Below are 121,896 nucleotides of genomic sequence, written 5' to 3'. Positions count from 1 at the left end.
TAGGCTTGTTTCTTATAGCTCTTATAACTTAAATTAACCCATTTCTATTAATTTACTTTCTGCCTTGTGGCTTTATTACCTCATCTCCATACTACCTACCCTGTTGGCTCTGTGTCTCCTGGCGTCTCTGGCTTTTTCTTACCAGTGTCCTCTGCCCCCAAAATCCTGCCTAGCTATTGGCCATTCAGCTCTTTATTAAACCAATCAGAGTGACACATCTTCACAGTGTACAAAAAGATTTCTCCATAATATCCTACCTTAAAAGATCTGGATTAAAAGTGGGTCTTCCTATTTCAAATGCTTTAACGAAGGAAAAAATCCCTCACAGCTGCACCCAGCTGTTTGGGTTTTAGTTAATTCCAGATGTAGTCACACTGACAACCAAGAGTAACCATCACAACTGTACAAGAAAAGATGATGGCGGGATCACTGGAAGCAAAATTAGCTAAGAAAATATGAACAAAAAGAGGCAGCCATTGTCAGAGAGATAGACAGAGGCTTGCTGTAGGGCCTTCTGGGAAGCACTTAATGAGTCATAGTAAAAAGCCAATAATAGAAAAACCACGATAATAGAGCTACTAAATGAATTTCTTCCTTTAAATATAGAACTCCATTTAAATGACTTTGAGAGTGAGAGCTGTAAGTAAAATGCAAATGATGTGCATCTTGGCAAGGAGTCAATAACACCCCAGCAAAACCAGAGAGGAGGCTAGGAGAGGTGAGAGCACATAAGAAAGCTAGTCTCCCCCTCCTTTAAATCGGGAGAAACCACGTGACGCAGAAGAAAACCGATACCGGCACAGGCACCATGAAGTCAGAGCCACGTCACATGATAATTTTGACTACTCAGGAACTGTAAGGATGAGCAGGCTTGTAATACGTCTCAAGTCCTCTTCTCTTTGCATTCATTTTAATTTATGGAAATGTCATTTTCAGTATGATGGTACTTAACAAATCTCCCAATAAAACCATGTCCTATGGTACCTGGCCTGATGGCAAGCATCACTACTGTCCCTTGTGTTAACAGTGGCCATTTCTGGATACTACGGTCTTGCGGCCAAGTTTCTACTTCTTTGAATTTCTCCACATGCTTTGATTATTTATAATGAGTATAATTTCAGCTTGAATTATACTGTGTGGTTTTCTTTTCTTTTCATCTTCTCATTAGGTTACAAGTCTAACTTAAGTCTGGAAGCCAGGGAGTATGGATGACAAAGCCTGCCCCCAGGGGAGGGACTACCCAGGAGGCAGACATCGTGGAACTGATCCACGAGGCAGGTGGCTTAAGGGACAGTGGGCATTTTTGTGGCTTTTGATAAACGATTCGTTTCATAGAACAGAGGACACACCGTCAGTACAGTACAGTAGATGTGCAGCTCCAGTGCAGCTAGCTCATCTGTCCTGGTCCAGTGTGTCCAGAACTGCAGGTGTGACATTTACACATCCATGTCTACTGCTGTTCTATTCACGGTAACAAGGAAAAGAACATGGAGCCAGCCCACATGCCCATTAACAGGAGAATGGATCTCGAAAATACAAGTACACACACAATGGAATTTTAGTCATCTGTCAAGAAAAATGAAATTATGAAACTTGCAGGAAAGTGGATGGAATTGAAAGGATTCTGTTAAGGGAGCTGGCTCAGTCTCAGAAAGATGAAAACCATGTGTGTCTCTCACATGTGGGTCCTAATGCCTTACATTCATAGGAATGTGCCACCAAAAAATAACAGGAATGAACAATCACTGGACATTAATATCCCTCAATATCAATGGACTTAATTCACCTATAAAAAGACATAGGCTTACAGAATGGATACGAAAGCAGGACCCATCTTTCTGCTGCAAATTCCAACCTAAGGAAGTCAGATACAACCTCGAAAACACAGGCAATAGATAAAGCCACAGCAGTAGACCCCAACGAAGAAAAGTACACACACATCACCACCAAAAAATAACAGGAATGAACAATCACTGGACATTAATATCCCTCAATATCAATGGACTTAATTCACCTATAAAAAGACATAGGCTTACATTCATAGGAATGTGACTAAGGGATAGTGAGGGGGTCTAGACAAGGGAGCTAGAGAGGAGATTCTGAAAAGGGAGCAGAGAGGTGCTGGAGGGACAAAAGGTCACCTGCGATGTGAACGTGGAAAGGGATTGGAGGGCACAAAGGAGGGAGAGAGAATGAGGAGGGGGAAGGAATAATAAGAATTTTGCTTGAAGAATGCCACCTGATTCTCTGTAGGCTAATATAGGTTTTTAAAAAGTCGCAGGGGTGCACACTAACTAATGCACTCCTATATTGAGTGATGAGCTCTCTTTTATAAGGACTATCCAAGAGAATAGAGAGAAACAGCTTCTGGGACAAAATAATAAAGGATTGTTCACATGAAACCCTGCTTGTGGGCCTGTGTCTTCTTCAATAATATCCATTGGATAGGAGTGGTAAAATACGAACTCAAACTTAAGTCATTGTAAAATTATATATATATATATATGTAATCTAAATTTTGTTATATGTAAAGTATATATTTGTAGATACTGTCAATACGTATCATACATTCATAGACTTTTCATTAAATACTGCTCTACAAAACATTATGAAAAAAGGCAGATTGAAACTTGATCATATTAATGCTACAAAATAGCACACAATTTGAATTTTATAGAATTCTATACTATCTACATAATTATCTTCTCACTGTAGGCTTTAAGGTAGTCTGTATTCTGAGATGCTGAAATCTCAAATATGGGATCCATTCCTTCAATCCCACACTAGTTAGTTCATCCTAAATCAGGATACAAGCAATTTAGATGTATCTTGTCTCAAGTGGTCTTCTAAGTTGCATTTATTTGATCATTGTGTGGCAGGCCCTACAACATAGGAAGAGAGTACACATACACACACACACACACACACACACACACACACACACACACACACAGTATGTTCCCCACTTCTCTCACCTCTGGAATTTCGAGGTTTAGCAGAAAACTGAGAAACAATGCTGGCGGGGTGATGTGAGATGTGGAAGAGAGTGTCTGCTGTAAGGGCCCAGGGGATGTTGGGGTGACCGGGAAATTCGTGGTGGATGAGGTGTGTAAAGCTCACCTTTCTCAATGATTTATCAAGACAGCCTACTGAAGGGGACACATCCCATGACTGTCACAGGTACAACCGTCTTTATCCAGCCTGCCTGGCAAGTCCTGCTTCCATAGTGACCTCCCTTCCATCGGGTTTGACCTCCTCCTGTTGCCTTGATTTCTGTAAGCCACCAGATACTCTAGTAAGAAAGCCCAGATTTGCAATGAGGGAAGAGACCCGCATAGACATTTCCTGTTGCTTTGTTCGTGCATATCACTGTCTTTGGGAATCTTTTAACCTCTCTGGAGTTCCTCTTCCCCTGTCAAAGACTGCAATTACAATGGCCTTGCTTACCTCAAAGAGATAATATCAAAGGAGATGAAGGATGTAAGCAGGCCTTGCATAGCTTAGCATAGCATGAATATTAATTATCTTTGTTGGGGTTTGAACACAGTTGGGTAGGACAGGACGCCAAGGCAAATCTTATAAATGCTGGTCTTGCCGAGAGAACTGATTGCGCTGGAGATTTTTACCATATATACAAACATGAATTGCAGTTGAATTTGGTGTTTATATCTTTTGAAGTATATTTGTTTCCGATCCGTTCCGGATTTTCTCCCAGTCATTTACTAGCCTTGGACCAGCCTCCCCCCTCTCCCCCCCACTCCGCCTCTCTCTCATCCTCTGCTTCCTCTTGACTATCATGAGAATAACTGAACACATTCCCAAAGCGTATTGACAAGATCCTTTGAAGCAAGGCGTAGAGAACACTGCGTAAGTGATGCTTTTTAATCAAGAAAGAACTTAGCTGGAGCCTGCAGGCCTGGCGCTGAGCTAGGCTGGGTTGTGGGGCGCTCAGCTAGCAGGCTGGTCCAGCAGAGGACGCCCGAGCGCCTCACTGCAGCATCCCGGCGGCGGAGCGCAGCGGCCGGCAGGAACTCGCGTCCTGCCGCAGTCTCTCGGCAGCTAGTCTGTGCGAGCGCAAGGGAGGAGACCCCCGCCCGGGCACCACACTTGCAGCCGCGGTAACTCCCACCCGCGATCGCCGCCCTCTGGCTCTCAAACGCCTGCCGCAGCCTGCGTGGGTCAGCGTGAGAGGGCTTCTCCGTCTCCGGGGCCGGATTGCGAACTTGGAGAGGACCGCGGCTCTCTCCCCGGCCTGGAGAGTGAACAGGTGAGTGACACACGTGTCCAGGTGGCTCCCTGCGGACAGAGTGCTAGTCCCCGAGAGCTCAGTCCCTGGGTTTGTCCTCCAGGTTGCGGGGTCCCTCGCCAAAGGCGACTTTGGAGTTCTCTGAGAGGGATGTGAACGCCAGCACTAGGCTTGACAGCGCGTCCTGAGCTAAGGGCGTCCTTCTGAGGTAGGGGACATCTGCTCCCTGCTGTGGAGCCTGAAATCTGCAAGATCTGAAGTCCACTGTGGGCTTGCTTCTTGCTGCAAACCTGTTGATTTCAGGTTAACGAGATAGCCCGGGGGCTTGCACAGTTACAGCCTCTTTGCTGTGGGTGTTGCGTTGTGATAAGAGGAAGGAAAATTCCTAGCAGAGAAACTGAGAAATCTTGATTTCAGGAGAGGTCTGGCTCAGAGGGAAGCGATCTCACTTCCACCATCCGACTGGGCTCCTAGCTGCCCTGGGCAGCTGCACTTTGTTTTGTTGTTGTTGTTTTTTAGGAAGCCATAAAAACACTAAAATGTAGTTATAAAGATGCCCCCACCCCCCTCAGAGGAAGTGGAAAACACTGACCTTGATAAGCACGGTCTGGGAAATGATTTACTGGGAGCAAAACCTTTTGATAAGTAAATAAACAGATGAATGAAGCGTTAGAAATACAAATGTCACAGGTCTAACAGAATCCCCACAGGTAGCCACTTGGGTTTGTATATAGTTGTGTGGGGTGAGTTAATGAATGCATCAGTAGTACCAAATTAAAAAAAAAAAAAAACACTTTCCTTTACCCTAATATTTGCTCTAATGATTTTATGCATAGAAAAATGCTCCGTCTTTCATATCCTAAAAATGTAGGTGTGACTTTCTGATTGGGAATAACAGGAAGTTGAAAGTCCTCTGTTTGTTTGTCTTGCCCCCACTAAAGCCCTCTGCTCTGAGAGTGAACTTCTGGCATGGTAGGAATAGTTCCATGTGTTAGAACCAATGAGTCTTCTCAGATCTGAAGGCTAGAAGGTCTCCAGTTCCTAATTCAACAGGAACTTGCCTTACGTTACTATGACAACAGTGGACACGTTGATGGTTTCTGTCAATTTTTCATGTGGAAATAAAATGTGAAGGCATCTCTAGGGGTCAGTTTTGCATCTTCCCTTTGATTTTTCTAAACATAGCATGAGGCTGACAGTAGCCAGCTGGATCTTTATTATGTTACAAAGAGGGGAAAATTAACCCACATCATCTCTCTTTCCATGAGCTTCACAGGCCAATAGGAGTTGCTGAAATATTTGACTTGGTTTTAAGAAATACATTTGATGGTTACTTTTACGAAGCATTAAGAATATAACCACATTTTAGGTATATAGGAATGACACTTTTACATGAAATAGCAAATCATTTGTGAATGTTCCTGATGTAAACATGCTCTATGTTTCAAAGAAATACAAGTCAGCAGCTATTCGTAAGTTAAAATACAGCTAACAAATTTAATATGTAAACCTTAAATATAAGGCCTTTTCTTAGTGGACACGTATAAAATGACAGATAAGGAATTTGCTTTGTTTTGGCACACTCTCTGCTTAGTTGGCCCGAAATAGCCTGAAACTCATGATGTAGCCCAAGCTGGTCTTGGATTCAAGATCCTCCCACTCCAGCCTCCCAAATGCTGGGGTTACAGGCCAGCACCTAAGGAAGTATATGCCTTTAGCCAGAAGGATGGGGTCATTATAGAACCCTCACCCAGTGACTGAAGGAAGCAGATGCAGAAATCCATGGCCGGATCCCAGACAGAGCTCCAGGAGTCCAATCCATGAGAGAGAGGAAGGATTCTATGAGCAAGGGATATTGAGAAAAAGTACAGAGACAACTAGCCAAACTAGTGGAAACACATGAACTGTGAACCAACAGCTGAGGAGCCCCCATGGTACTGGACTAGGACCTCTGGATAAGAGAAACAGTTGTTTAGCTTGAACTGTTTGGGGGGGCCCCCAGGCATTGGGATCGGGACCTGTCCCTAGTGCATGAGCCGGCTTTTTGGAGCCTAGTGCCCACGGTGAGACACTTTGTGCAGCCTTGGTGCAAGGAGGAGGGGCCTGGACCTGCCTCAACTGAATCTACCAGGCTCTGCTGACTCCCCATGGGAGACCTTGCCTTGGAGGAGGTGGGAATGGGGGGTGTGTTGGGGGGAATGCTGGGGGGCAGGAGGAGGGGGAATCTGTGGTTAGTATGTAAAATGAATAGAAAATCTCTTAATTTAAAAAAAAAAGGGCCGGGCGGTGGTGGCGCACGCCTTTAATCCCAGCACTCGGGAGGCAGAGCCAGGAGGATCTCTGTGAGTTCGAGGCCAGCCTGGTCTACCAAGTGAGTTCCAGGAAAGGCGCAAAGCTACACAGAGAAACCCTGTCTCGAAAAAATCAAAAAAAAAATAAAAAAAAAAAAAATAAAATAAAAAAAAAAGGAGTAAGAACAACAACAACAACAAAGGATGGGGTCAGATCTGGAAGATCTTTGAGGATCACTGCAAAGTTCTGGTTCTCGTTTCCTATTTGGAGCTGGAAGGAAAGTCTGGAAGAAGCACCCACCTCTTCTTCCCTCAGAAGCACCCACGCTTTAGAGATGTGCTCATCAAAATATGTTAGGTCCACATTAATGGCTCAAACACATAAAAAGAAGGATAAGAGGGAACTAGGAACTAACTCCTCTTTGTGGGATATGTGTTCAGAGGGAGTTCTGTTTCCTCTTTCCCTTTCTTAGGCTGTTTTTTAAAATCTGCATATCCAAAATACTGGACTGGACAAGATCAGTTAAATTATTTAGGAAACAGATTGTGAGATCGTGGTTGAGAAAAGTTCTGTAGCCCAGGCTGGCCTCAAGTTGGCTACGCAGCTGATAGTGACCTCGAACTTCTGAACTTCTTCCTCAATTCTGGGATTAAAGGTGTGCACCACCATGCCCAGCAAAACATGACTTTACAAACTAGAACAGTGAATGAATTCTGAACACCAGTGCCACCGAGTTTAACATATATAAAAGTGAGGTTTTGAGTTTATGGCTGAAGCGTGGGTGGAGAAGTCCAGACAGTGGGCATCCTTAGCCTGTGGGAAAGATGTAAGGCTTCCCCTGATTGGCTGTGCTAGGGGCCACCATGGCGAACACATAGGGAACTTCTGTCGTGACAGTTTGTCAGGTTGTACGGCAAGTTGTGAAGAAGGGAACTCCATGTTTTTAGAGTCATTGACACAGCAAGTGCCTGGGGACAGCTGTGCATATGGTGATAGGGAGAGAGAGGGAAAAGTCAAGAACTTAAGCAAGCTTTTTCATTTGTCCCCTGAAGAATGCGTGAACAGCTGGCCCTCGCGTTCCTAGAAAGTGGAAGCTTAGGATGGGGAGAGTCCTGAGGACTGTCAGGCTGCAGAGCCAGATCTGAGGGAGAGAAATGCCTTGTTTTTATGGAGAAGAACCAGGACAGCGCAGGCAGAACTGACAAGGAGACATGTCAGAGCCCAGTACAGTAGGCAAGGAAGTTCTAACTGGAAAAAGCTGACACTACTTACAAAGGAAATAAATGGATCTCGAACACCTGGAATTGACCAGTCGGACACAGAACGGTTAGTTGACAGAGGAAAATCTTTGGGTAATAACTGGGAGATTCCCTTGACTGGTCTACCCAAGGCCTTTCCCAAGTTTATACTTCCTCAGTATTAAGAACCCAGATGTTGAGCTGACGGTATAACTTGTGATAGAGATGCTTGCCTACTATCATGAATGAGGCTTTAGATTCAATTCCCAGCACAGCATAAAATTCAGTTAACAAGAACCCCAGATGTCATGACTAAGCGTCAGCCTATATACAATGAGCAAAGGCACCCAATGCCATGCTGGAGCGTTAGGACAGTGTGATAAACCAACTTGCCTGAGGTCATCTTTAAAGAGGACTCTGAATGTGGAGCATACTTCATCCTTTTGTGTACTAGGGTATCACACCCAGCAAAACATAGAAGTATTGTTTGGATATTATATATTTATTGGCTTTTGAACTATGTGTATCTGTTGCATAATTTACCCTGTTGATCTAGTGTGCACTGAGATTTAACCTCGAAATACAAAATTGAATTGTGTGGCGATGAAGTTGACTGAGATGAATGTATATTGTTCATTAAAGAGATCCCAAAGTGCCTCTCCCATCATGTGTATACTGGCTGGTTTTGCCTGTCAACTTGACGCAAGCTAGAGTCATTAGAGAGGAAGGAGCCTCAGCTGAGGAAATGCCTCCATGAGATCCAGCTGTAAGGCATTTTCTCAATTAGTGATTGATGTGGAAGGGCCCAGCCCATGGTAGGTGGTGCCATCCCTGGGCTGGTGGTCCTGGGTTCTATAAGAAAGGAGGCTGAGCAAGCCATGAGGAGCAAGCCAGTAAACAGCACCCCTCCATGGCCTCTGCATCAGCTCCCACCTCCAGGTTTCTACTCTGAGTCCCTGCCCTGTTCAGTGGTGAACAGTAATGAGGAAACATAAACTGAACAAACCCTTTCCTCCCCAACTTGCTTATGGTCCTGGTGTGTTGTTAATGCAATAGAAACTCTAAGACAATGTGTGTTTATATGTTGAGGATTTATAAGCAGGTGATAAACGCATTTATTCACATAGCATTTGTTATCAATTATGCCAAGAAACAATCTATCCATAAAAAGCATAGTAGAAGTGCCTTGAAAGAGTATACTATATGTGCACATTTTTAAAACCAAACAGTTCTAAATTTTTTTTTAAGATTTATTTTTATTTATGCAATGTGTGTTTGAAGGTGTGTGCACGTAAGTGAAGTACCCATGGAGGCCTGAAGAGGACTTTGGATTCTCTGGAGTTACAGGCAGTTGTGAGCCACCCAATGAGGGGGCTGGGAACCAAACTCAGGTCTCCTGAAAGATCCATAGTTGCTCTTAAGCACTAATCTATCCCTCCAGCCCAGTTCTAAATTCTTAAGTCCCAACTGTACCTACTGAGTGGTTTAGAGTGAGTAACTAGGGCCTCTCACAGGGCAGTGGTGAAAACCAAATCAGAAGATACGTAACTTGTGTGGTTTGATGGTCAGTGGTAACCGCCAACGTGGTGGAATTCTGGAAATCACCTGAGAGGTAGACTTCCGAGCACACCTGTGGGAGCTTACCTTGATGACACTGAGATGGAAAGCCCCACCCACCGTGAGGTGAGGTGAGCAGCAGCGGCAGTGAGCCTTCATTCCTTAGTGTCTTCCAGTTGTAGGTGTGGTGTGACCAACGCTTCCCGTTCCTACTGTCTTGACTTCTGCCTGCCATGATCGACTACACCTTGAACTTTGCACGACAATAAACCATTTCGCCCTTAAGTTGCTTTTGCCACAGTATTTTATCACAGCGACAGGAACATAAACTAAGACCGAGGGTGACTGGTGTGTACCTGATGTTCCACAGACGTGGATTCGTTTGTCACTTAGAATTCCAACTGTTTTCTTTTAAGGATTTTGGACCCTTTCGTAATTGACAATGATGCAGTGAGTCTAAAGGCTGCCACTGAAGCCATCTACTTACATCCCGAGTCTGAACAGCAAATCCTGTCACCAGAGACCATGGCGAAGAGCGCAGAGGTCAAACTGGCCATCTTTGGGAGAGCAGGTGTGGGCAAGTCAGGTGAGGTCCTTCTTGTGGCGTTTATAGGATCTGTGAGTTGGTGACAACATGGGGATGGGGCAGGTAAGTAGTCAGCATCTTTCATGTTCTGCCTGTTGTCCTTCCTCTGTATCTAGAAGTTTTATTTTTCACAGACAACGCATAAATTCTGCTTATTTATGACGAAGTAAATTTGCTGATGACATACAAAGAACTAGGTAGATCATAAACAGCCTGCAAAGAAATCAAATTGTGGAAATTTCATAAAATGTCCCTTCTTTCCTGGAAATGGAAGATCTCAAGGGGTCGATTATACGTCTCATTTGTTTGTATATTCTCAACAAAACGGTCCAAGGTCAAGCAGATGTTGGGGCCCCAGTAAGTGCTTGTTGAACGAATCTGTCTGTCAGTGACAGGGCTGTTTTCTTCCCAGTGAGTCTCTAGCAGGAGAAGGACATTGAGAAGTAGTAGTGCAAACTTCTGAGCAAGACAGCTATGGCCAGGCCTCTGGAGTGAACCTAAATTAGCAATTCTGATTAACATCAATAATGTAGAGGCCTCTTTTCTTTGGCAGTGCTAAGGAGGCAAAAGTCAAGTCCTTGTCCGCTCGGCCATCACTCCATCCCTGAGCAACAGCCCCACTCCCTAGGTTCCTTGAGACAGAGTCTCACAACAGAGACCCAAATCATCTCTTATTCCCTATGCTTTAAGTTAAGTGTGTGCCGAAGGAGATGTTGGCCAAATGCTAACACCCCATGACTTTGCCAGTAATGAGGGCTTGCTTGGTGTCTCATGGGAAGGAACCAAAGCCACACAGCGCTTTTGGCTGTCAGCAAGAACACAAACGCCCCTGGTGGGTGTGAGTGGGTAGACAGAAACCTGCCAGGAAATAAACCGGCTAATCCCCACACAGGTAATCTATATGCTTTTAAAGAAACACACACACACACACTCACAGTGCAAGCACACACACGCCTTCTATTCTGTGGCCTTCTGTCTTCCTGGCTGTCCCAGCAGTCGTCTGCCCTGCTGTAAGTCCTGTCTCTGTTGGGTTTTCTGGGCTCTGCCTCTGCGACCCTGCTCTTCCACCGCTGTTCCTGCCTCTGGCAGAATCCAAACAAGGAAAACAGCCCGGCCAGGGCTGAAGATGCCCATGCTCCTCCCCTTTTAATCTCCTTCGGTTTCCCAATGGCGTGAGAACCTCCGTCTGTAGCTGGTAGAAGGATCTGGAGAATGAGGAAACTGCCCCAGGGAGTGTCTCTGGTGGCGGGAATGGGATCTGTGGGATGGATAGAAAGGTGTGTGGGGGCGGAGGGCGGAGGGCGGGGCTTGGGGAGAGGGCTGGTGGGAAGACTGTGTTGCTAACAGTTCGTCCCTCTGTCCCTCCCTCCCTTCCTTTCTTTCTCTTCCTACCTCCAACAGGAGGAATCAGAGGAAGAGTTCTTCCAAGCCTTTCTGCATGGTTCAGAAAGCTGAACACAGGGCTGGCAGGATGGCTGGGAGGGCAGGAGGGCTTGCTGCTCAAGCATGAGGTGCCTGAGCTGAATCTCTGGCACTGGCGTAAAAAGCTGGCTGCGGCTAGTGCCATCCCCAGCCTTAGCTATAGGTGATGGAGCAGGATTGCCCGGGCTTGCTGACAGACAGCCTGCCTAGTACCAGGCTCTGTGAGCCTTTCTCAAGGAAGTTAGATAGTGAAAAAACAACACGTAATGCCCTGCTGGAGCCCCTGCACATCCCACACACCACACATCCCAACACGGATTGCACACACACCACACATCCCAACATGGATTGCACACACACCACACCCCAAATAAATAAACGTCTTAATTTTAGGATAGTAAAAATAATATAGACTGAAGATGCAGCCTCAGGGAAGAAGTGTCTGGTCTGTGAATGCCCATCCACGCCCCATCCTCAGCACCTCAGAGTGAACCAGACCCTCCTGTCCTGGCTGACCACTACCTGAGCTGGGCCATCAGTCTCCTCTGTGGACCTCCGAAGTGGTTTCCATTACTGTAGCACCTGTTCCCATCATTCCCTCCTGACAGGGTTTCCCTTAAGCCCACCTATCTGTGTCCAGCCATCTTTGTCTTTTCTCAAGTTTAATGAATATGGACACTGAGTTTCCTGTCTGTTTTGGTCATTCATTATTTAAACATGTTGACCTGCTTCTGTAGCTGTTCTGCAGAGACTGCCTCTGCTAAGGTCACGACCCATCAATTCCCGAGAAAGTGAGTCAACAAACCTGTCATCCTGTGATCCTCTTAGGATTCTTTTAAGGGCTCCACACAACTGCTCTTCCCCCAAGGTTCCTTCCCAATGGGTCGGGGGCATTACCCTCCCTCCCGGTGTTCTGGGTAAGTCTGTTGGCTCTAACCAGTTGTGTTCCGCCTGCCTCTGACCTCGGGTCTTCTGAGAGTCTGTATGATAACTAAGACCCCCAGGTTGTTCCCACTTCCTGTGGGTGATTCTCTACATCCAGGGCAAAGATGCACCCACTCTAGAGGAGCAACTTTGGATGACCTGAGCTTCTTATTGTTCATATTAAAAGCAGAGGCTGAGACTGCTCATGTCGGTCCTTACCAAGTCTGTGTCTTGATGGTGAATAAATAAGTCATTTTGGATCCATTTCTCCATCCTCCCTGCAAACGTTCCTCCCACTGTTCACACATAACGTTATAGTGCGTGTGTGTATGTGTGTGTGTGTGTGTGTGTGTGTGTGTGTGTGTGAAAGAGAGAGAGAGAGAGAGAGAGAGAGAGAGAGAGAGAGAGAGAGAGAGAGAGAGCGCGCACATTGCATTTGTAGAGGCCAGAGGGCTATTTGTGAGACATAGTTCTCTCCTAAAGGAGAGGTTGGAGAGGGGAGTTGAACTCCGGATGTCAAGCTTTGTGGCAAGTGCCTTTACCCACTGAGCCATCCTGCTGGCTCAGGTTCCACCACTCCTGGTTCTTCCCATTGCGGTGAAAATGACCATAACAGACAACCTGTCTTTAACATAACTTGTTTGTTCTCTAGGCAGACTCTGTTTTCCTATTTCAACATTTGAATGCTTTCTTGAGACCTGAGCCACACCCCTCGTTGAGAAGGCTGCACAGTCTCACAATCTCCTCACAGATGGAGGCCTGGGAGACAATTCTGAACTTGGCCACAGCTCAGTGGAAACAACCACAGACTGATCTATCAGTTCTGAAAACGCCGTGTAGCAATACTGAGCTCATGTTTACTCTAGTTTCTTAAACTGTCCCTACCTGGTTTCTGCCTGGTCAGGATACGACATAGCCACCCTTCGGCCCAAAAGCCTGCGTTTGTCTTATAAGTAATCTTTGCTTGCCCCCCCCCCCGTGTGTGTGTGTGTGTGTGTGTGTGTGTGTGTGTGTGTGTGTGTGTGCGCGCCCATGTGTCTGTGTGCCCATGTGGAGTTCAGACGTCAGCCTCGGACATCTTCAGTTGGTAGCTATCTTGTATGTTGAGACAGTTTCTCTTGTTGGCCAGGAGTTTGCCATTTGGCTAGGCTGGCTGGCCAGTGAGCCCAGGGATCTGCCTGTTTCTACCTCCCTAATGCTGGGATTATGCCACCAGGGCACTGCTCTGAGTCTGGAGCCCCAGGGTCTTCCTTCCTTTGCATACCAGGACTGGATCAGCTGAGCCATTCTGCCAGGCCAACTTTAACTCTTTTAAGTTTGTAAGAAATTGTACATACTGGAGTGTACTGTAGTCGTGATTTACTCAGGTGCCTCCAGCACCTAACTGTGATCCTCTATTGGGCCTACACAATCTGATCTTTCTCCAGGTCACTGGAGTACCTCCCAGGGAGCCAGCTTGAGATTCGGGTCTGTAGAGACGGAACATCTCTGATTTGACTTGGTCTGAATTGCTCAAGGGGCTTCGGTCTCAGTCCCCCCTCTGCTTTCTCGCCCACGCACTGATGTATTGTGGGGTATGTAGACCATATTGTCCATGTACTGTAAGACATGTATATCAGTCTGAGTCTTGAGCTCTGCGAACTTGGCAGTGTGAGGCAAGTCACTCCTCAATTATTTAAATTATGGGCAACACACAGTAGTGCCCATCTCAGTCATCAAGACTGAGTGACTGCATGCAAGTCTCTTAGTGCAGATCATGACATGGAGCAGATGTGCATATGCTTGCTCATATTATTAAGATGGTTCATATATCTTTTGATTTCTAAATTCCCTGGTGAATAAATTAAATCAAAAAGAAACATGTATTCTACTGGATATTTTGTTTTTTCACTGAAAATCAAAAGACTTAAGGTCAAACTATACCCTTCCTCAGTAATACCAACATATGACACACACATGTGCATACACACAGAGAGGGGTTGGGGGAGAACAGACAGAGACAGAGAAAGACGAGAGAGAGAGAGAGAGAGAGAGAGAGAGAGAGAGAGAGAGAGAGAGAGAGAGATCTTTTATGAGTCCAAAGTCTAGTTCATCAATTACAGCTTGGCCACTGATGGTTATAATGATACTTAATAACTTTATATTAAATCATGGGAAAATAATCAGAAATATATTAATTTCACTAATATATTGACATTCTTCCATTTGAAAGTGCTTCCGGTATGTAGTGGAGGACTTTCTAATCCTAAGTGATAGATAGGTCTTCTGGGTTTAAAAAAAAATTGGACCGAACTTTCTAGTTGACATGTTGACCATGAAAATACCAGTAAGGACACAATTTAGGAATGTGCTAATTACTAGGGTAGACCAATATCATAAGTGAGGGGCGTGTGTATGATACGCATGTGACAGCATGCACACGGCCTGGTGTAGGGCACAGACTCTTTATCCAGTCTAATTTCACCTTGCAGGCTTGTCTTCACATGAGCTCAGACAGCATGCTGAGCACGGTGGGGGTGTGACACAGTGGAGGCTATGGTTTCCCAGCTTTGCTAGGCTTCTGCCCCAGCAGGGTAAACATTTTCCTCCACTAGCCAATGGTAGACCACGAATAAACATGGCACTCACACCTCCCTCCTGAGTGTCTCAGTCTATATTTTGACAGGCTCCAAGTAATTAAAGCAAAAAGCCCTGCCAAAGCCCAGAAGACACCAGACAAACACTTCATTAAATGTTTCCTAGATTCACGTTATTCAGATTGTAGCAAGTATGGGAAGGGTTGATCGAAAAACAACTGAAAATTTAAATTTGGTTTCACAGTTGACACCCTCATTTCAGAACTGAAACACTCTGTGCCATTACAAAATGTATTTCGTGAAAGGGCTAGTCTAGTTGATTGAGTAATGCATCCTCTAATTCAAAAGCCAACTGATGCACTCATTCGTGCAAGCTTAAATCGTACACTCAGATTTCTGGGCTAGAAACTGGCTGCCAAATCAAAACAGCTTGTGATATTCCCATCCCTTGGCCCAAGGGCATTTTTCTCCTTCTTCTTCTTGTCTACCACTTTTTACTTTAATGAAACAGCAACAATTTTTATTTTACTTTAGTTTTTGGATATAGGGTCTCATTGGAGCCCAGGCTGGCTTCAAATTCATTATATAGCTGAAGATAACCTTGAACTCTTGATCCTTCTGCCTCTACCTCTCATGTTCTGGAATGGAAAGTGTGTGCCACCATGCCCAGTTTTATGTGCAGTGCTAGGAATGAAGCCCAGGACTTGATGCGTGCTAAGCATGGACTCCACCAAGTGAGTCACATCCCCATCTCAATGATTCTGATTTTAGATGTGATTTTTGGTATACACACTAAACTATTTGAAAATATGTGTGCACATTATGACCAGAATTTACTTGCGAGTCCTGTGTACAATCAGTTCAGTCTCCTTAGGTTGCCGAGAAGGTTTTGATTGCTTAAGTGGCTATATCACACTGATTCTTTGTCTTTTAGACTTGTTTTGTTCCTACCTGAATGTTGCTTCTTAAACATTGTTGTCAAGGTACTTATGACCAAAGAAAAGAAAGATGTAGGGGACTGGGAGGCTTGTTAGCCTCTCATAACCTTTTTATTCTTTTCTGTATTTCACATAAAATGCATGCAGGTTAATGTTAATATATGGTCTAGCTATGTTTGTTATTGCTCAGGAAAATTTAACAAGTTGATTTTTGGCTAAATCAACTCCATGGAGGCCTGAAGAGGGCATCAGATCCTCTAGATCTAGAGTTGTGAGCCACCTGATGTAGGTGCTGAGAACTGAACTTATGTTCTCTGCAAGAGTGCATATGTTCTCTTTATATGACTTTAATCACTCAGCTGTGCCTCCACCTTATGTTTTGAGACAGGGCCTCTCACTGAATTTAGAGATCAAGAATTAGCCAGACCAGTGATTCTCCTGTCTCTGCCCTTGGCCCCCAGAGTAGGGATTACAGGTGTTTGTCCCCACACTTGATTTTTTTAATATGAATGCTAAGGATTCTAACTCTGGTCCTTGTGCTTATGAAGCAAGCACTGTACCCATGGAGCTATCTCCCCAGCCCTTATCTCCTCAAATATTCATCATTCTTTTATGGTGAGAACAGGTGAAATTGTCTCTCAGACATTTTGAGTTATACATAATTAACTTATTAATAAGTTAGTAATAAAGTTACCATGTTAGTAATAAAATATTAACGTCACCGTGGTGGGCAATATGCCACCAGAACTTGTGTCTCCTGAATAAATCAAATGTGGTACCTTTTGATCAGCACCTCCCCTCTCCCTGTCCCCACCCCTGCCCTGGCCTCTGTAAAGGCCATTTGCTTCTGTTTCTGAGTATGGGTTTGGCTCTTTTATGTTTTCCATGGAGATTAGTTGGGATGGCCTTTGTCCTTCTGTGTCTGGCTGTTCTTCCTATGCATAAAGTACTCTGGTGTCAAAGTTGTTGGACAAACAGGATTCCCTGATACATGTTAGGCTGCAAAGTACTCTGTTGCATAAACATCTTTTCTTAATTGACCATTGGTGGCTAGTTTGGTTGTTTAATATCTTGGTAATTGAGAATAATGCCATAGTGAATTTGGGAGTGTAGTGTAGATGAATTTCTAAAATGGTCTTATTAAATAAAAAACACAGAGCTAAATATAGAGGTTAAAGCCTTAGAGAGATCAGGGAAATAGGGAAAGCCACCAGCCAACCTTACATCACCAACTCTGCAGCTTCCAAATGCAAGCTACTTCCTGTCTTACTCATGCCTTTATTGCCTTGATGTTCTGCCCTCTCATTGACTCTCTTAGCCCAGCTACCTCACTTCCTCTTCCTACACAGCTCTGTCACTTTCTGTCTGTCTGTACAGACCTCCAGGCCTCTACGGTTGGTACTGGGATTAAAGGCGTGTGTCACCACGCTTGGCTCTGTTTCCTAGTGTGGCCTTGAACACACAGAGATCCTGCCTGTTGAGTGACAGGATTAAGGGCGTGTGCTACCACGGCCTGACTTCTTTGTTTACTTGTAATGGCTTCTTTTTCCTCTGATTCTCCAAGAAAGCTTTATTTATCAAAGCACAAATAAAATATCACCACAATGCAAGCATAGATTTAGTGATAATATTCTACAAACATCAGTCAAGGTAAAGAAAAGGGTAGATTATGTTTCCTTTTTCCTGTGTAAGAACTTGCAAGGTGTGTGTGTGTATTTGCGCATATATGTAGATATTTCCTTTTTGGTTTGCTTTTTTTGTTGTTGTTGTCATTGTCTATTTTTTGTTTTGTTTTGCTTTGAGATGTGATTACTTTACATAGCCCTGGCTGCCCTGGAACTCATATGCAGACCAGATTGGCCTTGACCTCACAGAGATCCTCCTGCCTGTGCTCCAGGAGGGCTGGGATTAAAGGTGTGAGCCACCACGCCTTGCTTCCCTCAAAATGTTACAAGAAGTTAGGTCCATTGATGACTCTGTAGTTAATGGTTAGAAGAACAGTTTTTAAAGGATTAGGCCAAAAGGAGGCAAATTGCCGGCAATCAACTTAACTTCTGAGTTGTTAGAGAAGTCTATCTTCCTGCGTCTACACAGACAAAGAAGTAAAGAGAATGAAAATGGATCTTTGTTTTATCCATCTGAACGGCACCCAAAGAATATTTTCAAGCTACAGGACTCTACTTAGGGATGGATGTGTATAAAGCCAGAGTTCTGTATAGGTTCAAGTCACGCATCCATTCTTGCATGTCCAAGCAAGGAAAGTGTTTCAGTTTCGTCTCTCTTTGCTGTGACTCAAAACCTGACCAGAGCAACCTAAGGGAGGGACCAGCTTCCTCTGGCATCCAGGTTGAGGAGGTGCAGCTCATCATGAAGGCAGGCCGTGCAGCAGGAGCCAGAGTTAGCTGGCCAAGGGAGCTGCAGAGCTCCGACTGACCGGAAGTAGGTCGGGGCTGTCAGACCTGGGGCCTGCCCACACTGGCCTCACTCTTCCTCCATCCTCCAGCGAGGCTCTCCTACTGGTTCCACGCCTTCCAAATCAGCACCACAGGCTGCTGGTCAAGTGTTCAACGAGCGTGTGAGGGCAGCAGAAAGGTAGTTATCCTGCAACAGGAAGAGGAGGAATTGTGCCTTAAGAGTCCCAGGGAAAGAAAAGCAGCAGGAGCTGAGTGGTGAGGAACAGATAAGCGCTTTGTCCGCGGCAGTGGTCAATTCCTAGTTAAACTTTCCACTTAAGAAGAATTGTTGCAGTATCCCATGAAAACAGCTTTCTTTCTTTCTTTCTTTTTAATAATGGAGGCAGGAAAATGTAAGAGGCAGAAATATACATTTATGGAAAAAACAATACAGGGAAACAAAACCGAATTAAATCATGAACTCTTTTTAAAAGTCAAAGGACATTTTTCTGTATTTATTCTAATGTACTATATTATTGCATTCAATCCTCCTTTGCTTTGAGCGCCTGCTACTTCATTCTCTGGGACGCCATCTCTGTAGTTAAGTCTCAGGCTTCTGCTGCTTCCGATTGAACTTGACATTTTTTTCTTTGCCGCTGATGAGGACTAACTTTAAGAGGAGGGGAGAAAATTTTAAATCATCCCTTTTCTTCTCTTGTTATTCTTGGTATCCCTCCAACTTACGGGTTTGGGGAAATAAGCCAACTTTTCAAGGTGGTACCGGCCTTGAAGCCAAAATTCCAGGGCAAATGCATCTCTGTAGCTCCAGCTGCCTTTGAAAATTGATGTGGTTTCTAGGGGGGAAAAAAAAAAAGAAGAACCATAATTTCTTCCATCCTATTAAAAATAGGAGTGCAATATTGCAGAAGCAAGGCAATCTGAAGTAGGTAATTGCAGCATATGTAAACAGATATGCAAAGCTGATATACATATACATGATACAAATAGGGGGCCTGGTAGTCGTGCTGCTCTCTGGTGCTGGTGCTGAGACTAGATAGAACCCCAGTTGAGGACTCTGCAAAGCTCTTGGGACTGTTTTCATTCTGCCCCATGCAGCTCTTCTCCACGTCCTCTCAAACATTTTCTCTTACAAAATGATCGTCAGAATTTCACAATACGACCTTCGTAAAAGCCAATGTTTTGTTTTACGAGAAATTTCCGATGAATAACCGGTGTGTGGCAATCATTCCTGGGAATGCCAGGTGTGTTGTCAATCATTTGGGGTACAGACCTTCCAGTAATTGGAGGAAGACCACCCACACTAGCAAGGTCAGCCCCGTTACTTACGGGGCCTGAGTGAGTGGTGAGTGTGTGCTCCGCTCCTGCGTAGCCTGTTTGGACCTGCGCAGTTTTGTGCGGCACAGCAGCCCTTGCCCGTCACTGCTTTGCCTCTTTGGAATCGGGGATGTTTTCAGCCTGTGCTCATGGCATCACAGAGAGCATGCTGATGCCCTCTTCCGTTTGACAGTCCTGCACAACCAGGTGCCTCACTCACTGCTTTCCTAGTCTACTGACCGTTACTTCGTTCACTCCCCGGAGAGCATTGGCTTTGGGTCCCAGCCTGCTGACCTGCTCAACCTGGCGACTCTGAAGCCCCCGGGCCTCGGATGGATTGCAGCCATTGCAGACGGGATTTGCCCCAAACAGACCTGAGTGAAAGAGTTTTGCCTTCTAGATACACATTCTGCTAAGACAGCCGAAGGTCACTGCTGCTCTCAGGGTGGCAGGAGATGTGACGGTGGCTTGTGGGGACTTCACTGCAAATGAAGGCTTTGGGTTTTCGGTGTGTGGTTTGGGTTTTTAATGTATACTCTTGCTGAGCTAAATACTCCCTAAGCAGGGTGTGTGCGTTTAACCCAGGTGGAGAAGTTTATTTTCGCCATCCTCGGAATTGCTTTTGTCAGATACAACTGGTTCTTCTGTCTGTCAGGGGCCTTTTCAGTCTGAATTTGTGTCGTCCATCCTCCCAGTTACCTGTCATCTGGATGGATACTCGCTGGGGAATATTACAGGCCCGTGTCTGTCTGACTGTCTGTGTGCATGCATGTATGTGTGTGTTGTGCATGCATGTGTGCCTGTGTGCCTGTGTGTGTGTGTGTGTGTGTGTGTGTGTGTGTGTGTGTGTGAAGGCCAGAGGATGGTTTTCTAAGAGGCGCACACCTCAGTAACTCTGATATGAGGAATTATATTGTTGAGATAGTGAGGTACTTGGCAGTAGTGGGGACAGATGGATCTAACCTGTGGTGTGTCTAGAAGTTAACCACGAAGGCCAGCTATGACACAAGTTAGGCATTCCTAATCCAAAAATCCAAAGCGGGAAGTGCTCTGAAATTTGAAATTTTCTGAGTCCCGACATAGGACTCATTGACACTCAGTTTCCAGTGTCAAGATAAAAGATTCTCACCGGAGAGTCGATGTAAACATTCCAATGTCAAAAGCAAATTCTAGGAGAAGCATTTCAGACAAGGAATGGTCAGCTTGCCCCAAGTTTTTTGCAAAGAAGTTCACACAGAAATGGAACCCAGAACCTGGATCTTAACAGCACATTGCCAGTCAAGTCTCATAAAGAGCCAGGCTAACATACCGTAGCTAGATAGCCAAAGAGGGATTTTACGTTGCTCTCTGGTAAATGGTGTTTATAAAACTTACTAAAGGGGGTGTCAAAGAACTGCCATGTTGAGAAAAGTTTATGCATCTCTACATTTTAGGAGCATGAGTAACATATTTTCCTCAATGATGCATGTCCTGTCTCCTTAAAAAATAATTTTAAATGTTTCCTTCTATTTTCTATCATGAGGCAGTAATTTAAGAGGGAGAGACAAAAATAAAAATAGGAAAGGAAGAATTTTCAAAAATTGTGAATATTTGTCTGAAAAGTAACTGATTTCCTTTTGTATCAAGAACTCCATAAGTTATAACTGGACCAAACAACCGGGCCAGCTTTGTGCTCACTTGGCTACGTAGAGAGATGTTTTGAAGGGTGACTCAACTACACGTGGTAATAGAATACACATTATCTGCTACAGTGCCTAGAAATCTTGTCATTAAAACATTTTATGTCTTTTTTTAACTTGTTTGTTTGTTTGTTTGTTTGTTTGTTTGTTTTAAAAGACACAGCTCACTATATCGACCTTGCTGGCCTGGAAATTGCCATACAGACTAAATGAGCGTCAATCCTCCTTCCTCTGCCACTTGCTGAGATTACGGGTTAAAACATTTTGTAACTTGTCCAAATATGTTTGAGACAGGGTCTCATTTAGTTCAGGCTGGCTTTGAACTCACTGTTCAGTCTAGGGTGACCTTGAACTCTTGGTCCTCTTGTTTCCACCTTGAGAATTTGGGAATTACTCCTGCAGGTGCCACTGTCTCCAGTTGTATGCAGTACTGGGGCTTGAACCCAGGGCTTTGTTTGTGCTAGACAAGCACTCTACCAGCTGAGCTACTTCTCCAGCCCAATGATAGTCCATTTCTTTCTTCTTTTCTTCTGTTAACCACAACGCATTATTGACATGGATCCAGTGTCGATTGTATGATGTGTTATACAACAAAGCTAATCTTGAAAGGATTTATTCTTAATGCAGTTCATTCTAGGGTTCTATTTGAAGAGAGAATTGGGAAGGAATAGAGAGTAGCTTGAATAAAGGATAGAGCTTGTGAATTTTTGAAACATGAACTCCAATAGACAGGTTGCTAACAACAACAACAACAAAATTATGTTGGGCCATCAAGATGGCTCAGCGGGTGAGGGTGGTTGCCACCAAGCCTGATCATCTAAATTCTGTCTCTAGAACTTGTGTGGTAGAAGGAGAGGACTGACTACTGAAATTGTTCTCTGACTGCCACACTTTCACCGTGACACAGACACAGAACGAATAGACTAGTAACCTTTTCTTTAAGGAAATTGCACCTTGAGGCAATGTATGTGTACATTCACCGTTTGGATCCTTTAGGTCAGGAATGCTAAGGACAGATATGAGGGAGAGAGTGCTGGGAAGTTTTAGGAAAAGGCTGAGTCCCAAATCCTCTCATCCCTTCTCTACAGCTGAGCTGACTGTGGTTCAGGTGAGTGGGTAAGGCTCCCCTTACAAAAGGCACACAGCACCACCAGCTGGGAGCATGGGCTAACACTTGAGCCTCGGAGGACATTTTGCATGTAAACACAGCCCCAAGAAGGCTGATTCAGGCTCTAACAGTGTCTATGAAAATGTGTTTTTACTGTGTTTGAAAATTGCTAGAGGAAATGGAGATCCAGAACAAAGGAAGCTGCAATTAAACTGAGAGATCTTAGAGCCCTGTTTTTTAACATTCAGCTCCGTTTTAAAAATAGTTTTTCTCTTCCAAATTCCACCTATGATTTCATGCTAAAACCTCTTATTTGGCTTTGGAGACTGAACAGTAAGTGAGTGGCTAGGGAAAGAAGACGGAAATTATAAAAAAGATGGAAAAGTAGAACTTTACTGTGCAAAAAATGTGGAGCTTGTTAAATATCTCCACTGGAAAAGAAAGAAAGGATATGCTAGAATTTGACTCTAATGAGCCCTAGAAGCAAAAAATCAGTAGCTTTTCAAAAACATGAGAGTCCATCCTTTTAATATTAAGGAAAACATGTAGTCAAGTCAAAGATTTGAAAATAATTGTTCAGCATAATAGAAGAGGGATCCGTTCCTTCCGTGAGGTGCAAGATGGTCTTGTCAACCAAGGGCTGGAGAAGCAAGCTCCTCACCTGGGGAAAGTGCCAGCGGGCTTCCAACAGCTCATGATCCAGGACTGGTTAGGCCTGGATCCCATCAGATAGCTAGAGATCTTTTATCTATCATGAATCATTCATGATTAATTATTGCTGGGGCCTTCTAGGTCAATGCGTACTTTTAAAAATTATGATACTTCTTATAAATACCTAGGATCACTGTTTTCATTGTTATTAATATTTGGATTCTATAACTGAATATTCAAAGTTATAATGTGTGGACATTTAATGAAAATTTGACATGCAGATCCTTGATGGCAAAGTGGAAACTGTGCTAGATGCTTCTTTGGGGGCTTCCCCCACCAAATAAAGTAGAGAGGAAATTTCTTCAGTGCAAATTAAGAGATACTTCACACCAAGCATCACTGAGACCATGTAAGCTATTGTAAATGGATTTTTTAAAAAAATGTCAAGTCTCATGAAGCAAGAATTTTAAAATTATATCTTTAAAAAGATTTATTTTATTTTTATTTGTATATCTGTGTGTACAGCATGTGTGTACATGGGTGCCCTTCCAAGCCAGAACTGTCTATCAGTTCCTCTGGAGCTAGAATTACAGTTGGCTATGAGCTGCCCAGTATGATGGGAACTGAAATCTAGTCCTCTGCAAGAGGCTGAGCAATCTCTCCAAACCCTTAAAAATTATCTTTGTGCAATCTAGCAATCCCATTGTTTTTAGTATATAAGTAAACAGTTTCTGTCTTATTTGATCATCTATAAGATATTCATTACACCAGACACCATTGTCTCTGCTCAGTCAAGTTCGTTGGCAGACCTGTGACCCTTGTTTGAAGTTAAAACATCATTCCCCCAAGTAGTAATTTGAAAGGCCCCAGTTTTTTTTTTTTTTAAACTTTTATTGTGGTGATAAAATTTTCTTTTTTACTGAAGGAAAGGAATTGTTAAGAAATGGCAAGTTCATTTTTACACTGGGATGCTTTGCTGTGGAGGGGCGCTGATAGAGTCAGGCAGAATCAAAGTCCAACTCCTCAGGTACCAGTTCTGCTAGCACCTAAGTTAAATTCACTGTGTGCTTTTCAACAATCTAGTGTTTGGAAGTCGGTGACATGAAGAATGGGCCATCAAGACACTTGATGGCAAAATTGACAAGCTGAATTCAATCCCCAGGACCCACATAGGAGACAACCAGCTCCTGCAAGATATACCCTGCCCTACACACACACACACACACACACACACACACACACACACACACATACACACACACACATACATACACACACACATACATACACACACACACACATACACACACACATACATACACACACACACGCACGCACGCACGCGCGCCTGCGCGCACACACACACGTATGTTTTTTTTAATTCCCATAGTGTGTGATGAATGACTATATATTAGTGTGTGTCTGTATGATGGTTAAAGCTAAAATTCCAAGTTCTCAGAACCAAGTAGTCTGTGAATTATCATACTTTCTAGCTTGTAAATGAATAGAAGATTTTGAGATATAGAGAAAGTCAATACTTAGTTTCACATTTAGTTTTATTCTCCCATGGGAGGCAAATCCTGGTCTAGAATATGGGGATATAAGAAAAATGTGAAACCGCCTCTGTCCTAGATGCTGGGACTGTGCCAGACCTATGATAGCCTGATACAAACCAAAGCAATAACAAGAACAAAAATTACTCATGAGCATTCAATAAAAATGCCTGAGAATGCCATCGCACAATGGAAATATCTTGTAAAATGTGTACAATCACAGTAACTCATTTGTCTCTAAACAGCCACCCTGGGGAAAGATTCCTGGTGCTGCCACCCAGGGCCTCACACATGTTGGATTTACATGAAGTAGATGTTGAGATTCTGGACATTTGAGCTGGTGACATTTTGGCCAGGCTTGTGAATATGTTGCCTTCCACAGCAAAAGGGACTTTGCAGATGGGATTGAGGTTATGGATGCAGAGATGGAGTTTTCCTAGAAGTGTCCAGGGGAACCAAACCTAAAAGTCAAAAAGTGAAGGACCTTGCCAGGCTGGAGTCAGAGGCTGGGGTCAGAGGCCGGGGTCGGGGAAGATGTGACTAAGATGTAAGGGACCTGGAGACATAACGGTTTCAAAAGACTTTTTTGAATCTTTTTTTTTCCATTTTTCTTTATTAAGAAGTTTTCTACTCACTCCACATACTATCCACAGATCCCCCCTCCTCCCTCCTCCCACTCCCCAGCCCTCTTTCCCAAGCTACCCTGTATCCCCACATCCCCCAAATCGAGGTCTTCCATGGGGAGTCAATAGAGCCCAGCAGACTTTTTTGAATCTTGAAAGGCCTATGACAGTTAGATGTTTTCAACAACTCCCCAAATGCATGAATCCAGTAAATGACAAAGTGGGAATCCGAGCGAGGTGTGCAGCTCACACGTCAGATCTCTGTAGTTTTAGGTCCATCTCCCACTACCTCATGGTGACAAAGCTCAGCTCAGACACTCAGCACCGCAAGTCACAGAGCACAAATGTCTCCCAGTTGTCTCCCCTTAGTCTACTCATTATTTGTGAGGTTCCCGTTGGATTCCAAAAGAGCCTGATCCTATGATGCCCAATCATAGTAATAGGGTTATAGCCCAAGGGCCAGACTCACAGATTCAAATCCTGGCCTCACTGCGGCACTAGAATGTGAGTTATAGAAGGTAGATATGTGTGCAGGAGCTGGCGTGATTACTGATTGGCTTGTGGAAGGTGCATAATAAATACCTAGAGAAGAAAAGACTGCCTCACATTGACACTGTAAGTATCCTGTAGAATAACCCATGGAAATAGTTCTGGAAAGCGCAGCACAAGCTGTTCTCATGCTTGAGAGTGAGTCCTGTGCATCCATGACTGGCTGGAACCACAGTCCTTGGGACGGCTGCCATCAGGAGTTACGGTTATTTCATGATTGGAACCTTCTCTCGTTCCTGGCCTTTCTCACCTCTCATTCCCACCAGGACTGTTTTGTTTCAGTGGCAACATTTAAGTAGGATCATACAGTGTTTATAAAATATAAGCTCTGCTATGAATACTTAAGAATAACTTTCCCCTTCCACTATAATTATGTATAGAAAATGGATTGCCAGCAGTAACTTAGTAGGAATCATCCCTTTTAAAGATCTTTATAAATGGATTCTCTGCCCAGAGAGGTGATGTGGTCTTGTTTTTTGTATTAACTTCATGTTTTTTGTGATGATTGTCCTTCATTGCCAACCTGACTAGATGCAGAATCACACTGGAAAGAGTTCTGGGCGTCAGTGAGGGTTTCCCAACATGGTTTAACTAAGGTGGAGTGAGGGTTTCCCAACATGGTTTAACTAAGGTGGACAGTCCCACCCTAATATGGGTGGCACCATCCCACAGGTAGGGGTCCTGGACTGAAAGAAGAAAGCAAGCTGAGTGCCATGGTCCACTCCTGTCTGCAGCCTGATTGTGGATATGGTGTGACCAGGCACCTCGTGCCCCTTCCCTGGCATGATGGACTGTATCCCCAAGCCATGAGCTAACGTAGACCCTTTCTTCCCCAAGTTGCTTTTGTAAAGTATTTTAGCACAACAATGAGAAAAACAACTAAAAGCCCACAGGGCACCAAATGCTTTCCCCTACTCTAGTGTCTGAGGTGACCCTCAGCATATTTTTGGTGCAAGATCTACTGTTTTTCCAATGAGGACCTAGCTGACCATCACATCAGGCTTTTAGACTTGAGCACAGGTGACGGATGATACAAAGCCGGAGCTTGAGGCTGCATGTATTTGAGAAATACCTTCCCCAGGACAGAGTATGGTTGAGACATGGAATCATTTCTTAGCATGTTTATGCCAGTTTTGTAATAAGGTAACAAGGTTAATCATGTCTGTTCAGGAAGCAAGGGCCGTGTCTTCAGTCAGCAAAGCTTTGCCTGAACAGGACAAAATGTTCTTTCTTCCTGTTTTCATGAATAAAAATGCCATGTCTATAGTGTTTCACAAGACTGCACACTGTGGTCAGCCCTGCATGCTTGTTACTGCTCCATCTTAGGACCAACCGTGAGTTCTAGTAAGAAGTCAATGCCCAGGGAGGGTTCACTCATGCTAGTTTGTGCAGCAACACAGTCTTGTTCTCCTTTTTCTAAATTGATGGGGGAAGAAGGTCATTTGGCCTCTACTCTTCATGTGGCCAAAGATGACAATTTGGCTTTGGAGTGCTAGTAGAATAGGACACCTCATGGGTTTGTGTTGGGCGTACTCAATGATTGGACAGCTCTCCTTTCACATGCTTCTCCGTCTAGGTTGTGTACCACTTGTAAACACAAAACAACAACCACTGATTGAACTATTGTTAACTTTTAGTTCATGCCTTATCTGAGAACAGGCTGGACATTGAAGCTCTGTGTTTTCTGGGGAGGAGCGTAGCACATTAGCAACATATTTACTGTGAGTGGCGCAACTTCTCTGTCTCTGCCTACCTCAGTTTTGGGCCCTGCTGATTTCCACCCACTTTCCTGAAGTGGTTTTCATTTGACCTCTGTTCAACTCTAAACAAATAAATGCTAATGGGTTTGGGCAATTAATGAAACAAACAAAGAGAAATAAAACCAGTTAAGCTTGCTATGCCTTAAGGAGCCAAGCGGAAAATTTCCATAGGTTACAGAAGCAGGACATATCATCGTTCACAGAGCTGTGTGAAGGCCGCCTACTTAGCAGGAAGAAAAATGAGTGGGCAGCAAAGAAAGATTAGTGGTGACCTTTCTCTTTGCTCCCACTCTGCTTCCTAAGCAAGCTGAGAAGTTGCCCTTGAGGGAGAGAGGAAGAACCCTTAGTCTGTTACAGCCCTTAGTGGTGTTGGACTTTACCCAAATCAACCCTCCTAAAGGCTGCCGTGGAAATCTCAACACCCCCTTCCCCGTCTCTCCACAGCTCATTAGACTCTTAAGTCAACAGTTATTTGTTCCTTAGTGATGATCTAAGTGGTGCTCATGAAGGCTCTGCTTCTCAAAACTTTGCAAACAGTAACTTCACAAGCTTTTCAACTGTGGGGACCATGGGCCAAAACATTTTTAAAGATTTATCTTATTCTTGTAAGTATGCATAGGAGTATGCGCACTTGAGTGAGGGTGCCCACGAAGAGTAGAAAAGGGTGTCTGATCCCCTGGAGGTGGAGTTACAGATGTTTGCAAACAACCTAATATGTGTGCTAGGGAAAGGCCTAGATAGAGCAGTCCATGCTCTTAACCACTGAGCTTTCTCTGCAGCCCCACAGGTTCAGTGTTCCTACAGATGATACACTGGGAGATAATTGGTGCAGATATTAGCAACACAAAACGCTTCACTTCTGGGGAGTGAATGACTGAACCCTTAGTGGAAACTACTTTGTGATATTAGGCAACCTGAAAATCAGCTTTGCTGACACAGTGGACATTGGTGTGGTGATTAAACTGATACCCAGAGGTCAGGAGGCAGAGGCCAGCCTGGTCTACATACAGAGTTCCAGACTGTCTTTGAGATAGAAAGAGGGGTGTGTAAAGAGTCTTTCTCTGTGCTACCAGCCAGTTCCTCAAAAAATGACACAGAGACTTATTGATTATGAGAGCTCAGACGATGATAGCTTAGGCTTGTTTCTAACTAGCTCTTTTAACTTAAACTAACCCATCTTTGTTCATCTATGTTCTGTTACATACCACCCATCTTGTATCTTCTATGTCTCCTGCCATCTTTAAGAGTAAACATTCATTTCCTACTTCCTCTCTCTCTGCTTCCTGCCTAGCTATTGGCCATTCAGCTCTTTATTAAACCAATCACAGCAGTGCATCTTCACACAGTGTAAGATGTTCCACAACAGGGGCGGGGAGGTTATCAGCATGGAGCTGGAGAGGTGGCTCCGTGATTGAAGAGCACTTGCTGCTCTTCCGGAGGACCTGGGCTCAGTTCTCAGCCTCCCCATCAGACAGCAGCTGCCTGTAACTTACTCCAGAGGATCCAGACCCCTCCTCTGGAATTTGGGCACCTGCACTTATAAAAAGCAAAGGAAACCTGTTTTTAAAAAACAATGCCTAGGGAACTTATCACTCCTCAGTAGGATTTTTCCCCCCAGGACCTTAGCAAGTTCTCAGCAGTCAGACACAATGAGCCCAAACTCAGCAACCAGAGGGAAAACCCGGGGCCCTGGTGCCTTCGCTGGAATTGCAAAGAAAACAGGTTTCTTGGCGACTAGAGATGTTGAGAATTCTTGGGGGAGATGGGCTCCATCCAGTCTTCTAAACACCACCGAGGCTGTATACACAGTGCATGAATCTGAGATAAGGGCCTGTTAGCGATATGCATAGCGTTCCTCTCTAACAGAAACCCCACTGCATTAGGGAGGCTGTGCTCCCTTTTATTTAAAATCATAAATGATTAGTTAAATAAAGCTGATATTTCAAAGCCTGTGTTCAGAGGGAAGATATACCTCTTGTTTAATTGAAAATGGATTTTTTTTCATATTCCGATTATGGTCTCCCCCCAACTCCTCTGAGATCCTTCCCCCATCCCATCCAAACCCACATTCTTTCTCTCCCTCATTAGCAAACAAATATCTAAGGAATAATAATAAAATAAGAGAAAACAAAAGCATACAGACCGGAAGAGGACAAAAGAAACAAACGGAAGGAAAAGCACAAGAGACATAGACATGCAGGGACACACGTGTTGGCCCACACAGGAATCTGTTTTTAAGACCTGGGACGCTGCAGGGAAAAAGTGAGTGAGTGACTAGAAGAATGTTGATCCAACTAGGCCAGTTTTTAGAGCCTTCTGGATGATCCCCTGTGATCCTGCTGAAAGGCCTCTGCCTTTCCTCCCACCCCCAGCAGCAGGGCCTGGAGTGTGCTGCAGAGGGAAGTTGTATTTGTTAGACAGAGTTCAGCCTGCACCCTGTGAAAGTAAGCCAGGCCGGCTGCGTCATCCCCAAGCCAGCCATCTCCTCTCCACCCTCCTGCCTGCAATTTTGCATAATCCCCTGCAGGTTCCTCACCAGGGGGAAATAATCTTAAAGCGGTGACTCATTGTTTTGATTGTTCTAAAGGGCCTCGCTTTTCACTTCTTTTCTTCCTCTCGCAGCCAAGTCTCAGATTCAAACCCTTTTGGGGGGAGGGGTGGGAAAACTGAGACTAAGAAGAACTATCCCCTACCCCACCCCCACCCCATACCCCACCCCTGCTCCACTGGTGTGATTTCCTCAAGGCGACAATAACCAGAAACGTTGCTAGCATCAAAATTTAGGGACAGGAAGAGACAGGCGGTGAAACAGCAGCCCAAGGGTTGGGGAAGTTTCTCCCGTTCACAATTACACTCACATTTTTCTTTTCTTTTATTGACAGAATAGTTTTTTCAGGAATACCAGACAGAGTCAAAATGCCAAATGATTGGGTATATCCCGAGCTTAGAGTTCAGCACACACTCGGCTGTATTACGTGGTTGTTATTAAGTCATAGAACCATATATATTCATAAAATTTGGTTTTCTGGCTTGTTTTCCTTTGCGGGGAGCCTAGGAATGAGGATGGAGTTGAGATTCTCACAGTCTTCAGAGGCACCCCAACTGGTTATCCAATACCAAATGGTCAGTCCTGAAAACATATTTACAAGTAACATTACACAGACTGAACAGGTTGTATTTGGGAATATATATGCATATACACATATGTGTGTAACAATAACTAATGCAAAATGACTCTGAATTTGAAAGAGAGCAAGGAGGGGTATATGGGAGGCTTGGAAGGAGGAAATGATGTAATTATATTATAATCTCAAAAAATAAAAGGAATAATTAAAAGTGTTTTTAAAGTTTGAGAACCAGGATTCCACAGAGAACTGGTTGCTTGTAAGGTTGCTGCATGGAGATGAAAGCTTAATGTGGAATGTCTTGTGACATCACAAAGGAGTGCGGGGGGGGGGGGCATTATTACAGAAGATATCTGTTGATGAGTTGATAGTAAGGCTACGTTAATTTCTTAGTTTTGATGTATACAATGGTTACCTAGATGTTGACATTCATGAATCCTGCTGAGAAGCAGATGGGACTCTTAAAACTGTTCCTACAAACCTTTTCCAAGTCTAGAATGGTCCGAAATGAGTTACTGTAGGTTGATACTTTGTTCTCTTTCTGCACCTTTCAACACTAGGAAGTAAGTGACCACACAACACCCAGGTCGGTGTCAAGGTAGCTGCGTCCAGTGAAACTTGTCATCCATTGGTCCTTCAACAGACATTCACCAGTCAATAGATGGTTGCTCGGTCAGTCTTCTGAGTTGAACAGCTCACACATTAGGCAGACCCTGGCAAAGCTATAGGTATGAGGACTAGGGAGGTTCGGGGGCCTATGGAGAAACACAGAAGAAGCTAACTAAGGCTCAGAGGACCAGATACCACATAGCTGCAAAATGGGTATGATCGGCCAAGATGGCCCTGACTGAAGAAGGAGGGGAGGTGGGGTAAGAAAGTGTCTGGTGCAGCAGAGATGAGAGTTAGATAGAGATGTGGAGTTGGAGCAAAGTGAAGCAACAGTGTCTAGATTATGGAGTTCATTGGGAGGGCAGAGGAAGCTAGAAAGATAAGCAGAGTCTACATTACATTAAGGAGTTAGTGGTTTAACTGAATGTGATGGGAATCTAATGAAGAGCTTGAATCAGCAGCCTAGGGAGATGGTTCTGTAAGAGGGTGATGCTACACAAGCTAACACTCACATACAAAGCTGAGCATGGCAGTGAGCACTCACAAAGCTGAGCAAGGCAGTGAGCACTCACTGTGCTGAGCAAGGCAGTGAGCACTCACTGTGCTGAGCAAGGCAGTGAGCACTCACTGTGCTGGAGGTGGAAACAGGAAATTTCCACCTAGACAGTCTATTAAAGTGGTGGGCTTCAGGTTCAGTGGGAGACCCTGTGTTAAAACATAAGTTAGAGAAGCAAGTAAGCATGTTGACCTCCGGCCTGCACATGCACACACATATGTACACACAAATATTCTTCTGTGCACAGATATAAATACACACACACACACACACACACACACACAGATTGAATCAGGAAGTTTAATAAAAAAAATTCTATTTGGGCCAAATCTAAGACCTCTTCCCTAGGAGAGAAATTGATTACTTGGGGCAGAAGAAGAGGAGACCAGTGAGAGAGTGGTTGCAACAGTTTTAGTACACAATGTCATAGTCTTGGCACCCTGACAAAGGATTTGGAACTAATGGGGACAGATTCAAGGAGACTTGAGAATGCACAGTCGATGGTGGCCAATGTCTGGTATGATAAGAGTGATGAGGAAGGGGAAGATTTACTGTTTAGAAAACTCATCTCCACATCTAGGGTCTATAGGTCATTTAATCTATATAAATTCAAGCTTTGCATGTGGCAGTGGCATGTGACTCATACGTGGCTTTCTGGAGATCCATATGAGCATATGTAGGTGTGTCAGACATACCTACCATGGCCGCTGTCAGTCAGGTCCTCCATCCTTGAGTTCAAGCAGAATCTATAATTTGCGTCTAACCAGTAGAAAACAAGGACAGTAGGGTGGCACTTTTGTATTTAAATTATATTATATGAAACTATGTTTTAACTGACTGCATGGGAAAGACCTTTACTGCTCTCTTTGAAGTTTCTGCTGTATGAAAAGGTGACTGCATGGCAAGGGATTATGGGTAAGGTCTTAGCTCTGCAAGTGGCCATGGGTGACTGCCATCATAAAACCTTAAACCTACAAAATCACTTTGAGATACTGAGTTCTGCCAAGCACATGAAGAAGTTTGGAATTGACTTTTTCCCAAGCCAAGACCCCAGGGCAATGGCACTTCCAACAGATGCTTTGATTGCTCAGAGCCAAGGCCCCTGACCTACAGAAACTGTGACGCCGGGTCTGGTGATGTGCACCTGCAATCCCAGCACATGGGACGTGGAGGCAGGAGGATCAAGAGTTCACGGACAGCCTTGGCTACACAGTGTGTTCAAGAGTAGCCTAGGATACATGAAAGAAAGCCAGAAATACTGAGATAACGAAGTGTGTTGTTCTGAGCCACTGAGTTGGTGACAGTTTGTTATGTAACAACAGAAAGGGACATTCCTGCTCACTCTGTTTCTCCCTCTTCTGCACTCTGCTATCTCCATGCACAATCAGAGTCTTAACTTGGGGGCTCTTCCTTTTGGCCTTCACCTACCCTTTATGTTTTCAGCTACAGAGTCTGGATGTTCTAAGTATCGCAAACTCCCATTGGCTCTGTTTATCGGAACTGGCTGACTTACAGATTAAAAAGCATCGTGACCACTGTGGGACAAGCCTATAATGGTGGTGTGAAAATGGGACATTTGCTCCCCGGTGTTAGAGCACTGCTGTGTCTTCCTGCTGCTTACACCCTGAGAAGCCATCATTGACCCATGCTGGCCCCATCTTGTCTTCGGTGTCTTGCTTGCCATGGCCTCTGTGCATCTAGAGTGCTTCAAGGCTTTATGTAAACCACCGCCATCCCCTTAAGTTTTGTGCTTCATAAACCCTCTTTAATCCCTAACAAACCCTCTGAGTGTCCTCTATTCCCATGCCACTGAGAAGCGTGATATACTGTGAGTTAACACCGGGGAACGGGTAGGAAATCATGAAAAGAGTGTGTTTGAGAATGTGCAAAGTCTAAGAATTCAAACACATGTCTATCCATGAACTTCCCTGACATTGGTGACAGCCACAAGGCATTGGTTTTGGACTTTTCCATGGATTAATGAAGACAGATTTAACAGGAGACTCCTTGGGAAAAATAAAACAAAGCAAAAAAAAAAAAAAAAAAAAAAAGAAAGAAAAGAAAAAAAAACTCAAAAGCTATTTTTTGCCCTCACTTTTATTGAAGGCCATGTGAATTTATCTCCCCAAAGACCCTTTTCCTAATCCTCTGGATGGAATAGTTTTTAGCTCATGTTTATTTGTCACTCTCCCTAAGCCAGTCTCTGCCTGGGGCTCTGGGGATACAGCAGTGAACAGGCTGGTTGAACTCTGTGGAATTCGTCTTGTAAAATGGAGATATATATCACGAGAACGTTAATAACTGCAGCACACAGTGTTTCAGAAGTGATGGCTGCAATAAGCAAAGGCAAGAGATGAGACCAGAAATAGAGTGTGGACGTTTACAAGTTTGGACAGGGAGGTCAGGAAATATTCCAGTGGCCACAGTGGACTTAACGAACTATCTGAAAAGAGCCAGGGAGTGGATGGTTAGCAGTTGTCCCACGCAAAGGGAACCCTGTGGAGAGGTCCTGTGTCTTCAAAGGGGAAGGCCAGCCGAAGGGACCAGAGTGGAACAGAGACAAGAGGAGAGGTTGGAGAGAGGAGTCTTTGGAGTATTTGGACCACGCAGATGTCTAGACTGCTGTGCTGCTCTGCCTAGAACAAGTTGCAAAGGCTCCTGGAAGACTGTAAGGCAGAGAGTGAGAAATGGCTTCCGTCTGATGGTGTGCTGCAACCTCCAAACCTTCGATGTTTGCAGGAGTGAGAGCGAAGACAAAGGAAGAAACAGACACTGTCTAGGAGACTACTGCCATAGCATGCAATAAATTCAGAATGTCTCCATCACCGCACAAGGCCCTGTTGGACTGTGGGGCAGGAGGGACCACATGGGAGTGTTTGTTCTTTTTGAATGATAGCATCTCTCTCCCTATTCTGTGAGGACATGGTGGTCTGGAACATTCTCTTCGCTAATACCAATGGAGTAAAGAAAATGTTGGGAGGGACAATAGATCCCTCCTTTGCTCAAGAAGTATGTCTGTATAGGCTGTAATTTTAGCTGGAAAAACCCTTTAAAGGAAGCAGAAATAAACTATTCATTGCCGTATGGAAATAAAACTTTCATATGCTTTTGGTATAAGCATGCAACCCATCCAATGTTAACAATGCTTTCATGTTTATCTTCACACTAATCATGTAAACTGTATCTCCATTTGTACCAAGCTGCTGCTCAAGGATGAAGGAGACCCTCAGGGTAGGAGCCAGTGTTGAGCAGGGACCGGTTCCCAAAAGCCACCCCTTTTCAAGGATATGCTTTCCACTGCCTGTCTCTGGGCATTCCTTCATGCCTGGTAGATTAAAAGAAAGTCAAGATCAGGAAGCCTGAGCTTTTGTGTAACTGCATGGTTATAACTGTAGAGACCCTGTGACCATCTCCAAGAAATCGTGATTATTCAAGCTTCGATCTCTGGCCAGGGGGATAGATCTGTACCAAGTAGACATAAAAATACTGGTGGAAATATGTGAGCCCTTGGTAGGGTAGATGTGAGGGGAAGTTCTATTCTCTATTTGACCACTGATTAAACTTGTGCCCTTAGTGAAGGAAGTGATCCTTCTACTTAGATATTTACGGCTCATCCTTCAAATATTTCTTGTTTAGGGACCCGACCCAGTTCTGGTTCTAGTACTGGATAACCCAGCATGATGTTTTGTGTCCTGTTCGCCAGGCCCTCACCATACTGTTATTTACATATTTCATGATAATGCAGAGATCACTATGCAGTCTTATAAAATTGTACTTAAGATGCATTTCCATGGAATTCGCCTCATACAACCCAATAAAAAAGCATCAGTGCACTTAGTTTTCCTGTTGAAAGTAGTCAAATGGTCATGACGAAGCAGTGAATATTCACTAGCTTCATTTGCATTTGTGCCTGACTCACACTTCAGGGTTAATGTGTCAACGCTGGTCACTGAAGTGCAGGCGACTTCGCAATAGGATTTAGACCTTGGAGCTGGCAGACTGGCTGGCTTCCAGTGAATCCCCCTTGGTACTGCATTTACTCCGGGGCACACTGTAAGCTCTGCTCTCCCACCAGAGCAGTGTCATTTACTTACTGTTCATCCTTGTGCCTGATGCTATTTGTTGTTTCCAGAGCTGGCCCCACTGCTTCTCGGAGGTCAATTTTTAACAGACTCTGTTCTCCCCTCCCGTCTTCAAACAGCGATCTTGGTCCTGACTCCCAAGTTGGCCTCAGACAGTGGAAAAGTTCTCCTGGGTTGAGACTGGAGGAGTGAGAGTTGACCCAGACGGTCTAACTATCTCCTCGGGGATCTTAATTGGAACCAAACTCCTTCTCCATGTTAATGTTTTCCTAATAGGAAGAAAAAGAGGAAGCCAGACCCAGAGTCCAAACCCTCCTCTAGGTTCTGCTTAGCAGTGAAATTAACAAGGATCCTTTCCTGGGTATTATGCATTGGCTGGGAATCATTTGACTGTCCCCAGGGCCAGCCACTCGTCCCAGCTGCTCCATTAATCTCTGGGAAATCCCCAGCGCTGCAACTGTCACTGTATAATTAAATGCTTTGTTATTTTCTGCATGGCCCCGTGCTTTGGCAGCGTATTTTTATTAAGAGCAGGGCCTGTTGTTTGTCATTTGTTCCATACGGCTGTGAAGAGGTGGCTTCCCATAGTCCTCCTCCTTTGTCCCTGCTTCTTCTGAATCAAGCAGTTTTTCTCTCCTCTCTTCCCTTCTTTTTCTCCTTTCCTCTGTTCATATGAAAATGTGTGTGTGTGTGTGTGTGTGTGTGTGTGTTTGTTTTGTTTCATTTTTGAAGTGAGGTCTCATTGTGTGTAGTCTCTGCTGACCTGAGACTCACAATGTGGACCAGGCTGGCCTTGAACTTATAGAGATCGGCCTGCCTCTGCCTCCCAAGTGCTGGGGTCAAGTGTGCACACACCTTCACTGTACGCGGTACTGGGTTTCATAAGAATGTTTTAACACGGGTCTGTGATATCCTTTGACCAGCCTTTTGGCTTTGTACCTTCTTCTTCTTCTTTCTTACTCAAAGCCAGGTCCTCTAATGCATTAGGTCAGCAACAACTGTCTTCTCTAGTTTTTCCTTCCAGTCTCCTTGGAGAAGGAAATGAGATTTAAAACATTAGAATTAACTATGTGGTCATGTTACTGCCACTCATAAGGTTAATCTTTAACTTAAGCACATGACCCCCAAATATCCAGATACTATAAACTGACAAATTTCAAACAGGGAAAACAACTATTTGACTTCCTGATGGTGTCATTATGCTAGTAATTGCTTAACCGTCACAACAAAGGCCATGTCCTACAGTATAGAAAGAGCTTAATGTCAGTATTTTTACCTGGAACAAAACTTTCTCTTGTGACCTTCAGTTACCACAAATGATGCAGCTGCTTCCACATGAGGAAGAGATTTTTTATCATAAAGTGGGTGTCTTAGTTTGGTGGGAGATGACGGCTCTCAAGAAATAATCCTCTACTGTGAATTAACAACAAGCCTTCCCAAAGAAATTCCCACCTATGTTTAAATCCTTTGCTCATGGATTCTCAAGCTTTGAGGGCACATTGCAGTTCAACTGGAACCACACCCAAGACTGATGTGAGGGCTGGGGTTTGGGCTGGGGGTGCTGTGTTGGGGAGCCCGTGACAACCAAGGAGATATTCACAATGAGAAAGCACTAACAGCTCCCGCTGCTCTTATAAGCTGATACACAGCCAGCCTTGGATTTGGTATCTGTCTGGAAACCTCACTTTCTTGAAGGGCGATGGCATGGAGGGGTAGATATGCTTGCTCTTTGGGGTCAGATCTTAGCAAAGTTTGACCCTGCTGACTCTCAGGTCTTGGTTCTCTCATTTTAAAAAATCAAAATAATGCTGCTCATTCCATGTATATGTCATCAAGTTTAAGAAAACATTCTTGAAGTGTGAAGACAGAGTGAGGTACTTCCTAATAACTCAACAAGTGGTAGTTATGGTTAAGGTGTTGTCTAGTATGATGTGGTGGTTTGAAAGAAAATGGCCCCCTATGGGAGTGTCACTATTAGGAGGTGTGGCCTTGTTGGAGGAAGTGTGTCACTATAAGGGCAGGCTTTGAGGTTTCTTTTGCTCAAGTTTCCCTCAGTGTGACTGTCAGTTGACTTTCTGTTCTCTGCAAGCCAAGGTGTAGCCAGCACCACATCTGCCTGCACACCACCATGCTTCCTGCTGTGAGGATAATGGGCTGAACCTCTGAAACTATAAGTGAGACACCCCAATTAATGTTTTCTTTATAAGAGTTGCTGTGGTCACGGTGTCTCTTCACAGCAATGAAAACCCTAACTAAGACCCATGGTGACTGTTAAAGCCTTGCCCCCTCTCTGCCCACACTTCCTCTCTGCCCACACAGTTGTGCCAGGTAGGCCTGTGTTCATGTTCTCTTCAACAACTCCATAGTTTTACCTCTTTCCCCTTCTAATCACAAGCATCTTTTTTTTGATGGACTAGTTGCTAAAAGTGGTGTTTATCCAGTGATTTTTGTCTTGCATTCAAGTACAATAAAAGGACAACAAAGGGAACCAATTAAGTAGTGAAATCTCCTTCTAGTGAATTAACTAATGAGAGCATCTTGCTCTGACATACACTATGTCTATTTGGAAGATTATTAGATATTGGAAAAGGAAGATTCGGAAAACCAGTTTTGAAAAGGCTGAGATTGGGTCATAGTCAGAAAAAAGAAGCTTGGGAAATCAGGAAGGAAGGAGGGAGGGAATGGGAAGGAGGGAGGGAGGGAGAGAGAGAGGGATGGAGAAAGGAAGGGAAAGGAAGGAGGGAAGGAGGGAGGGAGGAAGGAAGGGAAAACGATAAGAAAGAAGAGAAAGATCCCTCCAGTGCCATTAATCTCTGATGGAAAAGCCTTTGTTCACAAACTTTAGTTCATAAAACTGAAATGAATTCCCACCTTCCCAAGGAGCTTCCTCACTCTGAATGCCCACTCACGCCAGAATCACCTGAGAGCTGAACCCAGCATCTTACATCATCCCCTAGATCCAGGCATCAGCACTTACTGATAGTCCCCTGGTGACTTCAGCTGGAGCCAGGGTGGGACGCATTGCCTAGCACAGAGCCTGTCTGAGGCTCTTGCCCGCAGGAGCTGAGCATCTGCTTCTGATTGCATAACTAGCTGCACCTTTCACTCATTACCCCACTCCATTATCACTGCTGAGAATAGAGCAAATCACAGTGTTTCCCAAATAGTGAATTAATCGTTCCTACGAGTCTTCAAAACAGACAAGAAAACTAACTTGTAGCCTCAAGTCATGAGTCTTTGTTATTCCTATTTTTGGTGGAAACCAGTCTTCACTGTCAAACTGATAAAAAGTTCTTAGAGTTTTTAGAAAACCCCACTACTACTGGGGGAGGAGACAGAAAATGGTGCCGTAGGGATGGAAACAAAACGATGAGCTGGCTGTTCCTGCCAAGTGACCATTGGGATGTCTTGTTACCCTAGTCAAAGGAAAGAGATGGCCCATGACCTTCCCCACCTGAACCCATCGCTAGAGAGTGGCTGTTTGATATTCTTCAGACCATTGCTCTAAACTTAACTGTTGGTCTCAGTGTGGAACTGTACCACACTCACGTGATGAAGGAAAGACTCTGTGATATCTATGACATGAAGATCATTATAGCCTTCTCGCCTAGATATGAAGTTGTTCGTGATGCCCTGAGGATGGGGGGTGAAGGAAGAGGGAGACAAGGGCCGTCTTGAACTCCATCCCTCTTTCCTATCTTGGAAGCTATGGTGTACTGACTATATCCATTACTTCTTCCATTGCTGTACCAGACACTGGAGTAAAGGTTTATTTTGACCCATGGTTTGGAGGACTACAGTCCATCATGTCACACAAGGTACAGACACTAAGTGGCTAATTGACAGCAAAGGCGGTGGACCAGCCAGCGAGTCAGGTCAGGAAGGCCTGAGTCCCCACTTCCTCCAGATAGGTCCCAACTCTCAGACATATGAGCCTGTAGAGAGCATTTTACATCAAAGCTACAACACTGACTCTCTCCCAAACTTCAGAGCCTGTGGATTCAGGTTGAGGCAAGAAAGGCCTTGCTGTGTGTTTCTGGAACACTGGCACACCTTACAGGGAAATTTCCAGAATCTCATCTTTCAAGTAATGTTCCTCGAGGGGGTAGAAAGGTTGTTTCTCATAAATTGGCCCTGATGATAGTCATGAGGCAGATGACCGCCCATGGCTCAGGAGTGATTCCCTCAGAGGAAACAGTCGACTTCTTCCCTTTAAGGATGTTTAACTTAGTGCCTTGGGCAGTGTGTGCCTGAGACTCATGCATTGCAGAACATAGTACCATTTATATTATATTTTACTAGTGCATAAGAAGTTACTCCAAATTTAGTGATGTATTATTTTGGATCATCATGGGCCAGGAGTCTGAACTCAGCTTAGATATACTCTCTGCTAAGGGATTCATCAGGGGCCAGCTGGTGTTTGTTCTTCTTGGAAAAAACTTGAGTAAGAAAAAGTCTGGGACTCCTTTGGAGTCTTAAAGATTTATTTATTTATTTTTTTTTGTATGTGTGTGGGCACATACACACTGTTAAATGAGAGAAGCTATCAAGAGTAACTTTTTCTTGTGACTCAGTGTTTCAGTATTTGAGTTGTGGTTTATCTGGAAACAGCACTTTGTGGCTAGTTTTCCCTGGAGTGTGAACTCCTACAGGCAGGTCAACCTCCTGCTGAATCTCCCAGGGCTGGATTATGTAGAAGGGAAAAGTTATCAAACAAATGGAGTTACCATAGTTACCATAAACCTCGCCCCTCCCCAGGAAAAACATGAAAGGGACATGCGTTATCAGTGTGGAGAGATGAAGTCTTAGATGGCGCTGATCTTAGACTAGGAAAGAGTAAGTCATAGACTCTCACCCCAGCCCGCATCATCCTTCTCTGAGGAATTTATTTGAGGCTGAGATATTCAGGAGCAGTATTTCAGGAATGTAGGCCACCTCTCATTTACAAAAGAAACTACGTAGTTTACATTCTGATTTATAGTTGTTGAAATATGGAAATATGGGTCTAATTTGTGTATATTCTGGATATATTCTGGGAATTGTGGTGTTCTCATAGAAACTGTCTTGGGCTAATGAACATCCTAGGTATGGGTGGGGAGAGGCTAGGGATGCACACACTGTCCTGTGACTTTGATGGCAGGGAATGAAAACCGAACTGGGAGAGTGACATGGAGGCAATTTGTGCCATGCTTAGTCGGTGCTTGACAAACTACTGTGGCTGTTTTCTGTTCATTTCCATCAGAGAGCTCTATTAGGTTAAGGGAAAATGGAGTTACCATAAAATGGAATGTCCTTTTCTCTGCCGGCTCCCATTCTGATGATATGTTACATTATACCATCTAAAGACCCTCTAAGTACCTCAGATGTGTTCTGAAAGAGCCCCCAAGGGCCAAATAAGAAGTAGGAGGGAAATCACTTTGTCACCCACAAACAGACTCTGCAATATTCATCTTTCATAATTCATCCCCAGCTGCCTGGAGAACACACCCTCTGACAGCATGATTTGCTACCATTGGATGCCATTAAATTCATCATTTCAAATACACTGTGTTCCTAGGTTTATAGCTTGTAATAACGATCAAGGTTTCTGCATTCTTGATAAATGAGGCCCATCATGATCACATAATATGTATTGGGAAGGCTTTCTGGGTTTAAAAAAACTCAGATATTCTACCTTGATGCATAATCTCCAATGTCTCTTCATTGGATGTAATTTTCTTTTCTCTCTTAAATCAGCTAATTTTAAAAATCACACAGCATCTTCTGCAGGAGCAAGGCCGCCTTCCACACAGTATTAGTCTCCTACACAAAGAAAACATCTTCCCCTCTTGTCAGAACTAGGTGCACTCAGGATTACTACCTGTCACTCCTGCACTAGCATATCATGCATGTTATAAAAGTACAAAGGACTAGAAACGTAGTTGAGTTGGTAGAGTGTTTTCCTAGCATGCAGGAAGCCTTGAGTTCAATTCCCAGCACTGCATAAAACTAAGTACTGTGCATATCTGTAGTATCAGCACTTGAGAAGTAGAGGCAGGAGGATCAGAAGTTTAAGGTCATGCTCAGCTACATAGCAAGTTCAAGACCACGTTGGGATACATGAGACCTTGCCTCAACTTCCACCCCCACCCCCACCCCCCAATAAAGTATAGAAATTTCAAAAGGATGACATTCAAATCAATGCAAACAAATCTGAATGGTTCCTTCCTGTATCCCTTTGGAGACTTGTAGTGAGGCGAGGAAATAGATTCAAGGACGTGAAGGGATTCGTTTTTTGTTTTTGTTTTTTCCCTTTTCCAACTGTGTTGCCCGTTGCCTTCTGATCTGACATGTCTGCTGCCAGTTTCAGGAGCAGCCAGGTGGTCTTTCCCATCCCGCATTTTACTTTTAGAAATGTTACAGAAATATCAAGTGTTTGCTTACAGGTTCCTCCTCCTCTGTGTGGCTGGTGAAGAGATAACACAGCTCTGATAAGACCAGGCATTCATCCCAGCAGAGTTCACGGCAGGTCAAGCCCCAAACACTGGACTCTGGGATGAGTCAGAATGTCCCTCTACTTTCAAGCACCTCGTGCCTTTTCTGAGCTAAGATACACCAAAATCATTTCTCTAAAATAACAGGAGAAGACCTGTGTCTTAAAGAGAAGGAGATATGCTAATAGATTCTAGTTTCTTGACATCTCAGAAAAACAGACTGTGAAATAAACATGTTGTAGACATTGAACTTTATAGAGCATCAGGAAAAATATTCTCTGTGACCAGGAAGTTTGGATTGAATGCCATATTGCATGTCTCCATTGATTTTTCTTTTGATGAAAATTTGAGATAAATGTCTGGCTATTTTTGGTTGCCAAACCACAGACTTTTCATATATATGTGTGTATGTGGACATCTATATGTATAAAGTGATAAATATAGTTTTAAAGTTAGTTTGATTTCATATCTATAATTTTTAAAATTCTAAACTAAGTTGAGAATTTAATATTCTTCAATACCCTGGTGCCTAGTAGATCTTGGTCCACTCAAGCTCTCCTGCCTAAACACAGTGAGATTCTAATGACACTAAGCATCAGAAGGCATTCTCTGGACCATGAAAGCTGACATGATAATGGGTTATTTTTATGACATCTCAAAGATGTGCCACAGTTCAGGCCTTCTTCTCTCATCCCATCTTTATATAATGTTTGGGCCAGAGTGTCTTTCATACTTTCTTAACGTGGTGAATGTCAGTTCGTCGTTTTCGAATCTTCAGGGGACTCAGTCAAGTTGTTATAGATGCGTGTTGATGTTGCTGCTGTCACTCTGAAATCAACATGGATATAGAGAAGGCAGATGCTTTGCCATCTAGAACTTTACAATTGAAATAGCAATTGCTTCCTCTTTCCTAGAAGTTTTAAATGAAGACAGGAATGGTAACCTATTTGCCTCATGATGCTCTGTATGGTTCCAAATTCAATTATTTGACCTCTGAAACCTTTGCCTATCGTTGTCCCTAGGTCCCTTCATGACTAAGGCTTAAGGAGAAGTCCCTCGGTAAGGATAAAGAGTTCTTTTAGCAGAAAACTAAGAGCTCCAAAGACTTACTTTATTTTTAATTATATGCGTGTATGTATGTCTGGGTAAGAGTATGTGTGTGTGCCCTTGGAGGCCTGTAGAGGAAGTAGAACCCCCAGAGATCAAGTTGTGAGTGGTTGTGAACTACATGATGTGGGTACTGGGAACAAAACTCCAGTCCTCTGCAAGAGCAAGTGCTCTTAACCACTGATGTATCTCTGTAGCCCCAGAAGTCCTTTTCAGACATTACTTAGTCTGTTTTCTGTTGCTGTGATAGAATGCCACAGACTGGGTAAATTATAAAGAAGACAGGTTATGTGGTGGATGATTCTGGCTCTGAGAGGTTGGTGCTGGCATGTGGAATAGACGATCTTGCTAGGTTGTAACCTGGTGGAAGAGCAAGTAAGTTGGAAAGAAACAGAGAAAAAAATGTGTCTGAACTCTGTGATAACTAACCTATTCCCTTCCTAACTGCATTACTCTCTCCATGCCTGTAGAGACTGAACACACCCGTGTTCTCTGAGAGATCTCCCATCTTGATACCCTCATAACTGAATTAAATTCCAGTATGAATTTTAGAATTTAAGCCATATCAGAATTTAATCTGTTACAGGTTTTTCTCCTCTCTGAGATAGAATTGTGGCATGAACTATAATTTGATTCTTCAGGATATGAAAAACAGAAAATGAATTTCCAGATGGCTCCTAATAGTGGTTGTTGTGATATTCTCCAGTTTACTCTATAAATAGCAAAGCTGTGAGGTCACGTGTGACAGTGACCTCAGGAGACATTTCACCTGGTTGTAATGTGACCTCACATCTTGCCTTCTCACCTCCATTCTCTTCTTTCTCCTTGTTGATGTCGATTTACACAGAATCCCAGCTGTCCAGTTACTGCTTCTGGTCCTATATGGATGCAGAATAGATTTTGCCTGTGGCTAATCATAAAACCTCACATTTACTGAATTTCTAGGATGCCTAGGAACAGCTCTGAAGAATTCACATATATTCATTAACACTCATAACAGCTGGTGAAAGAGTAATCACAAGTAATGTTGACCCCACACACAGGTGGAGAAACTGAGGAGAAAGAGGTTGGGCATCCTATCCAAGGTCACCCAACTAGTGAACGGCGGGGCTGGGACAGTAAACCAGCACCAGGGACTGCCAGCACCCTCCACTAACTTCTCAACAATAACTCAGTCTTCCTTATGTCTGCAAAGCACAGCCATCAGCATCCTTGACAGATGAGACATCTGCAAACACAAACAAAAGAATAAACCCCAGCCTAGTTTTTCAATTAAATATGGAATTTCATAAAAGTTATCTATCCTTAATATTTCGTCTCTTGTTTGGGTTATTAAGATTTTCTTTCTTTCTTTTTTTCCTGGTACAAAAAAAAAAAAAAAAAAAAAAAAAGCTTGCCAACTGTCAAGTTCTTGGATGGAATCCACATGACTTAGTCATCATGAGAGCCCCTGGGGGCCTCTGCTGTCCTGGGTGGACTGAAGGTTTTCCATGGACTGCTTGCTATGTTGTTTGCTAGCTCTGAATGAAACTGGAGTCCCAGCTGCAGAAGGCGAAGCAAAAGCATAGTCTGAAAAACTGTTGATTTCTGGGTTTGGTTTCTTGCTAGGGCTAGGGGAGGAGGAAGCAATTGGAAAACAATCGAACGTTTGTCTTCAGGAGACCCGCTACCGTTAATCATCTGTGCATGCCGCAAGAACTGAGATTGGGAGCACATGAAATATCTTAACAACTAGCAGCAACCTGGCTGTGTGGTCTTCAGTTTGGAGAAAGAATTTTAGGAAAGTCTGCTTTCCACTCATGAAGCTGGGAGCTCCATCTGCCCTGTACCCGATACATCAAAACCGGCAGAAACTGCATCCCGAGGGAGCCAGGAACGAGGCTGACAGATGAACCACAGGGTTCTTTTCTTCCTTTTTTTTTTTTTTAAATTAATAAGTCTTGTAATGGCCCTGCTGGTTCCTAGCAGAGAGGAGGGTTTCCCATTTCCCTGTCGACTTCAGCCAGTGCAACTTCTGTCTCGGGGCCAGGGAGTCCAGTCAGAGGGTCCCATGGATGATTTATTAGGCCCGTCTCAGGAGTGTGGGTGTGGCACTTCAACATTCTTGGCCACAGTGCTCAAAGCTACTGCTTGCAGGAAGCAGGCCTCTAGCTGTTGAGCCTGTGAAGGGAGGCCAGGCCCCTCCACACTGCAGCCATTGCCAAGTCTGAGCTGTTTCCACCCAGGGCCCTGCCGCCCCGCCTCTCACTCCAGGACAGAAGGCTTTCTGGGGAAGGCACTTGGGGCAGTAGCTGACACAGGGTGTCCACTCCCAGAGTCTTTACTGGATGTGTCTGGTGGGCCCCCTCCGTGCTGGAAATAGAGTACATCTTTCCTTTGGGTTTTACAACTGCACTTTTTTTTTTTTTTTTTGCTTTTTCGAGACAAGGTTTCTCTGTGTAGCTTTGCGCCTTTCCTGGGACTCACTTGGTAGCCCAGGCTGGCCTCGAACTCACAGAGCACTTTTTGTTAATTTCACATATCAGTCTTTTGTACTAAAATTCCAAGTCTTCAGTTGCTAGCAGAATAATATTCTGAGTTTGGTGGGGCTCTGCTGCATTGCACTCTGTGACTTTTCATGTTTAGGAAAAGTTAGGTTTTTAGGGAAGGGATTTTATTTTCTTTCACCTTCTATCGCTTTCCTAAAATAGATTCAGATAAGTGAATCTCATGTTTCTGCATCCTCCTCCTTCTCAAATTTCTAAACTACCTTCCTTTCAGGTCACCTTTGGCCTGGTCCCTAACCCCAGGTGGTCTGGATCTGAGCATGAGGAGTCCTATTTTGTGTTCTCCATAAAAAACTGGGTGGACCTTTTGAGCTCCCGGTGCTTGGTGGGTGAGCTGCGGGATGGTTGGTGGGTGAGCTGTGGGATGGTAGGTGGGTGAGCTGCGGGATGGTTGGTGGGTGAGCTGTGGGATGGTAGGTGGGTGAGCTGCGGGATGGTTGGTGGGTGAGCTGCGGGATGGTTGGTGGGTGAGCTGCGGGATGGTTGGTGGGTGAGCTGTGGATGTTTGATCTCACTGAAGCAGCCCTCTCCTTCTCTGCGGTCTCCTTTTGCTTTCTCTGTTGATTGGTAACTTTGCCTATGACACGTGGTGAATCACACTGTTGTGGCTTCCAGGGATGACAACTGGAATGAGAAGCCCTGGAGGCATTTTCTCACACGTCTCTGAGTGCCTCAGTATTTTGGGATGTTACATGGCAGCCAGCAAATGTTTCCTAACAAATTTTTTGAGGGAAAAAAAAATGCAGTCTACATATGGAAGATAACGTATTCAAGAGAATAAGCCAGAAACTTTAAAAGTTTTTGGTGTAAATTCTGTTTTAATTGGAGCAGTTGGGGGTAGAAGATCACTTTGGATCAAGTATAGACCCCTCACCCTGAATGTCAGCAGTGATTGATGACAGGGACTTTAATGCCTTTCTGTGCCCCAGTTTAATCAAGTACCTCATTGGCCTATGACCTTTTTGTCTTCTGAATCACCTTTGAGACTTCAGAGCATCATGGCTGATGACGTAAGGACTGTCTTTAGAATGCATTGTACTAATTAAAGAGCAGTCATACAGTTGAGCTTGACCTTGGCTGCTAGGAAGTACCAGCCCTGACCACCAATCCCGGCACACCAGCTCTCACTTATTGCACCCATTTGCCTCCGAAACATGCATGCTTTCTTTGCTGCCTTTCCCCCTTTGTCTCTGCTTCTAGTTTCCAAACAGAGCAGATGTGCAGCTCTAGTAACGGATCTTCTTTAACGTGGGCGGAAGGAGCACTCTCATGCTGGGCGGCATAGTAGCCAGAAGAAGCCGTAATTTATAATTCCAACTCACTCTGCCAGGGGGATCTGGAGTGTCTCTGGAAGGTTCTGTCCTAAACACTTGGTCCCCAGCAAGGCTCTATTGTGAGATGGCAGAAACTTTAACATGGAAAGGCGCTGGGGTCACTGTTTCAGAGGGCCTTAGGAGATGTGTTCTCTCCCTCGCTCTTTCTTTACTATATGATGAGCAATTCTCTGTCACACTAACCCCATTACTGAGGGGCATACCTACCTAAAAGCGGTGGGTCTGACTCAGTGGTTCTCAACCTTCCTAATGGTGCACCCCTTTAATATGATTTCTCATGTTGTGACCCCTCAACCATAAAATTATTTTTGTTGCTACTTCATAACTGTGATTTGCCACTGTTATGAATCACAATGTAAATGTCTGTGTTTTCCAGTGGTCTTAGGTAACCCTGTGAAAGGGTCAGTCATTTGACCCCCAAAGGGGTCACAAGCCACAGGTTGAGAACTGCTGACCTAACTAATAAAGACTGAGACTACTAACTCACTACTTAGCTGAGGATGACCTTGAACTCCTGATCTTTTGGCTTCCAACCTCCAAGTGCTGGGATTACAAAAAGCACCGTCTTTCCCTGCACTGACCTGACTTTTTTTAAAGATTATTTTTACTTTTAGATTGTATGTGTATGTGTGTCTGCATGGGTGTTTGTTGTCTGTGACTGCAGTCCCCATGCAGGCCAAATGAGATCATCTGATCCGTGGGAACTAGAGTTACAGGCAGTTGTGAGCTTCCTGACGTGAGTGCTGAGAATTGAACTCTGGTCCTCTGGAATGTCAGTGAGTGCTCTTAACCATGGAGCCATCTCTCCAGCTGGCCTGATTCTCTAAAGGCTGATTCTAAAGTATAACTCTGGAAATGAAAATGATTATTATAGTAACAGAAAGAATTTCTTCTGGTAAATGCACTTTTTTGTCACAGTCCTGGAGACCCCTTTGTCACAGTCCTAGGGACCCTTTTGTCACAGTCGTAGGGATTGTATCTGTCGTGTGTCCTGGCTGAAAGTCTTGGAGGCTCACAGATGTTAAACTCTCCATTCAGTCATTTCATTTATCTTGGTCATTGGTTCTCATGGAATGTTTTATTTTTCTTTATTTTTCAATGGAGGAAGTTTAGGCTTAAATAGAATAAGAATATATGTAAAATTTAGTTAGTAAGCAATGAAACTAAAATTAAGAAGTTGAAAATATAAAAACTAAGGGGAAAAAGAGGAGTTGTCTTCGGCTTTTTCCTAGACTGTGCATTGTTTATTTCTGATACTTTATTTTACACAGTGTGTCAATTCCATCCATTTAGTGTTCACATTTCTCACAGCAACACAAATAAATAGGAAACAGGAAATATTGCAGGAAAGCCCGGTGGTGCCATTTTCAGTGGGACTGGAGGTAGCATATCTCAGGAGAATGGTTGAAATGAGTAAGAAGAATGTGGCCATCTGTAGAGAGGGCAGAGTTCCTCTCGAAGTTAATTTCAGTGTGGAATGAAGTTCTTCTCAGTGCTTTAGTGACACAGTGACAGTCCTGTGTAAGAGGAGCAACCTTCCCTCTAGAATCTGCCAGGCTGCCGTTTCTCACAGCCGCTGCGGTTGTGGGTCTGCTCGCTTTCAGGGCTGCTGTAGGGCTGGGGAGGGTTTGGTAACAGTAGAAGACAGTAAAGTGCTGTAAACAGTCAGCAGCTGGTTTGTTTATTTTAGTGAATGAACACTTTTAAGATAGTTACAGACCTTTAGTTAATTCTGCAGGTCTGAACACCATCACTAAAGCCTGTTTTACAGTCTTGAGCAACACAATTGAAAAGGCATTGTTGTAGGATGTGATTCATAATCTCAGGAGAAGCCCTGTGCTCAGGGTACTCATGAGAAACAGTTAGTAGTAATTGTTTAACAACACAGACAAACAGGATGATGGCTGGACATGTGAAAGGTCTACCGAGGACTTTTGGAAATTTCTGATATATTCCTGGGCATGTAAGTAGGGTGCATCCATGTTCAAGGCTGCATACACGCTCAACAAAGACATGAGAGGACACCAGTCTTGAACACTGGCCTTGAAGCCACGCATGAGCAAAAAATGGAGTCAGATTGACTAGCTGAGCACTAAAGGAATGACCCGGCACATACACATAAAAACAGGCAGCTGACCTCGGTGCCGAAAAGTGATCTTGGGTCCTCGGCTAGAGTGGTCTACACTAATTGCTGAGCCATCTCCTCAGCCTCATCACCCAATGTTTTTCAACATCCACAAGACAATCCTAAATTTTATTAAAAATTCAGTGGTTCCAGGATATGTAAATGATATTGAAAAGAATGAATAAAATTGGAGATGCACCCCATTCCTAAACTTCCTACAAAGACCCAGTAATCAAGATAATAGAGTACTGGGTGGGGACTTACATGTAGCTCAATGGATGAGAACGGCCAAAAAACATCCTTCTAGATTTAAAAACAGTTATCTCTTGAGGTATTAAATACATCAGTAGAGAAAGTATACTCTCTCCAAGTGGTTCTATTACCGCTGCCTGTTCACATGCAAATAAATGAAATGGGAGCCATGCCTCATGTATACAAAATTTGACTCAAAGTGTCCCATAGACCTAAGTACAACTTCTAAGAAGAAACCCTATGAGTTAGAACTTGAAACTGATTTGATTATGTTTCTTCCGTATAAGATGAAGTACAAATAACCAAAGAGATAGTTCATCTTGTCACAATTAAGACTTAATGCATCATAGGAATGTGTGTGTGTGTGTGTGTGTGTGTGTGTGTGTGTGTGTGTGTGTGAGAGAGAGAGAGAGAGAGAGAGAGAGAGAGAGAGAGAGAGAGAGAGAGAGAGAGATGGAGCTGATGTGTACATACCCCTCAACCCAACCAATGCAGACTGGGAGCAGGAGGATTAGGAAGTGAAGGCCACCCTTGGCTGTATAGAAAGTTTGAGGCCAGCCTAGCTGTGGCTGTGTGAGGCCTTGTCTGAAGAGAACAAAAAGAAGAAGGGGGAAGAGGGGAGGGAGGAAAGGAGGAAAAGGGGGAGAAAGGAAGGAAAGGAAGTACAAGTCATAGAATAGGAGAAATGCATTTGGATGAAATATCAATTAAGGATGTATATTCAGAATTTAAGAAAGTAATTTTATACTCAGTAATAAAAAGATGAACAACTCAGTTAAAACTGGACAAAGTATTTAAATTGATTCTTTTCCATCAAAGATACTCAAGGAACAGTAAGTACATAAAACAATACATCACTAACCATTGGGGACAAAGCTATAACTGTAACACACTCACTTAAGAAAATACAAGCCGGGCGGTGGTGGCGCACGCCTTTAATCCCAGCACTTGGGAGGCAGAGGCAGGCGGATCTTTGGGAGTTCGAGGCCAGCCTGGTCTGCAGAGAAAGATCCAGGAAAGGTGCAAAGCTACACAGAGAAACCCTGTCTCGAAAAAAAAAAAAAAAGAAAATACAATGAGAATATTCATAGATAATGTAGAGAAGGGTGTGAAGGGAACTGGTCTCTGGACGCTGGAAGGATGTAAATAGTGGAGCTACTCTGGGAAACAATCTTACAGTCCCTAAGATAAATATTGAATGCAACCAAAGTGCGTTTCCCCCCCCTCCCTCCCTTCCTCCTCCCTGTCCCTGCCTCTCTCATCCCCTCCCTCTTTCTGTCTCCCTCTCCACACACACACAAACACAAAAGCAGTATAAAGAAAAGTCATATCCACACAGAATACTCAATACGTGTGTTTATACAATTAAAATCATCTGAAAGTTGAAAATAGCCAAACTGTCCAGGACTAGGTGGATAAACAAAACCGTACACCTACAGAATGGGATGTTATCCAGCATATAAAGTAATAAGCGTTGGCACCTGCTGTAACATGGATGAATCATGAAAACATTCACAAACCAGTCACAAAGGCTGCATGTTGTATGCTAGCATGTAGGTGGAATGTTTAGAGAGGGCAAAGCAGAGGCAAAGGGGTTAGGAGCTGCTGGGGCAGGGAGCAGTGAAGGAGGAATAAGGACTGACAGTTAACCAGGTAGGAAGTTTCTCTGGGGATGATGGTTATAAAATTCGATTGTGTGGATATTACACAACTGTGAATACATTAAAAACATTGACTTGTGTATTTGAGTAGGAGAACTTTATGCTCTGTTAATTATGTCCATTTTATTTTATTTTTGAGACAGGGTCTGACTATATACCTCTAGCTGGACTTGAATTTGCCATGTAAACCAGGCTGGCCTCCAGGGATCCACCAGATTCTGCCTCATGAGTGCTGGGATTAAAGACGTGTGCAACCATACTAGGCTCACCACATCTAATTCATAAGGCTATTTAGAAAAACTATAAGTGTCTCCTGTAGCTGGAATTTTCCTGTGTCCCACCTGGCCCATGGTCAGGACAAATCTCTCTCACCCGTCAGTCCTGCAGCTGCTTGGACCCAAGTAAACACACAGAGGCTTATATTAATTAAAACTGCTGGGTCATTAGCTGAGGCTAACTATTGACTAGCTCTTATACTTAAATTAACCCATAATTCTTATTTATGTTTAGCCATGTGGCTTGGTACCTTTTCTCAGTTCTGCCTTCACATCTTGCTTCCTCTGTGTCTGGTTGGCAACCCCTGACTTAGCCTTCCTGTTCCCAGAATTCTCCTCTCTGCTTATCCCACCTATACTATACTTCCTGCCTGGCTACTGGCCAACCAGCATTTTATTTATCAACCAAATCAGAGCAACACACATTCACAGCATACAGAATGACATTCCCATCAGTCTCCAAAAAGAATAAGAGGTATTAGTGTTTTTGACATAATTAATAAGGGATATTAGTTGTGTGTGTCAATACTAGTTGCATACATTAAAATACTAATTATATGTATATGGTGGTTTGAATGAAAATTAGCCCCCATAGGTGTAGCAGGAATCTTAAAAGTTCTTATTAATAAAATCAAACCTGAGCCAGGTATTGGGGTGAACTGGAAGATCAGAGAAGCAGAACAAGCCACAGCTACCTCACTTGGCCAACTTCTCAGCTGATCTTGTTTCCTCAGACTAGAAGCTTCTGTGTCCTCATCCAAATGACTCTCAGCTGAAATGCTGCTCAAAACCTAAAAGCTTAACCAACCAAATGCTTAACCAGGCCAAATGCTTCTAGTTCCTGGTCTTCACACCTTATATACCTTTCTGCTTTCTGCCATCACTCCCTGGGATTATGTGTCACCATGTCTGGCTGTTTTCAATGTGGCCTTGAACTCACAGAGATCCCAGATGGATTTCTGCCTCTGGAGTGCCAGAATTAAAGGCATGAGTGCCAACATTTTCTAGCCTAAGTATCTAGTGGCTTTTCTGTTCTCTGACCCCAGATAAGTTTATTAAGGTACACAATATTTTGGGGAACACAATACCACCACACATAGGCTCGTAGGGAGTGGCACTGTAAGGAGGTGTGGTCTTTGGAGGAAGTATATCTCTGGGAGGGGAGGTGCTTTGGGGTTTTAGAAACTCAAGCCAACCCAGTGTTGTTCTCCCTTCCTGCTGCCTGCCAGTTTGGATGTAAAACTCTCAGGTACTCTCCAGCGTCATGTCTGCCTGAATGCCACCATGCTTCCCACCATGATGACAATGGACTAAACCTCTGAACTGTAAGCCAGCCCCATTTAAATGTTTTCCTTTATAAGAGTAGCCGTGGTCATGGTGTCTCTTCACAGCAATAAAATCCTAACCATGACAACTTATAACCTATCATTTGTGCATATTAACTGTGCATACTAATAAATTAATTGTGTATACTCATGGCATCTCTGAGACAGTTTCAGACACGAACATGGCATGCTTCAGTCATGCTGTTTTCTGAGCTGCCTTCTCCCATCGTCTCCTTCCTCCTCACATTAGGTTCCCTTCTCAGTCCCTGGTACTCACACACACCTATGTTATGTGATGGTGTTGCCCTCTATACCATGTGTTTTCTTTTTGCTGTGAAGGAATGATGTGGTTCTTATTGTAAGAAGCTTATTCTGTATCTACTGAGATGACTGTATGGTTTCTACCCTTGATTCTGTGCCTGAGATACATTACATTCATCGATCTGTGTATGTTGCCCTAGCCTTCCATCCCCAGACTGAAGCCAACTTATTCATGGTATATGATCCTTTTAATATGTTTTTTTAGTTCAATTTGCAAGTATTTTAATTATGATTTTCATGTCTGTGTTTATCAAGAATACTAGTCTGTTGTTTTATCTTCCTACGTTTCTTTTTCTTGTTGTTACGTCTTTATTGCTTTTAGATATTAGGTAATGTGGACTTTATAGACTGAGTTTGGATCCATTTCCTTTCTAATTCATGGGGTGGTTTGGGAAGTATTATTGTTAGTTCTTCTTTAAAAGTCTAGAACAATGTATCTGTGAAATCACCTAGTCAGGGGGTTTCCCTTGATGGAAGATTTTTATTACGACTTTAATCTTATTATTTATTATTGACTTATTTAGATTTCATATATTGTTGGTTCAATGTTTGTGGATCATCTTTGTCTAGAAATTTCTCTATTTCTTCTTGATTTTCCAAATTAGTGGCATAACATTTTTTAAAACATTCGCTAATGATTATGTGAGTTTCAGGGGTATCTATAGTAAAGTCCCTTTTTAGTCTCTAATCTTATTTATTTCTGTCTTTTCTCATTTTTTAAGATTAGTTTGGCTGAAAGTTGGACAAGTTTTACTCTTCAAATCTAGTATTTGCTCAGTTCTTTGCTTCATTGAACTTTGGTGTTTTTATTTTCATTTCTATTTTTGTTTATTTCTTCTCTAACTTTTTCCTTCTACTAATTTTGATTTCATTTATTCTCATTTTTCCAAGACCTTGAGATGTACCTCTAGGTTATTTGTTTGAGATATCTCTTTAAATATAGGCACTTTTCTATAAAATTCTTTCCTTGAATAAGTTTTGTTTGTTTCATTAATTTTAATGAATTTCTTGATTTCCCCACAAGTAGGGGTTGACAAGTTTCATTTTATAAAAACTAGAAGAGCAAATATGATTATCTATTTATTGACATGCTTTATTTTTTTTTCTTTTTTTTCTTTCTTTTTTTTTTAAAGATTTATTTATTTATTATGTATACAGAAGAGGACACCAGATCTCATTACAGATGGTTGTGAGCCACCATGTGGTTGCTGGGAATTGAACTCAGGACCTCTGGAAGAACAGTCAGTGCTCTTAACCTCTGAGCCATCTCTCCAGCCCCGACATGCTTTATTTTAGGGATGTTTGAGCAATGACCTCTGTTAGTATGTGTCAATATTCTTTTCCCGGGAAATACAACACTTACAAAATTTTCTTGTGTATGTTCAAGGAAACTGAATAATGTTACTGAACACATGATTGGGTAAAGAAAATGTGGTACATATAGCCAATGGAATTTTGGCATTCTTGGGACAATAGATGAGTTAGAGATCGATATGTTAAGTGAAATAAGCCAGCCTCAGGAGGACAAATATCACACGTTTTCTCTTATATGAGGAATCTAGTTTTTTTGTTTGTTTGTTTGTTTTTTTTTCGGTTTTTCGAGACAGGGTTTCTCTGTGTGGAATCTAGTTTTAAATGTATAGATCTGAGAGTAGAAGCTTGACTAAGGGAGGAGAGAGGAAAGTCTAAACGGAGGGAGAAGGGAGAATGTGAAAATGTCATGGAGTACATGTGATATGAAAGTCCAGAGAGGATGAAGGCGATGAGTGTAGGAGGCATGCAGATGAGCGAAGGGAACAAAAGAGTATGGGAAAAGGTAGTGGTAGGTGAATAAGAACAATATATAAGAATATGTGCTTGTATGAAATGTCATAATGCAATCTAGTACTTGCCCACTCATGTTTACTTGGCCATGGTGAACAGTGCCACCACAGTAAACATGATGAACATGTGTGTCTGTGTGTGCTGACTTAGAAGGTTTTTTGATATATTCTCAGGAGTGGTATAGCTAGGTCTTGTGGTGGTTCTAGTTTTAGTTTTTTTGGTTTTTTGTTTGTTTTTTTTTTTTTGAGGAACCTTCATAGTAATTTCCAAAGGGCTGCCTTAATTTACACTGCCACCACAGATTTACTTAAAGATGAAGGATGAAGAGGAGGAGGAGGAGGAGGAGGAGGAGGAGGAGGAAAAGGAGGAGAAAGAGGAGGAAGAGGAAGAGGAGGAGGAAGAGGAGGGGGAAGAGGAAGAAAACAAGCCAGATTTTATGGAACTCACATGTAATCTCCAAGCTGGGAGCTAGAGAGAGGCAGGCAGATAGATTTCTGAGGCTTAGTGGCCAGTCAGCCTAGCTTAACTGGCAACCAGTAACAGACTCTGCTGAAAATAACATGGACAGTGCTCTTGAGAAACAATACCTAAGGTGTCCTCTGGCTTCCACAAGCATGCACACAAGGGTATATACACTCCCACACTCATGCACTTATACACACACACATTAACTCACACTCACACACAGACATAACACACACATGCAAACACAAAACATGTTGCAGTCCTGCCTTACATCTCATTGTTCTGAGCTCTTGAGTTGCAGATCTCTGACTTGACACACACATTCACACAGAATCTTTTGTCAGCGATATGTACCTTCTCCTTGTGGGTGCATGCCTGTGGATGGCTTCTTTTAATATCCTTAACTCACGGACTCTGTAAGGACTATGAGTTAATCATTTAGAAGGGAAGTCTGGCAATGACAAGGAATTGGTGTCACACAATTGCCCAGCTAGGAGCTCATAAAAATAAGAATTCTGTATACATAGGGATTTGCTCTGTTAGCATTCTCAGGAGAATAGAACCAATAAGATATACATTTTAAGTGAGATTAATTACAAGGAGTGGCTTACATAATTAATTCCATGGTCAGCTATCTGTAGTTGGAGGCCCACCCAGGAGTCTCATGAAATGGTTCAGATTCTAGCACAAGTCTGAAGGCCTGTGGACCAGAGGCACCAAGAACAGGAGTTGCATGTCAAGCTCAGAAACAGACAGACGAGAAAAGTCTCCTTTCTTCTCCTTTGTCCTAGTCAAATGGACTAGATGATGCCCACCTGGATAGGTGAGGGTGATCTTTTGTGTATGTGTATATATTTTTTGTGTGTGTGTGTGTGTGTGTGTATGTGTGTGTGTGCATGTTTGTGTGTGTACGTGTGTGTGTGTGTGTGTGCATGTTTGTATGTGTGCATGTGTTCGTACCTGTGTCTGAAATCCAGCAATCAACCTCTAGTGACATTACTAAGGGCCCACAGTAATGGTTCCAGCTTTCTTGGGGGCCCTGGGGGACTTAGCTCAGTTCTTCATGCTTGTACAGCACACACTTTACTGCCTGAACCATCTCTCCAGTGTTGGTTTTCTTTGCTCAGGTTCTTAATTCAAACCCCGAGTCTTTCTGAAACCAACGCCATGGGCACACCTCAAATTACAGCATTTAGCTAACTATCTGGAGACTCTTTAACCAAGTCAGGTTAATGAATGAAGTTAAACCACACCCTTATATAGCCAGAAGGAATACTGCAGACTTGCCTTTACAGGGTTCCTTCTCAGAACGGTCCATAACCACTTAAAGAAGGATAGCGCTCTCTTATTTGATTTTTTTTGCCTTGGTATCTCCTTGATTTAAAACCTTTCCTCAGAAGTCATTAAAATAACACCATTTTCAACAAAGAATGGTTTGTGTATTAAATAATACACCCTGGGGTTTGGGATGTAGCTCAGTTTGAGGAGTGCTTGCCTGGCATGCGCAAAGCTCTGGGTTCAGTCTTAAGAACCAGAGAAAACAAAAAGGATACACCCTTTAGTTAGTTATTGTCAGTTACTTTCTATTGCTATAAAGAGGCACGATGACCAAGGAAACTTATAAATGAAGCATTTGTTAGGGGCTCACCTACAGTTTCAGAGTTCATCCATGACCACCATGGTGGGGAGCACAGCAGCAGACAGGCAGGCAGGGCCCTGGAGCAGTAGCTGAGAGTTTACATCTCATCCACAGGCTTGGGGCAGACAGAGGAATACGCTGGGCTTGGTGAGATCCTTTGAAACCTCAAATCCCATTCCTCAGTGATACACCTCCTCTCAACAAGGCCACAAATATATACATACATACGTGTGTGTGTGTGTGTGTGTGTGTGTGTGTGTGTGTGATATATGTCATGACATAAAAGGAAAGAAGGTACTATATGAATCTGCATCTGCGTTTCTCTAGAGGAAAACACTAGCTGTACAGGGTTATCAGCTGACAGCATGCATCTGGAAATGGCTTTGTAGATGCAGAGTAGTGTGAGCAATATCATCAAGGTAAGTTAGTGTGGGGCTGTCAGTATTTCTCATCAATCTCCAAGTTTGAACAGAGAGGCACATGCCTGAGAAAATGCTCCCTGAGAACAGAGCAGCCTGTGTGCACCGGGGCAAATTAACCATCCATCCATCATAGGGAATACACCGTACCCACAGCAGGACAGCAAGAAGACGACATTGACTCCTGGCAAGATCAACAGTCTCAAGTGTACTTGCTCATGTCTCATCTTGTTCTGGTCAGTAAAACAGTGCCCCCCATGTGATCCACTTTATTATCGGTTCCATCATACAATAAAAATCCCCTGGGAAGTCAAGGTGATGCCTCTGGGTTCTCGAGCCAGGATGGATCATAGCTGAGACGGAAGTGGAGTCAGTGGGTTTGTTCAGTGCGGCACACTCGCCGTGTAACACCCTGGGACTCACGTGGCCAGCTGAGGTACGCCAGAGGCTGAATGCGGCTTACAGTAATCAGGATCGTGTTGTGTGATTGAAGCTGCAGGAACTGGATCCAAGTCACTGTTAACTAAACCTGGGAACAGCACGTGGCTCTTGGGAAAGGGGATCGTTCTTAGGAAAGTTGGGTGTTGTACTTCCATAGTGAAGCCTTAGCGACTCCAGTATGAGACTGGAGGGTTCAGAGTTCCTTGTGTAACAGGAAAAGCAGTCACAAGCCGACCAGCAGATGCAATGCAGGGGAAGCTGAGGCTGGAGTGGATGTGGGTCTCACCTTCTCTGAGACGTATTTCCCAGTTATTATCCAGTGTTCAAAGGACATTTGTAGATCTGTGTTACCAATCTGAACATCTCTGTCTCGGTTTGGACAAAGGACCATTTAAAACTTCGTTAGCCCAAGGGCGAGTAGAGACAGGGAGCAAGGCAGTGTAACTTCGTGTCTTCTGCAACAGATGCCTGTATACACAAAATGCTTTGTTTAGGTGAGGCTTTCATAACGAGCCTATTTTCTACATTAAAATCCATTTCTACCACCTCTTAAATGTCATCTAGTCTAAGGTCAATGAGACCCAGCTCGTGGGACTGCCTGTTTCTGTGACGTATTTATGGGTTATTTTAGATGGTAGAACTTGGGGCACTCCTGCGGAGACTGCTCATTACAGAGTAAGCCTGAGGGTGTAGCCTGATGACCTATCAGTAGCATGATCAGGACATGGGTCCTCAAATGACCTGTTAAATTAGAAACTCAGAGGGTGGGGCTTGAGGCATCTACGTGGTATAGGTTCCCAGAAGTCTCTGATGTTGCTGCACTTGGAGAACACTGGTCCAGGAAAGGCAGGCCTACGCTACAGTTTAGATCAAATTTCTCAACTGGAGAAATCTCTGTTCCCTCTGGTTTCTCTGTAGGGCCAGTCTGGAGGTTGAATCCTCAACATAGGGGACGTTTAGTCTCTGGAAGGTTCTGGTTTGTCCAGCTGGACTCACCTAGGAGTGAGAGAAACCCCCAGACATAGTTATGTGTACTCTACACTCATCAAGAAAATCTTTCTGCACCAAGGCTTGCTCCACATTGTCTCCCTTAAGAAGCCATACCTTGTTTGCATGGCATTATTTTGTCGTTGGTGTTTTGACGTTAGAAGATGAAAGGGCGCATGCACACACAGCATGTGCTGAAAAGCCATCTCACCCCCCCCCCCTTTGTCAGGAGTCTAGTGGTCGAATACAGCATTCATAATAATAGTGACAATAATAAATACTCTCTGAACACTGTATCTTTTATAAAGTTATTTATACATGTTAATGAGATTTTTAAATAGTGTGCATCCTAGGGAAAGTGTATGGCAGAGATTCCATCCTCACTATCATCATGATCACCACCATCAGGAAGCAGGTCCAGAGCCTGTGTGAAACAGAAGATAAGGCTAAGCTATGTTTTCTCATCCTTTTTTGTATTGCACCTTCATAGTACCGTGAACCAGATTGTAGAGGTTTTGTTTCTAAAACATCTCCATGCAAGCCCAGAAAAGCGTTGATCCCTTTTGCCATCTTCCAAGCCACCAGATTCTCTGGACTAACTATTGATACTCTGTCCTTCCCAGTCACCCTCCTGTAGCGATTCTACCATACCTCACTGCCCAAGCAGCCGTGGGGTCATACCATGCTGACAATACAAACCCTTTTAAAATTCCTTCACAGATGAGAAGTTATTATTTCCCAAACTTAAGTCCTTCTTCACTCTGTGAATACAAAAAAAAAAAAAAAAAAAAAGAGAGTCTTTCAGTTTTTAAAAAGCAGTTTATTTGGCATATAAAATAATGGATTTCCCTATGACATTTTCATCCATATGCACCACCGTGCTCTACTCTTGTACATCCGACATGACACCTTCCCCCAGTTCCCTTTCTCCCCCTTAGCTGGTCCCCTTCTGCTTTCATGTCAGACGTATTTATGTGGTTAAATCAAAACCTGCTTATAAGAGAAAATGAGGTACTTTCCTACCACCCCCATTATATGTACATTCTCCCCGCCACCCCCCAACCCCATACTTTCTTTATCTTTTAGAACAGGTTCTCATGAAGCCCAGGCTAGCCTTCATCTTGCTTAGAAGCCGAGGGTGACATTCAACTTCTGATCTTTCTGCCTCCGCCTCCCTAGTGCTGAGATTACAGGCATGCATGCACCACAAGTTTGGTTTTATGCAGTAGAGGGGGGGAGGGTCAAACCCAGGGCATCTGGTGTGATAAGCGAGCACTCTACCAACTTATCCCCACCTCATTAAGCTCTTTTGCTGGGCATTTCACATGTGAGATCTACTCCTAATCCACAACATGCTGATGACCAGTCCATTTTAATCAGGGGGGTGAGGTTACACTGCAGCTTCAGATAACCCCGGGAATGCGGCCACAGGTGACACATTGGCTTCTTGTTGGGACTTCCTGTTCCTTCTCATCATTGTTACTCCCAGGGACTCAGTCAGAGTCCCTGTGCCAAAGAGAACAGAACAAAATCTCGCAGTAGTGATTCAGTGCTTGACCTAGGACATGCTGCTTTTGCTACCATCTTACTGGCCCAGAATGTGTTTCTTCACCGTTCCCTGTAGTGATAATAGCATACCACCTGCACACCGCTGCAGTCTCCTGTAAGGAGTGACTTCTACTTACTGGGTAATCGTGGGGGCTCCTGATGGTCAGAAGGCCAACTGTGATCCAAGCACTCCCAAGCTTTGTCCATCTCCCACCTCCACAAGGTTGGTGGCAGCAGTGGGGGGTGGGGGTGGGGGGAGAGGCGATAGAGAGGGTAAAGGCTGACCTTCCATCCACAGGGTAATATTGGGAGTTAGAGGGATGGGTAGCCCTAGAACTACAGTTAAATTCCAGAGTCTGAAAATGTGCTGCACTGGGAATGTGACAGTCATTACTTCACAGACGTCTTTGGATCTTCCTAGTACATACTCCAGGCCAACGTGACCCCAGTTTGAAAATGCATTCTGCCAGTGAAAGCTGGCCGGACACATCTGGGTAGGGCTGTTATTTAAAGCTACTGCAGTCGCTGCCTGCTGCAGATGAATGTAACTTGTATGTGGCATGTCTTACCACCTTCCATATCAGCTAAATAATCTGCCCAAAGGCAGTTGGCCTCTGAAATGACAGAGCCCTGGATTACTCCTTATCCATTCTGTGAGTTCCCCAAGGGAAGTACAGAGTGTATATTTTCTGGAAGTAAAGTTTATTATGTTGTTTGAAAATGTTACTCCGAGCAACAGATGTTATTTTTGGAGCCTGTGCAACTTTATTTTAGAAAAAAAAAAGTCTTGGCCGGAGTTAAAAGCTCTCTGGCTTCGAGTGATCGGTATACAGGCTCCCAGTCTGGTTTCTGTAGTTGTGCCGTGCGTGCGTGACTGCTTGCAGGCAGAGGCAGCAAGTCGTCTACCGGTTTTCACCGGTTTCCAGACTCGGAGTGGTCACCACCCTGCTGTGACTAATGGACCTGGGCTCGGAGACCCTAGCCTTCACTTTGAAGAACCACCGTGCGGAAAATGATGGAGAATCTGTTCGTGTCCTCAGAATCAATTTGGATTTGGTACAGTTCGTTCCTCTTCGTTTGGCTGTGAAGAATAGCAGTTTGGAGCCTCAAAGGGAGCGTGTGTACTCCTCTGTGCTAGGAGGATTATTCACAATTTCCTCTTATGTGAAAATTCTCGGAGTGGCACTGTGGCTTAATGAAGCCAGCACTCTCCTGGAAAACTTCAATAAGACATCTCTGGATTGTCTCCAGGGGACAAAGGTCAAGCTTCCAAAGGAAATCTGACTTCATTTTTGCTTCATTCTCCTACACCTTTGACTCTTTCCTGCTGGTCATCACTCTCTTGCGGGTGGCTCGTTACTATGAGAAAGAACGCAAAGGAAACATGAATAGTTGGAGATGAGTGAGGTCCATGCCCAGGAAAGTGACAGTGACTCTTCCAGGCCAGGGCTAGGTCTAGAGTACAGGGCAGGGTGGTGTGGTGGATTCCGCTGCTGACTGAGATCCAGCCTGGCCAGTAGATGCGCAGTCTAGTAGATGCCTCTCGGGTTACTGGGGTTTAGCCAGGTGGCTGCACTGAGGACCCGATGGTCTGCTGTGGATCCCTATTTTGTCCCCAAGGAGAAGGTTCAGTTCTTGCTGCTTGGGAAGAGGCATCCGTGAGCTTCCTAGACCGCTGTGGGCTCTGGAAAGCAGTACCTTCCCAATAAGCCTCTGTGGTGAGCACAATAGACAGTCTGAACACCTGGGCTGTGGCAGAGACTCAAAAGTTTGGTGACCACATTTTGAGTTCTGAGCTTCCTTCCAGAAGCAGGAGAGAGGAGCATGGAGGAATCCAGGCTCAAGGAACAGTAGTGGAGTCTTTTGTGTGACACTTGGAGTCAGATTTGGATCAGAACTCCACAGGTCCATAAGGGTCAGACCTGATTAACTGTGTCATGTGCTGGCAAATACCTGTGCGATTGGTTCCCAGCTTTGCAGCTTCGTTCCGGTCCTTCTTCCAAGTGTATGTGCTAGGTGAGAGGCAGCCTGCAAAAGGCTGAGGGGTGGAGGAAAGGGGGAGAACCAGGGTGTTTCTTTCTCTTGATGTTTCCTATGGTATTCCCTGCAGTATCTGCATTTTGGCTAGTTACCTGAAAAAAATAAAAACTCTCCCTCATATGTGAATTCCTCTGGCCCCAGGTTTTTTGAGAAACTCCAACACTGTGCTCTGGTTACCCAACTCCTTACACCGCCATCCCACTTCTTATGCATCAGTTCCCTTCTGCTCTTGACTTTCTGTGATGGTTAATCATCACTGTCAACTTTATTGGATTTAAAATCGCCTAGGACATTAGTGAGGTGCTCTTGTAGATGATTTTGTGTGAAGGCATTTCCTCAAAGAGTTAACTGAGAGTAAAGATTCATACTGAATGTGGGCAGCACCATCCAATGGGCATAGGTCTGAACAGACCAAAAGCTGGTGGGGGCCGGGGGGAACCAGTCACCTGAATTCCATCATTCCTTAGCTCCACTTCCTGTCACCATGCTGTAAGCGGCCTTCTCTGCTGTATTCTTACTGTTACAATGTTCCACCCAGGTGTGGGGAACCGGGTCATCACTGACTGAACCCTGAGCCCTGAGAAATCATAAGCCAAAACAAAAATTTCTTTCTCTATGAAGTTTTTTTTCTGTTTAGTATTTTGTCATAGCACTGAAGAAAATGACTCGGGTAATCTCCTAGTCTTGATCTGGGCCATCAGGTCGTTCCTTACTTTAGATAATAATGCCCCTGTATTAAATGGCCTCTATTTGGAAAACCCAGAGCCATTTCCCTCTACTGGAAAATCTCAACCTGCAGGAGATGTCATCCACTAAAGTACTACTTTTCCTCCAGCAGATATCTGTGCCTATCCCTTCCTCAAATATTCCTCCTTCTAACCCATTTATTTCCTTCACATTCCTGCTTCACGTTCCTGCTGAACTTTTATTCTCTCGAGACATTTTGCCTTTCCACTCAAATCTGTATTTTCATCTGAAAATTAGCAGGCACCATTTGATGTATAGTTCAGGATGCGTGATTTCGAGTCACAGAATGAAATTAAAAGTCTTAATTGGCATTGTTTCCTGTTCCCTGCTATCTAGTCATCTAGTTTTCCTGCTGTGGAGTTCCTTTCTCTTTCTCTCCCTCTTTGAATATCAGGCCACCTGGCGGGGTGACCTGCCTGGCTTTTATGCACTGCTCCTGATACTATCGGATCGCAGCCAGGGAGACTACTCACGATCCCTGCCTCATTCTGAGTCATTTCAACAAAAGGCAGAAATAGGGGTCCTCATTAGCAAGAGCAAGCAATACAACCATCGCTTCAGCCAAGTCTCTCAATTCTTAGCACAACTGTTGTCTCACCAAGGCTTTAGCTGTTATTACCAGGGGAGCTAAAACTGTTCAGGTGAAATGCCAAGGCCCGACACAGTGCTGTTGGGAGGTCCAGGCTCAGGTCTTCACTGTGATGGTCATCAATTGTGTGCTGAGAGGCAGGGGACCATTTTCAAAATAAGAGCTGGGTACATAATCTCTAAGAGTACATGAACAGAAAATTACAACTGTAAAGTAAATCTGGTTGTGGTTTTTAAAAATCCATTTCTTTGTGATTTTTTTTTTTTTATCATTGAGAACAAAAGAGGTCTTCAGGTGCACAGGAAAACACACATTATCTGCTCCCTCTCTCACCCCAATATTCTTATCTATATTACACTTCATGTTCTCACCCAAAGGTGTATGGAGAGGTAAATTAGCTACTACCCTATTCTCTCTCACAGGTAATGAGCGTCAGATGGAAGGATTAGCATGGCTAAGATCACACACACCTTCTATTATATTATTCCTTTTGGTTTCCATTATGGATGGAGCCCCTACAAAGGTTCACAAAGCATGGACTTGAAAAAGCCATGTTTCTATGGAATCCGCACTGGCCTCACATCTTCTTCAAACCCTTGCACTCCATCTCTTGATGTCAGCTGGTTTATACCTAGACAGGTTACTACAGCCAGTGAGAGAGCTTTGACCCTATCATCAACAAAAGACATAGCCTAATACTACCCCTCTGTTGGTTTAATATGCATCAAGAAAGGATTTTAAAACAAATGATCAAACTATAATCTCAAGAGAGTGACAGACAGAGAGAGAGACAGAGACACACACAAGAGAGTATACTGCCTACAAACTGTACAGACCACTACACTGAGATACACCTGCAGTTTTGTACAAAAAGGAATTTGCCGTAGATGGTGTGTAGTTGTGTTCATCTTTCCCTCTTCTGTTTTCCAACATTTACGATTGTCTCTGAGGCTTTCTTCCTTCACATAGAGATAATGGAATGCCAAAACTCTCCTCCACTGTCTTAGAACTAGACCCATTCAATCACCATTTTCTCTGCTGTCAGGAAGATAAATTAGTTTGAAATTTTTTATTGCAGTTTGTTTTCTTTGGGGTCTGATTTATTATTCTCCCAGTAAGCATAAGGAAGTATCCAAAATCAATAGCCAGTAAAGAACTAAAAATCTCAAAATACAAATTGCAAGTGAATATATATTAAAATCAACAACTCAGCTTCCTGTTAAATTAAAATGATTCAGCTTTATGTAAGAACTAAAGATTTATTTCTGTATTATCAATGCAGAAAATTATACAAACACCGAGGAATGATGAGGGTCTGTGCCAAACAAACAAGGTCCTGTCAGAAGACACAAGAGGCCAGCTTGAAAGGACTCTCACTGGCCAGTCCCTGAGCAAAGTAAATAATGGTAGCAATGTCTTGCACTCAATGAATAAATTGAGAATGCAAGCGAAAGTGTGGTCATAGTAAGTTGCAACCTACTAATGCACCCAAGAGTGTCCATGTCCCCACTGATACAAGGAATAAATGAACAAATAAGGCAATGGAGAGAAGGATAAGCTCTCCCTTACACTACAGTGTCACCCACAGCTATGGTAGGAATGACAGAAGGCCATCATTAGGATGCCATCATCAATGGGAGGAGGGGCTGATGAGAATCAGGAAGTTTACCAAGCATCTGAGCATCTCTCACAGATTCCGTGTTACCTGTGGGAAAGTTGTAGAGTGAAGGGGTCATAATATTTCCAATATACCTTCAAATGGTACAGAAAAGAAGTGTAAATAGCATAGAAAATTTCATATGTGCAATTGTATGCATTTCATATCATTTGTATACATTTGTGCATATGGACATATATATGTATAGATAGATATTTGTGATCTGTGTAGCCAATATACAGCCATACAGCTTTAGGAAGAAAGAGAGTAAATGCTAAAACAAATGGGACAAAAAATCTAACATTTAGGCAAACAGAATATCAGAATCATCTGTTGTCTTCTCATAGATTTGTTTGAAAGTGCATCAGAAAAAGAAACAGGAAATGCTGGAAATCAAAATTTCCCCACAATAGAGGCCATGTGATCCTTCTCAGCGCAAAGAGAAAGAGATGCTCGACGTCCTGCAGTGAGCGGCTGGAGTTCCTGTTCTCTAGTCCTTAATAACCTTTGTGCAGTTTTGTAGCTAAAATTATGTTTCACTTTTTTCTTTTTTTCATGTTTAAGTATAAGATGGAAACCAAAAAGGGGAATATCAGCAAAGTTAGTGTTGCTTCAGGGATGGGAAGATGTTCGCAAGTTTTAGCAGCACATCCTCATGAAAGAGGGATATGGTTGTTTCCAAAAATGGCCATAAATTCCACCCTTCAATTTGGTCTCACATAATGGGAATTTGTTTGAAAAATGACTTGCTTCTCAAGCTTCTTGCATGTCCCACGTGACATTTTGGCATAGAAACACTCAGGGTGGGTGGATTGTAAAATATTTCCCCAAATTACAAAATATTTGAAAGCTGATACCAGACTTACACTCTTATCTGCTGATTGTAGATAGTCTTAAACTATTTTGGTACGCCTGGGCATCTGCCTGCGGGTGCAATCTGATTGGTGTCGATTCTCCCCTGCTTTCTTAAACAGAAGAGTTCTAGAGAACAGAGCGAGGAACACAGCCAACCCATCTAGAAGAAAAGAAACTGATAGAGAAGACAGGCCAGAGAAGCTTGGTGGATCTGTAGCTGGTCCCTCTCCCTGCTCCCCCTCCTTCTCTCACTATAATGGGCAATGGATATTTTACTGCACTTTGCAAAGTCTAACACTTCGTCTAGTGTTATCTCACTTAATCTCCTTAAAAGCTCCATGAGATAAACACTATTTTTATGCACATCTTGTGGCTCAGATACCTGAAGCTTAGAGCAGCAGCTTGCCTCATGTGTGTGTATTTGCCAAGCTTGGGCTGCCCTTTACCTTGTGATGAGTTCATCACTCTACTCCACTTCTCTCTCCCGGGGACTCAGGAGGCAACAATTGCAGCACACCTTGCAGCCCAGTTTGTTGCACACCCTCATTTAGAAATAAACTGACATCAGCTTGAATTTCTCTGAACCCACCGTTATCATCACCAGGGGTGTAGGGCCACCGTGCTTGATGCTCACGGTCTGTTCTCTTCTGAAGCTGCTGAGATGAGACGTCCAGTGAACACTGACTGCAAAGTTGGTTCTCAGTGATGCAGCTGCAAAAGCTGATGTGGGATCCATGAGAAGCTAGATGCGTGTGGTAGTCTGAAGGTAATTGACCCCCATAAACTCATAGGGAGTGGCACTATCAGGAGTTGGCACAACAGGTGGCCTTGTTGAAGTAGGCGTGGCCTTGTTGGAGGGAGTGTGTCACTGGGGAGGGGGAGGATGCTTTGAGGTCTCTTTTGTACAAGCTTTAGCTCAGTGTGACACAGTCCACTTCCTGTTGCCTCCTGATCAAGACGTAGCCAGCACCATGTCTGCCTGCAGGCTACCATGCTCTCCGCCATGATGATAATGGACTGAACCTCTGAAGTGTAAACAACTACCACAATTAAAAGTTTTTCTTTGTAAGAGTTGCTATGGTCATGATGTCTCTTCACAGCAGTAGAAGCTAACTAAGACAATAAGGAAAGACAGACCTCTTCAGTGGGACTCTGAATCTGAAGTCCTGATCTACTGAGGAGCCCATGGACAGTTTTATCACGACATGTGGGGTGTTTTGCACTATGGAAGCCGAAAATCATTCCAGTGTTGTTAGCAAACCTGTGACTTTGCCACCCAGAAAAATCTATTAATTTCCATCACATTAATTGTTGCTATCTTTTTTTTTAAAGATTTATTTATTTATTATGTTTACAGTGTTCTGTTTGCATGTATTCCTGCAAGCCAGAAGAGGGCACCAGATCTTATTACAGATGGTTGTGAGCCACCATGTGGTTGCTGGGAATTGAACTCAGGACCTCTGGAAGAATAGTCAGTGCTCTTAACCTCTGAGCCATCTCTCAAGCCCCAATTGTTGCTATCTTAAAATGTCACTTATACTTTCCATGAAGGTAAAATTATGGTAGCTATTAAATTCAAAACTAAATCCTATTTAAGAAGCTAATGAAGACACAATTACTGTGTTTCATTTTTAAATTATTTTTACCATTATGTCAGTGTTTTAAACAATGTAATAGTGGTATTTCAACATAGCTAGTGTTATCTATAATTATACATAATATATTCTGTAAAATATTATTATATTCTAAAATATCATTATAAATATTATTATGGTATTTCAACATAGCTGGTTTATTTGTAATTATGCCTATCATATATGTTATAAAGTTTTACTGTGAGATATGAGTCACAGGCTCTGTAAACATGACCCACAGCAGAAAAGCAGTTAAGGACTCTATAGCAAAGACCACACTGGAAGGTTTCTTTTGTGTGGGGGGGGTGGGGGGGGAGATACTGTGGCTTAACACAAGCTTCTCCAAGAGCCCTCTGGGAGCTCTATAGTAAAGACATTTGAAATCCCAGATGAAGTTAGTAGTTAGATGCGAACACACATCCAAGTACTTCCCAGCCACAAGAAGGAAGACACCATCACCACACCCACCCCTTCCGGATCCCAGTTTCTGCCCACCCCCAATGCCTCCTCTCCTGCCTCCTCAATTTGAATGAAGGTATGTCTTCTGGAACTCAGTGAGACCCAGTGCTCTGGAAGCCAGGCCTGTATGAGCAGGCCCAGTGGGTGGATGGAAGCCAAGACTTTTGTGATTCTCTCCACCCCCATTTTCCTGTGGAAACACAGCTCAGGAGGCCTATGGCCTCAAGAGGGTTGATCCACCAAGTTCATCTATTCACTTTACTGGAAACTCATGTTGTCCTTTTGTGTGACATTTTCTCTGATTTCCCTAGTTTTAATCCTTCATTTTCCAGCAGGGAGAGCCTGGTCACATCTACACATCTACCCAGGTGGCCCCAGGTGTGTGCATATTTTTTGGATAGTTATAATGCATCATCAACACTTAAGCGGAAAGACCAAAAGCTGCACAGATGGTGTTTATAAACACAACTTCCAAGGATCGTTGGGGTGACTGCTAACTGTTGTTTACACTGTCTGACAGGGACCGATGAACTGCCCCATGTTCAAAGTAGCAGAAGCCTTTCTGTGCTCTGGAACCAGCAGTAGATGACCATGACAGCTGTTTGTAATTCCCATGTTTTTTTTTTTTTTCCTCTTGACCAAATTATTAATCAGGCTACAGAGCTATTTGGCCAAAAAACATAACCAAACTCAGAATCTTTTCTGATTATCAGGTTCCCCTTCATTCTACTCTGAGTTATATTCAAAGCAAATTTTGTATTTGGCTTCATAATGGACTGTGTGAACATTTGTAACAGATTCTCCTTCCTGGTTGCTTTGGTCTGGCAAAATCTGGAACTGGCCTCACATAGATGGCAATGTGAAGTGGACCAGGTGGTCGGATCCAAAGGCAAGCTGGGCAAAGCTGCTGGTCTCTGTAGAGTGCCAAGGAGACTCGGGGACTGAATTGCAACCTCAAAGACACACATTGAGAGATAATCTGCATCTAGCCCCAGTGCAGCCATCACAAAGTACCATGAGCCAGGTAGCTTGATAATCAGAAATGTATTCCCTTGCAGTGCTGATTGGAGACTTTCAGAGTCCAGTGCCAGTACTTGTTTTCTTCTGACGACTAAGGGAGAATCTGCTCCATCTTTCTTTGCTAGCTTCTGATAAGCTTGAGTGTACCTGGGCTTTGGTTTCTAGGTGGCATTCTACCCATGCCTTTCTCATTCCTTTTTCTCATTTGTTCATTTTTGCATGTGTGCACGCAAGCACATGTGCACATGTACACCTGTGCATGAACCTGGAGGCCAGAGGAGGGCACTGGGTGTCTTTTCTATTCTTTTGAGGCAGGGTCATTTCTTGAAGTTGGGGTGCACGTTTTTGTCCTTCTTAGCTATGCTGGCAACCTGTAAACCCTAGCTATCCTATCCCTACTTCTCTTGAAAATGGTGTTATAAGCATGCACAGGGCATCCAGCTGTTACATAGATGCTGGATCTAAACTCTGGTCCTCATGATTACATAGCAAGTGCCCTTAAGTCCTGAGCCATGGCTCTAGCCCCTCAGTTCATGTCTTAACATCATCTTGTTCTGTATGCTTCCGTCCCTATGACCAAATTCCCCCTTTAGAAGAACACAGTTGTAATTGATAACAGCCGATGAAGCCATCTTAACTCGGTCAAGTCTGCACAGGCTCTGTTTCTAGATAAGGTTACATTCATGGGGGTGAAGACTTTACATTGGGGAGGACGCAATTCAACCTGTAACATTATCCGTCTTGAAAAATTCCCAAAGAAGATAATTTGTAGCTGTTGGTGGAGTGTGTAGACTCAGATAATTTGCCTTTAGTGAATATATTTATTCTCAATGCCTTATGTAGGTAAGGGGATGCCAAAAGGATCAAATTTTGGACCTCTTTTTCCTTTTATAAATTATAAATGTTCTTTAATTCCACATTTCCCAAGAACTGGTTCTTGCTAGTTCTTCCTAGAACTTGTTAGCATTTTCTTCTGAGTGATATAGTTTCCCTTTTTGTAAACTATAGAGTCTCTCTTGCTCTGTAAACACACGTCTAAAGATCAGGATAAAGAGTTTCTTTTATGAACAAAGTACATATCTCTGGCCCTGTTGTGAGGGAAATTTAATGGAGGAGCATTCATTTGAAAGGAGCAAAGCTCACACTGCAGGGGTCAGGGAGCAGGGTGGGGGGAGCAGGGCAGCGGCAGGGTGGGGGAAGGGGAGCAGGGCAGGGGGAGCAGGGGGGGGGGGAGCTCATACTCCGGGTTCCTACTTGATCCTTTCCAGAGCAGCAGTGGTTGGTTGTGTTGTCTATAAACAGCAGATAATTTTAAGATTCAAGATGAACACCTATCATAGTGTCCCCCTTGCTTCAAGGAAACCCTGGGTGACCCTAAGACTGCAGAGTGGCTGGAAAAACACTGACCCAGAAAATAAATGTGTGACAAGTCACATTTTCCCCATTACTTAAGGGAAATTGTGGTGTTAATTTTTATTCTTAATCTATCTGTTAAGTGTAAATCTATGAGTCACTGAACTGCCTCACTCCTACACCATAAATATTAGGACTTACAAAGAGGTTGAGTCCACGTGTGATGAGCAAATACTTTCCTATTTTTTCTAAGTAACAACAGAAACTTTAATGTCATTGAAAAGCAATGTTATTTTCAAAGAAAAGTTACACTAATAGAAGAATCTTTTTTTTTTCAGATAATAATATAATTGCATTAGGCTTTAATACCTAAAAGCATGCAAGCTAAATCTGGTTCTAATCAAAAACAGCCCTGTTAAACTTCAAATACTATGTGAAGTCAATTAAGAAAAAAAAGTTTATTCTGGCAGATGTTTATTCCTAGTAACAAGGAACCGCGAGGCAGAAATCCCACCTGCGCTAGCTTCCCTAGGTCAAGTCATCACACTGTTTCCGATATGGAAACTTGGGCACAGTGTCACAGAAGGGATAGCACACGTGTCCTCTGTCCTTCCAGAAGACTGTCCTGTATCCGACCTAGATCAAGGAGCATGAAGTAATAATCTGCCATCTCCACGAGCTGCCAGCACTGTCCAAAGCAAGGGCCTTCTGTTTCATCCTTCTCTGGACTTCTGAAGTTGGAGGGGAGTGGGTACTGTGAGCAATAACTTCAGGAGATAGCCCATATGCCTGGGTAGAGGGGACAGAAATGCCAGTCAGTGTCCAAAGCAGGTACACCGTCACATTTCAAAGCATCTGAGTCATCTTGGGACAGAAGTACCGATGAAGAGCCTTCTTAAAGATGTGATTTCAACTTCATTGCATCTTTGCTAATAGTTTTCTGCTCCCCTTTCTGCCCACCCTAGTAGGCCAGCCTCTGTGCTTTCTGTAGGACAGACTATCATTTTTTGCTATTTCCTTGTGAAACTTGGTGCCTTTTTTGGAATCTTCCTGTTTCCAAAGAGGATGAGGTTGTCTCCCCGTCTTTGGTATGCATTGCCAAGACAACAACTGTAGCCACTGTTCTCACAGTGGACAGCAGTGGTAGTCAGAGTGCAAGACAAACCAATCCCTGCCTTCGGTGTTTTTTAATCCCAGAGTCATTGGGTGTGTTTTGTAATTATCTCAGAAAACCTTTATTCATCTCCAGAGTGCAGGCAGAAAGTTGCTATTATAGTTCATTTAAACCATCATGAGACAAGTCAGAACTCTGTAGAGATGACACTCAGCATTTATTGTAAAAGCAGATTTTACAACCAAATGGTTTCAGCAATTGAAGGGGGCCCTACCAATAAGGGCAACATGCAATTCACCAATCTCCTGTAAGTGGGGAAAAAACCACTTACCTGACTTATACAGGAAAGACAAGAACAATAAAGGGGGATTCTGGTGACACCTTGCTGGCTTTCTTTGCACATAATGGGGAAAGGCGGGGAGGGCTTTCAACAGGTCTTCAGAAAGCTTTGAGCATTCTGGTGGTGCCCTCTGGTGGATGGATGGAAGGCTCTGCTGACACCCCTTGATTTGGGGGCATTTGTTTCATCCTTTGCTACCATACAGCACTCGCCAGGAGATTTCAGTGGCAAGATGGACCACAGCAAATGTCCCTGGTTCGTGGTCTGCGAGGAGCGTCTATGGTAAATTCAACCAAAGAGAAGATCAGGTTTTCCCGTTGCCTTAAAATGGCCTGGTCAGTGTGGGTGCGATTTGGCTATTGCGTGCAAGCACCGGCCTCCGTTATGTTTTTGTAAATGGTTCAAAGCTGTGGACTGTGTCTCTGGCAAACTGCTTACGAGGAACAAAGGAGAAATAAGAATGTTTTTCATTTAAAAGGCATGTGGTTCTTATTGCCTTCCTGAGATTAGGTTTTGTTTCTCTTCGTTTTATTTTTAAAGTTAGTTTTCCACTGTGAGATGAAGTGATTTTCATAGGAAATGTTGACAGTACAGAGGGAGGGGGTTGACTGCAGTCATACTGAAGCGAGGACTGATTTGGGATGTAGCCAGTGGTGCAGGCTACTTCTTGGAATGTACCCTGCAGGACTCAATGGGCTGAGCTCCTTTACCTCTCTGCACAGCTGCTTCGCCTGATTTCAAGAGCCATTGATAGCTTTGCCTTTGTGCATTGTCTGTCTCTAATTAGGAATGGCATCATCATACTCACTCTAGAAGCTGCTCATTCATGTCAAAGCCGTACCTTGGCTGGGCCCCTGGTCTCCCGGGGAGCATCCCTCAAACCATGGTCAGTCATTTGCCACAATCCCTGCCAGAGCTTGGTCAACTTCTTTGGTCCTTAGAACACCAGGCTTTGTTTGTGTAATAGTGCTAAGGACATCTTATTAGGTCCTTATCCCATAAAGTCATACACATCCTGAATTTCAGTCTGCCCTTCCCATCTACTGCCTGTGACTTCATGGATGAGCAATGTACAGATTTCAGATTCCCCCTTCTATGTCAAAAAGAGGTCCTGAGACCATGGGAAAACATGGAGGAAAGTGTGTCATAATCACTAATAATGCCAGTACAGGCACCAAATCAGGATGGTGGAGATCTGCCGGCTTTTATCAGACAGCATTAATACACATTTCCATGCACACTTTCTTTTAAGTGTTTTATTGTCTAAATTCAGCCTTTGACTGCTGGAATATTGGAAGCAGAGACAGGAGGATAGTGAGTTTTGGGCTAGCCTCAGCTACATAGCAAGACTTTGTCTGAAAATAAGTAAGTAAATGAATAAAGAAACAAATTCCTCTTCTTTTTTTTTTTTTTTAAAGATTTATTTATTTATTATGTGTACAGTGAGTGTTCTGTCTGCAGGCCAGAAGAGGGCACCAGATCTCATTGTAGATGGTTGTGAGCCACCATGTGGTTGCTGGGAATTGAACTCAGGACCTCTGGAAGAACAGCCAGTGCTCTTAACCTCTGAGCCATCTCTCCAGCCCACAAATTCCTCTTCTGTTACTAAAAGACTTTTTAAAAAATGGTATGGGGTTGTAACCCAGGGGTAGTGAAACTGCTTAGCATGTAAAGGAGTCTGAGCCAGTACTCAGTGTCCAAACATACCAAAACAAAAAGCTGAAATTTCTCATGACTGTTAAGAAACATCCAGGATTTGGTGAGATTTCTCAGGAGGCAAAGGAGCTTGTCATAGGCCTGACCACCTGAATTCGATCCCAAGGACCCACATACAAGAGAGCTGAGCCAGCTCCAACCAGTTCTCCTCTGACTGCCACAAAAACGCTGTGGTGGGTGTGCACATGCACACACACACACACACACACACACTATAATAAAAAATTTAAAACACCTAATAAGCAAATAAACATAGCCCCCCTTTTCATAGTCATTATTAGAAACTAACATTACCAATTAAAAAGTAACTGTCTGTTAAAATAGGCATTGTGGTACACAACATATCCCAGCACTTGAGGGTTAGAAACAAGGGGATCAGGAGTTCAAGGCCAGCCTTGACTGTATAGTAAAATAAAAGGATAGTGTGGATTTCAGAATGAGAGCCTATTTTATTAAAAAACAAACCAAAAAAATAGAGAAAGGAGATGGCTAACGATGGATAGAACCACTGTCCAAAGTATGGATGGTCAAAAATCTCAGTCTCAAGAGACATACTAATACAGGAGCTGCCGCTCACAGCTCACACATGCTAATTGCTATTACCTGTAGCTTGAGTTTTCCTGCCTGGCCCACAGTCAGGACAAATCTCTTTCACCTGCCAGTCCCACAGCCGCGCTCAGACCTGACCAAGTAAACACAGAGACTCATATTGCTTACAAACTGTATGGCCGTGGCAGGCTTCTTGCTAACCGTTCTTACAGCTTAAATTAATCCATTTCTATTAATCTATACCTTGCCACATGGCTTGTGGCTTACCGGCATCTTCACATGCTGTTTGTCATCGTGGCGGCTGGCAGTGTCTCTCTGACTCAGCCTTCCACTTCCCAGCTTTATTCTCCTCCTTGTCCCGCCTACACTTCCTGCCTAGCCAATGGCCAATCAGTGTTTTATTTATTGACTAATCAGCAACACATTTGCCATACAGAACATCCCACAACAATTACCCATCAGGCTTCATGGGTATACTGTTCAATTCTTAATTTTGAGACTTAATTTTGACCTGACAGAAATGATCAAAGTATTAGCTTCAGTTTAAAGTAAGCATGAGTTTCTCCCAAGCGGAAAGTAGTTCATCGGTCTCTCTTTCTTGAACAGCACATGAAGACAATTTAGTCAACCTGCAATTGCATCCAGATCTCAGCTTTCCTTCATCTGCCTGGAGTAATATTCTTCTTGCTCGGTGTTGAATGCCACTGAACAGTTCCTCTTGCTACTCTCTTTTTTTGTTTTGTTTGGAGTTGAGACGTAAGTCTAGAAAGCAGACATTTCAGGTTCTAGTGTCTCTTTTCGACAAACTGTACTCACATGGATAAGTGCGGGGAAGGGTATAGTTTATAGAGAGGAAGATACAGAGGGAGATGGAGATGTGTCTAGCCTTCTCAGCTGTGGCCTGGCTCCAAGAGAGCAAGAAGGGAGAGAAGGGATGGAGCGAGGTCCCCAGTGACTTCTTATGTGTCATTCACATAATTCTCGCCGCTCCCAAGTTCCTGTGATGCAGGCCATTGCAGGTGATGCTGTATGGGCTGAAAGAGCATGGGGTCGGGGAGCTGCCAATCCTTCCCCTGATGACATCATTTGTCTCCTTTTTCTGGAGTTTTGCCCTTTACTGTTTCCTGCCTTAATCTCGACCATTGGGCACAACTGTACCTTTAGGGTGTGTGTGTGTGTGTGTGTGTGTGTGTGTGTGTGTATTTCACACTTGTGTATTTTGTATGTTTGTGTGTGTGCTCATGCCATGGCACACATGACATCAGAGATCCACCCATAGACATCATTCTCTCCTTCCACTGTGTGGAGCCTGTGGCCAAGCTCGGGCCGTTAGCCTTGGGAGCAAGCTCCTTTACCCAGTGACCCATTGTCATCCACAGAATATGTGTATTAAACTCAAACTCCAGTTTTTCTTGTCATTTATTAGTATAAAGGAGAGTTAATTTGTGTCATCACTCTTCTTAAAAATCACAGTGGTTAAAAATAGCCCCACGCTTCCTCTCTTTACTTAAATTGTTTCAGCCTGTATTGAAGGCAGCTTGTTCCCCAGTTTCCATCTCCTTCATCTCGTAAAGGCACGATTTTAGTGAGAGAACACTATAAAACGTTTTTTTTTTTCCCCTGAAAGCAAGTTTTCCAATAGGAATTATGCAATTATGCTCACCATAGACACAGATTTTAATCACTTGGATTTATGATGCTACGGTGCGGATCACATAATTCTAGGAACTGAAGTCAAGCAGCCTCTCTGGCCACCAGTATAAGTTTCATTCAAAGTTTACAGAGAGACAATGAAGTCTTTTTTTTTCTAAATAGTGTCCAGCATTAAATGTCAGCTGAGCTGAATGTAACCTTAAAACAAAGACAGAGAGAAGGGGAGAGAGAGGATGGGGAGGAGGGAAGGGGAGGGGAGAGAGAGGATGGGGAGGAGGAAAGGGGAGGGGAGAGAGAGGATGGGGAGGAGGGAAGGGGAGGGGAGAGAGAGGATGGGGAGAGACAGAGAGGATGGGGAGGAGGAAAGGGGAGAGAGAGGATGGGGAGGGGAGAGAGAGGATGGGGAGGGGAGAGAGAGGATGGGGAGGGGAGAGAGAGGATGGGGAGGGATGAGAGAGCAGGTTTAAGTTTCAATAATTTTGTTTTAGAAACTGACACAGGATCTCAGAATACTATGAAAAGGGCAGATTTAAAGGAGATACAGGTTTTCTATTTAAAAATATTTGAAGAAAACCCAAATAAAAATTAAACTAAAGCAAAGGGTCATTCGTGTAGTATTCCTAAGTCATTTCCTGTCAAGTCTGTCTGCCTGTGTTTGGACCGCTTGCCAAAGCTTTGGCCAGATCCTTAAAGTAAACAGGGCCTGGAAGCGGCCTGCTGAGGAATTCAGCACCCAGCCTTTACCCTGCTCGCAGCCTGTGAGGCTCAGTTAGACGTGGCCCCGGCTCTGCACTTCAGAGAAAGAGGCTCAGTTCATACCACAAGGTTCTAATGCCGATGGGAAGAGTCATCTCGGCGCTTGTACTATGGCTTCACAGTGGAACAGCCTCGCCTTCCACACGGGAGACGCGACTTGCCTGGTCACAAGGCAGTATGACCAGCGGTAGGTTAATTATTCAACCCGGGTGAGCATTAGTGACCCTCACTTTTGAAAAGGGAACATAAACAACACTTGCATTGCCTTGAAAGGCTACAGGATAGGGAAAGGACATCATAAAATTTATTACCCCAACCAAAATGTCTACAAATAAAATGGGAATTATTTAAATTATTCCAGTAAAATATCAGTCAAATATCTCCTTCTCAGGCAAGCCAAGAATCAAATAAAATGGTATGATAATATACAGGACTAAAATGCCACAGCTCAGGGTACCTGTCACGGCCAAGGCCAATGAGCAGAAGCAGGGACTGAGGTTTTTACAGCCATGCTTTATTCAGAAGACAACAAGTCAACATCCTTAAAAAGCAAAATATCTGCCTTGCATCTCATCACCAGCCAGCAGATCCTATAAAGGGTGAGGAGCTTGGGGAGCAAGGGCAGTCAGTCAGTCAGTCAGGCTGTCTCACCCTGGTCAAGTGCCCCGTCACATGTCTGAGACTGGTAGTGGATGTGGCTTTCTTGTTATCACCCCATTCACTCTTCCCTTGGTCTCTGATGTCTGGACTCAGGCTCTTCGTGCCACACCAAGGCTCCTGAGTATCTGCTGGTATCAACCTTGTGCTCCTCCAGGGCATCTGGCTGAGGGAGGGGCAGAGTAATGCCAACACCCTACCAACACTGTGTAAATCCTAAGCTATTAGTAACATGTACCTGCAAATTCCTCTCTAGAATATGAAGTAAGTACACATATTTCTTTATAATATAGTGTATGAAAATGCCCATACCTGTCGTTTCTGTCTCCTATCATATATAATGTATCTGTCCTAGTTAGAGTTTTTATTACTATGATAAAGCACTGTGACCCAAAGCAACTTCCACTTCCACATCACAGTCCGTTACAAGGGAAGTCAGGGCAGGAACTCTAGGCAGGATCCTGAAGCCAGGATGTAAGCACTAGGGGAATCTAGAATGTTTGCACACAGGGTTGTTCCTTCAAGGGAAGGAATGCATGACCTACTATTTGCCCAGAAGGCTGGGAGTGGATGTGCTTAATAGCCTGGTGACCTTTACTCTATCTGTATGACCAGAGACCACATTGGACCCTCTCCTAGACCCTTATCATAAGCTTGTTTTTCTCAGTCAATCTATAGAACCCATCTTTATGGAAGGTGTCACATGTATTTTACAAAGAGTTTTGATGTGGTTACATCCAATCTTTATCCATCTTACTTTGTTTTTCAAAGAGATTAATGTACACTTTATTGTGCACACAGGATTGAGTTAATTATCACCAGAAAAGTTTTCATCAAATTGTGTTGTGCTTTAATTATGCCTAAAATAAACTATGTAGGGTCAGACTCCTGAAGTTTGAGCCAACACCGGCTTACTTAGTGGTGTTGAACTGAGTTGCCTTCTTGTGTCCCAAAGATTGTCACTCTACTGACTTTGGGGGTCACAGAGACCACTGCAGCAGGAACTCAAGGAAAGGCCACAGAGAAATGCTGCTTCCTCACTTTCTCCTAGTGGCTTTCTCAGCTTGCTTTCTTACAGCACCCAGGACCACCATCCCAGGGGTGGCCCCACCCACACTGGGCCACATATAACTGCTGCTCCCCCATCCTTCTGTTTAGTGCATTCTCCCCCCAGCTATGCCAAGGAAGAGTTTATATTACCTGTTTTCAGTCTTTATCAAGAAAACTTTGGATGAGTTCTGTCTTCCTTTAGTTAGAGAATTTATGGTTGATAAAACACTACTATGTGCACTGTGGCATTTAATAAAGATATAATTATTTGTAAATTTTCTCCTGGTAAATCAGAGTGCTAGAACTCAGCAAGGCTCCCTTGCTGGGGAACTGGGAAGAGTAATAGAGGTAGGATTCAAACTCAGTTTCTACTGGAGGTACAGAATTTTGTTCTTTCATTTGCCAAAGAGCTGCACATGGCTGGTGTAAATGTCTCAGTCAACCACAGAGGCAGCTTTCGGTGTGACTAAAACAACCTCATCTTGAGCTCAGGTTGCATTATTCTCATTTCAAAGGTAAATTTCAAAGGAGTCTGTTGTATGTGGATTCAGCCTGAAACTTCTGAAGCTTCCAGCTCCTCTTGACTGACGTGATAACTCAGTCACTGCAGTTCCCACTGCTGTCTCTTTACTGGTGCTGTGAAACCTCAAGTTTGATGCTCAGCAGCAAAATGGCCTCACTGCCCTTTATGCCACCAACCGCTGCAGACTCTGAGCACATCTGTTGGAACATTTATGGTTTAAATATGAAATATTCCACCTAGGCTGACTTATTAACATGTGAGACCCTGCTAGTGTTACTATTTTAGAAGGTTGTGGAACCTTTAGTGAGTAGAGACCTCCTGGAGGAAGTTAGATCACTCTCTGCTTCTTGTTCGCCTAAGATGTGCAGAAGTGAGGGGTCCCATTAGCACAGCGCTGGTACCGTGCAACCAGCGCCTTCCCCTCCATAATGGACTGTATTCCCCTTGACCCGTAAGCCAAAACAAACCCTTAAGTTGATTTTGTCACAACAATGAGAAAAGTAACTAATACCTTTTAGGGCTACAACAACACAGGACTGACTCTTGCCACATCTGTGTGCGCCTGTGTTCTGTCAGGCACGGAGCCAGTATTTGGATTGCCTTCGCCATGTTGGAAAGTGACTGTATGACTATCTAGGATCCATCCGCTGCTCCAGCTCTCCCTGATCCTCCTCCCTTTCCTCTTCTGCACATGTCACCATAAAGCACAGCATTTTGAAACTTATGTTCTGATTTAATAGTGTTTTCCTGAAATCTAAGGATCATGAAACTCCTGGGATGAAGCTTTTGTCTGTTTACACCCCTAGGACCCAACAGGGCCTGGTGTATGATAGTTGCTTGATAAATGTTGAATGAATGAATGAATGAATGAATGAATAAGCAAAATAGACTCAGGGCCAGCAGAGTTCCTCAGAAACCATCCCAGTGCCATACACTCAATTGTTACGAGTAAGAATGTGTTGTGTGTTGGATGAATGGATAGAATAGGTTAAATATATGAGCAATTACCTTGAACTCTAAAACTCACAGGAGCACATGCACATACACATAGCACTTAATATATATTTTCTGTAGGTTTTTGGTCTTTGTTTTGATTATTTTGCAGAAAGGACCCATTTACTCTCATGGAGATAGTCTTTACTGTGTTTAAACAAAACCTTGGTATGCATACAAGGCAAGAGGATGTATGCTAGCTGCCAGTGCCCAGCACATGTATACACCCCAGAGACAACCCCGCCCCCAGCACAGCCTGAGCTATTGCTTACATAAAAAAAAGAGTTCCATGGTACTCCCCTGTGTGCAAACATTCTCCTTCAGTGAAACTTGCTTTCCTACCTCATACTATGAAAAGAGTGTTCAGACAGTCAAAAGAAAAGCTGGGTAAATATACATACATACATACATACACACACACACACATACATACATACACACATACATACATACATACATATATTCCAATGGAATGTTAAGGTGGCTTAATTACCTTAAAAATCCAATGAGAGAGATCAATGTTACATATTTATTTTCCCTCTTATTTCTCTCTCCCTTGAGATCCCAAATAGTCTTATTATTCAGGGAAATGCTAAGGAAAACAGATGCAAAGTAACTCAGAGACTAATTGACAAACCATCACCGAATAACTAAATTGATATTTGCATCACACCACATGAGTCTCATCAGGAACATATCTATGTTAGGATCCTGTGAATGAACACAACAGCGGCGTGATTCATGTTACCATTCAGTTATAGAAAAGTGGAAGGAGGCGAACAGATGGGGCATGAAGTGAAATCTTCCAAATACTCCAGAGGACCACGCGGAGCACACCCTTTGCTAATGCTGCTCTAGCTGTTCCATCCTGGTGACTTACCCTGGAATAAACCTGCCCTCTGAATTTCTAGAAAGAGGATCTTTGGTGTTATTTGTGTTGAAAAGAAAATAAGACCAGCAATGTGACTCTAAAGCGAAGCTTCAGATTTGAACAAAGCAACAGTTCTGGTTGTAATGGCTAAAAGGCAGCACATGGTTCATGAATTGTAAAATATAATACATGTCCATTATGAAACATGGTCATCGGTTTGAGAGAGAGAGAGAGAGAGAGAGAGAGAGAGAGAGAGAGAGAGAGAGAGAGATGGATAGAGAGAGATAGAGATATATTAACCAACCATGTGTTCAGACACTATCTGTAATGTTAAGCTTAATGTGAAAAGATAGGAATAAACCTAACAAAAATAATGGTTGTCCTAGTTGGCTCCGGTGTCTGTGATAACATTTGGGAAGGAGAGGGTATATTGTCTTATGGGTTATGGCCCATTATAGAGGGACGCCAGGGAAAAAGCTCTGGGCAGGAACCTGGAGGTTGGGACTGAGGAGAGTTCATGGAGAAATGCTGCTTACTCCCTTGCTTTTACGGAGCCTGCTTCCTTATACAACCCAGGACCACCTGTCCAGGGGTAGCGCTACCCACAGTGGGCTGGGCCAGGGGTAGCGCTACCCACAGGGGGCTGGGCCCTCCCACATCACTCATCAGTCAAGATAATGCAACTTAGAGTTTGGTTCCCACTGGGCCACAACCTCCTATAACTCCAGCTACTGGGGATCTGAAACCTTCTTCCAGCCTTTGTGAGTATCCACACACACCTATCACACACACATGCACACACATACAAACACACCCGCACCGCACACCCACACCCACAAATGGACACACACACACACACACACACACACACACACACACACACACACACTCATATATACACAATAAAATAAAATAAATTAAAAAAAAGAAATGTGTTTAGGTTGAAACTTGGGAGAAGATGCAGATGAAATCTTTTGTGTTTTTATTCTTTAAATGATCTAATGATAACCCTTGTTCAAACAATTATAGTAACAATGTGTATAATTAAAATGAGTGACAGTAATGACACAGGGAAGGGTAGATGACAGTCTACACTTGAGGAAGAGCTTTTCGCTCGGAAGCTGACCTAGGTATGCTGTATATTACAAGCTCTAAGAAAAGCACTCCTTTTTTAAAAATGTAGTAGATGTGCTAAGAGAGACTCAAAATTCTTTTAAAATATAACTTTATCTTATGTGCATTGGTGTGAAGGTGTCAGGTCTCCTAGAACTGGAGTTACAGACAGTTTTGAGCTGCCATGTGGGTGCTGGGAATTGAACCTGGGTCCTCTGGAAAAGCAGCCAGTACTCTTAACCGCTGAGCCATCTCTCCAACCCTGAGACTCAAAATTAGAATGGTGCAAGATGCTTAATTGAACCAAAGACTCTATGAAAAGGGGGAAGGAAGAATGTGTTGCACAAATCCTAAAAGGTCTTACAATAAAAACCCGGAGCCAGATATTGGGGTAAATGCAGAAAGACCAGAGAGACAAAGGAACAAGACACAGTCACTTTCCACCTCGTCAACTCTATGAATCCTCTGACTGAGTGCCTCTGAGTCTTCAGCCGAAAGGGGGCTCGATTCCTGTCTCCTCAGACCTTATGTGCCTTTCTCTGCCCAGCCATTTCACTCCCTATCTCAATTTTCCCAATGCTGGGATTAATGGCGTGTATGCTTCCCAAATACTGAGATTAAAGGTGTGTGCCACCACTGCCTGGCTCTGTTTCTCTCCTAGACTGGTTCAGTCTCATGTAGCCCAGTGTGACCTTGAACTCACAGAGATCCAGACTGATCTCTGCCTCCTGAGTGCAAGGATTAAAGGTGTGTGCCACCACTGCCTGACCTCTATGTTTAACTCTGTGGCTGGCTCTGTCCTCTGATCTTCAGGCAAGTTTTATTAAAGTACAACAAAATATCACCATGAGAATGTATAGAAGAAAGAAATGCATAGACTGTACATGGATCTGCAGGAGTGAATAAGTATGAATTTGAGTGGATGAGGCATCGAGGGAGCTTCATCACTGGTAACAGAAGCTGTGCCCTTGTGTGAGTCATGAATAATGTAGCTTGGACTGGTCTTGAACTAGCAGAAATCCTCCTGCCTCAGATTCCCAAGTGCTAGGATTACAGGTTTTAGCCATTTTGCCCTACTTAGATAATGTGATATCCTATTGCTGAAAAGGCTGTAGACCCGAGGGTGCTGTCAATCACATTCTTGAAAATGTAAAATGGTGCAGACACATTAGAGGACACTTGGGAAATTCTTATAAGACTAAATGTATAGTCTTACCATAATCCAGCAACTGTGCTCTTGAATATTTACCCAAACATTCTGATGACGTCTCTACATAATTCTTGTATGTGAATTCCCTTTACTGAACCATATCCATCCCAAAATGGGATCAATTACAATATTCTTCAAATAAGGGCTGGTTTAAAGGCCTGTGTGTTCATGGACTGGATTATTCAGCAATGGGAAGATGGGAGCTGTGGAGCCACACAGTGACATGAATGAATCCTAGTGTTGCTGCCGAGTGAAGGAGTTAGACTGATAAAGACACACGTGGCTGTTTCTAAGCCCGATTCTGCAGTTACTGACGGTGGAGGGAAGCAGGTACCACTCTACCTTAGCTTCGTTGTCCTTATGTAGTGCTGGGAGCATTTCAGTCTCACTCACCCCACTCAGTTCACCTTGGTGCTGAAACAGCAGCCGCGTGGATTAAATCAAAACACGACCATGTCCTCTCTGTGTTTATGATGCTTTTCTTTACTTTTATAATTTTAATTGGCATTTACTCGGTGTACATGGAACGGACTCTCACAACATCTTCATGCAAGCACATGATGATGTACTTTGAGCACATTGTGGTTTGTCTTACAAGCTCCTCATGGTTGGTTCTCTAGCCCTGTGGTCCACAGTTTCTCTCACCTAGCTCCCTTCACAATGGACCTTTAGATCCAGTTTTTATGGAGCTGTGAAGATAGTTTCAGGATCGTGTGAGGCTCACAGGAGACTCCCTGCCCCCTACAGTTATACCTAATCACTGGCCACAGCCAGTTAAAACCACTAAGTGTCACATAGACAAGAAGCAAGACCAGAGTGGGCCAAAGGACTTCTTTGGACAGAGCCCCATGAGGTCCATGGGTCTTTCTGTAATTGGTGTCCCCATGAGCATTGTGCCAGAGTCTCCTCGGCTTCCTTGGGACACTTAGTCATTCAGAATCTCTTCCATGCCTGTAGTAAAATCTGAATATTTCCAGCTGTCAATTTCTACTGCTCTGTAGCTATAGACACAAGGAGAAAAAGAAATAGACATCAATACCATATGTATTTCCTCTTCTAGCAAAAAAGTAAAAATTAAAAACTCAGTTTTTATTCAAATCCTTTGATAACATAAACAAATACTTAATTCCTTGTAGATGATTTTGGTGAAACCCGTTGCCTTGGAATGAAATGTTGTTTTTTTGTTTTTTAATAAACATACAACAAACTAGAAAAATTGTAAATACAAGCCCCATATTGGAAAGTTGTCATTATTTATTACTTAATAGTCATTCTTATAATCAAAGCAAATAATAATTTTTGATTTGTATGAAGCTAGTTGGAAAGTTTGGACCAAGAATGTGTAGATTTTGATTGAAATTTGATATAATTAACCTTTAGATTCAAAGGCAAAAACCTAATGACCACAATATTCCAAACTGATCTCCACTTATTTGTTCTTTCCATTTCATTTGAGCAGTAATATAGCGCCAGGCAAAACTACATATTAATTTTGCACTTGAAAAACTAATTGCTTTCATTTTATAATCTTCATAAACATCCCCAAATTTCTTATCAAATATGTTGGGAATTTTGAGTCATGCTTCCAGTCTTTCCTGCTCTCATTTGTCATCCTAAGGCACAGTTACCATTATCAAATTAATCCTCACCTCAACACTTCCACAGCAGTGTGTGTCATTATTCATGATTTGAATGTACTGAAGTGAGACTCCATAGCTAGGGCTTCATAAACAAAATGTTTTCTGACAGCTCTTGGAAATTGTATTAAGAAAAGCCTTTCACAGAAAACTCACATTTCCCCGATAACTCTTTTCCTTGGGGTGATAGTCTTCTCAGAATGTAGGACAAGTCCACATTTTCAGGCATAAACAAACAGTCATTTCAAAGCTATTCTTCAGCCCCATCTGGATCTAATTTACCTCGCATTTTCACTCCTAGCTTATAAAGCATGCATCTTTATACTGCATTCATTTGACACAGCCATTCAGTTGCTGCATCTCGATTTTTTATGAGGCTTGAGGATTTTTGTGTCAATTTGTTTTGAGCTTCACAGGAAAGACAGCGAGGGGCCAAAATGATAAGGGGGGGGGATGGGGCCACTTCGGAGAGTACAGCCATAGACGGGATTATTTAAATATCTACCCTGATCTGGATTCACTCACTCTCTCAGTGCAGTTAGACTTGAGATTAGATAGAGAACACAGGAAGCGGAGGGCTACCATAGTTAGGAAAAGACAGCATTATGGACAGTCTCGGCTCTCTCAAACCACCCACCACAGCTCAGCAGAGTGGCACCATAAGGGTCATTCCCTCCAGCTGCAGGGCTGGCTGGCAGCTATGGGACAAGTCTGACAGTAACTATGATAGGACCGACAGCCAAGAAATACATGTTGACTATGTGGCAGATGGGTGGGTGAATGGAAGAATAAGAGATGATGCATGAGTAAGTGTGTGTATGAAATGATGCATAGATGGTAACTATTTAATATTTTCATTAACATCACGAGCTCACCATCTTCAAGTTTTGATGTCTCTATTTAAAAGACTCATTGATCTTCCAGAATGTCATTCTTTGTGAAACCTTTGTACTCATTCCTCTCCCATTCTCTCAACTCCTAATCAGTGAACATTTCTGGACTAGATCAAGTCCAGTCATCTTCATCCCCAGGAACTTGTATGCCCATGAACTCCAGGGTAAACCGAAGCTCCTCGATGTGACATATGAGTTTCTTCATATTCTGGGCTCAGAGAACTTCACAGCCCACGCCCAACACACATGCACAGCTCCACCCACACAGCACTTTACCCATCCCTGAACATGTGATCCCTAGCTGAACTTGGCTCTTCTTCATCTCCATCATTAGACATGACAAGTGTCTACTTGACTTTCTCTCTAGAAGTCAGCAAGCTTCAACTCATCTAAGCCTCAGCTCACAATTTAGCTCTAATATGATGTCATCTTGCCTGTGGAATTTTCTGTCTTGCTTTCTTTTGGTACTTTGCATGATGTTCAATGAGTGTGTATTGATTAAATGTGAAAATTGCATATGGGAAGAAAAGTTTAATAAAGAGGTGTGTGCATGTGTGTGCTCACGTGCATATGTGGGGAGTATAAATACACATCTGTGTGCTCATGTTTGTTGAATCTATATAGAAGTCAATGTATGGCATTCCTCAGATGTCTTCCTCAGTTGCTAATTTTTATTCTAATTTTTATATGTATGGGTATTTTACCTGCATGCATGTCTGGACATTGGATCCCCTGGAACTGTAGTTACAGATGGTTGTGAGCTGCCATCTGGGTGCTGGTTATGAAGCTTGGTTCCTCTGGAAGAGCAGCTAGTGCTCTTAACCACTGAGCCATCTCTCCAGATTCCCCCAACACACACACACACACACACACACACACACACACAGAGAGAGAGAGAGAGAGAGAGAGAGAGAGAGAGAGAGAGAGAGAGAGAGAGAGAAAGAGAGAGAGAGTGAGTCTGTCACTGAGCCTGGAGCTCACTGATTAAGCTGGGCTGGTTGCCAGCAAGCTCCAGAGATTCACCTACCTCTGCCTTCCTAGTGATAGAGGTATAGACACCACACGCCCCCATGCCAGCTTTTCATGTAAGTGCTGGGGATCCAAACTCAGGTCTTCATCCTCATATAGCAAGCACTTTACGAAGCTGTCTTCCCAAACCTAAAGAACTTTTTGTTGTTGTTTTTCAAGACGAGTTTCTCTGTGTAGTTTTGTTGCCTGTCCTGGATCTCACTCTGTAGACCAGGCTGGCCTCGAACTCACAGAGATCCGCCTGGCTCTGCCTCCCACATGCTGGGATTAAAGGCGTGCACCACCACTGCCCTACTCACCTAAAGAACTTTTAAAGGACTGAAATTAGTTATCAGTACACACATCTGAAATTTGATTTTTATGCTTATATCTTTTCAATGAGCCTTTCTCCTCAAGTCCTGACACTTCAAATGATGCAGTTGTTAACCGTTCTGCCTCCAGCCCAGCAAATGTTTCCTTCCAGAACAGTTCATCAGTTCAGATTTTTTTTTTTTTGTTTTCCTTTGACAAAAGTCTATGAGATTTCAAACTGGCATAGCATTGGTCTCAACTGCTGCCAATGCCTGATAACCCAACACTTCAAAGAGCTGCCCTAGCGCTCTCCATGGCAGACCACACCAGGTTCTGTGCTGGGACATCCAATAATTCCATCCTCCCGATGAGTCACAGTGGCTGCTGTGTCTTGTAGGAGGAAAGAGCAGCCATAGAAAGTCCCACCCAAAGGAAGAATGTGTATGTAGAAGGTGGGGTAGAAAAAAGACCCGGGTCTGAAGAGAAGACCTGGCAGGCCCAGAGCAGGAGGAGGCAGGAACCTTCAATTTGGAGCCTTGGTTTGACCTGGATTGTCAAAGGTGCAGGTGAAAGGGGAGAAAGGGCAGTTCAGATATTGATCTGAAGGTTATGGGTGTGCAAGGGTCCTGAGTAAGAGGATGGCTGCGTTTGAGCTGGCCCTGAGATGTGCACTAATTAGATGTGGAGAGTGGAGGAAAGAGGTGAGTGGATGTGTTCGTAAAATGAAAGGTTGAGGTAGTACATGTCTGTGATCCCAGAACACAGGAGGCTGGGGCAGGAGGATTGCTGTACATGAGTTTCCTGCATGACTCTGCCTCTGAAGAAAAAGAAGAGGTGAGGGGGAAGGGAAGGGGAAAGGAAGGGAGAGGAGAGGGGAGGAGAGGAGAGGAGAGGAATAATTTTGGAGGTGTTTTATTATTGTTATTTGAGGAGGAGTATAATAAGGAAATTAATTAAGTCTCCGTGATGCTGAACTTGAACATGTGACACTACCAAAAGCTGTAGGTAGAGAATTACCAGTCACCCGCCTCTAACTCTAAGCCAGAGCAGAAGCATCAGTTAGCCCTCCTAAAAGTGTGACTCCAGCCGGGCGGTGGTGGCTCACGCCTTTAATCCCAGCATTTGGGAGGCAGAGGCAAAAGGATCTTTGTGAGTTCGAGGCCAGCCTGGTCTACAGAGTGAGATCCAGGAAAGGCACAAAACTACACAGAGAAACCCTGTCTCGAAAAACCCTAAAAAAAAAAAAATTGTGACTCCATGTTCATCTCTCATGTTTTATGCTCTGGGAAACACAAATGTCATTCCTCTGGGCCATCACAGTGAGTCAAGCTCTCCGCCATCTGCCCTTGCTTCAGTCTTCAGTCTTTTCAATAAGAACACCGGGACAGCAGGACTCGGGTTGGGGTTTAGTTTGATCATAGTCTAGATCAACCGCCCCCGCCCCCATCACCTCTATCTTAGATTTCCCCAGGCATGCCTTTAAGAATAAAAACCATGTGTTATTTCCTTTGCTGAGATGGTTGCCTAAGATGGTTCCTGACATTTTTTCTTTCTCAAAGAAACTGGCCAGGAGACAGCAGCTTACCACACACTGCCTGATATCTGCACCATTACGTACTTCCTGTCTTCCTGGTCTGTTGTATAAATAAAAGGCCATTTGAAGAGAGAAACAAAAATTTCACTTATCTTAAAGTTTCCCTTTTGCTTCTCAAAATTTATAATCTCTCACTGTGTTGCCATGGTTTTGGGTCATGGTGATTTTCTCCAGTCAAGAAGAAATCCAGTCATGAACCAAAAATGCAATTCTCCAAGCCTGCTTCTCGATAGGGAGTCCACTCATAGAGAAAAAAAAAATATCAACCATGTAGAATTAAGTCATGTGTGGAAATATTAAAATATAGTAGGAACTATTGCATATTGCTAAAAGTATGTGCTTTGAGATTTAAAGTTACTGGAGTCCGTCTTGGCTCCTCCATTTAACAGAAAGTTAATCTGATTTCTGTTCATGTTCTTTCTGTATAAAATAGGCCCATTAATTCCTGCTTTCAAGAGTTTGTATGATAAATAAATACACTTATGATCAATATCCATTATGTGCTTGGCTCCCCTTGAATGTTCAGAAAGTGCCATTGGTGTTTAATTTAAAACATTCCTAGAACCTCTCTAATGCTATGTTCAAGGAGTGTGTACACTTCAACCCACCAGCTAATCTGATTAATGAATGGAAATTTAGCTTCTCATAATTGAGTCATGATAATCCACAATCAATCATCTCCTGGGTCCTCAGTGGGAGTTCTTTTGTGATGAACACCCATTTCGGTTTTTTTCTGAAAACACTTGGCTAGTGTAAGGCTAACAGCTGTGGGTGGCAATGAGGGTGGATCCTCTCTGACCTACAGGAAGAGGCACAGTGGGTCCTGCAATTCAGATCAACTACATTTGCAAAGGAGGTGAACAAGATGGGCATCGGAACCAGGGATCAGATCTGAGAAGGGGCTGATAAATGGAAAGTCCTCTTTAATGAGTATGTTTCTCCAACAGTATAAACACACCAGAATACAGACCAACTTATCCAAACCAGTGATTTATTAAGATATGAATTGTATCCTCATCCATTTCTTAAATAGGTAATGTTATGTTAGGCATTTACGACAGCAGGTGGAGATGAATGTGCACAAGGTTTCATCTCTGACTTAACGAGATCATTCACGCTCTATAGGACATAGGAATACTAAATATTTACAGAGTCGTTGGGTATATTCTGTAACAGGGAAGAAACGAATGGCAACGTCATGGCAGAGTACAGGAAGTGATGTCCTGGCAAGGCCAGGGAAAATTTTCAGCTGGAGATGACTGCTTCAGGCCCTCCTGTAGATAGACATGCCGTCTGCTGTGTGGTAACATTGTCTACGAGTCGCCTGGGTCCTGTTGGTCCTTAGTCTTCCCTTCATCGGTGATGGTCCCGTCTTCATTATAGCCACTCACTATGCTAATCAGTTATTAGCTTGCTGGAATTTTAAGGAAGCCAAGCTAAAATAAAGTTGGCGTGAGCGGACTTCGGACGCCAGCCTCCCACTCCCCTCCCCTCCACTCCCCCACCCCCAGACCCCCACCCCTCCATCACCACAGTTCTCTTACACTATAATTAAAGTATTCAAGCCCAAAGAAAACAAATTGAGTCAACTGAATGAAGCTGACGAGGCAAAGCAGTGTGGAAGGACTGTCACGCCACCTGTGTGTGTGGTAGTGTACTGTGGGGTACAGAAGGGAAAATCACGTCTTTGCTCCACACTGAAAATACGCAACGACAACCAATACTCAACCTCATGTCTAGAAAAGTGACTTTTCTTAGAGATACTTCAGGCTTTATTTTCATCATGGGTTTGATTCTTTTGTAACAAAAGCCATGTTGAGCAAAACCAAACAATGTTTTGGCTCCCCCCGCCCAAGATGGAACAATGTATGCAGGTGGCAGGTAAGAGCACTTGTACATATAACTTACGTATGGCATCCTCCGGAAACTTTCCATCCAGAGAACACAGCGACAGCAGCAATCTCTGGTAGCACCTTCTTTATCTGAACCCCAGTGACTGGAAAATCGAGGACCAATGAAGCCGAAGGTCCTGCCTTATATGAGGAAGAAATGTGGGGCCAGTGAAATGGCTGGTGTGGGTAAAGGAGCTTGCTGCCAAGACTGAAAATTTGAGTTCAATCCCCAGGCCCCATATGATGGAAGGAGAGATCTGACTCTCAAAAGTTCGCTGGCTTCCTCAAGTGCGTGCGTGCGTGCGTGTGTGCATGTGCATGTGTATTTAGGGAAGCCAGAGGACACACACAAATAGAAATAAATAAAATGTAATTAAAAACTGTAAAAAGAAATATGTAAATGATCTGAACTTTTTAATTCTTCATGCTACATAGCCACATATACCCATATTCTCCTGCCATGAGCAAGTGGGGAGGAGAGACGTGCTTCTAGCATGGTGTCTGAGCTCACGGGGCATGCTCAGTGCATTAGAGGGGGTAATGTTAATACTGCTGCGTTCTTAAACTTTCCCCATTAGAATTTTTATGACACTGTTTCAATCAAGGTTCTGCTTTGTGAAATGAGCAAACAATTCAGGGTGATATGGAAACTCAGCTTTCTCTCTCGCATTATTTTTAGTGCTTGCTTTATTATGACATTGAAACTACAAACCATAAATTCAATGTGAAAACAATTTCGAATTGATCTTGCAACCCATGTGGGCTTGGTGATAGGTACCGTGGCCTCAGGTGTTTACTGCATTGAAGTCAAATAATCATGCAGTAAGTGCTGAGGAGGAGAGTTGGGAAGAGAGGACCTCTGTGGGCAGAGTCTCGTTTCAAGAAACTCCACACTTGGGATATGTGTAAACTCGTTATAATGTCCTCGTGTAGTTTAAACTTAAGACTTTTGTTGAACAGCAACAAACTTGGTTGGAAGTTAAATTGGGAAAAAATGATAAAAAAAAATAAAGAATTCTTACGCAAGACAAATGGACCACAAAAGGCGCTGGGAAACAAGTTTCCCTTCTATTTTGTGTAACAAAAACAATTGTTTTTTTGAAGAACATTTAAAGGTTTTTATGACAGTAGTTAGTAAAATGTGTAAAAGCCACAATGTTGAGTGTTTTCACGAAGGTCTTGCAGATTATAGAATGAATACGAGAATTCATTTATTTATAAGCAAACCTTTCACCATTATGCGAGTTAGAAATAATAAACATTACGTTAGAGCCTAAATTAAATTAAGGGGTTCCACTGATGGGGTGCACGGTGATCAGGGGAAGCAGAATGCAGCAACAGTTATAAAAGCTTTGACCTGGGGGCTGACAAGAAGGCTTGGTAGATAAAGTGCTTTCTGCCAAACCTGAGGACCTGAGTTCAATCCCCAGAACCTACGTGAATGTAAGGTGAGAACTGGCTACCACAAGCTGTACTCCGAACTTCACATGTGCTGTGTGGCACGTGTATACATAGATACATACATACATACATACATGCGCACACCCCATAAATAAGTGTGAAAACCTTCAAAACTTTGGCCTGGGTATTTTGAACACTTTCAGCCCCACCAGTCTGTGTTATTTTTCTCGGCCACTCTATAATAAATGCTTATTCTCCCCTGCTGCTGAGATTAGAATCAGTTTGTTGCATAGCTATGTACCTGAGGCCCTGCAGAGATGAGCAATCACATTTTTGAAGGAGACTGACTGCATTTGTGCATCTTAACAACACACAGTGCAGACGCTGCCGATCAGGGTCACTTCATGAACTTACTGTTTAGCAGGAGCCTGAACAGTACCAACTGGAGGTTCTGTCTGTGTTGCTGTTGAATCGAACTCTTGTAAGTATGAGTGTTAGCTTGCATGTGGCTGGATCAGCCTATTTCCATCTAAAAAGATGTATCACATAGAACACAAAACTGGAACAGGAAAGTCTCCCATCAGACTTCTGTGGGAAGCGAAGGTCACAGTGTCATATTGTGCTTCAGAAAAGCAAACAAACTCAAACTCTGCCCGACATAGTGAGAATAGAGAAGTCAAGAAAATTAAACTGATCTTTATAGTGGCTTTCTTGAGAGAAGGCAGTGCTGGAACTATGACCCGGGGGCTTTGCACATTCCGGGAAAGCATTCTACCTCAGAGTCACACCCCTCAACTCTTACACAACATTGAAAAGTTATTTTCAATGTTATTTATTGTTAGTGTGTACACACATGTGTGTCAGAGCACCTGTCAGCACACGTGGAGATCAGAGGACAACTTCGTGGACTTGGTTCTCTTCTTCCACTTTCATGATTGGGTTCCAGGGCTCGACCACAGGTTGCCAGCCTTGAACAGCGATCACCCTCACCCACTGGCTGCCTCTCTAGCCCCAGACAGTACAAATTGATAAACTATAGAATAACAAGTTTTGTTGTGATCATGAGAAAGACCTTATATGCCTCCCCCAAGCTGCTAGAGCCCCCACCATCATATATCCAGGTCACTTCTTAAGGGAAGATTTATACAAAGATGGCATGGTACTACCCGGAGATCTCTCAGGCTGGTTTTTCGGCTGTCTTTCAATGCTTGGCTGTTATTTCCCTGTTAAAAATGAGTCATCATTATTACCATCACTTATCCTTGTTCTTCATCTACCTAGTAAGTATCTTTTAGTCTATCAGGAACTTACTCTAGACAACGGAAAACTGATAAGCAGAACAAATCCCACACTCTCATGGAATATGTAGTTCGAAAGAAATGGCCAAGCAAGGTAACAGCAACAATAATAGTAATCGTAATAACAGCTGTATAGGATCTCAGTTGTTCTGTTCCTCTTAATATTAGTAGGTGGTTGTGGTAGTTAATGGCAGCTATGGCTCTGTCGTGAGCAGCAATGCATTATGGGGCAGTGGTACGACACTGCCCGGCCTCCAGCTGTGCCCACTACTGCTCCTTTGGCACCAGCCACCCTGCCTAGTCCATGCTATGGGTCAGGCCGCCCACACTTTCCTGTCTCAGGGCCTTTGCACTTGCTCATCTTTCTGTCTGGAGTATTATCCCTTCAGATATCTTCTCTTATACATTTCAAATATCCCTCTAGACAAGGATGACAGGGGCTCAGTGGGTAAGGGCACTTGTTGCCCTTGTGTTTGATTTCCAACACCCGCATCAGGTGGCTCACAACTGCCTGTAACTCCTCTTCCAGGAATCTGATGCCCTCTTCTGGTCTTTTTGGGTACCTTCATGCATGTGATAAACAGACATGCAGACACACACACACACAAACACGTAAAAGTAAAGAAAAATATTTTTTAAAAGAGGATCACCCTTAAATAGCATCCCTCACTCCCTCAAGCATCAGTGCCAGATCCTCCCTAACTTACTCCGGGTGTTTTATGCCAGAGCACTCATCCTCTCCAGCATACTCTGCACATCATCTGTGTAGTGTGAATCCTAATTGGTCTTAATAATATAAACCCGGATCCAGATGTCAGGATAAATGCTGAAAGAGCAGAGAGACAAAGGAGCAAGCCACAGACACCTCTTACCTCGCCAACTCCTCAGCTTGAAAGGGGTGAACTCCTGTCTCCTCCTGCCTTATATTCCTCTCTCCACCTAGTCATATCACTTCCTGTCTCCATTTCCCCAGTGCTGGGATTAAAAGTGTGTACTTCCCAAGTACTGGGATCAAAGGCATAAGATCCTAAGTGCTGGGATTAAAAGTGTGTGCCATCACTGCCTGGCCTCTATGGTTAACTAATGGCTAGCTCTGCACTCCGATCTCCAGGCAAGTATTTGTTGTTGTTGTTGTTTTGTTTTGTTTTGCTTTGTTTTTAAACAAAATATCACCACACAGCTGTCATTTGAATTTTTAACTAGTTTCTTCCCAGAAGAGAAGGTCCTAAGGTCAGGCATGGTGGTCTGAATTCTGACCTGGACATTTCCACCCAGAGCAGATGCCAGCACAGAGTAGGCACTATATAAAGACTGGATCGACGTCATGAGATCACGGAGAATCTAAGACAAAGATGTTACATAAGATGGGCTGTATTGACTTTTAGCACAAGGAGGTTGCTCAGGTGAATAGAAGCAACCCAACAACAAAGAGGCAATAGCAGTATTAACTGGTGAAGCAGGAAATGAAATCTGCAAGGGTGAGGCCGAGATCATACATAAAAATCATATTCCATAATAAATTATGTAAAAAAATCATGGGGCTAAATAATACTGGTAACCCTTGAAATGTGGTGTGACTGAAGTATCTTGGACATAGCTTAAAAAGTAATAAAACATTTAACGGACAATACAGCACAGTGTAAAATTATCATTTTTATTCTTTATGTTAATCAAAGTAAACTATTATAGAAATATAAATCTAAAATGTATCATTTTGTCTTTCCTGAAAATAATCTAGAAGAAAAGAAGGAAAAGCACTTGAGAGCACATCTCTGAAGGATGTCTGTCACTCTTACTGTGTGCTTTCCTGGTATTTGAAATAGATTAGTTTTTGAAATGCACGCTCCTGTCGTTAGAAATAATCACAGTGTGCATCTGTGTGAATACAATATTGACATTGTTTAGATTGGTTACTCTACCGGAAGTAGCTTATTCTGTAGGGTTGGCAGTAGGAATTCAGCCAGTATCCCAGGAGGCAGCAGGAACAGTTTACCAACACCAAACATGATGTCCTAGAGGTAGATGAATGCTGTACTTTATTATTGTTGCTGTTGTGTGGTATGTAAGTATGTGTGTGTGTGGACATGCATATGCCATGGTGTACTTGTGGAGGTCAGAGGACAACTTTCCAAAGCTGTTTCTTTCCTTCCACCGTGGAATCCAGGGATCAGACTCAGGCTATGAGGCTTGGGCCACACGCTATTTTATCCACCGAGCCATCTGCCAGCCCAGTTACGTTTTTATGATTATAAGAAATTTCTCTGGAGTTAACACATCCAAATTCCTCCTGTACTATATACAAGTTTCTTAATAGGTTGACTAGTCTTTGGTAATAAAAGTGACAGCATGGAATTGCAGTATGTCATTAAGAATGGTCCCAGTGACCACAGCTGAAGGACAAAGTTACATTTTGTAAAATCCATGTACACATATTCAAAACCTTCAAATATTCAAAAGCACCAGCACTCTGGGTGTCTTTTACACATCTTCCTTAGTGTTCAAACCATATTGCCAGACCCAGACATCATCAAATGATGCAATTATACTCAGTATATTTGATTTTGAAAGGCAGTGGAGTGTCTAATGTAGTTCAGAAATATTTTGAAAAATGATTGAATTTTAAATGATTTGGAATTGAGAAACACCAGTTATATTTTTTAAGTAGCTCAGTTGAATAAGTCATTCCTACAGATACAAACACTTTTTATAGATTGACCTTTAGAGTTAAAAGACGCATTTTAACTAAAGATGGGGCCCTTTAAATACCTTGGCCAGCTCTGTCTACTAACATTGTTTTGTTTTTGGAACAGGCTCTCACTATGTGGCCCTGGCTGGCCCAGAACTCACAGAGATCCACCTGCCTCTGTCTCCCAAGTGCTGAGATAAAAGGTATGCACCACCATACCCGGCTAACATTGTTTATTTTTAAAAGAGAAAAGTATCTGTCTGTACTTATTATTTCATACATGCAGAAAAACAACTTAAAAATAAAAGCCTTATTCTCAAGATCATTCGCAGTGGCAGACTGAGGGCGCAGCTGGAACCACAAATGCATGCCCTGTGGGAAGGATGACAGGGCAGTGGCCACACTACTTCAGGCTCTGAACATATATTGGCTCAAATTAAGTCTCATGCTCTGCAATCAAGAAAGAATATCACTATTTTCCCTCTAGTCACCAGCAGCGAAGTCTCACACGGCTGTGGTCTGTCCGACAGCGTCCACGTGGCGAGGTCCACTGGGACAGCTCACAGGAGACAGGAGGGGAGAAAGAGGCACGCTTCTCTGCTGATCCTAAAAGTGACCACAGACACAGTGGCCAGAGCCTTCCACCAGTGAGCTTTGTCCCTTCAAGGACTATCTGTGAGCAGCTCATTCAAGGCATTTCTGTAAAAGGAAAGACATAATCGGTATTTTAAACTAGGAGCCCTGATTTTTGAGTTAAGTTCAGTGGAGTCTCAGATGGACCATCAAGGACTTTCAGAGAGCTCTGTGCTGCTGCAGTTATTTGCCAAATAGTATGAATGTGCTTTTTTTTTGTTAATCGGGGAAGGGATCCAATATTCTTTGTCTATTTCTAGTGTCTGACAGCCTCCTTCAAAAGCGTTCTCAAGTTTGACAAGTGCTCTCACGAGCTGCAAAGGAGTGCAATGCTCTGACATGAGTCTCGTCAACTGTCAGGACAACCATGTCCACGTGTTTAAGCATATTTTCTTTGTTTTGTTTTAAGACAGGGACCATTTATTTAGCTCAGGATAGCCTGGAAGTTGCTATATAGCCCAAGGCATCCTCAAATACATTATCTTCCTGCCTCACCCTCCCCATTCTAGGATTACAGGTATGTGCTGTCATAACCACCCACCAGTTCTCTTTTGCCAAGCCCGTATTTCCAGCCAAAGATCATCCAGATTGCCTATGATGCAAATAAGTGCAGAGCAATGGAGAAATTACAGGCATTTCTTGGAGACAGGCTCTATACCGAGCAAACCTGGAACAAGGCAGCCAGCAAACCCATTTGATCTTCCTGTCTTTGGTCCCCGTCTCCTCCCAGCATGCCTGTATTGCATGGCCATGCCCAGCTTCTTTATGTGGGTGCTGGGATCTGAACCTGCGCCCTCACACTATTACAGCACTCTTAGTCACCAAACCGTCTCTCCAGTTCCCACAGGTGCTTTCTGATGAGCTGTCGTGGATTCCTAATTCTCAATTTTGGATAGCTACATTTCTATTACATTATCTGTTGTAGAGTATTATTTTAAGGTGTGTTGCATTTTGTTTATGCTGTGGAACATTTGTTTAATGATGTGAAGATGTGTTGCATTCTTTTATGTTGCATTTGTTTAACTCTGTGAAGCTGTGTTACTGTGCCTGTGTAAAACACCTGATGGTCTAATAAGGAGCTGAACGGCCAATAGCAAGAAAGGATAGGTGGGGTTGACAGGCAGAGAGAATAAATATGAGAAATCTGGGAAGAAAAGATCAAGGAAGGAGAGAAGAAGGAGGATTTAGGGAGCCAGCCACCCAGCTACACAGCAAGCCATGGAATAAGAGTGAAAGTAAGATGTACAGAAGTAAGAAAAGGAAAACGCCCAGAGGTAAAAGGTAGATGGGATAATTTAAGTTAAGAAAAACTAGAAATAAACAAGCCAAGCTCAGGCCAGGCATTTATAAGTAATAATCCTCCATGTGTGGTTTATTTGGAAGCTGGATGGTGGGTCCTCTAAAGAGCCAAAAGAGTAAAATAACAACCAACAATAATTGTCAGCTTATATCCTTTCATCCTAGTAATGGTGATCTCTTTTATTTTAACTCACCTTTGTCAACCTCTATTAATATTCAAATTCTAGAGACTTATAATGTGGCAATTTGCATCTGAATTAAAGGCTTTATTGACATTTTTTGTGTGTGCATTTTTACACTGTGCTGGTTGAGTTTAAGCCTGTGATGAGAAGAATAAATTTAAGTTGTAGATTTGTGAACAACAAGCATATTAAAACACCACCCAAGTTTGAGGCCACCACATGAATCCAAAGTGCATTGAAATAATCATAGGTGAACTGGGCCTGTAGCCAAGGAAATATCGAATGGGTATGGTGTTGTATGAATCTCTCCTCCTTCTGTAGAAGGATAAGAGCTCTAGCAAGAGCTGGCATTTGACATGTTCTTCTCTTTCTTCCACAGCTATTGTAGTGAGATTTCTGACCAAACGATTCATCTGGGAATATGATCCAACCCTCGGTATGTTACACATTGTATCCTCACCACCTCCTCCTTCAATAGGACCCTGAAAAGGGGACAGCAAGTCTGTGGCACTCTTGTTAAGCACGCTTTGGCTGTTTTGAAAGCATAATGTTTCATTTGTCACGCATGAAGCCCTCCTAGAGGCCTGCGGGTGTGCAGCACAGCCTGTTTTGAGCCCTGCAGGACTTTGTGCAGCAATGAAGTTAAGTTCGTCCTCAGAAGCAAATGGTTCAGCAGAATGCTTGCTCTCCCATCCAGTATGTACCCTTGTCCTACTGGGAGAAAGGGTGACTCAGTCAGCATTCGGGGTGGAACCAACAGGTATGATGAAGAGAGTGTCACCATAAAAGCAAACATCTGCACACTGATCAGGGGACGTGTGAGCAGAAAATCTTATCTCATCCCTTTAGCTTCCAATGGTTAGACCAAAGCGGTATTTGTGGGTAAAGAAGGCAGAAACTGTTTATGCAGAAATATGGGTAAAGACTATTCCTAGGCACTTTTTTTCTAATGTTTTTCATTGTGTGTGTGTGTGTGTGTGTGTGTGTGTGTGTGTGTGTGTGTGTGTGTGTGTTGGGGGTGGTAGTGTCCATGTGTCATAGTGTATGTGTGGAGGACAGAGGACAACTGACAGGCGACAGTTCTCTCTTTCACCATATGGGTTTCAGGGATCAAACTCAGGTTCTTCGACTTGGTAGAAAGTGCCTTTACCCTCTGAGCCATCTTGCCAATCCCAGTTTTGATTTTATGTTTATTGGTGCGTATGCCTTATGCATAGTGTTGAGTTTCACATAGGCAATTCCCTGCATATGTATCATGCATGAGATTACGTGTGCAGTTCAAAAGGAAGGTTGCCCCTTGCTCTGTGCTTGTTTCAGTCATTCATTCCACAAATATTATGACCTGCCCTCTCTGCATCTGCCCTGTAGTTCAGGTGCTATAGAGAGACCAGGTAGCAGACTCTGATCTGGGGTGGGGGTGCACTTGCTTATGCACATAGAGCTCAAAGGTTGGGTGTCTTTCTCTATTTCTCTCCACTTTGTTTTTTGAGACAGGATCTCTCACTGTACCTGAAGCTTACCACTTCTGCTAGACTGGCTGGCCAGCCCCCGGGATCCTCCTGTCTGGTCCCCCATCCCCCAGTGCTTGGATTACAGAACTGCACCACTGTGCCTGGATATTTGTATGGGTTCTGGGGATACAATCACAGGTCTACACTTCATCCACTGAGCCACCTCCCCACCTCAAGCCGCTGCTGTTTTGACCCAGCAGTCTAGAAAAGAGTCAGGGAATAAATAACCGTAGTCAGATGCTGTGGGGAAGGGAACAAGGAAGGGATAGACAGTCCTGTCACTTTATTTCTTTAGTGTTCAACTTTAGAATCTATCTGAAACTTACTTTAGTGAATAGTAGGCAGTGAGGACTCAACAGTTGTTTGTGAATCATTGACCGGAATTCCCGTCTTTAGTTACATTCTGAGGCCATCTTCAGATACCAAGTCATTTGTAGTAGGATGCAGTCCAAACATCCAATGGCATCCTCTTTGCTTATTGCTCATTTCTCTTTATTTTCATTATATGTACTATTTGGCTATGGTACTGTGCTGCCTGAGGACATTTCCCACAGGCCTACGCACTGCTTTGACCATATCCCCACCAGATTTCCTCTCCTCCTTTTGTTTTTTTATAACCACTCCTGTCTCCCGTTAGTTCCTTTCATTCCTCTGGACATTCTGACCCCTACTTTCATGCCATATTGATCTACACGATTCTATACATCTATATAAAGTCTATGAACCACAAGTGAGAAAAAAACATATGGCTCTATCTCTGAGGATGCCTTGGTTTGTTTAATACAGCCCTCTCCAGTTGCATCCATTTTCCTGAAAATGGCATACCTCTGTTCTTCTGGGTGAGCAGAAAGCATCCCATTGTGTATAGCTTGCTTCCATGCCTCAGCCATTGCTGACAACACTGAGCCCCTCCACAGCTCCATTCTGTATTTTGACAAATGGGAGAGAGAATCTTCCTCCTCCACTCTTCCACAACATTACCTAGGTCAGTTTCAGAGACTGTGACAGCATGGCATGACTGATTGGAACTGACTGAAATCATAAATTATTTTTGAAGCTTCATATTCTATGATATTCAATCTTTTAAACAGGAGTTTGACTTATATCCATTTTTAAGGGTCCTCCTCTCCTCTGCCTTTGCTTTTTAAAAGACTATCACAAGTGACTTTATTAGTAAATACATAATCATACTTATCCAGATTTGTATCTGGATAGAAATATCGCCAGATACCTCTGTGAAGATGTAAGGAATAATGAAGTTATATGCCAAGACAGTAACATTAGCTATTGAATGAGATGAGAATACAAGATAACATTTTCTGATTTTGCTTATCTAAATGTATCTTTGTAACACAAACAGGGAAAGAAACAAACAAAAAGACCCACATTTGAAATACAATGTGTCTTAGTTAGGGTTTCTATTGCTGTGAAGAGACACCATGACAATTCTTATAAAGGAAAACATTTAATTGGGTAGCTTACAGTTCAGAGGTTTAGCCCATTATCATCATGGTGGAAAGTAAGGCAGCATGCAGGCAGACATGGATGCTAGAGAAAGAGCTGAGAGTTCTTATACCTTGACCCACAGGCAACAGGAAGTGATCTGTCTCACTGGGCATGGCTTGAGCATATATGAGACCTCAGAGCCCACCTCCACAGTGACACACTTCCTCCAACAAGACCACACCTATTCCAATAAGGCCACACCTCCTAATAGTGCCACTCCCTTTGGGGGCCATTTTCTTTCAAACCACCACACAATACTTTCCTGGCTTAAGCATAAAAAAAAAATAAATTTAATATTTTACATTTCTAAAATTATTTTATAGGCATGCATTATGGAATAATTATCAGTTGGAACATATAGAAAGTACACTTTGATTAGTAATGCTCTTCCCAGTATATTCTCTGATAGTAGGGATTAGGAAGGAGAGAAATAATTATTTCTTGAGAAAAGATGCTTTTAAATATCTTGTTCATCACATTCTTCAGCATATGTACAAGTATAACAATAGTCTGAGTTTGAGGTAGTTTATTTGGATATAAAGATGAACCTGGCTTTAAAAAGGAGCCACTAATCCATTGTCTTTCCCAGCTGTGTAAATAGTCCCTCTTGTATTTTTCTCCTTTATGCAAGTTTTAATTCAGTTGAAAGCTGCTTATTCTCCATTCTGTCCACATATCACAACAAAAGATGAAGGTTACAAAAAAAAATCATGACATTTTTAACTTTCTCTGGGTGTGTTCTAGTAACTAATGTAACTATTTTTAATTAGTCTTTGGTGAAGCCTTTTCCTTTTCTTTTATTCATCCTGCACAGCCACAGCTATAAATAGGGATGAGCCTGCACTGGTTATCTGCAGGCATCCTTCTCTAGGAAGCATGACACCACACAGTAACCTGTACCGGGTACTCAGTGAGGACCCTGGCTGCTAAGCAACCAGAGCCCTTCCTCTACCTTCAGGGGGAACAGGTGCATGACTCACTGGCAGGTGACACTGTCATTAGCTCGCACACTGCAGACTATGTGGGTGTGTACATTGAAAGCCTGTTAATTTTCTAGCATACAGGAAACCTCAATCCAGTGGATTCAAGAGAAATTAGCATTTCGTGGGCTTAACTTCCCACTCCCATAGGGAAAGACTGGATCTCTGTGGAAGTTATGGTTACTTTACAAGTTTCAAAACAACCAGCAACCAAGATAGCTACATTACAAAGCAGAGTGGCATGTTTGTGGAGGAGAAAGAGGAAGGATTCAGGAGTTGTCCTCTTGAATTCTGAATTCAGTCCCTTCCTCAGAACTTGGGGAAGTGGGTTTCTTGATTTGGGACTTTTGTTCTTGTTTTGAGAGAAGCTGGAAACTATGAACACCACCCCACATATTAACAAAATGTAATAGTTACTGCTCTGAAGCAATCCCACAAAGAAAACACTTTGCTCTTTGTCCTAGATTGGTTTTCTGTTGATGTGATAAACGCCATAACCAAAAGCAACTTGGTGAGGAAAGAGTGTATTTGGCTTATGTGTCCCAATCACATTCTACCCTGAGGGAAGCCAGGCAGAAAATCAAGGCAGAAACTTGAAGCATAAACCTTCCCCATGGCTTGCTCAGCTACCTTTCTAATACAGCTTAGGCCCACCTTTCTAGGGGTGGTACCACCCACAGTAGCCTGGGCCCTCCTGCATCAATTAACAATCAAAAAAAAAAAAATGCCTCACAGACATGCCCATAAGCCAATCTAATGGAAACAATTCCTAAACTTGAGTTTTCCCCTAGGGACAGCTGGGTTTGTGTCAATTTTACAATGTCTAATCAGCACACTATTATAGTGGCCAATGGTTCCAGGCTTCTAGATTTCAGACCCAGTGATTTTCCTATGTGTTTTTTGTTGCTGTTGGGTTTTGTTGAATTTGTTTATGAAAGGATCTTTCATGATGATTCTAGTTAGAGGTGCAAGCAAGGGATAACGGGTGGGTGAAGGGGACTGTACCTACACCGATTTGAAGTCCCATTTTACAAAGAGGGATTTTTTTTCTTTTTTAATATACAAGTGTTTTGATGGATGTAGTCTCAGAAAATCTCACAATCCTTTATATGGAATGATTTTCATTTCCCTTAACTTTTTCTCATCTCATCAGTGGATTTTTTTGCCAGATTCAGCCCTGGTTTGTTAATAACACCAGAAACTACCCCTGAAGTTCATCAGATTTTGGATGTGGCCCATTTAATCAGGAAACGACCTTGATGATAGGAGGAGGATTCTGGCTGCAGACTAAACAGAATCTATAAATGTCTAGTCCCAATCAAGAATTGAATCCCTGCCTTTTAGAGTCATGTTACCCTCAAAGAATGTTGCGAGACACAAGAGTACAGAGAAAGGCTTGTAACACCACATAATTGTGTGTGTGCCTGTGTGTGTCCCTGCCCATGGGTGCATGTTGGAGGCCTGGAGAGAGCAAAAGAGAGGGTACTTAATATATAGTACTATTGTCCTGGGACAAAAAAGGTGATGCATATTGTGTTTGAATGCAGGGTTGCTGTCCCTATGCCCAGGAGAAGTTCAGCCAGGAATAGGGGAAGGAGTCAGGAGACATAAGAAACTCACTGGCTCATTGATTCTGTACTAGGTTCATCTTCCTTGCCTCATAGGTGTTTCTGCTTGGACAGGCTCAGGCAGAGAGACAAGTTCTCTCAACTGAGTGCCGAAGCAGAAGTACAGGCACGCCATAGAACTATTTAGTAACAATACTGCAGGAAAATGGGAGATGGGCATTTGACGAACTGGACCGGAGAAACCAGACTTCATCCAAGATGACATGATGGGTTTGTAGTCCGGCCAGACTCCAACTCAGAACAGTTTCCACTCTAGCAGAAAGCCATGCTGCTAACTGCTACTGTTACAGCACTGGCCAGGAGGCCATACTAATATGTTGAAATAGGCAAAACAGCTTAGTCCAAGGATTAACCACGTACAAACAGCCGAGTGTCCAACCTTGCTAGAGTGTACAAAATATACTATTTACAGAAATGTCATGGGATGTTTTTCAAAGATTATTTTTATCATTTTTAGTTATACGTTGGGGAGGCTGGAGTGTGCACATGAGTGCAGGTGCCTACTGAGGCAATAGACATCAGGTTGATCTGGAAAAGAAGTTGTCAGCTGCCTGAAGTAAGGGTTTGGTACCAAATGGGGATACTTTGGAAGAGCAATATACACTCTTCATCACTGTGCTACCTACCTCTCCAGGATCCTGAAGGCATGTTTAAGTCATGTTCCTTCATATATGGGAATCTTAAAGATAATTTTAATACACCTAATTTAATTATGAAACTGATGTTTGTTTTAGAATATACATTCTTGAGTCGCTTTGGCCATAGATCAGTCAAACATACCCCCAGCCCTCCAAAGAAAGGACTCATGTTACCATTCTTGTTAGTATAAAGAAAATAGAGCATATGTAAACATTCAAAACACATGTGCATCCTTTGATTGTTTTTTTTTTCTCTTTTGTTTTGTTTTAGGTTTTTGTGACAAGGTCTCTCTAAATATCCCTGGCTGTCCTGGTACTCACTATGTAGACCAGGCTGGCCTCACCAAACCCAGCTTTCTTTTGAATTTTGAAATGAAGAGCAGAAATTATGTGTTTTGTTAGAATTATCTCAGATAAGCTCACAAACACATATCTAATATTTTACCTCTTTAGGTAATATTTTCAATGTCTTGCATGTAGAGAAAATGAGTTCGTAATGAGAGAAAGATGCATGAAGGGGGGAAATGCTCAAAACAGTGTGAAAACAGTGTTTGTCTTGGATGAAATTGGTTCAGTGCCACCCACTGCTGTGGCTGCAGCAGACATTCCCTCATTTCCTGCATTTCATCCCTTTCGTTTCAGTTAACAAACAGCCGAAGACTTGCACAACTTCATGCATGTTTCATTCTGTTCCACTCCCCCCTGTGGTGGCCTTCTGCAGTTGAGACCCACAGCCCGTTTATCACGGGAGCCACAAAGAACAATGTCCTTTCCTCTGAGACAGATTGTGGGGCAAAGAGATGGATGAGAGCCCGGGTTTCTGTTTTCCAGGCTGCAGGGCTGATACCAGCCATTTGAAAAGGGGGAGTCAGTACAAAAGGCACAGAAGAACAGCCTGGGGGGAGGACCAGAAGGGTGTGGATGCCTAGCATGTGTGCAGCCAGCTGGACTTCTCCTCAGGCCCAAAGACTCAAGAAGAAGAAAGGAAACTATTGGGAAAAACACTTGCAAAGCAGTCACTGCTGTAAATGGCGGAACATTCAGTCACCCAAACTATACCCTCTTGTTTAACATAAAAGGATGCAGGCCTGGGAAGCTCTTCAGATGAAAGTCCACATGCTCTCAATGTGTGGATCATGAGTTCCAGGAGAGGAAGCAGATGCAAAGTACGTTTATTCAAGTATATTGAATGTAGTCTCATTCTAAAATGACAACTTGTAGCTAAAGTTTTCTCCAGTCCTGCCTGGTCCACAGTCAGGACAAATCTTTCTCACTCACCAGGCCCGCAGCCATTCAGACCCAACCAAGTAAACACACAGAGACTTATATTACTTATAAACTGTATGGCCGTGGCAGGCTTCTTGCTATCTAGTTCTTATATCTTAAATTAACCCATTTCTATAAATCTATACTTTGCCACATGGCTCGTGGCTTACCAGTATCTTACATGTTGATACTCATGGCGGCAGCTGGCAGCGTCTCCTGACTCAGCCTTCCTCTTCCCAGAATTCTCTTCTCTGCTTGTCCCACCTATACTTCCTGCCTGGCTACTGGCCAATCAGCATTTTATTTATACAGAGCGATATCCACAGCAACAACTTTTCCAGAAAGGCTTGGATTATGCAGGTTCCAGTAGTCACCATTCACAATATTGTTGCTGGATGGCTAAGTCCTGCCCATAGCAAGCTTCCTTTCTGCATTTTATGCCTTGGATAGGCACTTGTTTACTGTAAGAAAATGGAAAAGTAGTCCCCAAAGGCTGCAAAAAGTAGTTGATAAGAAAGGAAGGAAGGGAAGGAAGGAGGAAAGAAGAAAGAAGGAAGGAAGGAAGAGAGGGAGAGAGGGAAGGAGGTGTGCTGAAGAAATGAACGACCAGGTATGTTGATTTCTGGTCTATCCCCAAGAAAGGCAATGCCAGGCTCGTGCACTTGGTTGGTTAGATGTTCCGGTGATCGGTATGCACAAATACCCAGTTAGTATTTGTATTAGACGTCTTGCCGTCTCTCCAGCACCCTCAACAGAAATTTTTTAAGTTAGAAATCTTGGTTTTACAATCAAATACAGAAGGAGCCTACAATTTTCTTCAAATTGTGTTTTCTTGTTGCTGCCTTTGTACCACCAGCTGGTGGGGTGGGCACCTGTGTCGTGCTGTCTTTGAGTTCTGTGCCCGCATCGTTTTCGATTCATCCTGGTTTCTCTCGGACTCTGTAGAATGGAGTACTTAGCTCACCTTTTCTAGTCCCCCCACCCCCTTATCCTGACATGTTTGTTAGTTACACTTGCCTTTGACCTTTGCCTCACCTTCATCCTGAAAGGATGCGCGAGCCTCAGCCGGTGTGAACCACAGTTCTGGATTGCTTCTGATGTGGTTTCATTGACTTGTTCTGCCACTGATGTCCTGAACTCAGCTTCACTGAGAAGCTCAGCGTTAACTGAGCCACACACTTTCGTGGGAAGTGTGTTGTTTTTCTATTAATCTGTCCCTCCCCCATCATCAATGTCCTTAAATTTCACTGTAATGGGTACATTCTGTTGGATATTTTTATCTTAAGATCTTCAGTGGCTCTTGTTCCCGGAAATTCTCAGCCATTACAACCTCAGCTGTTTCTACAACCCTGGAGATTTTATTCTCTTCAAGGCTTATTTTATAAAGAATAAGATTTATAGATGTGTTATACATATTTCTTATTAAAATTTCCAATCATGCTTTCCTTCTTATCAGCTAGTGATGCCTCCTGAGAAAACCCCTCAGTGTGACCTTCACCAGCTCAGTCAGCCACTCTTGGCTCCTTTGTCTGCCTTGCAGTTTTCATAGATGGCAGCAGCGGCTGACTGTGGTGGTATTGTGTTCCCCAAAATATTGTGCACTCTAATAAACTTATCTGGGGTCAGAGAACAGAACAGCCACAATATTAAACATAGAGGTTAGGCAGTGGTAGCACATGCCTTTAATCCTAGCATTCCAGAGGCAGAGATCCATCTGGATCTCTGTGAGTTCAAGGCCACACTGGAAAGAGCCAAGCATGGTGACTCACGCCTTTAATCCCAGGAAGTAATGGCAGGAGGCGGAAAGGTATTTAAGGCATGAAGACCAGGAACTAGAGCTGGCTAAGCTTTCAGGTTTTTGAGAAGCAGTTCAGCTGAGATCCATTTGGATGAGGACTGAGAGGCTTCCAGTCTGAGAAAACAGGATCTGCTGAGGAATTGGCAGGGTGAGGTGGCTGTGGCTTGTTCTGCTTCTCTGATCTTCCAGCTTTAACCCAATACCTAGCTCTGGATTTGTTTTTATTAAAAAGACCATTTAAGATTCGTGCTACAGCTGACACTGCTCTGCTCTGTGATTCCACTTACATGATGAGGGATGTATTCAGACTGCCCAGGCTTCTTGTACCTGCTACCTTCTCATCCCTTGGGGTTTGGGGACCACTAAGGACCCAGTAATTGCAGCTGGTACAGAGCAGCTGCTATGTCCTGCTTTGATCAGGCAACATGAAGAAGGAATCTGCATTATTCCATCCCCTCCATCTGCTCAGAACCTTTATACTTCGGGTTACCGCTCTTCACCAGCTACCAAAAACAAGGTCAGCTGCCTCTTACTGTCTCAAGGTCCCGGTAGTTTCATATCACATGTTCAGCCTGTTACAGTCTAGGGGTCTTGATCAGGTTTGTATTTTCGGTTTTTTTGTTGTTGTGTTTTGTTTTTTTATCTGTAAGTTAAGGAAATGAAACACTCAGAATCTCAAGTGTGACGGGAGGCTGTGGGGAAATTCCCAAACACAGCGGACAGAATCAGGCAGTAAAGAAAAGCTTTTATTAGAGGTGAGGAAACACACACAATATAGCAAACATAGACCAGTCATCCGCAGAGCAGAGGGGGACTTTTTAAGAAGCCTTTCAAGGGTTTCCCTCCCTAATTCGGGTTAGTTTGTTTGAACAACACAGGACAGGATGGCTGGTGAGCCCACAACTCTTCTGTGAACATGTTCTGATCAGTCCGGCTTTGTCAGGTCCGTCAGCCAGCACCAGCCTTGGTTCCAAGCTGCTAGGCTTTTGTCTCGGGTCAGGAGAGTGAGGAGGAAGAAGCCAGCCATCCTGGAAGTTCACTGTCTTTGTCTGTCTGTCTGTCTAAGTCCCTGTCTCTCAGTCCTATACAACTCCCTCTAATGTCTGTGATCTTTACAGGGTTGATGTTAGGAAGAGACACAATGGGGTTTTCTGAAAAAACAAACAAGCAAACAAAAAACCCTGAATTTTAGGAATATCAAGGCGGAATGTATTTTTGTATGGAAAATGACTTTTTAATTTTTTTGGAAGGTAGGTACCTCATCCAGTTAAGATGGAAAAGAGTACTAGGGGGCTGGCCTCACAGAAGAACAAGATGCAGCCTTGAGGAAAGGATAGAGGACCAAGGGGGCTGACGGCTGGAGTTTGGGGCCTTATAAAGCTCTGTAGATATAGGGCTGTTTCTTTGTCCTTCCTCTCTTCCCTGGACAGTCCCCCCACCCCCACTGCTACAAAGGCAGAAATACTCTTCCCATGCCTAATTTCTGACTTCAAGGATCAAATTAAATCTCACATGTGCCTTTATGCTATCTTCATTCTCTCATTCCTTCAGAGTCAACCTACAGACACCAGGCAACCATCGATGATGAAGTTGTTTCTATGGAGATCCTAGATACCGCTGGTCAGGTGAATAGGAATTCAGCTAAGTATTTTCTGCATTAAATAAAAAAGAGATATGTAAGATATGCATAATGTAAAAAAATAAAGCCAAAGAATTTTTCTGTACATGACTAAAAGCTTATACCTTTCATTATCTCACCACTTTATACATTAATGCATAGGTAATTTGATCCTTGTGTAAGTGACCCTGTGCTTCAAGAAGGTGCTAGAAACATTACAATACTCACAGACCATCTAGGGTAGACTCTCTCTATATATCTGGGGGGATGCCAATGTATTCATATGTTTTTTATAGCCAAACATGCTTTTGAAACGCTCAAGTGAATTTAAATAAGCATCTCTATTGAAAGGAATTACTAATACCCTCATGTGCAGGGTGAGCCCTTGAGAGAGAGCTCTGGTCTATACTGCATTCCAAGTCTCTATGACCACATACAGGTTTGTTTGTACCTTTCACACTGCACTATGTGGAGATGCTTGCCTGTAAATCTGGCTGGCAAATTTCCTTTGACATTAGTCAGATCAAGTCTTAGAAAAGGATTCATAGTCTCAGTTCCCAAATGTAGAAATGACTACAGGGATGATGATTGGGTGGCCAGGCATTTCCATGGTGCTGTAACATGACCCATGACCTCCAAGAAGACTTGAATTGAAGTGTTTAGTCTAAGAAATGCTCCGAAATTAATGACACCCCTATCCTTCTCAGTACTCCTTCCGTATACATGGACCTTCATACAGTATTGAACACACCAAGGGAGGCAGCCTCTAGAAGACAGCTGAACCTATGAAAACAAAGCTTTTTTTTTCTCTCCTTCCCTCTCATCTTTTTTCTGCCTCCTCCTCTTCTTCCTCTTCCTTCTCTTCCTCTTCCTCCTCTGTCTTTCTTCCCACACATAATGTCTTGCCGTCTCACCACATAGCCCAGGCTGGCCTTGAACATGGCATCCTCTCACCCCTGCCTCCCAAGCACTAGGACCACAGATGCATGGACTTCCAGACCCAGCCAGCAGCACCTTTCAAACCGTGCAAGTTTTCTCATGAAGGAGTGGTCACCCCTCTGAGGGTCACTGCAGAAGAATTTTCATCATTACTACCACCTACCACCTTATAACACAAATTAGGGCATTGGGATGCGTGGGTGGGGATCCTAATTTCCAGCTTAAGCAGTGTACTTTATACAGCATGTCATGGTTTTTTCTGTCCCTAGGCTTACCAATTGTCTATAATCAGAACAGAGAGGATATTAAAACAAACGGGGATGGGTTGTACTTACTTTCCAACTACTGAAGAAAATAAGCTCGACCAGGAAAACAGCCAGGACATTTGATGATAAGCAGATATGAGGAGGTGTAATTAAGGGATTAGTATGGCAATAGCAGTGTACACATTGGGGTTAGGCCCAGGTCTCCTGACTGCGGGTCTTTCTTTGCCCACAGGAAGACACCATCCAGAGGGAAGGGCACATGCGCTGGGGTGAAGGCTTCGTGCTGGTCTACGATATCACTGATCGAGGGAGCTTTGAAGACGTGCTGCCGCTGAAGAACATCTTAGATGAAGTCAAAAAGCCCAAAAACGTAACTCTCATCTTGGTCGGAAACAAAGCCGACTTGGACCACTCCAGACAAGTGAGTACCGAAGAAGGGGAGAAGCTCGCTACAGAATTGGCTTGTGCGTTTTATGAGTGCTCTGCCTGCACTGGAGAAGGGAACATCACCGAGGTATTCCATGAGCTCTGTCGAGAGGTGCGTCGCAGGAGGATGGTGCAAGGCAAGACGCGGCGACGCAGCTCTACCACACACGTCAAGCAAGCGATTAACAAGATGCTCACCAAAATCAGTAGTTAGAGGCCCTGCCAAGATGTGCTGAAAATTGAGAAGTCTTTCCTGGCTCTTCTTTTGCCCTTCCAAACATGAGCAAAATATTCTACTCTTACTCTGACTTTGGGAAATGTCGGGGTTTCTCGTGGTTCCTGGTCCGCTATATGCTGGGAAGTTCTCCAGTGTCCTCTCGGTCCTGATGCTGTAACTGTCTCCCCCTTTCCTGCTTGCGTAGGATCCGTGCTAATATAGTTTGAAAATGTAACCACCAAAGATACTGAAGTGGCTGGGTTCGCGGAAGCTAATTTTAGGCATCCCTGCCTTGCTTTAATAAGTTGAAGCCTTTTCAAAGGCGTTTTAAGATGCTGTTTCTTATGGAATACTTCAAAGGTCACCGTAACATTTTGTGGTGTCTAGTGAGAACTTGAGAAGGGTAGTTGGGTGATTGGAACAGGAATAGAACTCTAGTTCTCATCTGAAGTAAGGACTTTTAAAAAATCGTTATCTTACTTAAATTGTACAGTTTTTCTTTAACCCTTTATTTCATTTTTAGGTTGAAATGTTATCACTGATTTTTGTTCTGTAATGTAATTGCCCATTTCAATTCAAGTTGGTTCTCTCAATGATCTCTATCAGTCCTTACACTCCCAATTCTATTATAATTTCCTTAATAACAACAACAACAACAAAAAAAACAAGACCCACAATTCACATCCTGCTGTGTCTTGGCTCCCTGAAGCCCAGGTGATAAAAAAAAAAAAAAAAAAAAAAAAAACCAGCAGGAATCTTTGTACCAAAGCTTGACTTCACTGCATGTTAGTAGAGGAGTTAGAATTAGAGACACTTGGTTTGTGTATTACTCTATTAGCACTGTAGCGGGAAGATAATCCTCTAAATAAGACAATTATGATGCCTAGTTAGTCCCCATTGGAAACCAAGGCTGAATCCCACGCAGGCAGCAGAGTCAACCTCTGATTCAATAAGTTGTCCACATGCTTTCTTAGCCTTTTAACCTTTGGCTAAGGTGAATTCCCTTGGAAGAATTGGGGAAAAGAATGGGTGATTCAAATCATTATCCCTGAACGAGCATATACGTAATGTGGAAGCTCAGCTGGTAAAAGGGACTGTGTAACTGCCAACAGTTCATGGCCCTTTTCTCCACTTCCTGCCCCACGTATTAATATTTGGGCACTTTATTTTAGAAGAAAATATATATCTTTTACATATGTATGTATTTATATGTATACATATAAGTGTGTATAAAATTTGCAAGCATTGGAGGCTTTAATTCACCAATGTATTTGAACAACCTAGTGTAACTGAGTTCGTTTTATGTGACTATAATAAAAAGTATAATTTTCAAAATCTGTCGAAATTCTTTGTGACTAGCTTGTAAGTTTAGGGGAGGCTTGGGAGGCAATTGAATTGCAGAATGAAAAGTCAGTGAACCCAATTGGAAGAGACATTAGCTCCTGCTAATAATAATAGCTGCTACTTTTAGAAAACTCAGGGTTTCTTGGGGTACTTTGTTCATTTTCTCCCCCAATCATCACAATTATCTTAAGACAGTGCTGTGATAACCATGGTAGAGGTACAGATATTGAGCCAGACAAGAGAGGAAGTGATGTCATCAAGTCAATGTTGGTGTTTGGAGGGTAGAGAGGAAGTGATGTCACCAAGCCTACCTTGGTGTTTGTAGGGCAAATCCAGAACACTAACTAGAGAGTCAAACTCTGTGGTCCACACTGTAACCCACTGGACAGTTCTTAGCCTTGGCCGCAAGAGTGAAGAAGACACAAAATAAAGTGATTAAGGGAAAATGCCTTCTTTATTCTCTTGTTCATCTATTCACTGCATATTTGTTTATATATGCCAAATATGTAATTTTATACAGCCCACTTGATGGTTCATGACCCAAATTTAAGGAATACGTTATAATAATCAAAGAAAGATGGCAAAAAATCTTCTAAGTAGTGGAAACAGCTTGGAATGAAAATATGGAGACATGAATATTACGGTGAATGCAGAGTCCAAAAGGAGTTCAGAGGGCCACATACTATCATTTTTAGAGGGAGAAGGGATAGGAAAGTAGAAGGAAAGAATTAAAAATGTGCAAAGAGTAGGAAGCAAGAAAGAAGTAAAAAATTCATGTTCCAGCAAGCATACCTGCTGAAAATGAAGTGAGTAAATGCCATGGCGACCGTTTTCCATTTGGACAATCCAAAGGGAAAGGAAACAGGGACAGTTATTGGTCGGAATTTCTAGATCCAGTCTCTTTCATCCTCACATATCTTTACTAGGAAATGTAGCTCAGCCAATCCCCACCAAAAACTACTCTTAAGGCAGTGAAAGCATGAATGTCATTCTTGAGTCAAAAATTAAGGAAGTTGGAGCTGGAGAGATGGCTCAGCAGTTAAGAGCACTTGCTGCTCTTGCAGAGGACCTGGATTTGGTCCCCAACACCCACATGAAGGTTCACAACTGACTGTAATTCCAGTTCCCGAAATCCAAATCCCTCTTCTGCACTCCAGGGGCACTACACATATGTTGTGCTCATACATGGAACCAGGCAAGGATGAAACACATGGAATAAAATAAATAAACAAAAGTAAGGAAGTCAAAGGCATGGTCAGTGCAGTAATGATGACAGACATGGGCAGTAAAGCCAGGCAAACATAGAAGTCCATGTGTTAATTAAAGACCATGTGAGTACGCCACTGTAACTTCGCCACTCCTCTCATATTCCAAGCTTCTCCAGAAAGAAAGATTACAAACTAATGCTACAGTTGTCTGAAAGGTTAGCTTCATTTTGATAATGCTAGTGACGTAAGCTCCATTTACTAGTAAGGATGATTTGCCACATCAAATGATGCCGTTCGTGTAGCCACAGTGCGGTGACAAGAGCACTATTTATCTTTGCATTTCACACTGCTAGGAAGAACCAGAGAAAGTATATGTAATAACAAGTTTACTGACGTTGAGTAATGAGCAATAAGGTCCTAGTGTTCCTGAATGAAGGAAGATTCTCAAGGTAAATGCCTGTGACTGCTCCAACTTAGTGTCAAGTAACTGACTCCAGAAAAACAAAACACAAACAAACAAAACAACAAAACAGAGTATGGCTTCCAATGATAGAATAGATCCTGAGAGCTCATTGATATAAAAATCAGAACTGGAGGAGGCCAAGTTCATCAGAATCTGTGGCCCAAGAGAGACGCTAAAGATTGACAGGCAGACTCAGCCTGAAATAAAAGGTGAAGAAGGTGTCACCGGTTACTTTCCTCACCACTGGGACCAACACACGGGAAGAGGGAATGCAAGGGAGAAAGGACTTGTTATTGGCTCCTAGTTTAAGCGAATACAGTCCATAATGGCAGGGAATGTGACTGGACCTTGTTCACATCTGGACCTCAACCCTCAGGATGACACTGTCTACATTCAGTGTGGTCTTCCACGGTTAATCCTTTCTTCATCTTCTCTGGGGACTCAGGAATTGGTCTTAAGAACACACCCAAAGGTGTGCCCTTGGTGTTCCTTAATCCAATCAAGTTCACAGTGCAAATTAACCAGAACAATAGCAGGGTATCAAGGAATGTGGGGAGAAACATGTACAGGACTGGAAACAGTTTGTGTTCACATCAGCCACACTGAAAGGACCTGGTGATATACAAACCACACACAGGAGCTTAGAAAACCATTGTGTCAGTACACAGGGAACTAGAAGAATGGTGTGCTGGCTATGAGTCTAAATTATTCCTTACCACTACTTTAATAGAGCTTTAAAAAGTTTGAAGCTGGTCAGACTTAATCCAGCTAACATTTCTTTGTCCTAGAAAAATATCCAACATCCTATTACGGAAGTAGATGAGCAAATTCTGTATTTGACAAGATTGAAACTCAAGATGGCTCCTATTTGGTTTAAAATTCTATATGCAAAGAGGTAAGAAAACATGCCCTAGATGTAGGATTAAAAAGCATTCAATAGAAACAGACCAAGATGAGAGACACTGTCACTATCAAACAAGGAAATTAAGACAGCTTTACAGATGTGCTCCATGTGTTCATGAAGGTAAAGAAAAGTCTGAGCATAGCAAGGACAGATGAAAAGGATCAGCATGAGATGAAGGTGACTTTCATCTGAAAGGTACTCTACTGAGTTCGATTGTCATCAGACTGGATACTGAAGAAATGTCAATCAAAGAGAAGACAGAGCAGTTGAAACAACCGAAACAAAACAATGAGGAAGAAAGGTAATTGACCACAGCCTCTTAGATAAGAGAGCAACAGATGATGTGAATGAACTCCCAGAAGTAGAGGTGAGTGGAGGGGCAAAAACTAGCAGCAGGCTGGAGAGATGGCTCAGTGGTTAAGAGCACTGATGTTCTTCCAGAGGATCCAGGTTTGGCTCCTAGCACCCACATGGTATCTGACAACTGTCTATAACTCTAGTTCCACAGAATTCCACATCCTCTTTTTTACTTCTGTGGGTACCAGGCACACAAGTGGTACATAGATATAAATGCAGGCAAAACACTCATATACATAAAATAATTTAATAACAACAACAACAAAATTAGCTGGGCAGTGGTGGAACATGCCTTTGAAACCAGCACTTGGGAGGCAGGGGCAAGAGAATCTCTGTGAGTTTGAGGCTAGCCTGGTCTACAGAGTGAATCCCAGGACAGGCTCCAGAGCCACACAGAAAAATCCTGTCTCAAAAATAAATAAATTAAATAAATAAATAAATAAATAAATAAATAAATAAATAAAATTAACTAGTAATAATTGAAAAATTAATTGCTGAAAAAACCCAAATTATAAACTTTCAAATCTAAGAAATTCAAAAGGATCCAGAAGTAAAATATTCAAAAATACTAATAGCATAATTGTTAATCAAATTGATGAAAGACAATAAGGAGAAAATTTTAAAAGAAGCTGAGGGGACAGAGATACACACCACCTCCAGAGGAACAAGGATAGGAGGGATGGGCAGACGGGGACATTAGAGTGGCGTATTTTATTTAAACTATTAGAAGGAAAAAATAGCTTAGAATGCTATTACAAGTTAAAGTATTTTTCACCAACCAAGGTGAGAAAAGACTATCACCCATGAAAACAAGATCAAAGAGAATTTACTGCCCACAGATTTATTCTATCAGGAAAGTTAAAGGGTGTCTTCAGGCAGGAAGGAGATATGCTGACAGCAATGTGCATCTGCAGAGAAAATGAACTGTACTGGGGATGCAGTCACTCTCTGTCCCAGTTTCTTTTCTGCTGCTTCAATGAAATATTCAACGAAAAGCAACTTAGAGGAGATTTCATGTTCCAGGCCTTTACTGTGGGGAAGCCAAGGCAAGAGCATGAAGGGGCTGGTCACATGACATCCACTGGCAGGAGTAGAGAGAAATGAATGCATGCATCCAAGGTGCCAAACTTACTTTCTCTGCTCATAGAGTCCATGGCCTCAACCCAGGGAATAGTGCCACCTGCAAACTGGGAATTCCCATATCAATTAGATACAGACAATCCCCATAGACATGCCCATGGGTCAACTTGATCTAGCTAACACTTTGCTGAGATTCTGTTAACAGATCTAGGTTGATTCAAATTGAAAATTTAAATGAACCATTGCACTGTCCATGCCCAGAGCTAGAGATCCAGTGGCACCTTCCTCTCATAAAAGGCTCCAGACAGGGCGCTTGCTGTGAGGCCAGCTGGATGAGCCAGCCTCCTGACACCTGCTTGAAACAAAGGTTCCACATGGGTTGTCATTTTACATCTTTTCTGATCAATATTTTAAACTAAAGTAATAATTTTACTTAAATCTCCTTTGCTGAAAATAACTTTTCAACGAAGGAGCTGTGTGTGTGTGTGTGTGTGTGTGTGTGTGTGTGTGTGTGTGTGTTGTATGCATGTGTGCTATGGGTGCACTCACTGCATGCTGGTTTGGAGGCCAGAGGCTGACGATAGATGTCTTCTTCTATTATATCCACTTATTTTTTTGAGACAGCATTTCTCACTAAATCTGGAGCTGACCATTTTAGTTGTAGTGGCTGACCAGTGGAACCCTGGGATCTCCTAGTCTCCATTCCTCAATACTGGGGTTCCTGGTGCTGGGGTGGTTTGAATGAGGATGGCCCCCACAGGCTCAAATGTTTGAACACTTGGTCCTCAGTTATTGGAATTGTTTGGGAAGGACTGGGAGGTATGGCTTTGTTGGGGAAGATGTGTCACTGGGGTGGGCTTGGGGTTTCAAAAGTCTGACCTGGGCCCAGTCTCACTCTCTCTCGGCTTACAATGTATAGATCAGATGTGAGCTCTCAGCTACTCCCCTGACACCATACCTGCCTGCCTTCTACCGTGCCTCCCACCATGAAGATGATGAACTAAGCCTCTGAAGCTGTAAGCAAGCCCCCCAATTAAAGGCTTCCTTTATAAGTTGCTTTGACCTTGGTGTCTCTTCACAGCAACAGAATAGTGACTAAAACAGATGCATACCCCCATGCTCAGATTTTGTTTTTTATGTGAGTGCTAGAACTCCTAACTTAGGTCTTTATGCTTGAACAGAGACCATTTTTATACATTGAGCCATCTACCCAACCCCGAGAAAGATTTGAAGGACAAAGGTTACCATTGTAACCTAGTGAGATTCTTGATGATGAGGGCTCCGTAGTATTCCTCCATGAGAGCAGGTAACATGCTCATAAAAACTTTCATCTTGTCATTATCCCTATCTTCTCAGAGTTTGGGAAGCCAAGAGATTATTGCAAAAGTGAAGTATTACATGGATACAAATATAGAAAGACTGAATCTGTTTCCTGAGCTTCAAAGTCAATCTATGTGCCACTGACATCCAACCTACAATTTATGCTCCTAACATTTCCTGGTAAATTAGCTTTTTGGAATGCTGAATGCAATTTCCCTGGAAAACAATATTGTAAATCTCATCTAAGTTCCCCCAGAGAGTCGGCAGCAGCATACTTAAGCCATATAAAGCACATTGCTTTTCCTCAGGGTATACATCAACTATAGCATCTTAAAAAGAATAAAAAGAACTTTCATCATCCCCTCACATATCCTTCAGTTTTATGCTGACATAACCAGGCTGCCCTTGAACTCCTGACTAAACACCTTCATTTGGGAGAAGTTTCAGGCTACAAATGTCTAAAGATCATGGTGCTATTTCAGATAGCATGGAAAAGTAGAGGGTGATATATATTAGAAAAGATGCATATACACACAAAGCAAGTGTATCGATGTAGAAGAAACCATGGGACTCATTGACTGCCCAATTCATGAGCATTTCCCAAAGGTAACTTTCTGAGAGTATATACCACTACCAAATAACATTGAAAAGGGCATGGAAAGCCAGGCTTGGAGCTCTCAGGAGGCTGAATCAGGCAGATCTCTGTGAGTTTGAGACATACATATGCTCAAACAACATAGTGTGTTCCAGACCATCTAGAGCTGCACAGAGAGAGCTTGTCTCAAAAAAGGACAAGAGGTAGAGGACCAACAGAGGACATGTTGTGGGACACCAGCTCCCGCATTTATTTATCCCAGGGACTCTTGAGGAATGAGGGATAAGAGACTTAGAGAGAAATAAAGAGGAGGAGAGAAACAGAGCGAAACGCAGGATACCCTCAGGTGGGCCTGGATCCTAATCCACTGGCCCAGAGCTTTATTCCAAAGGAATATTTATAACAATGCCAAGGGGAGGGGCAAAGGACCTCCCCCTTGCTGGTTACAGCCAAGTGTAGACCCCTACAAACACCTGGTACTCAGGCCTGTGGTCCAATCAACCTCTTATGCAGCCCTGCTGGGTACAGACACAAGGAAGCCTAGATGGGCTCCAACAACATGTCATTTGCAAAATAAATGGATATCATTGGAAATAGTCATATTAGTGAATTAAGCCAGTCTCAGAAAGATGGATATCATGGGTTTTCTTTTATATGTGGTTTCTAGATTTTATATAAGTTCATAAAATTACATATGTATGTGTCTCATAATAAGAGAGTAGAAGCGAGACTATCTAGGGAACAAGGAGGACTAATGGGCGGAAGGAGGAGGAAAAAGAGAGAGGAGGAATATGCTCAATGTATAGTATGTACTTACATAAAAATGCCTTTATGTAACACAATACCAGGTACAATGAATATGTGTGTGTGTGTGTGTGTGTGTGTGTGTGTGTGTGTGTGTGTGTACTGTGTGTGTATGATGTGTGTGTGTATCTGTCTGTGTAGGAGAATTCACATGCCACAGCACATATGTGGAGGTGGGAGGACAACTGTGGTTATCAGTCCTGCCCATTTCACCTTGTTTGAGACAAAGTCTCTATATTGCTTGCCCTACAAACACCAGGCTAGTCGGCCTATGAGCTTCCAGGAATCTTCAGTCTCCATATCACTATAACAGAGATGAGATTAAAAATCTGTACTACCTCACCAACTTTACATGGGTTCTGTGGATTCAAATTCAGGTCCTTAGGCTCACTAGCAAGGAGGTTCTCCACTGAATCATCTGTCTCACCTCAATATTTTTTAATATATAAGAAGGAGGGCCACCGCCCAGCTCCATATCCCAGCCTGCAACTTTGGCAGAAGAATTCTGCTTTACCAGAGGCCATGCTGTACTAGGAACCCCAGAGACCAAGCAGGTAACCAGAACCCCAGAAACCACACAGGTACTTGGAGCCCCAGAGGCAATAGGTTGGCACCCAAAAACCCCAGCAGAGATGCCCTACTGGACCTGATAACTTGGTGGTCACCAGAAACCCAGGCCAGTCAGGCTAGAAGACTAGAGAGGAAACCGAAATCAAGGGGTGGGGACATCAAAAAAAATCCATCTAACAAAGGTAAATGCAGAAATCAGCACCTCAATATAGCTATAATAGACCCAAACCCATATGACTAGAGGCCAGCGTAAGAACACAATCAGCAACAGCCAGGGCAATATGGCATCATGGGAGCCCAGCTATCCTACTACGTAGGTCTTGGATATTCCAACACAGCTAAAGCACAAGAAAATTACCTTAAATCCTATCTTATGAAGATGACAGAGGCCCTTAAAGAGGAAATCAATAAATCCCTTAAAGGAATCCAGGAAAATACAAAAACAAGTGAAGGAAACGAATAAAACTGTTCAAGACCTGAAAAATGGAAACAGACACAATAAAGAAAACATAAACTGAAGGAATCCTGGATATGGAACAGCGAAGTAAGTGAGCAGGAACTATAGATGCAAGCATCACCAACAAAATACAAGAGATGGAAGAGAGAATCTGTAGTTTGACTTTCCTCTAGGCCACCAGCTCACAAAAAAATGACACAGAGACTTATTAATTATGAAATCTCAGCCTGTAGCTTAGGCTTGTCCCGCTAGTTTTTATAACTTAAATTAATCCATTTATATTAATAAATGTTTTGTCTCATGGCCTTTTGCCTCTCTTCCATCTTGCACCTCCTGTTTCCTCTTTGTGTCCTCTGTCTGGCATCTCTCCTGTGCCTAGATTCATCTCCTCTCCTTTTCTCTCTGCCCAGAATTCCCGCCTAACCTCTTCATGCCTAGCTATTGGGCATTCAGCTCTTGATTAAAACAATCAGAAGGTGCATATCGTTCCCCATGTTGGGTATCATTTGTAAGGAGTCTTTCTTTGTACTACCAGCTCACAAATGATGACACAGAGGTGGCTTATTAATTATGAAAGCTTGGCCTTAGCTTAGGCTTGTTTCTAACTAGCTTTTATAACTTAAACTATTTTAATAGTTTATAGAACCAATTTCTATTAATCTACATGGTGTCACATGGCTTGTGGCTTTTACCTCTCCTCCTGCATGTCCTGCTTCCTTTGCATCCCTCTTTCTTCTTCCCAGAGCTCTCTCTCTGTCTGGAAGTCCTGCCTATACCTCCAGCCTAGCTATTGGTCATTTAGCTTTTTATTAAACCAATTAAAGTGACATATCTTTACACAGTGTAATCAAATATCTTGCAACAAAAATCTCTGGCATAGAAGATACAGTGGAAGAAATTGATACACTGATCAAACAAAATGTTAAATCTAAAAAGTTCCCAACAGAAAACACACCAGGAAATCTGGGACACTATGAAAATTCCAAACCTACAAATAATAGGAATAGAAGAAGGAGAAGATTTCCAGCTCAAAGGCCTAGAAAATATTTTCAACAAAATCATAGAAGAAAATTTTCCTAACCTAAAGAAAGAGATACCTATAAACATACAAGAAGCTTCCATAACACTAAATAGATTGAACCAGAAAAGTAAGTCTCCCTGCCACATAATAATCAAAACACTAAATGTAAAGAACAAAGAAAGAATATTAAAAGTTGTAATGGAAAAAGGCCAAGTAACATATATAAAGGCAGACCTATTAGAATTATACCAACTTCACAACAGAGGCTCTAAAAGCCAGAAGGACCTGGATAGATGTCTTGCAGACTCTGAGACCACAGATGCCAGCCCAAACTACTATACCCAGAAAAACTTTCAGTCACTACAGATGGAAAAAATAAGATACAACATGACAAAAACAAATTTAAACAATATCTATCCACAAATCCATCCCTAAAGAAGATACTAGAAGGAAAACTCAAACTCAAGGTGGTTAACTACACCCAAGAAAACATAGAAAATCAATAATTTCACACCTACAAAAACCAAAAGAAGGGAAACACAAACATACTACCACTAACCACTACCACTACCACTACCACTGCCACCACCAACATCAAAGTAACAGGAATTAATAACCACTCATCATTAAAGCCTCTCAATGGACTCAATTCCCCAATAAAAAGACACAGGCTAACAGAATGGAAATAAAAACAGGATCCAT

At 43.1% G+C, this 121,896-nt stretch overlaps 1 protein-coding gene across 1 annotated transcript; it reads left to right on the top strand.

The window, feature by feature from the left end:
• Positions 1-3,822: 3,822 nt before the first annotated feature.
• Rerg (RAS like estrogen regulated growth inhibitor) lies at positions 3,823-111,722 on the top strand. Its single transcript, XM_059258725.1, has 5 exons — positions 3,823-4,267; positions 9,750-9,919; positions 98,658-98,714; positions 109,157-109,230; positions 110,661-111,722. Exons 2-5 carry the CDS (start codon positions 9,859-9,861, stop codon positions 111,066-111,068), a joined length of 600 nt encoding a protein of 199 aa, XP_059114708.1. The 5' UTR covers positions 3,823-4,267; positions 9,750-9,858; the 3' UTR covers positions 111,069-111,722.
• The last annotated feature ends 10,174 nt before the right edge of the window (positions 111,723-121,896 follow it).

This window comes from Peromyscus eremicus, chromosome 3, assembly GCF_949786415.1.
Source record: "Peromyscus eremicus chromosome 3, PerEre_H2_v1, whole genome shotgun sequence".
Lineage (NCBI taxonomy): Eukaryota > Metazoa > Chordata > Mammalia > Rodentia > Cricetidae > Peromyscus > Peromyscus eremicus.
The sequence above is the reverse complement of the archived record's forward strand: the minus strand, read 5'-3'. Positions and strand labels throughout refer to the sequence as shown.

Bases quoted from the DNA above. Each gene is read 5' to 3' on its own strand.
- Rerg (XM_059258725.1), top strand. From the start codon at position 9,859: ATGGCGAAGAGCGCAGAGGTCAAACTGGCCATCTTTGGGAGAGCAGGT. The intron at 9,920-98,657 runs GTGAGGTCCTTC...TTTCTTCCACAG, and splicing joins AGCAGGTGTGGGCAAGTCAG to CTATTGTAGTGAGATTTCTG. The intron at 109,231-110,660 runs GTGAATAGGAAT...CTTTGCCCACAG, and splicing joins TCCTAGATACCGCTGGTCAG to GAAGACACCATCCAGAGGGA.